Source organism: Ictidomys tridecemlineatus, chromosome 10 (genome assembly GCF_052094955.1).
Source record: "Ictidomys tridecemlineatus isolate mIctTri1 chromosome 10, mIctTri1.hap1, whole genome shotgun sequence".
Taxonomy (NCBI): domain Eukaryota; kingdom Metazoa; phylum Chordata; class Mammalia; order Rodentia; family Sciuridae; genus Ictidomys; species Ictidomys tridecemlineatus.
In genome coordinates this window covers 113,568,370-113,712,548 of record NC_135486.1, presented here as the reverse complement: position 1 = coordinate 113,712,548, position 144,179 = coordinate 113,568,370, and the positions used below count along the sequence as shown (strand labels likewise).

The following is a 144,179-nucleotide window of genomic DNA, read 5'->3' as shown; positions in this document are numbered from 1 at the left end:
CTGTAGCCCATATTGTCAATTTTTTCAGGTCCTTCCATGATTACCTTCCTTGTTTGGTTTCTCAGGGTCCCTCTTCTTTTCTTCTTTCAAGTATTTTTAAAAATTGTTTTTAGTTGTAGATGGACACAATATCATGTTTTCTAACTTTTGAGTGAAGGCTTATCTGGGTCTATCTTCAGTCATTTGAATCTAGGTTCTAAGTCCTCCATGCCTGATGGTGTGTTCAGGTACCCAAATAGGACAAAAAGCACCTTCTGGAAAAATACAAGCGGGACCTCTGCCCCACATAATCACTGGGTCTTGTCCTTTCCATTGATCAGTCTGTAAGTCCTAAAGGGCCTGTTGCTGTGAAAGAGATGTGTCACTCAGTGCAGTGTGACCTTCTGAGTCATAATTTGGAAAATTTAAAACAAATAGAGAATTATTGAGGTTATATTGGGGAGTCATAGTCCTATATTCCCCTTTTAGTTTTTGTAATTGTAGCTTAATAGATAAGTGAGCTCATTCTACAACGGCTTAACCTTGAGGGAATATGGAATATTCCTTATGGAATAACTGCTTTATGGTAAATCCAAAACTCTTGATGAAATTGTTGAAAAGAAGAGCTTACATAAGCCAGTGGATTATCAGTTTTAATCTGTATCATAGTGAGGTCCTAAGCAACTTAGCAAGACTCTCTTTCAAAATCAAATGGACTGGGTAACAAAATCAGTAAGAAATGTTAAAAGATCCATTTTACAGGTATCTGCATGGTGGTGAGCAGGTGATTACCTGGATAAGGCCAGCCTGCAGTTTAACCAGGCAAGTTAGAAAGTCACTGGCCCACATAGAGGGGCATTGTGCAGGCTTTTAAGGCGTTTTCAACATAACCCCATGATGCACATTCTGTCCTCACTGATTAATTCTCTCAGTTCTCTTTGATTTATTGGTTTTGACCTCTTTTCCTTCTTGTTTTCCTGACTATTGAAATGATTCTGATTGCAAAATGGCTGAACTCCTTTTACCTCTGTCTGCTGACTCATAGAATTCAGTGACTTCACATTTAGTAATAAATAAAAAAAAGGTCGTCTGTGGATTTGTGTTTACAAGCAGTTCTGCAGCATTTTGTAACTGTGTTGGGAGTGTTCTGGGAGATGTGGAAAAAATATGTAACCCATGTGAGGTTGAAACATCAACCAGGATTTTTAGAAGGTCTCTTGAACTTTCAATGAAAAATGGAATTACAAGATTTTGCTCCAGGGCCCTGCTTTTTGATGGTAGTAATTAGCTATGTAACTGTATATGGTGAGTTAAAATTTCTGGGGCTTAGTTGCTCTTTCATAAAATGATAATTATAGCCATACATATCTCATAGAATTGTTGGATGGGTTGTGCCAGTTAATGAAGGAGAAGTCCTTACAACAACAACAACAACAAAATATTAGAAAAAAAGTAGAAGGAATTGGACGTCACTTTCCTATGTTCATATATGAATACATGACCAGTAAAATTCCACATAACTTACAACCACAAAAATGGCATCCTAATTTGAATAAGTTATACTCCATGTATGTATAATGTCAAAATACAATCTTCTTTCATATATATCGAAAAACCACAAATAAAAATTTAAAGAGTTAAAAAATAAACACTAGCTATTTTTCTTGAGGTAAGGGGTGTGTGGGGGTGTGGTGTACATTTCTCTCTCTGCACTCCCAGTTGAGAAACCTCTCTAGACTTTAGGGCTCAGAGCTTTCACGGCAGGTGTGTCTTTTTTGAGATCCTCCCTATTCCACCTTTGTGCATCATAATCATAGGATCTCTTGGTTCCTGACTGAACTGCAGGAACTTATGGACTTTAATATATAAGATAAGTAGAATAATGAGGAAAAGATGTGTTTTATATCAATCCTGAGAGAGCCAGGAAGTCCTGAGCAAGTCCTGTGATTCAGATAATAAGACCCGTGGACATCTTAGGTCAATTCTAGGCAATATCCATCACCTATATGAGGAAAGAAGTCTAGGCACACCCAACAGCTCACACTTCCTTTTTCTTTAGTTTTGTTGATTCTACTGTTTTTATATTTTTTGAAAAAGGATTGAGTTTAAAAAATGAAAGAATGAGTGAGTCAAATTCTGCTACAAGTTTCAGTAAGGTATTCTTTAACTTCACAGAACTCATCCAAATTTATAATTTAAAATCTATATATCTGGGTCTGTTTTATCTTGCTGTTTAGTGTCTCATTCCCCCAACAAAGGTTAAAATTCATGAAAGCCAAGTTTCTGGATAGTTCATGTGTAATGTTTGACACAGGTCCTGAACACAGTGGGCATACATCTCATTCAACCTGCAGTGACTATGGTGTGAGGAACATTCCTCCTTCAGTCCAAGAGGATGTGTTCCTGGACCTGATAGTCTTCACACCACTCCAAACACAAAACCCAGAGTACTTGGCTATTCCCTCTCCCCGCCACAAAGCTTAGATACTTCTGCCTCCCAAAGTTGGCAAGATGAAAATAGTCTCTACTTAAAAGAAAGAGCATTTGAGAGCTGAGTTTAAAAAATCATCTTTCTTTTTTTCTTTCATTTCATTCTTTTTTTTTCTTTTTGCATACTTAATATTATGACCTGTGAGTTTTGAATATAAAACAAAAGCCAACACCATGAGCAATTTATTTGCCAGTAAAAGTAATAACAGGCTTCTGAAAAGAGATATTATGTGGGCTGACGATGCACAAGAGAATGGACTGTCCCATGCCAAGAAAGAAGCTCCACCTTTAAACTTGCTAAGAATGTTTTTTCTCATACCTTTATGATTATTTTATTTGGAATCCTACAATTGCATGTTCATGTGTGCCCCTCTCAAATCAGCATGATATCTGGGGTTGAGTGTCTATATAACCACATACTTAGAGCAGACCTTTATACTTAAACTATGGAACAAATGCAGGTGTCTTTCAACACATGAATATATAAAGAAAATGTATACACACACACACACACACACAATGAAATATGACTCAGCCTTAAAGAAAAATAAAATGGCATTTACTGGTAAATGGATTTACCAGTAAATTTTTTTACCAGCAATATTATGTTAAGCAAAATAAGACAATCCCCCCAAACCAAATTTCAAATCTTTTCTCTGATATCTGGATGCTAATTCACAATAGAGAAGGGTATAGAAAAGAATAGAACTACTTTGGATTAAGTAGAAGTGTTGAAGGGAACAAAGTGGGTTTATGAGTAGGAAGTATAGTAGAATGGATCTCTTGGTTGTATATGATGTAGAGATACCTGGATTGTGTAATTATATATGCGCATAAAGTAATACTGTCTGATTCATTTTATTTTATTTTATTTTATTTATTTTATTTTGAGAGAGGGTCTATCTAAGTGGCATAGGGCTCAATGAATTTCTGAGGCTGGTTTTAAACTTGCAATCCTCCTTCCTCAGCTTCCAGAGTCTTGGAGATCACAGCAAGGAATAAGTTGTCTTACTGCTCAAGATAAATTAGGAAAGACTATACCAAAATAGGTGCTGTGGGACCTGGGTTTTGAAGGGTAAGCTGAAGTATTTTGTTAGGCACAAAAACATTCTAGGTGCAAATATTTATGTATAAATATATAGCTAAATATTTATGGATGTAGCTTGTTTTGATGAAGGTCTCATGTATTATCATGTCAGCAGCTATGGTGCCATGAACGCATAAGGCGATTAAGTGCTAATGGCTTTGCTTGAGTTCTCATAATATAATATAACGTTTGAAATTATTGATTACACAGTGATGTATTGATTTTTCCACCAAATATAAACTAAGCATACTACAGAAGTTCCAGGCCAGATATAAAATCTAGGTCTGGCCACTCACCCCCAAAATCAAATGCAAAGGGTAATTGTAAAAAGCAAGTAAAGTACTTTAATCTGTGTAGCCACCCCAGGAAGACATATTTTAGGCATGTCTTCAGGGTGCTGACTTGACCTGAAGGCTTTAATAGAATAAGAATTAGGGAAGTGGGGAAGAAATATGCATTATTAAGCAATCTTGCCCAAACTGTAGTCTCATAGATCACTATCTCAGTTCTAGCACTGTGAGGTGGCTCCTGAGAAGTCCTAATCACTTGAAAGGGGTAAATTTTTACTGCTCAGGATGTTCATCTACGAGACCTGGAATCCTAGAAGAGGCAATGTAGATGTCATGATATGATTCCTTTTGTTGAGGGAACAGTCTCTTCATAGTAATCTGTCTACAAGGCTCTGCCATTCCTGGAAAAAATTGAAAAATGAATAAGAAATTCTAGGCACAACTCTGGGGCTCTGAAAAAAAGCTACTTTAAAAGCTGACAATCAGGGCTGGGGCTATAGCTCAGTTTGTAGAGTGCTTGCCTTGCATGCACAAGGCTCTGGGTTCGATCCTCAGCACCAAAACAAACAAAACAAGACAAAATGAAACAAAAAAATCCCCCAAAAGGTGACAATCAAATGTTCCTTCAATCTTGCTTCAATCTTCAAGGTGGTATCAGATTAGATATATTTGGGGCTAAAAATTCTTATTTTGCTGGTTTTTAGATAAGCATGCCTTAAATAATTAACATGTCTTGTGCAAAGCTGTGTAGTCACAAATATTAGGTTAGTAAAGGATACCTATTAAAGGCAGAATGCCGAGATTTGTTCTGCTTTTAGTTACCCATTGGACAGCTGCTGGCCTCAAAGTTAATGAAATTACCAAAGGAAGTTTGTTTAAGTCAATGGTTTAAAAGATCAAATGAGGAGAGTGCATGATTCTTTGCCAACTGCAAAGAGGTCACCTGACCCCTCCAATTCCAGGAGATGCATAGGTGCCCTTTCCACTGGCTACATGCCTGGCCCCACCTCCTTTCCTAGCACATAAATTGGCTTCACTGAATTACAGCTTGACACATTTTGGCAAAAAAAAAGCCCACATAGAAAAAAAAAAAAACCAATTCAGAAGACAGAACTGCTGAAGAAAAGTGGTGATGGACCTGATCCCCAATTTTTCCATAGAGACCTGGATCCTCCTGGCTATCTTCCTGATGCTCCTATATCTGTGAGTAGTTGTCCATTATTCTCTTCTCTGTAACTCTGGAGGTGGGGACCTAATCATGTTCATCTTTCCCTTTTCTATTTGAAGATCAAAAGAGATGATGGAAATGAAATTTCTATAAACACGTAAAAAGTTCCTATTGAGCTTAAGCAGACCACTTGAGCTCCCTGCCCTCAAATCCATATTCCTGTGGATTGGGAAACTGGTGTTGAGATTTTTTTCTGGGTTTATCTGATTGGTTCTGTATTTGCATCTAGAGGAAGAAACCAGAATTCAGCATATACAGCTAAATAATAACTATTATAATATTCAGTGGGAACATCACTCCCTTTCAAACTTAGGGAATTCTGGGGACAACCAGTTTACTTGGGTTTTGTCTCTTTATCTTTTTGGATTTCTGCCTATTGCAGAAGACATGCAAGAGGACTATCCCCTGTTCATGTGGTGACTCCTGCCCCCTCTTGCCCCCAACACCATCTATACACCACACCAATTTCCCCACAGACTCCCTGGAAGGTTGACTGCATAATTCCCTCTTTTTATCCTGGCACTTCCCTCCCTTATAAAACTCAATTATTTCACCCTGAAATTCACAGAACTGTTTCCTTCTAAATGATAAGTGTCTAGAGCAGAGAATACCTGACAGAAATTTTAAGAAGTTTTATTGTTTCCTTTTGTATTATTTTTGCTCTCTCTGAGATATTAGCCTCATAAAGAGACTTATTTCCCCTCAATATAAAATCTTCTAGCAGCCTGAACAAAATCACAAAGCCAATTTGGGTTTACTTTTTTTTCTCTACACTCCAACATGAACTCATGAATGAATATCATCTAGTAGGGAAATTGCTTTTACTAATGGGATCCTGATATCATGAAGCAGAAGGAAAGAGGTTATTTTGAGTGTGGGTAGGAGAGATTCCACACAGGTCACATCTGACATTTGTCTCAATTTCATTCTTAAAAATAAGGAATCAAAATAGCATGAAAATGAAAATATAGATCTGGCTTTTATTCTATGAAAGAAAAAGTACTAATTCAGGGTGTTGTGGCAACATAATCTTCTCTCTGCAGAGATTTTCTAGTGAATCAATGTAGTTTAATTTTACTGTATGTAATGACAGGATTTGTAAAGAGTATGTGAAAACTATACTGCCTTAAACATTCTCCTCCAAAGAAGCAGCAAGTACTTATTCAACTGTCTGGAACACATTATGGGTTCTTATTTTATGTTGCATATTGTCTGCTCTGTCGCCAGGACTGTAACTGAATTTTGGAAGGTCATCTTCCATGTATCTAAAAGGAATTGCTGGTCATGTTGAGCTATTTAAACATGCCAGACTTTTCTCTTCTGTGCTACTATGGGGCAATCTTTGCAAGACTGGTTGTTTCGTGATTGAAGTAGCTGCCAGGAATCTCTTGTTCACCATTTTCCTTTCATCTATTATCAATGCTGATAGGGGTGAAGATTTTAGGATCCAGAAACCTCAGGCATGGGGCTTTTAACATGACACATCTGTGTTGCAGGTTGGCCAGCCCAAGGAAGCACCAGTCTTTGTGGGTTTTCATACAAGGAGAGTTGATGTGTAGAGGCAATAAACAAAACTATTTTGTGATTGACTGCCTTGGTAAACATGAACATGCCTGACTCTGTGCTGCCATCTGAGCATCACCAGTTGGAAGATCAGACTCAATGAGAGGAGGAATGGCCTGGAGATGATTCCTCAGTCATTTATTCCTCATAGAAGCACTAAGAGTATAAGGGAACTTGTGAACGTCTAGTGCGTTCGGGTCCCTGGGTAAGGGTCGCAAAATCACCGGGACACAGGGGATGCAGAGCCAAGGCAGCGATTGCAACTGCATGCTGAGGTTTATTTGCAAGTTCCTTTTATATTCTTTTTTAAATTTTTTTTATTGTTGGTTGTTCAAAACATTACATAGTTCTTGATATATCATATTTCACATTTTGATTCAAGTGGGTTATGAACTCCCATTTTACCCTGTATACAGCTTGCAGAATCACATCAGTTACACTTCCATTGATTTACATATTGATATACTCATGTCTGTTGTATTCTGCTGCCTTTCCTATCCTTTACTATCCCCTCTCCCCTCCCTTTTATATTCTTTTTCTAACAAAGCAAGCAATGCTTCAATAACATTTCATCTACATTGCCCAAATATCATGTCTCAGTGGGTGCACAGAGCTAAATTCAGATTGTTCCTGTTCATTTGATAAGTACCCTCCCAAAGTTATTTGTAGACATTATCTAATCCCCGAATGTACTGTTCCCAGGTCCAGTATGCAGAAAGCTTCTTCCTCTTGGCCAGACCATGCAGGACTTGTGAATTTGCGATAAAGGGAAGAGAACGTTTTCTCCTCCTAGCTGATGGCTTGCCTCAGCTGACCTTAATCACAGCTACAGCCCTTGCAAAAAGTCAGGCCTGAGGGAGCTAAACTCTGCACACTTAAACCCCAACAGGAACTCAGACTTCCTTCTTGCTCAAGTCACTTAGATTTTCTGACAATGGATTTGGGTGACACTCAACATGGCTCACATTGGTATGAAGCCAATGGAAGTCCTAGTTTTCTTAAATGTCACATTTGTCATTCAACAGAAATAAGAATACTATGACTGCTTCCAAGTATCCATGTGAAGTTAAATTTAAAGAAGGGCTGAATGCTGAACCAGAGACATGGCATAGAAAAAAGGAAAAGTATGAAAGGTTTATGTCCAAATTGCAAGAAACAATGTTACCATAGGTTCTCAGTGGACACTGTGCTTGAATGAATTTGGTTACCCAAAATCTCATAATGAAAGTCATGTCAAAGCATTGGCCCTTTTTTACTAGGAATCCTACGTTAAGGAAAGGTTAACATACCAAGTACACATAGCAACTGTGATGCCCTGGCAGAATGCCAGCCTGAACTTCTAAGGCACATTCAAGGCTGGGAATGTTTATTAAGAACAAACCCAATTATTGGGGCCCTGAAGACTCAAGTTCTTCTACCTAATCATTGTGCCTCTTGTGGCAGGAAGTTAGCTCTAAGTGGTGTTGGAAAACAGAATGTGCCCTTGGAGTTGTTCTTGTTATGTATCACCTACATGTTACCTAGCTCACTGCCTGGTCCAGTTTCTGAGTCAGAGACTGGTCAGGCCCTTATCTATAGAATGACAATCAGGGTGACCTGGCTTTCTATTTCACTTTATAGATATGGAACCTATTCTCATGGGCTATTTAAGAAGCTGGGAATACCTGGGCCAACACCTCTGCCTTTATTTGGAACTCTTCTGTACTACCGCAAGGTGAGTGTGCTTGAGCTCCCTCTATTTTTTCTCCTGAGTACAAATGCCAGTTTAGTGCCATCAGTAAAAATGTTCATCTTCAGGAGAAATTTAGTAGTTTTTATTCTTTGAGAAACCATGTTCAGGCACCTCCTGGAGCATGGCCAGGTTTTCCCTGGAGCTCTGATGTCAACTCTTCAAGAGCCTCAGTGGAACAGCTTGGATCTCGGGTACATCTGCATTTGATCTTCATGATGTTGTTCAGACTTTGAATTCATCATAAAAAAGATGTTTAACTTGCTGGGTGCACATTTCCAGGAAGATTATATTGTGCTTAGTATTTGAGCAAGAAGTCTGTAAAAGAGGGCATGGTAAACACCTTCAAACACTCCTATTCTTCGCAAGATCTCATGAGTCCCTTTGTAAATAAAAAATACTCATTAATGTCTTTGAAACTACAGTTTCTGAAGTACCCCAAGCATTCATAAGTTGATAATTTGCACATATTTAATTTTTGAATGTGCAAATACCCTGTGGTTATTTACATGGCTTCACCCAAGTTTTACTTCTTGTGACATATTTGAAGGATTTACCAGATGAAACAACAGCATTCTGCATTTCTTCTTATCATTCAAAGAGAACACCCTAGCAGTGAGTCTTAGCAACGAATAAGTATGAATGGGATAAGGTAGCCCTTGTCTATGGATTTCACATAATTAAAGATGTGTATTGTTTTTTAACAAAGGCAGTATAACATATAAAATGAGCAGTAATCACATGATTTAAAAAAATTAAAACTTAAGTTAACTGAATGGAATGTAACATGTTCCACAAGAAATGTGAATTTTCAACAAGCTTTTGTCATTAACCCATTTAGATATCTGACTCAGGGCCTGACTACTGACAGTAATTCATGAGCTCAAAACCAAAGCCAGAAAAATAGGCTACACTCTGCTCAGATTATCTCTTCCGAACACTGAGACTTATTTATCATACTCTAATTCTATAATTTTGAGCAGAATTATAGATCCCCCTGAGAATTATAGACCCCCTGAGCCTCTGAGAATTCCATTCTGCTATTCCTGCTGAAAATGCATTATTTCCTATTCACGCTTTCCAGATCAACAGTATACTAGACAGGCTGTAAGATCTACATAATTTAGGGTCTCCCTGTGCATCATGAAAACATCATCCCTGAAACATAGAAATAGGAAGATTACTTTTGAAGTGTTAGAAGAAAAAACTTAGAGAAAGTACTTAAGGCATCTCTCCATCTTTTCCACGTTGAGCTGGAAAAATGGAAGGTGACTCCATTTTGACAATCCTTACTTACTCTTTCTCACTCCACAACATGCATAAGAATCACTGTTGTGCTTGTGGTATCCCTCAGAAGCTCATGTGTGAGGCAATGAAAGAAATTTCAGAAATAAAGTGATTTAATTGTGAAAGCCTTAATTTACACTATTTCCTCAGTAACGATTAACTGGGGGCAACTGTAAGCAGGTAGGGTGTTGGTGGAAGAGGTGGGTCACTGGGGGCCTGGCTTCAGGGCATACATTTTGTCCCTGGTTAGTGGAGTTTCTGTCTGCTTCCTGACGCCACGTCCTGAGCTGCTTTATTCCTTCACACTCTTCTGTCATGTTATTCTGCCTCACCACAGACCACAGCAACAGAGGAAGCGATGTATGAACTGAGACCTCTGAAAATGTGAGCCCAGTAAATCTTAGTTTTCTACATGGTTCTTATCAGGGTCACAGTAGTGAAATAGCCAGCTAAACTACTCACATCAACATGGTCAACTTAGAGGTGACTAGTGCCTTGAACTTCCTCATTTCCCCCATATTCTAGGGAGATTCATGAGAGAAATGAAAAAAGATCTGGGGAAAAATGAGTGAAGTGGCCTTAAAAATGTCCATGGGAAACTCACTCACTTTCTCTCAGCTTTGATTTTTTCACATCCAGGTGGAGGGAATGATTCAAAGTTGACAGGATTTTAGAAATAGTCCATGCACATGAGAAAATGATACAGAAAACTAGACTTGCTTCATATACATACTAGAGGACAACTAGTGAAACTGTGGCACACACTTGTAGTCCCAATGACTCTGGAGGCTGAGGCAGGAGAATCACAAATTCAACGTCATTATAGTAAACAAAAAGAAGAGGATAATTTCTTCAATATGTACAATACTTCAAGAAAATTCAAGATGGCCTCTAAATTCCCTTTTCTAATATGCCGCAGTCTCGCTGGGCACAAATTAACCAAGCCGTCACAAAGCCTTGTAGGTTCAAACAGCAACTCTTTATTCCCGAACTTTCACCGGCACTCTACACACACTTCCCAAGAACACACTCCCTCCACAGGGCTCCAGGCAGCCAATTCTCTCTGAACCCCTAGAGAACTCGAGGGAAACTCCAAAGTAGCGAGTGCCAGAGGCAGTAGGGTCCGCCCTAATCCCAGAGCAGGGTCATCTTTTAACCATTCCCTCTAGCAAAATGCCAGGCATCATTCTGACTAAACTCTGGCTCTCAACATTAATATCCCATTTATTTTCTCTTCTTTGCCTTTGGATGTCTTAGAATAAGAGCATCCCTCTAACTGCCAGTGATGACCATATTTCAATCTGATTTCAAGGGATTCTAATCATTTGTTCCTGAATTAAAAGCAGGGTTCAATATTTTCAAAATAACAATATAAATTCTCTTGTTTCTCCACCAAGGGTTTTTGGCAGTATGATGTTCAATGTCATGAAAAGTATGGGAAAATGTGGGGGTGAATATTTTGGAAACTTCTCTTGGGTAGACTTGTTGGATGAGGCACTCCAGGGCAAGACGACAATGCCAGCCCAGAGCTATTACTGTGAATTAATTACATAAAGCTTTTAGAGGCTCCTCCTCCTACCAAAAGTCCCATATTTCACCAGGTGTCAAGGTTCATGGCCAAGAATGTCATATTTTGACTTTTTTTCTCAGTCTCTGATGACCCAAAAACTCTTGGCCTCACCTTCTCTCCAGTGCTCAGCCTCTACACCCTTTTCAATTTTGTCTTCATTAGGAGCCTTTAATACTGCATAGGAGGCATTAAGTCAGAACTTTTTAAAATGTGCATGGCTTTATCTCCTTTCAAGATTACCACATTTAATAAAAGTGACCTTTATATAAATTTGGGGGTTATTATGTACATTTGAAAGAAAATCTGAGAGAGAGATGAACAGATTGGAAAATAATTTGACCTCTGCTTTCTTTTATTTTAACTTTCTCTGCAAGTGTAAAGTCTTGGGAATTTCATTTGTTTTTCCCTGTCAATTAGGAGTTTTCAATAGAAGTGTACACAGAGATTTCTCTGCCTACCTCATTCTACTGACTTTGAAGAATAGATGGCCAGTACATTTTAAACCACTATGTTTCCATGACCTTGTGTACTTCATAATCTGCTAGGGTGACATCAGCTAATTTCAGCAGCCATTTTCTCAATAGTGCTTGGTGAAAGCAGCTCCAGAGGTATTATTGTAGTTCTTGTGTTCTATAAGCAAGTGGGAGATGGCTTTGCCTCTTCTTCCCTTTTCATCTCTCATCAAGTCCTCAAACCTGCAGAGCTGGCCACATCATCCTGCCTAACTTGTGTGGCCCATAAAGGCCATTTTTTTGAGTGGAAAGAACATACATGACTGAGTCCCCACTGATACAACCCCAGCTGTCTCTTGCATCTTAAGCACTTGTAAGAACTTAATAATTTACTTGTCTATTTTTTCTAATTTAATATCCTTTTACATCAGAAGAAACAATTAAAGCATAAAAGAAGAACCTTCAGAAATGGATAAAATCTTTGCCTCTTGCACTAAATTTATGGTGTTAATATTCAAAATATACAAACAACCAAATAAGCTTAACACCAAAAAATCAAGTAACCCAATCAATAAATGGGCAAAAAAGCTGGTAAGACCCTTCTCAAAAGAAGAAATACAAACGATCAATTAATATATGAAAAATGTTCAACATATCTAGCAATTAGAGAAGTGCAGATTAAAACTGCACTGATTATGAAATATTTTTAAATACAAAAATTATTGGAGAATGAGATAGAAAACATGTACACACCATTTAGACATCTCCAATCAGGCTCTTCTTATAAATTTTTTTTTTCATTTTTAAATATCTCTTCCCTGCTTCAGTTACATGATCTTCATTTTATATGGCCAGAATCTTATTGTGTGTCATCACCTACCTTGAACTTGTATCTAGTGTCACTGTACATTCTACAGTCAGGCATATGGATTATGGAATATCAGTTAAGATTTCTGGGTGTTGCTCCAACTGAAAAATATGGCTTAGTAGGTTTAATGAGCTCTTCTTTACCAACACAGATTGTATCATGGTCAACAGCCTGTGTTGGTTATTACGGATCCAGAGATGATTAAAACAGTGCTGGTGAAAGAACATTATTCTGTTTTTACAAATCTGTCAGTAAGCATTCATTTTTGTAAATCTCTTTTTTTTATTGATTTTTTAAAAAAAAACATGACAGCAGAATGCGTTACAATTCTTATTACACATATGTAACACAATTTTTCATATCTATGGTTGTATATAAAGTATGTTGACACCAATTAATGTCTTCATACATGTACTTTGGATAATGATGTGTATCACATTGCATCATTTTTGCTAACCCCGTCCCTTTCTTTTCCTTGCAACGCATTTGCCCTATCTAGAGTTCATCCATTTCTCCCATGCTCACCATCCCTAACCGACTATTAATCAGCTTCCTTATATCAGAGAAAACATTCGAGCATTTGTTTTTCTTGGGGGGGGGGATTTGTTAACTTCACTTAGCATTATCTTCCCAGTGCTATTCATTTACCTACAAATGCCATGATTTCATTCTCTTTTATTGTGGAGTAAAATTCCATTGTGCATATATTCCCACCCCTTTATTTATCCTTTAATCCACTGAAGAGCATCTAGGTTGGTTCTACAGTTTAGCTATTATGAATTGTGCTGCTATAAACACTGATGTGGCTGTGTCCCTTTAGCATGCTGATTTTAAGTCCATTGGGTATAGACCAAGGAGAGGGACAGCTGGGTCAAATGATGGTTCCATTTCCAAATTTCCAAGAAATATCCATACTACTTTCCATATTGGCTACACCAACTTGCAATCCCACCAACAATGGATGACTGTGCCTTATTCTCCCCATGCTTGCCAACATTCATTGTTGTTTATCTTCATAATAATAGCCGTTCTGACTGGAGTGACTTGATAATGGTTTTGATTTGCATTTCTCTGATTGCTAGAGATGATGAATAGTTTTTCATATATTTGTTGATTGAGTGTATGTCATTCTCTGTGAAATGTATGCTCAGGTTATTTTAAAAAAATACAAATATTTGTTGATTAAATTTGTGTCTTGGAGTAATCACAGCTTCACAGAAATTTGCTCCAAAACTTTTCAGGGAGGTTTCATATAACTTTTCTTCTGTTTTTCCCAATAGAAGTGCTTTGAATATCATATTACTTATCTCTGAATGTAGTCTATTCTTGTTACTAGAGTAACCAGAAATTGACATCGATACAATCCATAGAACTTATTTAGATTTCACCAGTTTTATGTGCCCAGTATATGTGTGCCTATGTACATTTGGGCAAAATTGCTGCTGTGGATAAATCCATATAATCATCAGCTTTCTTGGGACATAGTGATCCCCAAGGCTCCTTCTTGCTAGTCTTTTGAAGTCCTGATAAGTCACTTGACTTTTCCTCTTAACAGGGTCTCCATAAGAGCAAATATTGTCTTTTATGGGGGAGGCTAATACATGAAAAGCTTTGCCTCTGACTTCTATGTTGTTCTTTTTTCTCTCCTAAAAGTTATAGACTTTACAATTTACATAAAAACCTATGATCTATGTCATGCTCATTGTAAAACATGGTGAGGGTTTATTTGTTGTTGTTGTCTTGTTTTGTTGGCCTGTGGCTGTCCAGTTGTTTCAGTACCATCTTTAGAAAGACTGTCCTCCCTCTGATCATTCTGTTTTCATCATTGTCAAGCATCCATTTGGGCTGATACTGTGTGTCTACTTCTCACTCTGATTTATTTTCGTTGTGCCTGTGCTCTTCTCTCCATCGTGATTTTTCTTGCAATGAGTCTCATTACCATCTTAAGTACCTACCTTGGAGGATGGTGACTATGTTAATAAAGCAAAGGAAAAAATATGTTATCATCCTGGAACCAGGGTTGTATGGTTCAGTGGTAAAGTGCTTGCCTAACATGTTTAAATTCCTGGGTTCAGTCCCCTGCACCACATAAAAAAAATAAATAAAATAAAGGTATTGTGTCCTTCTACAACTATATATATATTTTAACCAAGAAGTTACCATCTTAACTTTTCTATGCATGCATTTTCCCCAAAAATATGTGACACCTCATCTGAGGAAATCCCTAGTGTTATTATCAGAACAGGTCAGACTAGTGGCCTCTCTCAGTGGGTTTTATTGTAAGGACCTGGCCTTTGCCTCTGGCTTGTTGGTTTTTCTGATGACTTCATAGCCTCAGAATGCTGAGCTGACTTCTCAAACTCCTGTCTCCTGGTATGTTAAGTTAGCATTAGAGAATATCATACTGTTTAACTCCTAATTTTCTGTTATGTTTGTTAACCTGCTAAGACTGACTCAATTTGTCTTTTTCACTCCCACTTTATTTATTTATTTATTTATTTATTTATTTATTTATTTATTTATTTATTTATCGAGAGAGACAGACAAACAGAGAGAGAGAGAGAGAGAGAGAGAGAGAGAGAGAGAGAGAGAGAGAGAGATTTAATATTTATTTTTTAGTTTTTGGCACACAACATCTTTGTTTGTATGTGGTGCTGAGGATCGAACCTGGGCCACACACATGCTAGGCGAGCGCGCCACCGCTTGAGCCACATCCCCAGCCCTCCTACTTTATTTACTTTGGTCCTTTAACTTTTCATACAAATTCAGAATAAGCTTGTCTGCAAAAACCCACTTGGTGAGATTTTGATAAGAATTCAATCAAATCTATAGATTAATTTGGAGAAAATCTGTTAATTTTCTGGGTTGAATCTTTCAATCCATGTTATGCTTCTCCATTTCTTTAGGTTTTCTTTAATATCTTTGATCAACATTTTATAGTCTTCAGCATAGTAATTCTGTATTTGTTTCTATATATGTTCCTAATGTGTTTCATTTTCTTTGGAGTGACAGTGAATAGTATTGTATTTTCAATGTTATTTTTACATTTCCCTTGTTGTTATGTAGAAATGTAGCTTGTTTTTGCATGTTAATACTGTATCTTACAACCTTGGTGAACCTATTTATTAGTTCTAGAAGTTTTAAAATATTCTTTGAGATTTTCCACATTGATAATTTTGTCCCCTGAATACAGGGTCACTCAGGTTCTTTCTTTCCAATTTTTATGCCTTTTTAAATACATTGTCCCATTGCTTGAGTAAAAATTTATAGTATGGTAATATTGGATAAGAATGATAAAAGTAGAAAACTTTAATTTGTTACTGATCTTAGGAGAATAGATTCACCATTACACCAGTAAATGTTATGTTAGCTGAAGGTCTTTGTTGTTGGTGTTGGGTTTTTTAGTATATACAGTCTCTTTCAGATTGAAGAAGTTTTTTTTTTCTTCCTAGTGTTTTGAGCTTTCATCATGAATGAGCACTGGATGTATACATTTATAAAGAAAACACAGTGTTGGAAGCTGAATGACAGGTTCCAGCAGGTTGGATTAACAGGCCAGTCTCAAGCTGGGAAAAATGATTATCTTTCCTTTTCCTTCTGTCCCTCCATGTTTGTGTAGTGGGGGATGATTCAAAAAATGTGCTTCCATATAATTGCATTATTTTTTCAGAATTGAGAATAAGTACCTTATCTTTTATGTTATTAGCTACTATTTTTAAGTGGCTATACCCTGGCATCCCTTGCAAGATATTCATGTTGTACATATATGGAAAAGCATAACTGGTCTGGGCAACCTAGTTTTCCAAGGTTATCTGGATGACTGTAATTAATCAGTTTTTTCTTGTGCTGCCTATATAGGATGCCCTAAGTCATAATGCTCTCTGTCTCCTGGGGGAACAGTTTACCTACCATGAGGGGGCTTTGTACTTACACAGCAGCTGTAATATAAATACTAAACACGCATCTGGTGGCTGGGTACCCCCTCTACCCTCACAAGGAAAGAAGAATTTGGGATAAAATTTATGGAGCATCTAGCACAGGACCTGCACCCTAGTAGACACTCAGTAAATAACTGATTAAAAAAACCGATGCCTGTTTAACAAGTTCTCTACAATGTGGAAACTTCCAAAACATACCTCATACAAAATGTCTTTTTCTTTGTGAACTTCAGGTAGTTTTGCCATTGGGATTTGTGCAAAAATCTCTCTTTGGAGCAAGGGATGAAGAGTGGAAGAGACTTCGAGTCTTGCTGTCACCAGTATTCTCCAATGGGAAACTCAAGGAGGTAATAAACTTAGAGGACTTTAGTTAGAAACTTAAATAAGGATTTGGGGATGTGACATACGTGAGAACATCATCATTTTCCAAAGAATATTCCACTAAGTTTGAAATTCCTAATTAAAAAAAAAACTAAAAGTAAATATCAGAAATATCAATAGAGTAGAAGAAAGGGAACAGAGGAAAGGAAGAGAGGAATGAAAGGGGAAGTATTGGGACTGAGATAGAACAAATTATTTTTCCATGCTTTTATAATTATTTCAAAAGGAAACATTGTTATGTATAAATAAAAAGAACTAATTAAAAGTTTCAAATCACCTTGTGCCTTTATGTTCTAGAAGAGATATTATTTGATTCATTATAAATATTTCATACTTTATAATCCTGGGAAAACCAGAGCCTCGGGGACTCAATTCTCCTCTAACTTTGGGTAGAGTTGTGTTTTGTGCTTAGATGATCCCCAACATTAACCAATATGGAGACTCATTGGTGAAGTACATGAGCCAGGAAGTGAAGAAAGGTAAGCCTGTCACTGTGAAAGAGTAAGTAGCAGGCAGCTCTGGGGTTCTGAGCTTTTTTAAGACCTTCCAGCACCCTGCCAGAGAACTGAAATTACCACTGTTGAGCTACCCCCTGACCAGACAAAAGTAAGTGTGTGGTGTCACAACCAAAATGGGACACCCAAGGAGGAGAGGCTTCTAGGATGAAGCAGGGTGCTGGGACATCTGTGTAAAAAAACAGAATTAGTTTATCTCCTTGATTATCAATGTGGATGTTATGTAAGTCAAAACACATGTTTTACGATGAAGAACATGATCACTAAGATGTTGAGGGTAGAGCCTAGGGAATGTTGAATGGGGGGAAGTTTCTGGTACCTACTGAGCAGGGATAGAAAGATATAACACAGGGCTAGGGTTGTAGTTCAGTGGCAGAACACTTGCCTAGCATGTGTAAGGCACTGAGTTTGATCCTCAGCACCACATAAAAATAAACTGATAAAATAAAGGCATGCTGTCCTCTACAACTAAGAAAAATTATTTAAAATTTTTAAAAAGAAAGATACAATGCAGGCTATAGAACAACAAATCTCTTTATGGCTGCACTGAGAATATCAGCAAAGTACAAAATATGAAATATTCTCACCACTTCTTTTTCCAGTCTCAACAGAGATAAGATCCTGAAAGGATATGGATTACAACTACCATATCATTTGTTGTATAAAATTGGTTATTTTGACCCATGAACAACCTCTGATACTGTCTTGGGAAATCTGAGAGAATATGTTCCACAAGTCGTGAGCTCATCCAAGTACATTTTGAAAAAATTTTCAATGTTTTAACTGAGGATATTCTTACTCATTCCCTTTTGCAAGATTCTGCCCTTGGGGCCACTTTGGGTCCTGGAGTGCGGGGCCACTTTGGGTCCTGGAGCGCAGGACCTCTCAGGAGCTGTAGCAATGGGTGCAGAGAAAAGGGGACAATGTTTCTGCCTCTCAGAACAGGGTGTTGCTTTTATGTGATGTACTAGAGAGGAATCAGCTCTGGGCACAGACTGTGCTTAGGCAGGACCTAGGTCAAGTTCACCTATCTTGGATCCCCTACCAGGAGTCAGTTATAACACCCTGGTCCTGCTTAAGCTCCATACTTAATCATCTTTTATCATCTACACTCCACTCACTGATGTAATTTATCTGATTATGGGTGTCTGTCTCTCTGTGACTGAACTCCTTGAGCTCACTACCCTTGTGTCCCTAACTCCCCTGGCACAGGGGCAGCTACCACATGGCATTTGATAGGATCATGGACTAGTCATTTGATCAACAGATATTTCTGATAGTGTGTGAATGTGCTCATATCACTTCTTCCAGCATGTGTAGTAGGAGAGTAAAGCAGTGCAGATTAAAATTTTACATTTCTTTCTCTACTCAGAATTTTGGGGAGCTACAGCATGGACGTTATTGTTAGCACATCTTTTGGAGTTAATGTCAATTCCCTCAACAATCCACAAGATCCATTTGTGAAAAAAGCCAAGAAGGTCCTTGGTTCAGATGATTTCCATCCAATTTTTCTTACAATTAGTATGTAAATCAACATTTCTTTTTTTCTTTTAAAATAACAATTTCATTAAGATATTATTTACATACTACATGATTCCTTAAAATGTAAAATTTTATAATTTTTAGCATGATAAATGATATGTGCAGCCCTCACCGTTGTCAAAACTCAGAAAACTCATTATCTTTAACTGTCAGTTTTCAATATCATTTACCTAAAACAAACACTACTGAATTTTCTATTCCTTTAGCTTTGCATATGATGTATACATTATAAAAATGGAGACATGGAATATGTGGTCTTATGTGGTGCAATTTGATATCATTTAGCATTTTTTTTCCAAGTGAAATATATATCAGTACTTCATGTTTATGGCCAAATAATATTCCATTGTATAGATATACTACAATTTAGTTATCCTTTCTTCAGTTGATAGACATTTATGTTATTTCGACCTTTTGGCTATTATGAATGGTGCCGTTATGAACATTAGTGTGAAACTTGTTTGTGAACTCTAGTTTTCAATTTCATCTGAGTGTATACTGAGGAGTGAAATTGCTGCCTCATAAAGTACTTTTGTCAGTGGTTTCCATAATAGCTGTACTATTTAATATTCTTACCCAAAGTGTATGAGGGTTCCAATTACTTCACTTATTTTCTAACACTTCCTGTTTCCATCTCTTATTTTAGACATTGTAGTGGATGTGAGATAGCAACTTATGTGGTTTTGATTTGCATTTTCCTGTTGGTTACTAATAACAAGCAATGTTAATCATTTTTATTTGTTCTTTTTAGCTATGCATGACATATTTGTAAAAACATAAAGTATACCTTATTCTAATTAAGATGCCAGGCTTGTGGAGTTACATGATGTGGAGATTCACAATAAGGTGTTCATCTATGTACATAGGAAAGATAATTCTGATTCATTATTTTAAAGAATGTCTATCCATATCTTTTGCCCACAATTACCTGAAGCATTTGTCTTTCTGTTTTGAGGCTTAAGAATTTTACTGGTGTGAGTCTGTAACACGTACAAGAAGAAGAAGGAAATCATGTGTTCCATTTGTGTACAATGTGTCAAAATGCATTCTACTGTCATGTATAACTAATTGGAACAATTGAAAAATAAAAAAAAATAAAGTCTAAATAATTTAATTGAAAAAATACTTCTTCATGTATTCCTTACACAGTTTCTTATCAGATTATGATTTGTAACAGGTTTTTTTTTTTCTATAGATATCTTTTTACTTTCTTGATAGTGTCTTTTGAAGCACAAAGTTTTTAATTCTTTGCAGTTTATTCCTATCATGGGAGGTACTACATATCTAAACCATTAAAATAAATGAGCTGAATTTCAAAATTTTAAAATGTATTAATCTCAAAGCTGTAGTGTTCACAAAAGAAGAGCAATTGACAGTAGATGGATGAAATTGGATGCCATTTATATAAATGTTAGAAACTCAACAAATCTTGGAAACAACATTTAAATGATATATGATTTATGTCATTTCCTTTTATTGTTTGTACTTTAAGTATCAAATATAAGAATTGATTGAAACCATATGGACTTACATACTTTTTATGGTTTACTACTAAAAATTGTAGTTTAGCTCTGATATTAAGGTTGCCCAACGATTTTAATTTAAGTTTTACATTCAGGGCCAGGTGAGGACAACATGTTATTCTTTTGCATGTGGCTATGTAGTTGTTCCAGCACCATTTTTTTGAAGAGTGTCTGCCCAATTCAATGGCCATGGCACCTTTCTGAAAATCCCAGGGGCCATAGACATGTGGGTTAATTTCTGGACTCTAAATCCTATTCCATTAATCTATATGTTTACCCATCTTGTAGGACCACATTTTATTTTTGCTTTGCAGTAGGCTTTGAAATCAAGAAATGTGAGTCCTACAACTATAATCTCATTTTTTCAACATCATTTTAGCTATTCTGGGTCCCTTTGAATTCTATGTGAATTTTAAATCAACTTGCCAATTCCTCAAAGAAGCCAGCTAAGATACTGTTACAAAGTTCATTAGGATCTGCAAATCAATTTCAATACTATTGCCATTTGGACAATATAAAGTTTTCTTATACACAAACCTGAGATGTTTTTCCTAGTCATGTAGATCCTCTTTCTTTTATTTCAACAATATTTTGTAGTTATTATTGTGCTTGTCTTGCACCTTTGTTAAATTAATTCTTATGAATTTTATTCTTTTTAATGTCATTGAATATAGAATTATTTTTTAATTTCTTAGTTTTTTTTTGGATTGCTTATCACAGTGTAGATAAGTGCAGTTTATTTTTGTGTACTGATCTTGTATCGTTAAATGCTGGTAAACTTGTTATTACTTACAGTACTCCAAGAGAAGTGGTGAGAGAAAGATGCTTGTCATGTTTTTGATTTGGGGTGAAACTATTAAATTATTAAGCTACAAGTTTTCATAGACATCGTTTATCAGGTTTATAAAATTTCATCTTAGTCCTGATTTGCTGAGGGATTTATCACAAAAGAATGATTTTGAGAATTATTTTTCCGGAGGGAAGGTTGGTTTTGATTTTTATCAAATGTTTTTTTCTGCATCTGTTGAAACAATCCTCTGTGTTGACTTTTTATTTCATGGATTTTGTGTATTACACAACCATTTCCTGTGTTGTCTTTGCTTGGTGTTAGTAGTAGGGTAATATTGGCCTTTTAGAGTATATTCAGAAATGCTCTTTTAATTTTGGAAGTGTTTATGAATAATTGGTATTAGTTCTTTATTTTGTAGAATCTACTATTAAAACAATCCAGATCTGGGCTTGTATTTGTGAATAACTTTGTATTACTCATGGTACATTTTTCAAGTTTATTCAGGTTTTATATTTACTTCTAAATCAATTTCTGTAGTTTGTAACTTTTAGGATTTTCTGTACAAATATATGTGAATAATCAAATTGTTAGAATTCTTTCATAATCCCTCTCCAATGTTAGTAATAAATTCTTCTTTCACTTTTCTTGCTATTCATTTCTTTTTAGTATTTATTTTATTTTTTAATTAACATATATGAGTTATGCAAATAAATGGAGTTCCATGTGATGTCTCAACACATATACACAGCATACACAAATGAAATAGAACCTTTCTTTATCCACCTTCTGCCATAGCCCTTTCCAACCTTTAATAATCACTATTATACATACAGGTCAAATATTTTTACCTTCCACATATGAGAAAGAACATGTGGTACTTGTACTGATGTGTCTAGTTTAGTTCATAAGCTGAATGTCCTCTAATTGCATCTACTTTTAGCTATGAAATACAGGATTTTATTCCTCTTTATGGATGAATGTTCCATTGGGCATATATGTATGTGTGGGTATATATATTTTTATTATAATATATTATAAATACATACATTTTATATTATAATATATAATAAATATATATATCACTATTTTTATACATGTATTGATGGATGTCTAGATTTAATGCACATCTCAGGTATCCAGAATAATATAGAAATAAATCTGGATGTACAGATTTTACAATCATTTAGATAAAAAATAAATTAATATAAAATATGTTTTATTTATCTATAGAATATTACATTTATAAATAATATATATTTCCATAATATAACAAATTTTAAAAAAACTTAATGACCAAACCTCCAAGTAATCCAGCTTAAAAATAGGAAAAAGCTCCAAATAGCTATTTCTCAAAAAAAAAAAATACAAATGACTTAAAAATACATGAAAAAACTATTCAATATCACTTGGTGTCAGGTAAATGCAAATCAAAACTACAATAAGACATCATTTCACCCTGGTTAGAATGACCATTATCAAAAAAGAATGAATGAATGAAAAAATAACAAATGTTAGTTAGATGTGGAGAAAAAGTTCTCTTACATATTATAGGTAGAAATGTACACCATTCTAAAAAAGAGTGTGAAGGACCCCAAAATAAATAAAAGTAGATATACCTTCTGATCCAGATGCCAACTTCTAGTACATATTGAGAGAAAATATCTTCATATGAAACTGTTATCTCTTTGTATTTTTTGGTCAATCTGGCTAATGGTTTGGAGATTTTTATGATTTTTCAAAGGGATAAGGTGACGTATAGACATCTTTTGTTTTTTTCAATTTTATTTCTTTTCTATTTCATTTGTTTAAACTTGAGTTTTTATGATTTTCTTTCTTATGCTTGCCATTTGTTTACTTTCTTATTTTTACCATTTTATGATTTAACTTAGACTATTGACTTGAGAACTCTCTTTTATAAAACCTATACATCTGTAGCTCTATGTTTAGGAGCGCCGCTTTTGCTACTTCTCCTAAGTGTGATATAACATGTCTTCACCTTAATTCACCTAAAAACAACTTCTAGTTGTCTTTGGATACCATCTTTTATGCTTGACAGTTGTATCTGGAAGTTTTATGGTTAATTTGCATTTTTGTCTGAGTTTCCTGATTTTTCATCTGTTATTGATTTCTGGTTTCAGTTCTTGATAGCTGAGGAACATAGGCCAAATTGTACCTATCCTGCCTACTTTTCCTTGAATGCATAATTAAATATAGCACAGACTATGAACTGGTTTACCCAGAGACCCTATTCCAATTCACAAAAGGGTAAGGGGCCAGGGAATTTAATCTTCTTTCCTTGCTCAGTCCAGTGGCATTGATGGGGCCACTGATCACCTGCTATGGTGGCTGCAACCCCATGTATGAAGTGCCCTTGCTCAGACATGAACCAGACACCAGGTACTGGCCACAGAGGAATCGCTTCTGGTTGAGAAAACTGATGATTTTTCTCTTCTGTATTTTTTAGAAAATAATCAATGCTCCTGGGATGTTGCCTTTTCATCAAGGTTTCTCTTTATTTTTTCTTTCACTTTCTTTTTAGTGATATTTCCATTCCTTAGACCAGTGTTTCAAGCATTAAATGTCTATAGGTTTTCAAAAAGTTTTCTGGATTTTTAAAAAAATGCTGTAATGAGGATGAAACAAAAACGCCTAGAAATTTTTTTAAAAAAGGTAAAACCTGGTGGTGGTGACATGACAATGTTTGATTTCTGATCATTTATTTGCTGTGTACATCTGACTTGTGCATATACAAATGTACATGTAATTTTGTAAGTGGTGCTGGGGATTGAATCCAAGGCCTCATATATGCTAGGCAAATACTTAATCACTGAGCTTCATTACCCAGACCCTCTCTGTACATTTTTTAAAGTTGATGGAATACTTTAAGATTTGCACTGGAGGATTTTTAAATTTTGGTTAGAATGAAAAGCAAATTTTAAAAAGGCAAACTGATAATGAGTAAGATTGACAATGTTTGATACAATAATAGACATGACTTTATGTCTTGAAAGAAATATCATTTAAATAAAAACCTTATCATTTCCCTCCCATTCAGTAAACTGTCAAAATAAAAATCCTTTTTCAAAATGATTTTACTGTTAAAAAGTATTCCCCAAATCTTAGACTGGTGAACAATCATTACAATTCCAAGCCCTTTACATCTTAGTTGGCACATTCTTCAAAGGAAGGTCCTATTGGGCACCTGGTGAAGTATGTGTATGTTAAATCTGAGTCTTTTCCTGTCCACAATCAGGCTGTGCTCTTCAGTGACCATCAAGGTGATATGCTAACCAGCTTTGCCTTCTGCTTTGCCTGGAGGTTAGCACAAGAATGTCTCCAATTCAGGGAGGCAGGACAGCCATCCCCAAGTGTCATGGATGATTGAATCATGTACCTAATGGGTGGAGAATTTGATGATACACAAACAAAAGCTAGTAATCATCTTTGAAACTACCAAGTGTATTAAGTGTGGCCATTGAATAAGAATGAAGGCAAACTAAAAGAATTTAAGTCCAGGACCACGTTCTGGGCAAGCAGGTGTGACAGGAAAAGGAACAAACCCAGCATTAGGGAGAGTAAAGACCAACAGATATTGGACACCATAGCTGAATTTCTCTCAGGAAAATATCCTGTTTTCCATGGTTTATACATGCATGTTTTGTTCACTGGTGGGTTGTGCTACCCTAGCCAGACTTCTGGACTTAAAGGAGCCATATTCTATGAAGGGAGGTGAAATGCTACATTCCAGATTTACTTCTGACTTTATGACTGATTTTGTCATTTCTATTTCCATTTCTGCTTCTAGAACCGCATTGATTTTCTCCAGTTAATGATTGATTCCCAGAATTCCCAAGACAAGGAGCCCTACCAAGGTAACCAAGAATGTTTCATGGTCCATTGACAGGGAAATTCAAATAAGCAAGTTATCATGAAAATATACACGTTTTCTAGAGAAAATAGATTTCCACCAAATTGCAGGAAGATACACCTTTGGATATTGCAAATGGTGCCCACATGTACTGTCTAGAATCATACAGGTGTAACAAGGCTCAAAAATTGAAGGGAAACTGGGAGAAAGCATTTCAGTCATGAAGTTAGTCTGTTGTCTTTTTACCATCGACATCAGAACAAATGCTTATTTGCAGCCTCATTCAGATGCACTGAATCAGAACCTCTGCGTGAATATTTGCATTTGTACATCCAATCAGCAGGTTCACTGTCCCAGTAGTGGTGAGGGTCAATGGCAGTACTGGGTGAAAATGTGTTCACTAGCTTCATCTGATATTAAGATTAGCTTTTCCCATGTAATTCATAAGAATGTTGTGGGGGGAAACCTCTTATACTGTGTAAACATTCTATTCCTCAGCATACTTTCACCAACTAGTTTTATCATACATGGATGATTTTTGATAGAAAGCATTTGAATTATGATGTTTACAAACTGCTGTCTTTATCATTCTATCATCTACCGGACATTTATGAGTTGGTATTAGATTGTAAGAGAGTTCCATTCTTATTTATGTCAGTATGATGTTATATACTATCAATTTATTCTCTTGCTATCATTTTTTATTTTGATGGTCAAATTCTCTTGGGCTTAAGTCTTTTAACAACTTCTCCCTTCTCCTTCTGTTCCTCCTCCGTCTCCTCTTCCTCATCTTATATTTTGATTGTTAAAATTGACTATATTTTATAGCAGTTTTAGTTTCATAACAAAACTGAGAAGAAGGCATAGAGATTGCCCGTATCCATTTTTTCTCTAAATTTATATGTTTCCCCCATTACAAATATCCCTCACCTAAATGATATATTTTCCATAATCAATGAAACATCACAGATAAGTCACCTTACCCCTAAGTTCATAGGTTAACATAAGGGTTCTTGAGTTTGTACATTCTATCAGTTTTGATACCTATATAATGATATATATCCACATTGTAGAAACATACACAGTATTGCATATGTTTTCTCATATTGTTTTGGGAGAACATTCTTGCTTTCTGGTGCAAGAAACTCTAGGTTTCTTGTCTATTTCCTCTGATCAGGCCTGGAATCACCCATTTTTTCTAGAAGCCCTGGATCCTTTAAGTGAGAGACAGTATTAGAAACCAAAATCTGGAAGTGTAATGTGACCATTACTACTGTAGTTTCTTCTAGATTGTTTCTCTGAACAGAGATATGAGTATAAAATATATTAGTGCAGACTGAGCAATATAAATATTTCTATGTGAGTCCATATACATGGTTGAAGCAGTAATCCTCTCCCTGATTCCACTACAACTTTCTGTGGTGAAGAAAGTACTAAATATACATATTGTTCATACAGTAAACACTAGACACGTGGCTATGCAGCTTTTGGCATGTAGGTAATGTTACTGAAGAAGTGTACTTTCTATTGTAATTTAGATTTAATTTATTAAAATTTAAATTTAGATAGACACATATGATTAGTGGCTACCAGATTGTACTGAAAAGTTGTAACTTATGTTTATAATCCAATTTCATTTCAGTATCATTGGGTTTATGCCAGTAGTGGGGAAAACTCGATTTGAGTTTTCCCACAATAGCATCATAGAAAACTTCTGTAAGCTAGAATTACATGTAGATGTTTCTCACACTCATTTTGCATTATTTTTTTGTTATGAATTACATGGTTGGAATGTATACCATGTTTCTTTCAGGTATTCGAGTATCAACAAATTGTAATCATTTCTCCAATCCATGAGATGAGTACTTGAATGTGATTTTTCAGGAGAAAAGTCAAAAGAAACAACACCTTCTATCACAAAGGCTGTTTGATGATTATGAAGTTCAGCAAATAGAGGGGATGTGTACTAGAAAAGATGACATTCAGCCCAAGATTGATAAGCAATGTTAATTCCACTCACTGAACCCCATCGTCCTATGGCTTCTGCCTAATACCCTGTATCAAAACATTCTTTCTTGTGTGATTTTAATACCACTCATTAGACTCTAGTTAATCACTACTCTTCTTGGGTTGTTTTTCTCTGTATAGTTTCTGCACACCCTGAGATCATCCATTTTGAAGACTGGTGCCCCAGCTCTTCTATTACCTGATGATTCTTAGGCTAGTTTGTGAACACAGTTGACCACATCTCATGAAAGTTCAGATTTCAATTTGGTAGCTATAGAGCGAAGCTTGAAACTCTGTGTTTCTAATAATCTCCTTGAAGCTGTTGATGCTGCTGGTCCATAGACCACAGTTTGTGTTAAAAAATTTCTCTGTGGCTTAGTATAGTTCTGTCAATCATGGCCTTTATTTTCCCTGCAAAGATGCCAGTATTGCAAATGCTTTCAAGGTTCTTCAACCTACATTCTAGATACAGTAAGCTTATTTTTTTCCCAGTGGAAGAGTGTTACCCACTATTTATAGCTAAACAACTTTCATGATATGCAAGGCACACTTGAAAAATACTGTTTGTTGGACATTCATACTGTCCCTTGAAATCACCCAGTTGTGTTCGTGGTAGGGTGGTGGCAGAATGAGGAACATTATGAATTGCTCTTCCAGTTTTTCCTCATGGAATTTTGGATCATCATTCTGATTTATCTTCATGTAAACTGTAAAGTGTGCATGGACCTTCTTAGACTAATTTGTCTTTCCTCTCCTTTTAGCTCTATCTGATCTGGAGATTGCAGCCCAGTCTATTATCTTTATCTTGGCTGGCTATGAAACCACTAGCACCACTTTTTCATTTATTATGTATCTACTGGCCACCCACCCTGATATCCAGAAGAAGCTTTAGCAGGAGATTGATGAGACTTTGCCCAATAAGGTGAGTGAATGGAACCTGGAGGGGAGAGGAGAGGTAAAATCTCAGGGCATCTCAGTGTGCCATTGGGCTGTTCTAAATTCATGATGGTTATTAAATGCTTTGTAAATGCTATGGTATTTTACCAATATGAGTTATTTGAGGAGCTCTGAAAACATCAGTGTACTGTGTCAACAGAGTTTTAAGTCATTTCTAAATCTTAATTTACAAAAATTTCTTTCTTGCCAGGCACCTGTTACATATGATGTACTATTTGAGATGAAGTATCTGGACATGGTGGTGAATGAAACTCTCAGATTATATCCAATTATTGAGAGAATTTTGAGAGTCTGTAAAAACGATGTTGAACTCAATGGGGTGCTCATTCCCAAAGGAACAACCGTGGCTATACCAACATATAGTCTTCATCAAAACTCCACGTACTGGCAAGAACCTGAAAAGTTCTACCCTGAAGGGTACAGGGCTCCTGAGAAAGTAAATCCACCCTTAAGAGGCTGTTTTACACATATTCTTAGGTCTTTTAGTACAGATGGCATACATGTGATTTTAAAATTTTCTTGTTTTAAGAAAATTTTAAGAAATATTTTACAAAGTGGTAATTGTTTTAGAAAACAAACATTAGAAATAATAAATGACTATAGCCATCTAAGGCCCTAGAACATCAAGATAAGACCTATCTATTATTAATGTGAAAAATGTCAGTATGGACATTTTTGTAAAAATGTGTAGTTTTTAAGAACTAAAATGCTATCACATTTCATTTGATGTTGAACTGTTTTTTTATTTTATTTAACAGTAATCTATAAACCTTTCTGCCACTTGACCACTCTCTTATTTTAGGTGCTTAAATTTTTTAATCATTTTAGGGTTTTTGTCCTGTGCACTTTAGCTCCTTGAATTTTCTACCAGCTTTAGGAAGCACTTCTATCTTCCACTTGATTAAACATTGCTTCCTGGATCCTCCAGCACAATTGTTAAATACAAGTTAAGGCCTGAGAAACCACCCCCACCACCCAGATTGTTTAAGCAGCCTCACTGAGGATGGAGAGAGCTCAGATCCTCTGAGTCTTGTCTCTGGAGTGTTATGGGCCAGCTTCTCATACTCTCCAAAGTTGATGACTCTTTCAAAGCCAAGTAACCTGCCCCCAAGACACCTGAGATATTCATCTTTAAATATGTCTTGACCTTGGTCTTCTGAAAATTTGAATCCAACCTCACAGTTTGCACTCTGGAAAGAGTTACTGTTTTCCTGTTGTTGTACTGAAGAGCAAAATAGAGAAAGTTTTCAGGGTAGTGTCTGGGGGGTCAGGTGGCATGGGATCAAGACTTCTCTTGGCCCCTAACTTTACACTTCCTGATTAGAGTGACCTTGTCTTGTTGGTTATGAGTTCTTCAATGCCAGTTTCCTCCAATTTCAGCACTTCCAACATTTGAACTACACAGATACAAAATCAGAGATTACACATCTCTTTGATTCACTGAGGCATGATAAGATACTAAATGCTTAAGGTGCATCAGGAACTAGACCAGGATGAGGAAAATTACAAAGATGTATGGTGTGCAGGACTCTTGACATACACGCAAGCATAATCTACAGACAGTAGTTTGGAAAACACTTTCAATGCTTCCGCATCTGCTCATCATCTGCCCAAACAACTATAAACCAACCTCATCAGACCCTCCACACACCACACACCCTCCAAGAGATCCCATGTTACTTTAAATTACAATCACCTATAAATTTGCCAAAATGTTCTCAAATATATAAGAATACATTTAAAAACAATCACAATGTCATTATCACTTTCTCCAAATCAACACTTTCTCATTAAAGTAATCAAATAACTAGGGCTCAATTTGAATAAAACCTGGGTTCAACATTCCAGGAATTATTTGTAACCTGATGAGACAGACTCAGAAGACAATGATAATATTCTATGGGGAGAGAGGCAGAGACAGAAGGAGAAGGAGAAAAAAGATGAATGAGGAGGAGGTAGAGGAAGAGAGGAATTGGGAAAAAGAAGACAGAGAGGAAGGAAGGAAGACAAGAAGATCCAGAAAAAAAGGAGTATAGAGAAGAGAGTTAATTATACTGGGAGAATTTTGTCCTCCTTCATCAATAAAAATATGAAATGCAGGAGTGGGAGTTAAGGAAGGAACACACTTTTCTTCATTTATATGCTCATTTTCTAATTTTTTCAGAGTGTGTATGGATCACAATCCTGAATATAATTTCAGTACTTAAAGACATATTTTCTTTTAAATAGCATTCATCACATCTTAACAAGACAGAGAGCTCCTCTAGTGTAAGGAGAATGAAAAAGTTCTGTAGGTTTCAATTCTTATAAGCAAAGTCACAGCAGGATTTCAGTGACCATTCCAAAAAAGAATCCTGTGTTTTGCTGCTTATGAATATTCGGGATACAACCTCAATTATGTAGGTTTCATAGATTTATGTCTTAATAACTTGTTTTCATCTACTATTGTGGAATCAGGTTCAGTAAGAAAAACAAGGACAGCATCAATCCTTACGTATACGTGCCCTTTGGAAATGGACCAAGAAACTGCATTGGCATGAGGTTTGCTCTCGTGAACATGAAACTTGCTGTAATCAGATTACTGCAGAACTTCTCCTTCCATCTGTGTAAAGAAACACAGGTCAGGACACTTTATGAAAAAGTAAGGTCTTGTGGGTAGTTTCATTTAGTTGAGGAAACTATTTAAAGAAAATATCTGCTCATTCAAATAATCTCTTTTGAGACACTTGTGCGATGTTAGGCTTCTTCAGTTTTGGAGCTCTATATCTGTGGCTTTATAGAAACAGAGTATAAACAATCAGATAGAATCCATTGGGATTAAGTTTATATGCTTATGTGCAGTGTTTTTGAACTTTATTAAAGTATAAACTCGATTATAATTCAAATGAGCATGAGGCTGCTTTACATAATCAATCCTGAATTGTGAAAATCATGTTTGGATTATGTCAAGTGCTGTTTTCCTCAACAGAACTTATGGAAATTTTGTGACAGTTTTTCTCAACTATTTTCTGAACATTGAAATCAACATAGAATTTTAAAATACAAGATATTTGGTTCATCTCCAAAATTCTAAAATCACTTGCCTAGAGTTTGACTCTAAAAGCTCCCTGTTGGTCTCATTCTGAGACAAAGTTGAGAAACATTGACATCAATCATTTCTTAAAGATAGGAAGGATTTATGCAGTTCAGTGTTTTCCTAATTGATCCAACCTTCCTGGCATCCTGTCGCAGAAAAACTACTTTTCCATTTCAATAGTAACTCTTTGAATCTTATTTCCCCATTTTCCTCATTCTATTCTCATCTTTCAACTTCTAGTTCAGTCCCCAAACTCCTCTAAGTAGTCCTCCCATCTAATGCAGGGCCCATGAATTCCTCTCTTTTGATATTGGTTACTCCAAACTTTTATGATCATCTAAGTTAATAATTTGTCCCAAAAGCATCCCATTTGGAGGCCCATTTTTTTGTATATTAATTACATCATACCACTGAACTACATCACCTCATTTTTGCCCTTCATGAATTCTCAATGGTGACTTAGAGAGAAACTTGTTCTTGGAAGGATTCAAAACATATTTAAGAAGAGACCTTTCATTGATTTAGAGTACTTGGCTCTAAATTTTTTGCTTTTTTTAAGTTTAAAATTTAACAAATGACACCTCTATCTCTCTATCTCTCTGTCTATTTCTCTCTCTCTCTGTCTCTCTCTCTCTGTATCTCTGTATCTCTCTATCTCTCCTAATCTAATGTCAACCCAATCTATTGTTTGTGTTTCTCTCTATGCAGAAAATATTTGCAAACTATCTGAAATTTAAGAATAGTAATGTTTTGCATTTATGGAACTATGTGGACTCTCTCCTGTGAAGAATACACTTTTCATTGAGTCACAAAAAGCAAGGTTCTATATGGCTTATTTCTAGGAACTGATCATTTATTATGCAATTTCTTTCCCATTTGTTCGTGTACCATATGGGAAAGGAGGAGACAGAAGTGGTGTCCATTTTATTTGAGAAGTCAGGGCAGTCAGGTAGCTACCCTCTAAGCAGGAAGAAGCTTAAATCTCAGAGAAAGTAGGTCTCTAGTATGTCTGAGATGGGGCAGGTACTTTCTGCAAGCTTCTAGTATTTCCAAAATTGTAACTTCTCAATCTCCATGACAATTGTCTTTTCTTCTCTCTCTTGGGTGTAGAAGATTACTCTGTTGGAGGTACCACCAACACTAAAGGAATGCCTTGGTGGAAATGGGACTAAAGGGGTACTCAAAACTATGTAGAACTCCAATGTGCCCCTTTTTGCACTTCAAAGAGGAAGAGAAACTTTAGGGGGAGAAAGCATGTTGTTCCCTGAAGGTCTTTTCCATCTTTAAACTTCATGGGTTCTATCAAGAGGCATGCCTGGACTCTTAGAAGAAAAGGACTGCTCATAGAGTTCAAATTATAAAACCTAATACAGGGTTACCTATGTAACCCATCCGTGAAGCAACCTGAGCAAACATCCATAAAATTCGCTTTATTTAGCTTTACAAAAAAAGCGTTTGAAATAATACCAAAAATCTAGTTTAAATTATTTAAATTCATCTATTTTGCTGAAAATTTTTTATTTGTGTTGCTGGGCAAATGTTCTACCACTCAGGCTCATCATCACCTGTTTTCCAAAAATTTAAATTATAAAGAACACAAGCCAACATTATTTTATCTCAGTGATGGTAGAGAATAGATGCTCATGAAATACTTCTTTAAATGGACAGAGGCATGCATGCTTTCATTCTACAATATTGTCAAAGCTTAAAGAATAAATGTAAGGAATCCCAGACACATGAGGCTGAAAGTAGTTTTTACATGTTTGTATAGCTTTATTGTCTGAAATGTACCTTTTCCGATTCTTTCTGTTGTTCGGGTTTCATTTACTACATCTAAATATACTTGCTGAATGTTTGCAAATTCCTCTGAAATTAAGCAAGACACCACGTCTTCAACCAGAAAAACCAATTGTTCTAAAGGTTGTGTCAAGAGATGAGCCTGGAAATTAGAGTCTAAATCTCCCTAAAAATCTCTGCTCTGTTCTTCAAAGAAGATGTATCTAAGAACAAAAGACATACTGATTTTCTCTGTGAATAAAAATTGGTATTTAAGATGGATTTATGGGTGGATGCTGCTCTTGAGTTACTAGGGATGCTGGACCTTTGCTGGGCTTGTTCAGTGTCTGTGCACAGTATTATCTGTTGTGTGATGAAAAGGAGGTGACAATCTGTGTGCCAGATATGAAGACTCAGCCTCTCTGGTTTTTGGGGATTCTATACACCCACCTCTGCACCCTCACCTCTTCATATCTGCCCTTATAAATTCTTAAACACTGATTCAGTAACTCAAAAGATCTGAGTACAAATATTTTATCATCAACTCTGTCTTTCAAAACACGCTTTACTTCACAGGATTCTAATATTAATCAACACATTCTAATTTTATACTCCCTAAATAGTCTTTACTGTCATGATTTACATATGTATTATCAATAAAAATAATGATAGAAAAGGTCTTTATATATTTATCTTACTATTTTTAGAGTATCATTTAACTTCATATATCTACTTTAAATTGGATTTGTAAAGGTTTTTCCATAATACTCTGAAGGATTATAGACACATACACAGTGCTACTTGAATTCCTGCATCTCAGTTAAAATAGTGAAGGTATACGTAAACCACTTTATTCTTGGGGTAGTCAGAGTACGTCATGGATCTGGATTCTTAAAAATTCTTAGAGGTTTACCCATAATAACACTCTATACTTGAGCCAACTACAGGTGTAGTCATTGGGTGATAATACCTCTCCTCAACACTCTCCTCAGAGCCTTAGCTACATCCTTATTCCGGAGAGTATAAATCAGAGGATTCAGAGTGGGAGTAATAATGCTATAGAACACAGAACCAACTTTGTCTTGCAGTGAAGTGCGCTGGGACCTGGGCCTCATGTATGAGAAGATGCAGGCACCAAACCAGAGAGAGACAACAATGAAGTGGGAGCTACAAGTGGCAAAAGCATTTCTTTTACTCCCAGCTGAATGCATCTCAATGACACTGTGCAAGATGAAGCCATAGGATGTAGAAACCAGGATGATGGGGAGGAGAAGAAGCACGATACTACAGATATACACTGTGGTCTCATAGATGGTGACATCACCACATACCAACTTCACAACAGCTTGATACTCACAGTAGAAGTGGTACATTTTCCGAGATCCACAGAAGGGAAAGTGCATCAAGATGACTGTGTGAATTAGGGAGTTCAGAGATGCCTCCAACCATAAGGTGAGGGCCATCATCAGTGCCACCTTCCTGCTCATGAGCACAGTGTAATGCAGAGGATGACAGATGGCAACATACCTGTCATAGGACATGAGAGCTAGCAGAAGACACTCAGCCCCACCCAGAGACAAATAGAGGAAGTGCTGGGTGGCACATCCCAAGAAGGAGATGGACTTGCTGCCAGACAGGTAGTTTGTAGCCATTTTGGGGATGGTTGTGCAGATGTGCATCAGGTCCATGAGGGAGAGTTGGCTGAGCAGGAAGTACATGGGGGTGTGAAGCCCACGATCCACACAGATGATGAGGATGGTTAGGGTGTTGCCACTCAGTGCAACAAGGTAGACCACCATGGTCAGGCAGAAAAAATAAAGGTGGGTCGGGGAGTCATCGAAGAGCCCTTCAAGGATGAAGTCTGCCAGAGAGGTCTGATTCCTCAGCCACATGGTCCCTTCAAAGTCTTTGGGGAAACAGGGAGTGGAGACAAAGTGTGATGCCAGAAATATGGGATCCTGTGTACAGGGTGATAAGCTCTCTTGATCCAAGAAAACATTTGTGAAGATATTTATTCTCTATTTGTAAGTATCCAGAAACTGAAATTATTAAAATTCATTTTTTTTTCAAAACAAGACAAACCTAAAATTTGTCATCACGATCATGGTCATTTGAAATTTCAAGACTCTATTAAGGCCCAGAATTTATGACTCTTCTTACTAAATATAGGCCTATGTGTGAGTAATCATGTGTATGATTTGTGTTAGTGTGTGTCTGTGTTTGTATGGTTGTTGGATTATGTTTCCTATTTTACCAGGCAGGTTCTAACAAGAGCAGCTGAACCACTAAGATGTTTCTAGTTATGCATGTAATTGTTAATGGTTGTGTTACAGAACTTTGGCCTTATTTCTTTGTGAAAGCTGGTTAAGGAGTTGGTATACTGCTGTCATGTTTAAGTCTGATGTGGAAACTTAAATTCGACAGGACAAGCAGTAGAAAGGAAAGACAGTACAAAGCAGGGCAGACAAGAGACAGACGAAATCCCAAAGCATGAGCTGTGACCCCACAAGAGAAAACAAAAAGAGTCAGTCTGTTTGCCTATAGAATTAGGCACTAAGGTTCTTCTTTTTGTATTGGCTCTTTTGAAATCTACAAAATATTAGGGTTTCTTTTGACATAATTAAAAAGCATTAAATAGGCCTCAATTCAGTCCCCATACTTCCCCTTTCCCTGTCCTCCTCCCTTCCTCTGATTCCTTCCCTCTTCTCTTATGATCTGCTATTTATTTATGGTTTTTTTTTATTAGTTACTTGTGGCTATACATAAAGATGAGATCCATATGGTATGTTCATTCAGGCACATTGGAAATTTAGGTCAGATTTCTAATGAAGCTGAATGCACACCCCTAGCCCAGAATTCCAAGAGCCTAAGGAAGAAGCCTGGGGAAGATAGAGTAACTGCAGGCCCAGCCACTGCTCCCTACCAGTGAGGTGTGAGCCACCAGACCAGCAAAAATGTATTAGTACCACAGGATGGCTGCTTCCCTTCTGCCCTCTAATCTCCCAGGAAGCTCCTCTTGAGACCCACCTTAAGCAGAAACGATGGATTAGAGGGAATTTGGTGAGATGTAGTTCATCCTAGAAAACGTCACACATCGCAAAATCACTGCAGGCCATCTTCTGTCCTTTTGGTACACATGCACACCTCCATCAGTCAGGTTAACCTCCAAATACAAAAATGATACCTGTGTAACTAAATACAATACATGCAGCATGAAGGCAAACATCTTAACCCTTTCTCCAGAAAAAAACCCAAAGTTCTTTACGTTGCCTAGGGGAGGCATTCATTCCTCTGATACATGTTTTCCCTTTAATATCCTGGAAGTTCAAAATTTTCTGGATAATATATATAAAAAAATATTCTTATGAAAACCACCCATGGGATAGAGATTCTTATTCCAAAAAGGGTTAACCAGTAGTTTGGATATCAGCCTCTGTTTTCTCACTTAGTCCTGGCATCTGCCCAATATATCCATGAACAAACTGGACATGGCATCAGGGGTAAAGTTTATCCCTGGATTCATCATGATAAACTTACACTCACCGAGGCCAATCTGTCTGAAGCCACTGCTGAATACCCATGGCTAACAGCAAAGACAATCGTGAGTTCCCAACATCGCACCATTCCCTGGGGTGATCAGCCAGCCACTGCATAGCACATTGATGACATTGGACCACATTCAACATGAAAGGGACACTCCTTTTTTTTCTGGACTCACTCTTGGTATGGATTTTGCTTCCTCTCCTGAAATGCTGCTGCCAGAACTACCATCTCTGGACTCACAGAATGCTTTATTTACCATAAGTGTATTCAATGCAGCATTGCTTCTGAACAAGGAGCTCCATTCACAGCAAACAACTGTGTAATGTGGCCTGTGTTCATGGGATTTGTTATAATTAACATAGGTCCTTTATCTTCCTGAAACACAGAACCTGATAGAATGGTAAAATACCCTTGGAAGACTCTACCTCAAGTAACACCTAGATGACAACACCTCTCATTGCTGGAGCAATGTCCTTCAGGATGTGATACATGCTCGATGTCTGCATCTAATTTATGGTACTGCTTCTCCCACAGCAAGAATTCATAGGATCAGACCCCCAAGAATTTAGTGGATAGAAATGAGAGTGTGTTCTCTCCCTATAAGATTGATGTCTATGAACCACTAACATTTCTGTTCTGCTGCTTTAGAAAACTTTTAGCCACAAAGGGAGAGATTCTTCCACCCAGACACAAAGTGATTCCATTTTCTTATGGAAACAAGAAAGAAATACTCATTACTATCACCCACTGGATAGAGATTCTTATGCATAAAGGGTTAACCTGAACTTTGGATATCAGCCCCTGTTTCCTCACTCAGTCCTGGCATCTGCCCAATAGATCCGTGAACAAACAGGACATGGCATCAAGGGTAAAGTTTATCCCTGAGAGTTGAGGTAGCTACTTTAGGATGCTAATTATAGCTGAATCAACAGGTGAAGAAGAAGGTCACTCTGTGGCATGGAGTGATTGATTCTTACTAGGAAGGAAAACTGAGTTGCTACTACACAATACAGAGAGAAAGAGCAAGTGTGACATAGGACAGTTTCTCGGTACCTCTTCAAACTCCCAGGTCCTGTGATGGAGGGCAATAGGAAACTAAAGCCCAAGTCAGGTCACACTGATAAGGGCTCAGATACTTCAGAGAAGAAGGTTTGGGTCACCCAAGTAACCAGGAACAATGACCAGCTGTGAACCAAGGCAGTATGGACTGTGGAGTGAAATAGGATAAAGACCAAAAATGACCATGTGGACAACTCTCAGGAACACACACTGCCATTCTTTTGCATTTCTTCTTAATGCTGATAAGAATTTGTATATTTATATTACACAAATTAAGTGTTTATTTCATTATCGTCCTCCTATCAAACATGAGGTGTGGATAATTCCTAAAATCATATCTCAGTATTTAAATAACTGGATATAAATGAAGGAGTATGACTCAGTAGAAACAGAATATATTTCACACAAAATGCAATAAAAGTATTTTTCTCCCTTAATGAGGAAAGGGTTGCTTATTTTATTTAATCTACTTGGGAAAAATGATGATCTCTTAGTTTATATATAGAATAGTCATATCAGATTAGGTAGAAGGATATTTTATGTTAACAGTAAAATCATTTTGAAATAGGATTTTTATTTTGACAGTTTACTGAATGAGAGGGAAATGATAAGGTTTTATTTGAATGATATTTCTTTCAAGACATAACATCACATCTATTATTGTATCAAAAATTGTCAATCTTACTCATTATCAGTTTGCCTTTTTTAAATTTGATCTTCATTCTAACCAAAATGTAAAAATTCTCCAGTGCAAACCTTAAAGTTTTTCATCAACTTTAATAAATGTACAGAGGGGCTGGGGAATGAAGCTCAGTGATAACAGTACTTGCCTAGCATATATGAGGCCTTGGGTTCAATCCCCAGCACCACTTACAAAAATTACATGTATATTTATATATTAACAAGTCAGATGTACACGGCAAATCAATGATCAGAAAGCGAACATCGTCATATCACCACCACCAGGTTTTACCTTTTCTTTATTTTCTAGGCGTTTTTGTTTCATCCTCATTACAGCATTTTTAAAAAAATCCAGAACACTTTTTGAAAACCTGCAGACATTTAATGCTTGAATCACTGGTCTAAGGAATGGAAATATCACTAGAAAGAAAGTGAAAGAGAAAATAAAGAGAAACCTTGATGAAAAGGCAACATCCCAGGAACATTGATCATTTTCTAAAAAATACAAAAGAGAAAAATCATCAGTTTTCTCAACCAGAAGCCATTCCCCCTGTGGCCAGTACCTGGTGTCTGATTCATGTCTGAGCAAGGGCACTTCATACATGGGGTTGCAGCCACCATAGCAGGTGATCAGTGGCCCCATCAATGCCACTGGACTGAGCAAAGGAAGAGGATTAAATTCCCTGGCCCCTTATCCTTTTGTTTATTGGAATAGAATCTCTGGATAAACCAGTTCATAGTCTGTGCTATATTTAATTATGCATTCAAGGAAAAGTAGGCAGGATAGGTACAATTTGGCCTATGTTCCTCAGCTGTCAAGAACTGAAACCAGAAATCAATAACAGATGGAAAATCAGGAAACTCAGACAAAAATGCAAATTAACCATAAAACTTCCAGATACAACTGTCAAGCATGAAAGATGGTATCCAAAGGCAACTAGAAGTTGTTTTAGGTGAATTAAGGTGAAGACATGTTATATCACACTTAGGAGAAGTAGCAAAAGCAGCGCTCATAAACATACAGCTACAGATGTATAGGTTTTATAAAAGATAGTTCTCAAGTCAATAGTCTAAGTTAAATCATAAAATGGTGAAAAGAGGAAATTAAACAAAAGGCAAGGATAAGGAAGAAAATCATAAAACCCAAGTTGAAACAAATGAAATAGAAAAGAAATAAAATTGACAAAAACAAAAGGTGTCTATAAGTCACATTACCCCTTTGAAAATGTCATAAAAATCGCCAAATCATTAGCCAAAATGACCAAGATATACAAAGGGGTAACAGTTTCATATGATGATATTTCCTCTCAATATGTACTAGAAATGGGCATCGTGATAACAAGGTATATCTACTTTTATTTATTTTGGGGTCCTTCACACTCTTTTCCAGAATGGTGTACATTCCTACTTACAATATGTACAAGAACTTTTTCTCCATATCTAACCAGCATTTGTTATTTTTTCATTCATTCTTTCTTTTTTTGACGATGGTCATTCTAACCAGGGTGAGATGATGTTTTATTGTAGTTTTAATTTGCATTTCCCTGACACCAAGTGATATTGAATAGTTTTTTCCTGTATTTTTAAGTCATTTGTATTTTTTGTTTTTGAGAAATAAGGTATTTGGATGTATATTTAAATTTTAATTTATGAGCTCAGTTGTCAATTTTTTTTGGTATCAAATATATGTAGACATGGCAATACGTGTAGATGGACAGTATACCGGTGCACCCACACAAAGCAAACAAACAAAAGCCTTGTAGCTTATTTTTTAAAACCTATTAGATTGAGAATTAACTGTTGTAAATTGGCCTTAGAATAAAGCAGAGTGTAATCAGAAAAACATATTAATCTAGGAATATTGGATCAAAATGATCAATTTAACAAATATAGAATTTTAAAAGTTTTCTGACCTTTTTTTTGAGGAGGTCCTGTTCATCAAAGCTAAAAAAGTTAAGGTAATATAGACAAATGAGAGGGTCTTACTTTTTTCCTTAAGGAACTTCCCGAAGTGCAGCTCCATTGGTCTCTTTGGGAGAGTCTCCCAGGTTGGGGTCCCATTCTAAACTGGTTTTTCTGGTTTTTTGGATTGTGGCCACAAAATTTTAGCCTGACATTAAAAAATCTTTGGACCACTTTTTTAATAGTTGGGAGTTATTTATGCTTGCAAATACTGAGAGACATAATCCAAATTTCCTATACAAAATTTTGCTTTTTATTATACAACTTAGGAATAATAATTTTATAAAACACTTTAGTTTTAATCTGTCATCTATAGGAACTGACATGATTTACCCAGTTGGCCACCTAGCCTAGTTCCTAAGTGATTGCAATCTCCAGGATGCTTTTTTTTTTAACTTTAGGTTTTATTTTTGACAATTCTTTTAGTCCTGTTGGCAGCACTTTACATTTTACTGAAAGCTATAGTGAGCACAGTTAAAACCATTTTAACCATTTTTTCCTCATTAGAAACAAATTGAGGTAGAAATTAACACAGAACACAAAGGGAACAAACAAAAACAAACCAACAAACAAAAGTTCTGAAAATTGTTAAGAAAATAAGTTAAAGGGGTACAAGCAGAGATCTCTATAGAGCTTCCTTGTCCCATGATGATGGTGAAGGGAAGGAGTCCTGATGAGAGAAGAGCATTTGTGAGAACAAAAAAAGGGCCCATGTACAACACATGGAAAAATAAGCACAAGACACATGGCTGGCAAACAGACACTGGACAAATGACAAACAGAAAGGCAGAAGCTGTAGCAATGACAAACAGCAGAACAGATGCAGGACAAGCAACAACTGGTAAGGTCACACAGGGAGACCTCTAATGGGGCAGAGACCACATCTCATTCTGCCCTCAGGAACAAATGAGGCCCCACAGGGAGGCCTCCAGTGGGACAGAGAGCATGTCTCCTCATGCCCCCAGATACAGACAGATAAGGTCACACAGAAAGTCCTCCACTGGGGCAGAGACATGACTCATCCTGCCACCAGGCACAGGTAAGAGCCCACTGGGAGGCCTCCAGGGAAACAGTGAAAACATCTCATCCTGTCCTGGGAAAGATTTAAGCAACTGCATCCAATCTGGCCTTTTCCCCAGAGGAGTCCAGTCACCATATCTGACGGGCCAGCACGAGGAGCATCCTAGGATGCTATAGCCCCCAGATGTTATACTTAAAGCTTCATCCTGGGGTTCCATAAACTGACTTCCAGACCACTCTTGTATAATCGAATCAAGCCTTTATTGAAGCACACTAGTGGCCACTGAACAGAATATAAAGCTGTTCCCATGATCAGCCCTGAACAATCGCAAGGGTGCTACTTATAACCCTGAAAACCACAAAAGGGATGGTTGGGGGTCCAGCCAATGCAAGCATGTCAGGTTACAGAAAGAGAAGAGTGCAGTCGAGCGGCAGGAAGCCTAACAAATTAAAGTTGGCTCAGTCACCCCAGTTACAGAAACAGAGCCCCGTTACCCTAGTTATAGAAACAATGCCCCATTAGGTAATTCCATGTCCTTAAAGGTTTTGAAGCAAAAGGAAAAGAACATCTTGACCCAGTCATGACCCTTCTACTTGGCATGGTTATTTTATAGAATGAAGGCACAAAACAAAATGGAGTCACATTTGCTTTTACTATCACAGTATTTAATGGCAGGATTTGTACAGAATATATGAAACCTACACTTCCTTAAACATTCTTCTCTAAAAATCAGCAGCAAGTTCTTATTGCAACTGTCTGGAACACATTATGGGTTCTTATTTTAGGTTGCATATTTTCTTCTCAGTCAACAGGATAGTTCCTGAATTTTGGAGTGTCTCCCTCCATGTAGATGAGAGGAATTACAGAGCATTCTGGGCCATTTATCCATGCCACAGTTTTCTCCTCTGCCACTATGGGGCCACTTTTGCAGAACTAGCTGTTTCATGGTTAAAATAGCTGCCAGGACTCTCTTGTACATCATTTCTATATTTCCGAGTTTCTCTCATCTTTTGGGATGGTGGGTAGGGATTTTATGACATAGAACACTCTGGCATGGGGCTGTGAGTATGACACATCTGAGTTGCTGGCAAGCCAGGCCAAAGGAGCACTAGCCTTTGTGGGTTTTCATACAAAGGTAGTTGATTCACGGGGGTAATAAACAAACTGTGTTGTGACTGGCCACCTTGGTGGACATGAGCATGCCTGGCTCTGCACTGCCATCTTAGCATCACAGTTGGAGGAACAGACTCAACGAGAGAGAATGGCCTGGAGATGATTCCTCAGTCATTCATTCCTCACTGTAGCACTCAGAGGACATAAGGAACTCAGCCTGCCCTTTGGCTCAAGGAAACCAGATTGTCTGACAGCAGACTTGGGTGACACTCAACATGGCTCACATTTGTGTGAGGTAGAGAGAAGTCTCATTGTTTCAAAATGGTACATTTGCCATTCAACAGAAGGATATTATTACTGCTTCCAAGGATCCATATAAAGTCAATTTTAAATAAGGGCTGGATGCTGAACTGGGAGCATGGCACTTAAAGAAGGGAAAGCTCAAAAGTTTTATTACCAAGTTGTAAGAAAAATTGTCACCAGAGGCTCTCAGTGAGCCCTCTGTGATTAAATAGACTGTGTTAAGCAAAATCTCTTCATCAAAGTAACTTGAAACTATCACCCCTTTATAGACTGGGAAATACTACATTAAGGAAGGGACAACATACCAAAGAGACATGCAAATGAAATGCCCAGGCAGAATGCCAGGCTGGACATTTCAGGAGCACTCAAGTCTGGGAATGTGTATTGAGTATAAACCTAAGAATTCGGGCATGAAGTCTCAACTTCTCTTAGCTCATTATTATGACTTTGGGGTAAGGGGGGTTCTCTAAATGTAGTTGGGAAAGAGCAAATATGCTCACTTTCTTTTACTGTGAGTTGGAGTTGTTGTTATATATCACCTACATGTTACCTCCCTCATTGCCTGGTCCAGTTTCTGTGTCAAACTGGTCAGGCTCTTATCTATAGAATGATGATCATAGTGACCTTGCTTTGTCTCTCACTTTATAGATGGTGAACCTATTCACATGTGCTTTTTGAGAAGCTGGGAATTTATGAGCCAACCCCTTTGCCTTTCTTTGTCATGTTTCTGCACTACTGCAAAGTGAGTATGGTTGAGTTACCTCTTTTTTCTTTGGCAAAAAGAAAATACCAGTTTAATGTCATTGGTAAAACTGCACTTCTTTTGGAGGAAGTTCCCAGCTTCTATCCTTTTTGAAATCGTGTGCAAGCTCCACCCTGAACATGGCCAGGTTTTCCCTGGGGCTCTTCTGTCAACTTTTCAAGAGCCTCAGTGGAAGAGCTCAGATCTCTAGTTCATCTGCATTGGATACTCATGATTTTGTTTAGACTTGCACATATCATAAAGAGGATGTTTAATTTTTGCCTTTGCACATTTCCAGGAAAGTTATATTGTATTTAATATGTGATCAAAAATCTGTGAAAGAGAAGACATCAAGCACATTCAAACACTCCTATTCATAACTATATCTCATGAGTAGCTATTTAAAAAGTGTTCATGGAATGATTTGAAACTACAATTTCTTGAGCAATGCAAGTATTCATAGTTTAATAATTTACACATACATAATTTCTTAATGTCTAAATTTGTGTTTATTTCCATGGCACTACTCAAGTTTTACTACTGAAGGTACATTTAGAGGATTTGAGAGATGAAACCAAAGCATTCTGCATTATTTATTATCCTCCAACGATAATACCCTGTCTGTAAATCTTACAAAAAAAATTATGAATGAGATCAGACAGTTCTTATCTATGGACTTCACATAATTAAACACAAGATGAGTATAGAGTAAGCCATGTATGAACTGAGACCTCTGAAACTGTGAGTCCAGTGGTTCTTGTCAGGGTCACAGTAGTGAAAAAGCCAACTAAACTAATCACATCAACATGGTTAACTTAGAGGTGATTAGTGCCTTTAACTTCCTAATTTCCCCATTATTCTAGAAGGATTCATTAAAGAAATGAAAAAGCTCTGGGGAAAAATGAGTAAACTGTCCTTTAGAATGTCCCTGAGAAACTCACTCACTTTCTCTCGGGTTTGATTTTTTTGCATCCAGGTGGAGGGAATGATTCAAAGTTGGTTGGATTTCAGAAACAGTCCATGCACGTGAGAAAATGATACAGAAAACTAGACTTGCTTCATATTCCTACTCAAGGACAACTAGTGAAACTGTGGCACACACCTGTAGTCCCAACCACTCTGGAGGCTGAGGAAGGAAAATTAAAAATCCAGGAGTCATTTTGAGGACGTTTAAGAAGATATATCTGCCATTTGTCCCAGATATCCCACTCCTCAGTGTATACCCAACATTGAGAACATGGCAAAATCTTATCTCAAAGAAAAAAGAGGATAATTACTTCAATATGTACAATACTTCAAGAAAATTCAAAATTGACTCTAAATTCCCTTTTTAAATATCTCTTTTATTATTTTCTATTTTGCTTTTAGATGTCTTAGAATAAGATTCTCCCTCTAATCTTCTCTTTTTAGCAAGAAAGTATAGAAGGTGGCATCACTGTACCAGAACTTAAACTATACTACAGAGCAATAGTAACAAAATAGCATGATATTGGCATCAAGATAGACTGGTAGACCAATGGTACAGAATGGAGGACACAGAAACTAACCCATATAATTGCAGTCATCTTATATTAGACAAAGGCACCAAAAAGTAACATTGGAGAAAAAAAAAAAGCCTTTTCAACAAATGGTGCTGAAGAAACTGGAAATCCATATGCAACCAAATGAAATTAATACCCTATTTTTCACCATGCACAAAACTCAAATCAAAGTAAATAAAGGACCTAGGAATTAAATCAGAGTCATTGTACCTATTATTAAAAAAAGTAGGCAAAAATCTCCATCATGTCAGATTAGGCCCCAACTTCCTTAATAGCATTCCTATAGCACAAGAATTAAAACCAAGAATCAATAAGTGGAATGGATTCAAACTAAAAAGTTTCTTCTCTGCAAAAAAACAATCAGTGAGGTGATTAGAGAGCCTACATCTTGGTAGTAACGTTTTACCCCTCACAATCAGATAAAGCATTAATCTCTAGGGTACATAAAGAACTCAAAAAGCTAAACACCAAAAAAACTAATATCTCAACCAATAAATGGGCCAAGGAACTGAAGAGACACCTCTCAGAAGATGATCTATAATCAACTAACAAATATATAAAAAATGTTCAACATGCCTAGCAATTATAGAAATACAAATCAAAGCTATTATAACAATTCATCTCACTCGGTTAGAATGCAGCTATTAAGAATACAAACAACAATAAGTGTTGGTGAGGATGTGGGGAAAAAGGTACACTCATACATTGATTATAGGACTGTAAATTGGTGCAGCCAATATAAACAATAGTATGGATATTCCTTAGAAATATGGGAATGTAATCATCATTTGACCCAGCTATCCCTCTCCTTGGTCTATACCCAAGGGACTTAAAAACAGCATACTTGAGGGACACAGCCACATCAAAGTGTATAGCAGCACAACTCACAATAGCCAAACTGTGGAACCAGCATAGATGCATTTTAGTAGATGAATGGATAAAGAAAATGTGATATATATATATATATATATATATATATATATATATATATATATACACACAAACACAATGGAATATTAGTCAGCAATAAAAGAGAATAAAATCATAATATTTCAGATAAATGTATAGAGTTTTAGAAGATAATGCTCAGTATAGTTTGCCAATCCCAGAAGAACTTATGACAAATGTATTCTCTGATATAAAGAGGGTGAGTCATAATTGGGTTTGGGGGGAGCATGGGAGGATTTAGACAAACTCTAGATAGAATAAAGGGGTGGGAGTGCTAAGGAGGGAGCATGGAGGAATAAAAAGATGGTAGAATGAGGTGGATATCATTACCTTAAGTACATATGTGAAGACATTAATGGTGTAAATATACTTTCTATAAAACCAGAGATATGAAAAAATGTGCTTTATATGTGTACTATGAATTGCAACTCATTCTTCTGTCATATATAACAAGTTAAAATAAAAATAAATAAAACAGATGATTCAGAGTGGGAGTAATATACCAACTTTGTATTACAGTGGAGTGCACTGGGAACTGGACTTCACATATGAGAAGATGCAGGCACCGAACCAGAGAGAGGCCACAGTGAGGTGGTAGCTGAAAGTGGCAAAGGAATTTTTCTTACACTGTGCAGGATGAAGCCATAGGATGTAGAAACCAGGATGAGATATTTTATTTATCCTTAGTCCCTGGGGAAATAAGGAGTGGAGACCAAATGTGATGCCAGAAATATGGGATAATGTGTTCATAGTGATAAGGAACTTTTGATTCAAGAAAACAAATTGTAGAAAAAAAATTTTTCTGTCTCTAATGATCTAGCAGCTAAAATTATTGAAATATACTTTTTTTCAAAACAAAAGAAATCTAAAATCTGCCTTCATGATCACGATCACTCTGAAATTCCAAAATTTCTAGATTTATTAAGGACTAAAATTTATGCCTCCTCTCAGTAAAAAAAAATATGTATGTATGTGTATGTATATGTGTGTATATTATGTGTGTGTGTATGTGTGTGTGTGTGTGTGTGTATGTGTGTGTGTGTGTGAGTCTGTATATATGGGGTTTTTATGTGTATGAGCATGTGTGTGTTTTATATGGTTTTCTTGGGTTTGTTGCTCATTTTATGAGTCAGAGTTTAAGAACAGGAGCTTAGCATCTAATGTGTGTGTGTGTGTGTGTGTGTGTGTGTGTGTGTGTGTGTGTGTGCACGTTCTGGATTATATTACAGAATCTTAGTCACATACTGCCACCCACAACCAGTGTGGGCAGCTAAACTTAAGGTTACTCATGGTAATTTCCTGGGACACCAAATAAAACACAGACACACACTGTACCTTTGAATCAAGCTTCAGGATGGCTACTCTGCTCTCGGCCTCAAGCTCCCCAAATGGGAGCGTGAGGAAAGTCACCAGAGGCTGGCAAGAGAGAGAGAGCTCGTCTGTTCAGAAGTGAGGTTTTATTGGGGGGGGGACCCTCATTCTTTAAAAAGTTTCATTCAAAATAGGTCAAGAGGGGCAGGGTTACAGGTGAGAAATTCGACCCCTAAGGGTGTTGGAAGGAACACCTATGCATGAAGACACATTTGGCTACTTCAAGAATTCAGGCAATATCTAGGTCCCTACAAAAGTAACTGACAAAACCTCTTCCAATCACAAGAAGGAGAATGCTAGTCATTCAGCCCCCCTCATATGCCCACTTTTTCTCTGAAACAGCAGGCGATGGGTCACTTTTTTGAATCCCTGAATCCTTATTATGAAGGCTCACCATCCTAGTATTACAATAGAGAATTAGTAGAGAGAATTAGTAGCAAAGAGAACAATACAAAAATATAACATGCAGAATGTTTAAGTATGTTTCCAGGGTTATTTGATCAGCTAAAAAGTAGGATCTGAAAATTCAATTTTACTTTTTTTTTACATCCTAAATATAATGATGGAGCTTCAAAAGATCCAAGCTGTTACTATTATTTTGCAAAATACCCAACAAATGTTTTCTAACCTTCTTCCAATCCCATTGGGAAGCATTGTATTTGGTTAGCATGACATTTAAGTCTTTCCTTGAATTTCAAAGCTGAAATTTTATTACTAATATTTATGACAGTAGCCTCTAAAGCATTTAGCTTAGTCTCAATTCTTTCATCAATATTTATTTGATTATGAAGAGCCTTGGAAGTATTCTGAGCCAAATTATTAAGAAAATTTGCATGTTGAATATTTTGAGATAGGCCACTGAAGCTGTGAACATTGAAGCAATAAAAGAAACCAAGGCAACAACTCTTACTATTATAAGCACATTTAGATCTCACTAGCTCGGCATGTATTTGTTGTAAGATTTGAAAACCAGCTTCAGTGTACCATGGCTCTGAAATATTAGCTGGTAATAAGAAAAAATAGGGCTGATGGAGTATCAGCATTCCTTTTCCTCTATTATATCTGGTGATACAGTTAAATTACATTTACTACATGTTACAAGATATCTATAATCTTTCCATTAAATTTTTACATTAAAGTAATTAAGACAAAAGGAGATTGAACACAGGCTTATAAGCCATAGCAAGAACCTTCCTTACAGTTCTTGCTTACAAAGTCTGGTAAAGGCTTGCAAGTAAAATGTAAGAATTCTGAGGCAGCAATTAAGTACCAAACATCTTTCTAAAGGATACCTTTGCTGAAAGTCAAGATGTTGCTAACAAATCCCCCAGGAGTTGGCAGTACTCTTTTATAACTGCCTTTTGTCAATTTTAGGAGACCAATACAAAATATACCCACTATTTTTAGACACTTTATGTTGTAGTGGAAAAGTATTTATACAATCTATCCACTTAGGAAGAGTGCCAATTTCTATCGCAGAATGGTTAGGACACCGAGATATTATTCATTGATGTTCTGCTGAGATGACTGGTTTGTTATGGGTAAGTTTCATTTTAATAACTCATCTAATATAAGATTTTAAGTCTCCATTAACAGTACAATTAGTTGGTCTAAGTTTCCTAATTGTTGTCTTTCCCTCAAATAACACTTTTAGACAGCCAGCACATTTAACATGGAACCAACATAACATAGCCAGAATAATTAAATCTTGTCACATCATTGAAAGTAATATGAGTGTCTATAAGTCCTTCCATCATATGTGAGTCATTAGTAAATACTGGGATGAATTCTCCATTCCACAAAGCTGGGTGTACTAAAGGTGGATCTGGAAAATATGTACAATAAGTTTCTCTATGATTCCCTTTTACCCAACAGCTCAGTAGAGCTGTTACTGCAGCAAGCATCACCATTGGAGTTTTAGCTTTCCCTTGCTGTCAAATCATTCTTGTAGCCCATAGTGTCAATTTATTCAGGTCCTTCCATGAGATTAGCTTTCTTGTTTGGTTTCTCAGGGTCCCTCTTCATCACTTCTTTCGAGTTCTTTTTTTAATTGTTTTTAATTGTAGATGGACACAATATTGTGTTTTCTAACTTTTGAGAGAAGGCTTCTCTGGGTTGATCTTCAGTCATTTGAATCTAGGCTCTAAGTCCTCCATGCCTGATGGTGTGTTCAGGTACCCAAATAGGACAAAAAGCACTTTCTGGAAAAATACAAGCATGACCTCTGCCCCACATAATGACTGGGTCTTGTTTTTTCATTGATCAGTCTGTGAGTCCTAAAGGGCCTTTTGCTGTGGAAGACATGTGTCACTCAGTGCAGTGTGACCTTCTGAGTCATAATTTAAAAAATTTAAAACAAATATAGCATTATTGAGGTTATGTTGGGGAGTAATAGTCTATATCCCCCTTCTAGGTTTTGTAATTGTAGCTTAATATATAAATGAGCTCATTCTACAATGGGTTGACCTTGAGGGTTATAAGGAATATCTGTTTTATGGTCAATCCAAAACTCTTGGTGAAATTGTTGAAAAGAAGAGCTTTCGTAAGCCAGTGGATTATCAGTTTTAATCTGTATCATAGTGAGGTCCTAAGCAACTTAGCAAGACTCTCTTTCAAAATAAAAAGTAAAAAGGACTGGGTAACAAAATCAGTAAGAAATGTTAAAAGATCCATTTTACAGGGATCTGCATGGTGGTGAGCAGGTCATTCCCTAGATAAGGCCAGCCTGCAGTCCCACCAGGAAAGTTGAAAAGTCACTGGCCCACATATAGGGGCAGTGTGCAGGCTTTTCAGGCTTTTTTAACATAACCCCATGATGCACATTTTGTCCTAACTGATTAATTTTCTCAGTTCTCTTTGATTTATTGGTTTTGACCTTCTTGTTTTCCTGACTATTGGAATTATTCTGATTGCAAAACGGCTGAACTCCTTTTATCTCTGACTGTCTGCTGACTCATAGAATTCAGTGACTTCACATTTAGTAATAAGTAAACAAAAGATCTTCTGTGGATTTGTGTTTATAAGCAGTTCTGCAGCATTTTGTAACTTTGTTGGGAGTGTTCTGGGAGACGTGGAAAAAAATATGTAACCCATGTGAGGTTGAAACATCAGCCAGGTTTTTTAGAAGGTCTCTTGAAGTTTCAGTGGAAAAATGGAATCACAAGATTTTGATCCAGGGCCTTGCTTTTTGATGGTAATAATTAGCTATGTAACTGTGTATGGTGAGTTAAAAATTCTGAGGCTTAGTTGCTCTTTCATAAAATGATAATTATAGCCATATATATCCCATAGAATTGTTGGATGAGTTGTGCCAGTTAATTAAGGAGAAGTCCTTACAACAACAACAACAACAACAACAACAACAACAAAATATTAGAAAAGAAAGTAGAAGGAATTGGACGTAACTTTCCTATGTTCATATATGAATGCATGACCAGTAAAATTCCACATCATGTAAACCCCAAAAATAGTATCCTAATTTGAATAAAATATACTCCACGTATGTATAATGTCAAAATACACTCTTCTGTCATATATATCGAAAAATCCCAAATAAAACTTTAAAGAGTAAAAAAATAAACACTAGCTAGTTTTTCGTGAGGTAAGGGGGGTGTTGAGGTGTGGTGTACCTCTCTCTCGGCACTCTCAGATGAGAAACCTCTGTAGACTTTAGGGCTCATAGCTTCCACAGCAGGTGTGTGTTCTTTGAGATCCTGCCTATTCTGCCTTTGTGCATCATGATCATAGGATCTCTTGGTTCCTGACTGGACTGCAGAAACTTGCAGACTTTAATATACAAAATAAATAGAATAATGAGAAAGGGGTGTGTTTCATATCAATCCTGAGAGAGGCAGGCAGTCCTGAGCAAGTCCTGTGATTCAGATAACAAGACCCGTGAACATCTTACATCAATTCTAGGCAATATCCATCACCTACATGAGGAAAAAAGTCTAGGAACATCCAATGTGTATTCTTCCCTTCTTTTCAGTTCCGTTGATTCTGCTGTTTTTATTTTATTTTTTTGAAAAAGGAGTGAGTTTAAGAAAGGAAAGAATGAGTGAGTCAAATACTGCTACAAGTTTAGTAAAGTATTCTTTTACTTCACAGAACTCATTCAAATTTATAATTCAAAAAATATATGTGTGGGGTTTTTTTCTTCTTGCTGTTTAATGTTTCATTCCCCCAACAAAGGTTAAAATTCATGAAAGCCAAGTTTCTGGATAGTTCATGTGTAATGCTTGACAAAGGTTCTGAACACAGTGGGCATATATCTCATTCTACCTGCAGTGACTATGGGGTGAGGAACATTCCTCCTTCAGTCCAAGAGGATGTGTTACTGAACCTGATATTTTTCACATCACTCGAAACACAAGGCCCAGAATACTTGGCTATTCCCTCTCCCCGCCACAAAGCTTAGATACTGTCTGCCTCCCGAAGTTAGCCAGATGAAAATAGTCCTTATTTAAAAGAAAGAGCATCTGAGAGCTGAGTTAAAAAAAAATCATCTTTATTTTTTTTCTTTAATTTCATTTTTTTTCTTTTTGCATGCTTAAAATTATGACCTGTGAGTTTTGAAAGTAAAACAAAAGCCAACACCATGAACAATTTATTTGCCAGTGGAAGTAATAACAGGCTTCTAAAAAGAGATATTATGTGGGCTGATGATGCACAAGAGAATGGACAGTTCCATGCCAAGAAAGAAGCTTCACCTTTAAAATTGATAAGCATGATTTTTCTCATACCTCTATGATTACTTTATTTGGCATCCTACAATTGCCTGTTCATGTGTGCCCCTCTCAAATCAGCATGGTATCTGGGACTGCGTTTTTATATAACCAAGTACTTAAGCAGAGCTTTATACTTAAACTATGGAACAAACGTAGGTGTCCTTCAACATATAAATATATAAAGAAAATGTGAGATTATATATATATATATATATATATATATATATATATATATATATACAATGAAATATGGCTCAGCCTTAAAGAAGAATAAAATGGCATTTACTGGTAAATGGATGAAGCTGGAGTATATTATGTTAAGCAAAATAAGACAATCCCTGCAAACCAAATGTTAAATGTTTTCTCTGATATCTTGATGCTAATTCACAATAAAGCGGGGAGTTGACATGATTAAGTAGAAGTATGTGAAGGGAACAAAGGGGGTGTATGAGTAGGAAGCATAGTAGAATGAATCTCTTTGTTGTACATGATGTAGATTTACCTGAATTGTGTAATCATATATGCACATGAAGTAATACTGTCTGATTCATTCTATTATCCTTTCCTTTTAATATTTTATTTTGAGAGAGGGTTTATCTAAGTTTCATAGCGCCTCAATGAATTTCTGAGACTGGTTTTAAACTTGCAATCCTCCTTCCTCAGCTTCCAGAGTCTTGGAAATCACAGCAAGGAATAAGTTGTCCTACAGCTCAAGATAAATTAGGAAAGACTATACCAAAATAGGTGCTGTGGGAGCTGGGTTTTAAAGGGTAAGCTGAAGTGATTTGTGAGGCACAAAAACATTCTAGGTGCAGGAACCTGTATAGCCAAAGATTTATGGATGTAGCTTTTTTTAATGAAGGTCTCATGTATTCTCATGTCAGCAGCTATGGTGCCATGAACACATAAGAAAATTAAATGCTAATAGCTTTGCTTGAGTTCAAATATCAAATATTAAATAACATTGACATTATTGATTACACAGTGATATATTAATTCTTCCACCAAATATGAACTAAGCATACTACAGAAGTTCCAGGCCAGATGCAAAATCTAGATCTGGCCACTCACCCCAAAAATCAAACCCAAAGGGTAATTGTATAATGCAAGTAAAGAACTTTAATCATTGTAGCCACCCCAGAAAGACATATTTTTAGGCATGTCTTCAGGGTGCTGACCTGACCTGAAGGATTTAATAGTATAAGAATTAGGGCAGTGGGGAAGAAGTATGCATTGTTAAGCAATCTTGCCCAAACTGTAGTCTCATGGATCACTATCTCAGTTCTAGCACTGTGACCTAGCACCTGAGAAGTCCTAATCACTTGAAAGGGTTAAATTTTTACTTACTTATCAGGATGTTCATCTACCAGAACTTGGATACTAGAAAGGCAATGTAGATGTCATGATATGATTCCGTTTGTTGAGGGAACACTCTCCTCATAGTGATCTATCTACAAGTTTCTGCCATTCCTGGAAGGAATTGAAAAATGAATGAGAAATTCTAGGCACCACTCTGGGGCTCTGAAGAAAAGCTACTGTAAAAGCTGAGGATCAGGGTTGGGGCTACAGCTCAGTTGGTAGAGTGCTTGTCTTGCATGCACAAGGCCCTGGGTTCCATTCTCAGCACCAAACAAACAAACAAAACAAAACAAAACCCCCAAAGCTGACAATAAAATGTCCATTCAATCTTGCCTCAATCTCCAAGGTGGTATCAGATTAGGTATACTTGAGACTAAACATTCTTATTTTGCTAGTTTTTAGATAAACACTCCTTAAATGATTAACATGTCTTGAGCAAAGCTGTGTAGTCACTAATATTAGGTTAGTAAAGGATACCTAATGAAGCAGAATACCAAGGTTTATTATTTTTTTAGTTACCCATTGGACAGCTGCTGGCCTCAAATTTAATGAAATTACCAAAGGAAGTTTGTTTAAGTGAATGGTTTAAAAGATCAAAGGAGGACAGTGCATGATTTCTTGTCAACTGCAAAGAGGACACCTGATCCCTCCAATTCCAGGAGATGCATAGGTGGCCTTTCCACTGGCTGCATGCTGGCCCCACCTCTTTTCCTAGCACATAAATTGGCCTCACTGAATTACAGCTTGACACATTTTGGCAAAAAAGCCCACATATCAGAAAAAAAACAATTCAGAAGGCAGAACTGCTGAAGAAAAGTGGTGATGGACCTGATTCCCAATTCTTCCATAGAGACCTGGGTCCTTCTAGCTATCTGTCTGGTTCTCCTATATCTGTGAGTAGCTGTCCAGCCTCCTCTCCTCTGTAACCCTAGAGGTGGGGACCTAATCATATTCTTCTTTCCCTTGTCTATTTGAAAAATCAAAAAAGATCATGAAATTGAAATTTCTATAAACACTTAAAAAGTTCCTATTGAGCATGCCTAGCCCCATCTATTTTTCTAGCACATAAATTGGCCTCACTGAATTACAACTTGACACATTTTGTCTAAAAAATCCCACACAGTAGAAAAAACAATTCAGAAGACAGAACTGCTGAAGAAAAATGGTGAGTTCCTGTGGATAGGGCAATTGGTGTTGAGATTTGTTTCTGAGGGCTATCTGATTTGCTCTGTGTTTGCACCTAGAGGAATAAATCAGAATTCAGGATATACAGATCATTAATAACTATTATCACATGCAGTGGGAACCTCACTCCCTTTCAAGGTTAGGGAATTCTGGGGAAAACCAGTTTACTTGGATTTTGTCTCTTTGTCTTCTTGGATTTCTGCCTATTGCAGAAGACATACAAGAGGACTATTCCCTGTGCATGTGGTGACTCCTGCCCCTTCTTGCCCCCAGAACCCTCTGTACAACACACCAATTTCCCCTAAGACTCCCTGGAAGGTTGACTGCACAATTCTCTCTTTTTTTCTTCTGGCACTTCCCTCTCTTGTAAAACTCAATTATTTCACCCTGAAATTCACATAACTTTTTTCTTCCAAATGATAAGTGTCTAGAACAGAGAATACCTGACAGAAATTTTAAGAAATTTTATTCTTTCCTTTTGTATTATTTTCATCTCTCTAAGATATTAGCATCATAAAGAGACTTATTTTGTCTCAATATGAAATTTTCTAGCAGCCTGAACAAACATCACAAAGCCCATTTGGCTTTATTTTTTCCCTCTACACTCCAACATGAATGCACGAATGAATATCATCTAGTAGGGAAATTGCTTTTACTAATAACATCATGAAACAGAGGGAAAGAGGTTATTTTGATCGTAGAAGGAGAGATTCCACACAGGTCACATTTGACATTTGCCTCAATTTCACTCTTAAAATAAGGAATCAAAATAGCATGAAAAATGAAAATATAGATCTGGCTTTTATTCTCTGAAAGAAAAGGTACTAACTCAGGGGTATTGTGGCAACATAATCCTCTCTCTGTAGAAATTTTCTAGTGAATCAATGTAGTTTAATTTTACTGTATGTAATGACAGAATTTGTACAAAGTATGTGAAAACTATACTGCCTTAAACATTCTCCTCTAAAACAGAAGCAGAAAGTTCTTATTCAACTGTCTGGAACACATTATGGGTTCTTACTTTATGTTGCATATTGTCTGCTGTGTCATCAGGACTGTAACTGAAATTTGGAAGGTCACCTTCCATGTAGCTAAAAGAAATTACTGGGCATGTTGAGCTATTTAAACATGACACACTTTTCTCCTCTGTGCTACTATGGGGCAATCTTTGCAAAACTGGTTGTTTCATGATTGAAAAAGCTGCCAGGAATCTCTTGTTCACCATTTTTTCTTTATCTAGTCTTTCATCTATTATCAATGCTAATGGGGGTGAAGATTTTAGGATCCAGAACCCCCAGGCATAGGGCTGTGAAGATGACATATCTGTGTTGCAGGTTGGCCAGCCCAAGGAAGCACCAGCCTTTGTGGGTTTTCATACAAGGAGAGTTGATGTGCAGAGGCAATAAACAAAACTGTTTTGTGATTGACTGCCTTGGTAAACATGAGCATGCTTGACTCTGTGCTGCCATCTGAGCAATACCAGTTGGAGGATCAAACTCAATGAGAGGAGGAATGGCCTGGAAATGATTCCTCAGTCATTTGTTTCTCACAGAAGCACTAAGAGTATAAGGGAACTCAGCCTTCCTTCTTGCTCAAGTCACTTAGATTGTCTGACAATGGACTTGGGTGACACTCAACATGGCTCACGTTGGTATGAAGCCAATGGAAGTCCCAGTTTTCTTCAATGTCACATTTCTCATTCAACAGAAATAAGAATACTATGACTGCTTCCAAATATCCATGTGAAGTTAAATTTAAAGAAGGGCTGAATGCTGAACCAGAGACATGGCATAGAAAGAAGGAAAAGTATGAAAGGTTTATGTCCAAATTGCAAGAAACAATGTTACCATAGGTTCTCAGTGGATACTCTGTGATTGAATGGATTTGGTTACCAAAAATCTCATAATGAAAGTCATGTCAAAGCATTGGCCCTTTTTTGACTAGGAATATCTAGGTTAAGAAAAGGTTAACATACCAAATACCCATTACAACTGTGATGCCCTGGCAGAATGCCAGCCTGAACTTCTCAGGCATATTCAAGGCTGGGAATGTTTATTAAGAACAAACCCAATTATTGGGGCCATGAAGACTTAAGTTTTTTTTACCTAATCATTGTGCCTCTTGTGACAGGAAGTTATTTCTAAGTGGTGTTGGAAAACAGAATGTGCCATTGGAGTTTTTGTTGTTATGTATCACCTACATGTTACCTATCTCACTGCCTGGTCCAGTTTCTGAGTTCGAGACTGGTCAGGCCCTTATCTATAGAATGACAATCAGTGCTGAGGGCCATTACCAAGTAGGAATAACGCATCGAAATTTCCTTGCCAAGCGTACCCCATGCTGCTTAGAGGACATTTGATGGAACATTGCATGCATGCTTTAATAAGGTGACCTTGCTCAAGGAACAAGGCGGATTCGGGTTTAGAGCTGATCAGGTTTGAGGAAGTAACCGGCTCCTTGAGTTTAAGGCGTTGCCAGTTTAAGATATGGGTTTTAGGGAAGTTGGCGGTTGAAGATTATTGCTGGGATTAGGGTGTTCCTGCTGCTTGTTCCCATTGAGTTCTCGTGAGATTAAAATGGGATTTTGGAGAGAGCCTCGTGGAGTAGGTGGTTGGTGCGGGAGGGAGCAGAACGCGTTTGCCCCTGGACCTGTGTGGAGGTGGTGTGAGAGCTGGAATAAAGAATTGCTGTTTGAACCTACAAAGCTGTGAGTGCCTCGTGATTCTGGTGCCAAGCCGAGACATTGGCTTTGGCATTTTGGTGCCCCATACGCGGAACGTCTGAAATTTGGAGGTGAGTAAAATCGCTCCCCCCTGAGGGAAGGCGAGAGAATGGGTGACCATTTCAAAAAACAATGTGTTCTTGTTTTGATTTATTTTGTTTTTATTTCAAGCTGCCTGTTCCTAGAACTTTCTCAGGCAAACTGGGGAAAATGGTTGACTCAAGGTTTGAATTTGTTCGCCTCTGAGGAAGAGAAATTGTTAGAGGAAGGAGGCACCCCAGTAAGACCAAGAACAGCTAGGGCATATGTTGATACAATACAAAAATGTAGCCCATGGCTTTTTAAAGATGGGTTATTAAGTATATCAATGGGACCATCATGGTATCCTGTAGAAGTATTTTTCTTCAACAAGAAAGAGATGGCTAGTTCTGTTTACTACATTTGTCTAAGATCTTGGTTTTTACAGACATTTGATTAATTTACAAAGCTAAAGTGTTAAAATATCAACCACTAAATATGAAATCAAGTACTCTTTACTTATTAAGTTCCATAAGGTAATATATTTAAACATTATGTGTGTTTTCATAAATTGGGAAATGGAAAAAGGTTTAATATTGCTTTGGTCTGTGTCTTTGCTGAAACAAGGTTACTAAGTGTTAATATTCTATCATGTGTAATTTATATACAAATAGTATAAGAAGTTTCAGTTGGGTTTCAATTACAGCATAATAGTACCTTAAAAACATGAAAGTATTTCATCTTATTAAAGTGGAGTAATCTCATAAGGGTTGTTTCAGAATGTGATTTTATAAAAAGCATTAACGGTTAAAAAAGGGATATAAAAGGTTCAAGATGTGGAAATATATTCTAATATAAAAGGTTAAAGGTTAAATAAATGTTTCTAGATGAGATAATCTCTGTATGGTAAAGTAAAAAGTTGTAAATGCCATTTAAAAAGATTTTGAGGAAACTAGACTTACTTTATAAGCTTGAGAAAGGAAGAAAGAAGAAAAAGGTATTTGCAGATTGAGACAAAGCTTCTTAATGGAGTTAAAAAAAAAAGCCTTTGGTTGAAGGGCAGCCATGTAAACTAATATTAAGCGATTTATACAGAATCTAAGCCTCGTTTAAAAGAGTGAAGCTGTAGGTGGAGAAAAAGTACATTTAAAAGTACAGTATAGATGATAATTGAAAGGCTTTAAAAGGTTAAATTGAAGGTGGTCGAGATACCTTCATGGTGGATAAAAGATTGCTTTACTTATCAAACTATTAACTATTAAAATATACTTATTAAACTAAAAAGAGGGAGATGAGATAATCTTTGTGTGGTAAAGTAAAAAGTTGTAAAATGTCTAAGTACATTGCAAAAGGCTTTAAAAGGTTAAATTGAAGGTGGTTAAGATGCCTTCATGACGGAGAAAAAAAAAATAACCCATGAAAATGGGAAGATAATAAGATAAAAGATTTAGATAAAGAAGATTAAAAATTTGAAGTGGAAAACTTCAAAAACAGAAGTACAGAAAGGTAAAAAAAAAGAGAAGATGTAGAAAGATAAAAAAGATATAGGAAGATAAAAAAGATGTAGAAAGACAAGAATTTTAAACCCACAAAATAGGAAACAAAAGAAAACTAGGAGAGAAAAAGGCTACTAAGGGTAAATATAAAAACCTTAGTAGAAAACTAGAAGATAGAAATAAGATAGAAAAGGTTGAAAATGTCAAGTAAAGGTATTTCAGATAGAAAATACAAAAGGCTAAGACAACTATGGTTTAAAACCACATCTAAAAATTATAAGGACTAAAATAATTCTAAAAAGTAAGGCAGAATGCTTTTGAAAGACTTAAATTTAAAAGGGTCTTAAAGGGATATTTATCCCCCAAAGATAAACTTAAAATAACCCTTTTTACTCTAAACTTTCTAAATTTGGATTCATCAGGACTTAGTGCTGCGGAAAGACATATGTATCCGAAAAATGTACATAAGCCTAAGGTACTTTGGAAAGATATTCTAACAGGACAATGGAAAGGTCCCGACCCAGTTATTGTCTGGAGTCGGGGTTCCGTTTGTGTGTTCCCACAGGGAGAACAGCAGCCGATTTGGATTCCAGAGAGGTTAACCAAAACAATTTCTACAGAAAAAGAAGATGATTTGACTGAAATCCATAACAGCTGAAATCCAGAGCTCCAGCTTGGCTATTCTTACATCTGCGACAGTGATTAACCACGGTGCCTTTTTTCAATATCTATTTTATTATTGCATTTTTCCCACATCGTAAAGTTCTATTTTATTTTTTGAGCTCATACAAACCTAGGTTAATGTTTTTCTGATCAGTTTTGTTTTTTGACTGTTTTTAATTTTTTGACTGTGGAGTTTTTAAACATTGCAATGGAGATTTTACCTAGGTAAAGCTACAAGGCCGTTATTATTGTCTTATATGTTGTATGTTATGTGTGCCCTGTTTTGTGTTGCATGTCAGTATGTGTGTATGTCCATATTTTTATATGAGGAGCGCTCATGAAAAAATGGATCCGAATTTTTTTTTTTTTATTCACGTGATTTAAGTGGTTTAATCTAATTAGGTAAACAGCTTTTAATGATTGTTTTCAAAGGTGGTTAATAGATCTGTTTGCTTACTATTAACAGATCTGTTTGTTTACTTTCACTTTTCCTTTTCATTATATTTAATAATTCTGTTCAGGATAATGTCTCTTTAACATCATTGCCAGAATTCCCATCTCCATCCCAGTGCCGGTGAAGACTAAGAAAACCAAACTACAGCTTCTATGATAGCTACCACAGTAAACTGTATAAACTGATGCATCAATGAATATAACTCAACATTTACTTTGTGAGGAAATGGACATATTGATAGACTCTCCCACTTTGAACTGCCTGAAGAACTTGCCTGGACTATTTATCAGTTGCATGCATTGTGAACTATCGTCTGGTGCAGCGAATTGTGGTAATGCTGGCATATTTTTGCTGATGGTGTCACCAGTGATGCAATTTCCTTGCCAGCGCACCCCATGTTAATTGTGGTAATGCTGGCATCTTTGCTGATGGTGTCACCAGTGATGCAATTTTTCCAAAGGAGCCGTCAATTGGCTTGGTGTCGTGGCATTTCTGTATCTTCCTCCCTTCTACTAGTGATGGTCTAAAATTTGGGGGCCAACAGAGGTGAGGCAAGAACCTCACCCCCCCACTGGCACCAAGGTTAAATTTGGGGGCCAACAGAGGTGAGGCAAGAACCTCACCCCCCCACTGGTGCTTAGGCCTATCCACAAGCATGGCTGAATGCTGGACCGGTAGTCAGCGACGGGTTGATCTGATTGCAGTGGATTCAACCTAAGACAGGGGACTGACGCCTAGAGGTCAGTTCATCCGATGACGGGTAAGAACCATATGTTGAATTGGACAACCTACCAGGCACGGTCCTAAGCCGCATTGCTTGTTGTTTAATTAATCAGAAGGGGGGAGATGCTGAGGGCCATTACCAAGTAGGAATAACGCATCGAAATTTCCTTGCCAAGCGTACCCCATGCTGCTTAGAGGACATTTGATGGAACATTGCATGCATGCTTTAATAAGGTGACCTTGCTCAAGGAACAAGGCGGATTCGGGTTTAGAGCTGATCAGGTTTGAGGAAGTAACCGGCTCCTTGAGTTTAAGGCGTTGCCAGTTTAAGATATGGGTTTTAGGGAAGTTGGCGGTTGAAGATTATTGCTGGGATTAGGGTGTTCCTGCTGCTTGTTCCCATTGAGTTCTCGTGAAATTAAAATGGGATTTTGGAGAGAGCCTCGTGGAGTAGGTGGTTGGTGCGGGAGGGAGCAGAACGCGTTTGCCCCTGGACCTGTGTGGAGGTGGTGTGAGAGCTGGAATAAAGAATTGCTGTTTGAACCTACAAAGCTGTGAGTGCCTCGTGATTCTGGTGCCAAGCCGAGACATTGGCCTTGGCAAATCAGGGTGACCTGGCTTTGTATTTTACTTTGTAGATATGGAACCTATTCTCATGAGCTATTTAAGAAGCTGGGAATACCTGGGCCAACACCTCTGCCTTTGTTTGGAACTCTTCTGTACTACCGCAAAGTGAGTGTGCTTGAGCTCCCTCTATTTTTTCTCCTGAGTACAAATGCCAGTTTAGTGCCATCAGTAAAAATATCTATCTTCAGGAAAAATTTAGTAGTTTTTATCCTTTGAAAAACAATGTTCAGGCCCCGCCTGGAGCATGGCTAGTTTTTCCCTAGAGCTCTGAAGTCAAATCTTCAAGAGCCTCAGTAGAACAGCTTGTATCTCTGGTACACCTGCATTTGATCTTCATGATGTTGTTCAGACTTTGAATTCATCATAAAAAAGATGTTTAACTTGCTGGGTGCATATTTCCAGGAAGATTATATTGTACTTAGTATTTGAGCAAAAAGTCTGTGAAAGAGGGCATGGTAAACACCTTCAAACATTCCTCTTCTTTGCAAGGTCTCATGAGTCCCGTTGTAAATAAAAAATGAAACTACAGTTTCTAAAGTACCCCAAGCATTCATAAGTTGACAATTTGCACATAGTTAATTTTTGAATGTGCAAATACCCTGTGGTTATTTCCATAGCTTCACCCAAGTTTTACTTCCTGTGACATATTTGGAGGATTTTACAGATGAAACGACAGCATTATGTATTTCTTTTTATCATTCAAAGATAGCACCCTAGCAGTGAGTCTTAGCAACAAATAAGTATGAATGAGATAAGGTAGCCCTTGTATATGGGTTTCACATAATTAAACAAAAGATGTGTATTGTTTTTTAACAAAGGCAGTATCACATATAAAATGAGCAGTAATCACATGATTTCAAAAATTAAAATTTAAGTTAACTGAATGGAATGTAACATGTTCCACAAGGAATGTGAATTTTTATCAAGCCTTTGTCATTAACCCATTTAGAATCTGACTCAGGGCCTGCCTACAGACAGAAATTAATGAACTCAAAACCAGAGGCCATAAAAAAAGGCTACACTCTGCTCAGATTATTTCTTCCAAACACTGAGGCTTGTTTATCATACTCTAATTCTATAATTCTGAGCAGGATTTATAGACCCCCCTGAGAATAATAGACCCCCCTGATCCCCTGAGAATTCCATTCTGCTCTTCCTGCTAAAAAGGCATTATTTCCTATTCACGCTTTCCAGATCAACAGTATACTAGATAGGGTGAAAGATCCACATAATTTGGGTCTTCCTGTGCATCATGAAAACATCATCCTTTAAACATAGCAATAGGAAAATTACTTTTTAAGTGTTAGAAGCAAAAATTTAGAGCAAGTACTTAATATGTTGACTCCCATGGGTAGGAGTGGCATCTCTCTATCTTTTCCACCTTTAGCTGGAAAACTGGAAGGTGACTCCATTTTGTTAATTCTTACTTAGTCTTTCTCACTCCACAACATACATGAGAATCACTGTTATGGTCGTGGTGTCCCTCAGCAGCTCATGTGTAAGGAATTGCAAGAAAGTTCAGAAATAAAGTGATTTAATTGTGAAAGCCTTAATCTACTTGGTACACTATTTCCTCAGTAAGGATTAACTGGAGGCAACTGGAGGCAGTTAGGATAGTGGTGAAAGAGGTGGGTCACTGGGGGCCTGGCTTCAGGGTATACATTTTGTCCCTGGTTAGTGAAGTTTCTGTCTGCTTCATGGTGCTATGTCCTGAACTGCTTTTTTCTGTCACACTCTTCTGCCATGTTATTCTGCCTTACCACAGACCATGGCAACAGAGAAAGCCATGTATGAACTGAGACCTCTGAAACTGTGAGCCCAGTAAATCTTAGTTTTATACATGGTTGTTGTCAGGGTCACAGTAGTGAAATAGCCAGCTAAACTAATCACATCAACATGGTCAACTTAGAGGTGGTTGGTGCCTTGAATTTCTTAATTTTTCCAGTATTATAGGGAGATTCATGAGAGAAATGAAAAAGATCTGGGGAAAAATGAGTGAAGTGTTCTTGCAAATGTTCCTGGGAAACTCACTCACTTTCTCTCAGCTTTGATTTTTTCACATCCAGGTGGAGGGAATGATTCAAAGTTGGCAGGATTTCAGAAACAGTCCATGCACATGAGAAAATGATACAGAAAACTATACTTGCTTCATATTCCTACTCAAAGACAACTAGTGAAACTGTGGCACACACCTGTTGTCCCAACCACTCTGGAGGCTGAGGCAGGAGAATCATAAATTCAAGGTCATTATAGGAAACATGGCAATACCTTGCCTAAAAAAAGAAAAGGATAATTTCTTTAATATGTACAATACTTCAAGAAAATTCAAAATGAACTCTAAATTCCCCTTTCTAATGTTCCACAGTCTGGCTGGGCACAAATTAACGAAGCCACCACAAAGCCTTGTGGGTTCAAACAGCAAATCTTTATTTCTGAACTCTCACCAGCACTCTACACACACTTCCCAGGAACACACTCCCTCCACAGGGCTCCAGGTGTCCGATTCTCTCTGAACCTTGTGGGAACTCAAGGGGAACTCCAAAGTAGCAAGCGCCAGAGGCAGTAGGATCTGCCATAATCCCAGATCAGCCCTAATCCCAGAGCAGGGTCATCTTTTAACCATTCCCTCTAGCAAAATGCCAGGTATCTTTCTGACTAAACTGTGGCTCTCAACACTAATATCCCATTTATTTTCACTTCTGTGCCTTTGGATGTCTTAGAATAAGAGCTTCCCTCTAACTGCCAGTGATGGACCATATTCCAGTCTGATTTCAAGGGATTCTAATCATTGGTTCCTAAATTAGAAGCAGAGTTCAATATTTTCAAAATAACAATATAAATTCTCTTGTTTCTCCTCCCAGAGTTTTTGGCAATATGACATCCAATGTCATGAAAAGTATGGGAAAATGTGGGGGTGAGTATTTTGGAAATGTCTCTTGGGTAGACTTGTTGGATGAGGCACTCCAGGGCAAGAGGACAATGCCAGCCCAGAGCTATTACTGGTAATTAATTATCATAAAGCTTTTAGATGTTCCTCCTCCTGCCAAGGGTCCCATATTTCACCAGGTGTCAAGGTTCATGGCCAAGAATGTCATACTTTTGACTTTTTCTCAGTCTCTGATAACCCAAAAACTCTTGGCCTCACCTTCTCTCCAGTGCCCAGCCTCTACTCCCTTTCCCATTTTTTTCTTCATTAGGAGCCTTTAATACTGCATAGGAGGCATTAAGTCTGACATTCCTAAAATGTACACCATGCATGGCTTAATCTCCTTTCAAGATTGCCACATTGAATAAAAGTGATGTTTATATAAATTTGAGGGTTATTATGTACATTTGAAAGAAAAGCTGAGAAAGAGATGAACAGATTGGGAAATGAGTTGACCTCTGCTTTCTTTTATTCTATCTTTCTCTGCAAGTGTAAAATCTTGGGGATTTCATTTGTTTTTCCCTGTCAATTAGGAGTTTTCACTAGAAGTGTACACAGGGATTTCTCTGCCTACCTCATTCTACTGACTTTAAAGAATGGATGGCCAGTTCATTTTAAACCACTGTGTTCCCATGGGATTATGTACTTCATAATCTGATAGAGTGAAATCAGCTAATTTCAGTAGCCATTTTCTTAATAAAGCTTGGTGAAAACAGCTCCAGAGGTATTATTGTAGTTCTTGTGTACTATAAGCAAATGGGAGAAGGCTTTGCGTCTTCCTCCCTCTTCATCTTCTCTCATCAAGTCCTCAAAACAGCAGAGCTGGCCACATCATCCTACCTAACTGGCATGGTTCATAAAGGCCATGTTGTTGAGTGGAAAGAGCACACAGGGCTGAGTCCCCACTGATACAACCCCAGCCATCTCTTGTATCTTAAGCACTTGTAAGAACTTAATAATTTACTTGTCTATTTTTCTCTAATTTAATATACTTCCACATCAGAAGAAACAATTAAAGCATAAAAAGAGAACCTTCAGAAGTGGATAAAATCTTTGCCCCCTGCACTTCATTTATGGTGTTACTATTCACAATATACAAACAACTTAATAAGCTTAACACCAAAAAACCAAATAACCCAATCAATAAATGGGCAAAAGAACTGAGCAGACCCTTCTCAAAAGAAGAAATAAATATTATCAATTAATATATGAAAAAATGTTCAACATATCTTACAACTAGAGAAGTGCAGATTAAAACTTCACTGATTATGAAATATTTTTAAATACAAAATTACTGGAGAATGAGAAAACATGTATGCACCATTTAGACATCTCCGACCAGGGTCTTCTAAGAAAGAATTTTTTTCATCTTTAAATATCTCTTCCCTGTTTCAGTTACATGACTTTCATTTTATATAGCCAGAATCTCGTTGTGTGTCATCACCTACCTTGAACTTGTATCTAGTGTCACTGTGCATTCTACAGTCAGGCATATGGATTATGGAATATCAGTTTGGATTCCTGGGTGTTGCTCTAACTGAAGAATATGGCTTAGTAGGTTTAATGAGCTCTTCTTTCCCAACACAGATTTTATGATGGTCAACAGCCTGTTTTGGTTATTACGGATCCAGAGATGATCAAAACAGTGCTGGTAAAAAAATATTATTCTGTTTTTACAAATCTACTGGTAAGCATTCAGTTTTATAAATTTCTTTTTTTTAATTAATTTTTTAAAAATAAATGACAGCAGAATGCATTACAATTCTTATCACACATATATAACACAATTTTTCATATCTATGGTTGTATATAAAGTATGTCCACACCAATTCATGTCTTCACACATGTACTTTGGATAATGATGTGTATCACATTCCATCATTTTTGCTAACCCCCACCCCTTTTCTTTCCTTCCAACCCCTCTGCTCTATCTAGAGTTCATCCATTCCTCCCATTCTCCCCCTCCCTAACCCACTATGAATCAGCTTTCTTATATCAGAGAAAATATTCGAGCATTTGTTTTTTGGGGGATTGGCTAACTTCACATAGCATTATCTTCTCCAATGCCCTCCATTTACCTACAAACGCCATGATTGCATTCTCTTTTATTGTGGAGTAAAATTTCATTGGGTATATATTTCCCACTCCCCTTTTTATCCATTCATCCACTGAAGAGCATATAGGTTGGTTCCACAGTTTTGCTATTGTGAATTGTGCTGCTATAAAACACTGATGTGGCTGTGTCTCTGTAGTATGCTGATTTTAAGTCCTTTGGGTATAGAACAAGGGGAGGGATAGCTGGGTCAAATGATGGTTCCATTTCCAGATTTCCAAGGAATCTCCATACTACATACCATATTGGCTGCATCAATTTGCAATCCCACCAACAATGTATGAGTATGCCATTGTTTCCCTATGCTCTCCAACATTTATTGTTGTTTATCTTCATAATAATTGCCATTCTGACTGGAGTGACATGATAATGATTTTGATTTGCATTTCTCTGATTGCTAGAGATGATGAATAGTTTTTCATATATTTGTTGATTGAGTGTATGTCATTTTCTGTGAGGTGAATGTTCAGGTCATCTTAAAAAATACAAATATTTATTGATTAAATTTGTGTCTTGGAGTAATCACAGCTTCACAGAAATTTTCTCCAAAACTGTTCAGGAAGGTTTCATATAACTTTTCTTCTGTTTTTCCCAATTGACATACTTTGAATAGCATATTAATTATCTCTGAATGTAGTCTATTCCTGTTACTACAGTAACCAGAAATTGAAATCGATACAATCCACAGAACTTTTTTAAATTTAACCAGTTTTATTTGCCCATGTACATGTGTGCCTATGTACATTTGGACAAAGTTGCTGCTGTGGATAAATCCATATGATCATCAGCTTTATTAGGATTCAGTGTTCCCCAAGGCTCCCTCTTGCTAGTCTTTTCAAGTCCTGATGGATCACTTGTCTTTTCCTGTTAACAGGGTCTCCATAAGAGCAAACATTGTCTTTTATGGGGGAGGCTAATACATGAAAAATTTTGCCTCTGATTTCTATGTTGTTCTTATTTCTCTCCTAAAAGTTATAGACTTTACAATTTACATAAAAACCTATGATCTGAGTCATGCTCATTGTAAAACATGGTGAGAGTTCATTTCTTGTTGTTGTCTTGTTTTGTTGGCCTGTGGCTTTCCAGTTGTTTCAGTACCATCTTTAGAAAATCTGTCCTCCCTCTATTCATCCTGTTTTCACCATTGTCAAACATTTATTTTGGCTGATAGGGTGTGTCTATTTCTCACTCTGTTTTATTTTAGTTGTGCCTGTGCTCTTCTCTCCATTGTGTTTTTTCTTGCAATGCGTCTCATTACCATTTTAAGTACCTACCTTGGGGGATGGTGACAATGTTAATAAAGCAAAGGAAAAAATATGCTATAATCTTGGGGCCAGGGTTGTGTGGCTCAGTGGTAGAGTGCTTGCCTAACATGAGTAAAGTGCTGCGTTCAGTCCCCTGCACCACATATAAAAACAAAAACAAAAAATCTTTATTGTGTCCATCTACAACTATATATATATATATATATATGTATATATATATATATATATATATATATATATATATATATATATTAAACCAAGAAATTACCATCTTAACTTTTCTATTCATGCATTTACCCCTCAGTTCAAAAACATGTAACACCCCATTTGGGGGATTCTCTAGTAGTATTATCAGAACAGGGCCGACTAGTGGCCTCTCTCAGTGGGTTTTATATTAATGACCTGGTCTTTGCCTCTGGCTTCTTGGTTTTTCTGATTACTTCATAGCCTCAGAATGCTGAGCTGACTTCTCAAACTCCTGTCTCCTGATGTGTTAAGTTAGCATTAGAGACTACCATACAGTTTAACTCCTAATTTTCTGTTATGTTTGTTAACCTGCTAAGACTGACTCAGTTTGTCTGTTTCACTCCCACTTTATTTATTTATTTATTGAGAGAGAGAGAGAGAGAGAGAGAGAGAGAGAGAGAGAGAGAGAGATTTTTAATATTTATTTTTTTAGTTTTCGGCAGAAACAACATCTTTGTTTGTATGTGGTGCTAAGGATCGAATCTGGGCCTCATGCATGCCAGGGGAGCGAGCTACCACTTGAGCCACATCCCCAGCTCTCCCACTTTATTTATGTTGGTCCTTTAATTTTTCATACAAATTCAGAATAAGCTTGTCTGTGAAAACTCATTTGGTGAGATTTTGATAAGAATTCAATCAAATCTATAGATTAATTTAAAGAAAATCTGTGTCTTTCCTGGGTTAAATCTTTCAATCCATGTCATGCTTCTCCATTTCTTGAGATTTTCTTTAATATCTTTGATCAACATTTTATAGTTTCCAGCATAGCAATCCTGTACTTGTTTTTATATCTGTTCCTAATGTGTTTCATTTTCTTTGGAGTGACAGTGAATAGTATTGTGTTTTTAATGTTTTTTTGATTCACCATTTCACCAATAAATGTTATGTTAGCTGAAGGTCTTAGTTGTTGGTGTTGGGTTTTTAAGTATATAGAGTCTCTTTCAGATTGAAGAAGTTTTTTTTTTTCTTCCTAGTGTTTTGAGCTTTCATCATGAACGAACACTGCATGTATACCTTTATAAACAAAACATAGTGTTGAAAGCTGAATGACAGCTTTGAGCAGGTTGAATTGAAAGGCCAGTGTCAAGATGGGAAACATAATTATCTTTTCCTTTCTTTCTGTCCCGCCATGTATGTGTAGTGGGGGATGATTCAAAAGAAAGGACTTCCACATAATTGCATTATTTTTTCAGAATTGAGAAGAAGTTCCTAATCTTTTAAGTTATTAGCTACTATTTTTAAGTGGCTATATCTTGGCATCCCTTGCAAGATATTTATGCTGTATGTATACGGAAAAGCATAAATGGTCTGGGCAACCTAGTTTTCTAAGGTTATCTGAAAGACTGTCATCAATCATTTTTTTTTCCTGTGCTGTCTGTGTAGGCTGCCCTAGGTCATAATGCTCTCTGTCTCCTAGGAGAACAGTTTACCTCCCATGAGGGGCCTTTGTATTTACACAGCAGCTGGAATATAAATACTGAACACACATCTGGTGGCTGGGTACCCCCTCTACCCTCACAAGAGAAGAGGAATTTGGGATAAAAGTTTATGGAGCATCTAGCACAGGGCCTTCCCTCTAGTAGACACTCAGTAAATAACTGATTAAAAAAACTGATGCCTGTTTAACAAGTTTTCTGCAATGTGGAGACTTACAAAACATACCTTATATAAAATGTCTTTTTCTTTGTGAACTTCAGGTAGTTTTGCCATTGGGATTTATGAAAAAAGCTCTTTTTGCGGCATGGGATGAAGAGTGGAAGAGACTTCGAGTCTTGCTATTGCCAGTTTTCTCTAGTGGGAAACTCAAGGAGGTAATAAAAACTAAGAGGACTTTAGTTAGAAACTAAAATAAGGATTTGGGGATGGGACATACGTGAGAACATCATTGTTTTCCAAAGAATATTCAGTTAAGTTTGAAATTCCTAATTAAAAAAAACTAAAAGTAAATATCAGAAAGATCATTAGAGTAGAAGGAAGAGAACAGAGGGAAGGAAAGAGGAGAGAAAAGGGAAGTATTGGAACTGAGTTAGAACAAATTATTTTTCCATGCTTTTATAATTATGTCAAACAGAAACATTGTTATGTATAAATAAAAATAACTAATTAATAATTTCAAATCACCTTTTGTCTTTATGTCTTAAAAGAGATATTATTTGATTCATTATAAATATCTCATACTTTATAATCCTGGGAAAACCAGAGCCTGGGGACTCGATTCACCTTTAACTGTGGGTGGAGTTGTGTTTGTGCTTAGATGTTCCCCATCATTAACCAATATGGAAACACATTGGTGAACTGCCTGAGCCAGGAAGTGAAAAAAGGCGAGCCTGTCACTGTGAAGGAGTAAGTAGCAGCCAGCTCTGGGGTTCTGAGCTGTTTTAAGACCTTCCAGCAGCCTTCCAGGGAACTGAAATTACCACTCTTGAGCTACTCCCCTGACCAGACAAAAGTAAGTGTGGGGGTATCAAAACCAATATGTGCCACCCAAGGAGAAGAGGCTCCTAGGATGAGGCAGGGTGCTGAGACATCTGTGTACAAAAATAGAATTAGTTTATCTGCTTGATCATCAATGTGGATATTATGTAAGTCAAAACACATGTTTTACAATGAAGAACATGATCACTCAGAAGTTGAGGGTAGAGCCTAGGAAATGTTGGATGGGGGTAAGTTTCCAGAACCTATTGAGAAGGGATAGAAAGATATAACCCAGGGCTAGGGTTGTAGTTCAGTGGCAGAACACTTGCCTAGCATGTGTAATGCACTGTGTTCTATCCTCAGCACCACATAAAAATAAACTGATAAAATAAAGGCATGCTGTCCTCTACAACTAAAAATAAATTATTTAAAAAATAAAAATACAATGCAAGCTATGGAACAACAACTCTATTCATGGTTGCACTGAGAATATCAGCAAAATACGAAATATGAAATATTCTCTTCACTTCTTCATCCAGTCTCAACAGAGATAAGGTCCTGAAAGGATATAGATTACAACTACCATATCATTTGTTGTAAAAAATGGTTTATTTTGATCCATGAACAACCACTGATATTGTCATAAAAAATCTGAGAGAATACGTTCACCAAGTCGTGAGCACATCCAAGTACATTTTGAGGAGATTTTCAATGTTTTAACTGAGGATATTCTTTCTCATTTTCTTTTGCGAGATTCTGTCCTTGGGCCACTTTAGGTCCTGGAGTTCAGGACCTCTCAGGAGCTGTAGCAGTGGGTGCAGAGAAGGGGAGATGATATTTCGTCCTCTCAGAACTGAGTGTTGCTGGTATATGATGTGCTAGAGAGGAATCAGCTTTGGGCACAGACTGTGCTTAGGCAGGACCTAGGTCAAGGTCACCTATCTTGGATCCCCTACCAGGAGTCAATTATACCACCCTGGTCCTGCTGAAGCTCCATATTTAATCATCTTTTATCGTCTTCACTCCACTAACTGATGTAATTTGTCTGATTAAGGGTGTCTGTCTCTCTGTGACTGATCTCCTTGAGCTCACGACCCTAGTGTCCCTAACTCCTCTGGCACAGGGGCAGCTGCCTCATGGTATTTGATAGGAGCATGGACTTAGCCATTTTATCAACAGATATTTCTGAAAGTGTTTGAATGTGCTCATATCACTTCTTCCAGCATGTGTAGTAGGAGAGTAAAGCAATACATATTAAAATTTTACATTTCTATCTTTACTCAGAATGTTTGGGAGCTACATCATGGATGTGATCATTAGCACCTCTTTTGGAGTTAATATCAATTCCCTCAACAATCCACAAGATCCATTTGTGAAAAAAGCCAAGAACATCCTTGGTTCAGAATTTCTCCATCCGTTTTTTCTTATAATTAGTATGTGGATTATCATTTATTTTTTTTAAATAACAACTTTATTAAGATATTATTTACATACTATATGATTCCTTAAAATGTAAAATTCCATAATTTTTAGCATGTTAAATCACCATTGTCAAAATCAGAAAACTCATTATTTTTTAACTGTCAGCTTTCAAAATCATTTACTCTAAACAAACACTACTCTATTTTTTATCTCTTTAGCTTTTCATATGATGTATACATTATAAAAATGGAGACATGTAATATGTGGTCTTTTGAGATGCAAAGTGATATCATTTAGCATTCTGTTTCTAAGTGAAATATATATCAGTACTTCATGTTTATGGCCAAATAATATTCCATTGTATAGATATACTACAATTTAGTTATCTTTTCATCATTTGATAGACATTTATGTTATTTCCACCTTTTGGCTATTATGAATGGTGCTGTTATGAACATTAGTGTGAAACTTGTTTGTGAACTCTGGTTTTCAATTTCATCTGAGTACATACTCAGGAGTGAAATTTCTGCCTTACAAAGTACTTTTGTCAGTGTTTTCCATAATAACTGTACCATTTAATATTCTTACCAAAAATGTATGAAGTTTCCAATTACTTCACTTATTTCCTAACACTTCCTGTTTCCATCTTTTATTTCAGACGTTTTAGTAGATGTGAGATGGCATCTTATGTGGTTTTGATTTGCATTTTCCTGTTTGTTACTGATAACAAGCAATGTTAATCACTTTTTATTTGTTCTTGTTAGATATGCATGACGTATCTATAAAAACATAAAGTATACCTTATTCTAATTAGGATCCCAGGCTTGTGTATGTACATGATGTGGAGATTCACTATGAGGTGTTCATTTATGTACACAGGAAAGACAAGTCAGATTCACTATTTTTAAGATTAACTATGTATATCTTTTGCCCACAATTACCTGAAGCATTTGTCTTTTTGTTTTGAAGTTTAAAAATTTTACTGGTGTGAGTCTGTACCATGTACAATAAGAGGGAGGAAATCTTGAGCTCCATTTGTGTACAATGTGTCAAAATGCATTCTACTATCATGTATAACTAATTGGAACAAATTAAAAATAAAAGAAAAAAATGATTTTTAAATAATTTAATTGAAAAAATACTTTTTCATATATTCTTTACATAGTTTCTTACCAGATTATGATTTGCTTTTTATTCTTTAATTTTTATTGTTGGTTGTTCAAAACATTACATAGTTCTTGACATATCATACTTCACAGGTTTATTCAAGTGGCTTATAAACTCCCATTTTTTACCCCGTTACAGATTGCAGCATCACATAGGTTACACATCCACTGTTTTACATTTTGCTATACTCGTGTCTGTTGCATTCTGCTGCCTTTCCTATCCTCTACTATCCCCCATCACCTCCCCTCCCATCTTCTCTCTCTACCATATCTACTGTAATTTATTTCTCCCCCTTTTTTCCCCTTTCCCCTCACTTCTTCTTGTGTGTAATTTTGTATAACCATGAGGGTCTCCTTCCATTTCCATGCAATTTCTCTTCTCTTACATTTTCCCTCCCACCTCTCACCCCTGTTTAATGTTAATCTTCTTCTCATGCTCTTTCTCCCAACTCTGTTCTTTGTTACTCTCCTTATACCAAAGAAAATATTTGGCATTTGTTTTTTAGGGATTAGCCAGCTTCACTTACCATAATCTGTTCTAATGCCATCCATTTCACTTCAAATTCTATGATTTTGTCATTTTTTAATGCAGAGTAATACTCCATTGTGTATAAATGCCACAATTTTTTATCCATTGAAGGGCATCTAGGTTTGTTCCACAGTCTTGCTTGTGAATTGTGCTGCTATTAACATCAATGTAGCAGTGTTCCTGTAGCATGCTCTTTTTATGTCTTTAGGGAATAGACCAAGAAGGGGAATAGCTGGGTCAAATGGTGGTTCCATTCCCGGCTTTCCAAAAAATCTTCATACTGCTTTCCAAATTGGATGCACCAATTTGCAGTCCCACCAGCAATGTACAAGTGTATCCTTTTCCCCACATCCTCACCAGCACTTGTTGTTTGACTTCATAATGGCTGCCAATCTTACTGGAGTAAGATGGTATCTTAGAGTGGTTTTGATTCGCATTTCTCTGACTGCTAGAGATGGTGAGCATTTTTTCATGTACTTATTAATTGATTGTATGTCCTCCTGTGAGAAGTGTCTGTTCAGGTCCTTGGCCCATTTGTTGATTGCATTATTTGATATTTATTGTCTAATTTTTTGAGTTCTTTGTATACTCTGGATATTAGGGCTCTATCTGAAGTGTGGGGAGTAAATATTGGTTCCCAGGATGTACACTCCATATTTACCTCTATTATTGTTTCTTTTTCTAAGATAAAACTTTTTACTTTGAGTAAGTCCCATTTGTTTATTCTAGTTATTAACTCTTGTGCTATGGGTGTCCTATTGAGGAATTTGGAGCCCGACTCCACAGTACGTAGATCTTAGCCAACTTTTTCTTGTATCAGACGCCATGTCTCTGATTTGATATCAATCTACTTGATCCATTTTGAGTTAACTTTTGTGCATGGCGAGAGAAAGGGATTTAGTTTCATTTTGTTTCATATGGATTTCCAGCTTTCCCAGCACCATTTGTTGAAGATGCTATCCTTCCTCCATTGCATGCTTTTAGCCTCTTTATCAAATATAAGATAGTTTTAGATTTGTGGATTGGTTTCTGTGTCCTCTAATCCGTACCATTGGTCCACCGTCTGTTTTGGTACCAGTATCATGCTGTTTTTGTTACTATTGCTCTGTAGTATAGTTTGATGTCTGGTATCGCCATACTGCCTGATTCACACTTCCTGCTTAGAGTTCTTTTTGCTATTCTTGGTGTTTTGTTTTTCCATATGAATTTCATAATTGCTTTATTTATTTCTGCAAAAACGCTGTTGGGATTTTGATTGGCATTGCATTAAACCTATAAAGAACTTTAGGTAATATCGCCATTTTGATGATGTTAGTTCTGCCTATCCATTAACAGGGTATATTTTTACATCTTCTAAGATCTTCTTCTATTTCTCAATTTAGGGTTCTGTAGTTTTCATTGTAAAGTCTTTCACCTCTTTTGTTAGGTTGATTCCCAAGTATTTTTTTTTTTTTTGAGGATACTGTGAATGGAGAGGTTGTCCTCATTTCCATTTCAGAAGATTTGTAGCTGATATACATAAATTGGTGAGTTTAAGCCATTGACATTTAGGGTTATTATTGAGACATTGGTTGTTCTTCGAGCCATATTTGTTTATTTATATTACTAAACATGGTTTGTTTTCCTCTTTGATTATTTTTCCATCCTTTACTATAATACCTCCTACTGTTGGTTTTCATTGTTATTTTCCATTTACTTTTACTGTAATGTTTTGCCGAGGATGTTTTGGAGAGATGGTTTTCTATCTGCAAATTCTTTTAACTTTTGTATATGGTGGAAGGTTTTAATTTCATCTTTCATCCTGAAGCTTAATTTCGCTGAATACACAATTCTTATTTGAAACCATTTTCTTTCAGTGTTTGAAATATGTTATTCCAGGATCTTCTAGCTTTCAGAGTCTGTGTTGAAAGATCACCTGTTATCCTGATTGGTTTACCCCTAAATATAATCTGCTTTCTTTCTCTTGTAGCTTTTAAAATTTTCTCCTTATTCTGTATGTTGGGCATCTTTATTATAATGTGTCTAGGTGTGGATCTCTAATGATTTTGCACATTTGGCGTCCTGTAGGCTTTTAGGATTTGAGATTCTGTCTCATTTTTCAAGTCTGGAAAGTTGTCTCATATTATTTTGTTGAACAGATTGCTCATTCCTTTGGTTTGGACTTCTATACCTTCCTGTATCCCAATGACTCTTAAGTTTGGTCTCTTTATGTTATCCCATATTTCTTGGATATTCTGCTCATGGTTTCTTAATAACCTTGCTGAGCTGTCTATGTTCTTTTCAAGTTGAAATACTTTGTCTTCCATTGTCTGATATTCTATCTTCTAAGTGTTCTACTCTCCTAGTAGTATTCTCAATTGAGTTTTTAAGTTGGTTCATTGCTTCCTGCATTTATAGAATTTTTATTTGTTTGTTTTTTATAACCTCTATCTCCCTGTATAGTTGATCTTGTGTTTCTTGGATTTGTTTATGTAATTCATTGTGGAAGTGATCTTTCATTGTCTGATTTTGCTGTCTAATGTCTTCCTTGAGACTCCAGATCATCTGAAGCATGTATATCCTGAATTCTTTATGTGACATTTCATCTGCTGCAGATATTACCTCTTTTAACGTTGACTTGACTTGCATTGCTTGTTGTCCTTTCTTCCCTTGTCTTTTCATACTGTTTACATTTCTTTCTGCTTCGTGAAACTGTTGTGTTATTGAATTTTTCCCCTATATATTTATATTGCTCTTGTATAGTTGCAAAGTCTCCCTCGCAGGAATGGGCGGCTGTGCCCCTCCTCCAATTGGGGCAATGTGTCTACCACACTGGCAGGCCGCTGGGCCTGTTCTGCCAGTCAGTAGCAGGTCTGCCTACCAGGCAGGTGTGGGCATTGCTCTGTCTCTCTGCAGGCCGCTGGGCCTGTTTTGCAGGTGGGTCACAGGCCCACCTACCTTGCAGGCACATTTGGTGGCTCTGCCCCTCCACGGGCCGCTGGGACTGTTCTGTCGGTGGTCACAGTTCTGCCTACCTTACCGGATTATGATTTGTAACATGTTTTTCCCATTCTATAGATACCTTTTTACTTTCTTGATAGTTTCTATTGAAGCACAAAGTTTTTAGTTTTTTGCAGTTTATTCCTATCATGGGAGGTACTACATATCCTAATCATTACAATGAATAAGCTGGATTTCAAAATATTAAAATGTATTAATCTCAACGCTGTAGTGTTCACAAAAGAAAAGCAATTGACATAGATGCAATGAATTTGATGCCATTTATATAAATGTTAAAAACTCAACAGGTCTTGGAAACTTAATATTTAAATGATATATGATTTATGTAATTTTCTTTTATTGTTTGTGCTTTAAGTATCAAATCTAAGCATTGATAGAAACTACATGAACGTACACACTTTTTATGGTTTACTACTAAAAATTGTAGCTTAGCTCTTATATTTAGGTTGCCCAACCTTATTAATTCAAGTTTCACATACAGGACCAGGTGAGGTCAACATGTTATTCTTTTGAATGTGGCTATCCAGTTCTCTCATCACCATTTTTGGTGTCTGCTCCATTTAATGGCCATGGCACCTTTCTCAAAATTCCATGGGCCATAGACATGTGGGTTAATTTCTGGACTCTAAATCCTATTCCATTTATCTATATGTTTACCCATCTTCCAGGATCACATTTTATTTTTGCTTTGGAGTAGGTTTTAAAATCAAGAAAAGTGAGTCCTACAACTTTAGTCTAATTTTCCAACATCATTTTAGCTATTCTGTGTCCCCTTGAATTCTATGTGAATTTTAAATCCACTTGCCTATTCTTCAAAGAAGCCAGCTAAGATTCTGTTACAAATGCATTAGGTTCTGCAAAACAATTTCAATACTATTGCCATTTGGGTAATATTAAGTTTTCTGATCCACAAACCTGAGATGTTTTTCTAGTCATGTAGATCCTTTTTCTTATATTTCAACAGTATTTTGTAGTTATTATTCTGCTTGTCTTCCACTTGTGTTAAATTGATTCCTAAGTATTTTATTCTTTTTAATGACATTGAATATAGAATTATTTTTTTAACTTCTTAGTTTTTCTTTTGGGTTGCTTATTACAATATATAGAAATGTAGTTTAATTTTGTGTACTGATCTTACATATTGAAATGCTGGTGAACTTGTTATTACTTACAGTACTCCAAGAGAAGTGGTGAGAGAGAGAGATGCTTGTCATGTTCTTAATTTGGGGTGAAATATTAACCTACAAGTTTTCATAGATATCCTTTATCATGTTTACAAAATTTCATCTTTGTTCTAATTTGTTGAGAGTTTTATCACAAAAGAATGGTTTTGAGGATTATTTTTCTAGGAGCAGGGGTGGTTTTGATTTTTATCAAATGTTTTTTTCTGTATCAATTGAAACAATCCTCTGTGTTGAATTTTATTTCATGGATTTGGTGTATTACACAGCATTTTTTTTGTTGTCTTTGCTTTGTGTTAGTATTAGGGTAATACTAGCCTTTTAGAATATATTTAGAAATGCTATTTTAATTTTGGAAGTGTTTGTGAGTAATTGTTATTTGTACTTTATTTCATAGAATCTACTACTAAAACAATCCAGATCTGGGTTTGTATTTGTGAATAATTTTCTATTTCTAATGCAATCATGTTACATTCTACAAGCTTATTCAGGTTGTATATTTAATTCTCAATCAATTTCTATAGTTTATGCCTTAAGGATTTTCTGCACAAAAATATAAGAACAATCGAATTGTTAAAATTTTACTTAAAATCCATCTCCAATGTTAGTAATAATTTCTTCTTTTATTTCTCTTGCTATTCATTGCATTAATTTCTTTTTAATATTTATTTTATTTTTTAATTAACAAGTATGAGTTATGCAAAAAATGGGGTTCCATATGATGTCTCAACACATGTACACAGCATACACAAATGAAGTAGAGCCTTTCATTATTTACCTTCTGCCATAACCCTTCCCAACCTTCAATAATCACTATTATACATTCAGGTCAAATATTTTACCTTCCACATATGAGAAAGAACATGTGGTACTTGTATTAATATGTCTAGTTTAGTTCATAAGCTGAATGTCCTCTAATTCCATCTACTTTTTGCTACAAAACACAGGATTTCCTTCTTCTTTATGAATGAATGTTTCATTGGGCATATATGTATGTGTGTGTGTATGTATATTTCACATTATAATATATATTATAAATACATAAATTTTTATTATAATATATAAGAAATATATATATATATATATATATATATATATATATATATATATATATATATATCACTTTCTTTATCCATGCATTGATGGATACCTAGATTTAATGCACATCTCAAGTATTCAGAATAATATACAAATAAATCTGGATGTACAGATGTTCCAATCATTTAGATAAAAATAGATTTATATAAAGTATGTTTTATATATCTATAGAGTATTACATTTATAAATGATATATATTTCCATAATATAACAAATTTTAAAAACCTTAATGACCAAAACCCTCAAGTTATCCAGTTTAAAAATAGGAAAATGCTCCAAATAGTTATTTCTCAAAAAAAAAATACAAATGATTTAAAAATATATGAAAAAACTATTCAATATCACTTGGTGTCAGGGAAATGCCAATCAAAACTACAATAAGACATTATCTCACCCTGGTAAGAATGACCATTATAAAAAAGAGAAAGAATGAATGAAAAAATAACAAATGCTGGCTATATGTAGAGAAAAAGTTCTCTTACATATAGTAGGTGGAAATGTACACCATTCTGGAAAAGAGTGTGAAGATCCCCAAAATAAATGAAAGTAGATATACCTTCTGATCCAGATGCCCCTTTCTAGTACATATTGAGAGGAAATATCATCATATGAAACTGTTATCCCTTTGTATTTCTTGGTCAATTTGGCTAATGTTTTGGTGATTTTTATGACATTTTCAAAGGGGTAGGTGACTTATAGACACCTTTTGTTTTCGTCAATTTTATTTCTATTATATTTCATTTGTATCAACTTGGGTTTTTATGATTTTCTTCCTTATGCTTTCCTTTTGTTTAATTTCCTCTTTTCATCATTTTATGATTTAACTTAGACTATTGACTTGAGAACTCTCTTTTATAAAACCTATAAATCTGTAGCTATATGGTTATAAGCGCTGCTTTTGCTACTTCTCCTAAGTGTGATATAACATGTATTCACCTTAATTCACCTAAAAACAACTTCTAGTTGCCTTTGGATACCATCTTTCATGCTTGACAGTTGTATCTGGAAGTTTTATGGTTAATTTGCATTTTTGTCTGAGTTTCCTGATTTTCCATCTGTTATTGATTTCTGGTTTCATTTCTTGACAGCTGAAAAACATAGGCCAAATTGTACCTATGCTGCCTACTTTTCCTAGAATGCATAATTAATTATAGCACAGACTATGGACTGGTTTACCCAGAGACCCTATTTCATTACCCAAAAGTGTAAAGGGCCAGGGAATTTAATCCTCTTTCTTTGCTCTGTTCAGTGGCATTGATGGGGCCACTGATCCCCTGCTATGGTGGCTGCAACCCCATGTATGAAGTGGACTTGATCAGACATGAATCAGACACCAGGTACCGGCCACTCGGGGAATGGCTTCTGGTTGAGAAAACTGATGATTTTTCTCTTCTGTATTTTTTAGAAAATGATCAATGCTCCTGGGATGTTGTCTTTTCATCAAGGTTTCTCTTTATTTTTTCTTTCACTTTCTTTATAGTGCTATTTCCATTCCTTAGACCAGTGTTTCAAGCATTAAATGTCTGCAGGTTTTCAAAAAGTGCTCTGTATTTTTTTAAAAAATGCTGTAATGAGGATGAAACAAAAACGCCTAGAAGATAAAAAAAAGGTAAAACCTGGTGGTGGTAACATGACGATGTTCGCTTTCTGATCATTTATTTGCTGTTTACGTCTGACTTGTGCATATATAAATATACATGTAATTTTGTAAGTGGTGCTGGAGATTGAACCCAAGGCCTCATATATGGTAGGCAAATACTGTTATCACTGAGCTTTATTCCCCAGCCCCTCTGTACATCTTTTAAAATTGATGGAAAACTTTAAGATTTGCACTGGAGAATTTATATATTTTGGTTAGAATGAAGATCAAATTTAAAAAGGCAAACTGATAATGAGTAAGATTGAAAGTTTTTGATACAATAATAGACGTGATGTTATGTCTTGAAATAAATATCATTCAAATAAAAACCTTATCATTTCCCTCCCATTCAGCAAACTGTCAAAATAAAAATCCTATTTCAAAATGATTTTACTGTTAAAAGTATTCCCAAAATCTTATATTGGTGAACAATCATTACAATTCCAAGCCCTTTACATCTTAGTTTACACATTCTTCAAAGGAAGGTCCTAATGGGCACCTGGTCAAGTATGTGTATGTTAAATCTGAGTCTTGTCCTGTCCACAAACAGGCTATGCTCTTCAGTGACCATCAAGGTAATATGCTAACCTAGCTTTGCATTCTGCTTTGCCTGGAGTTCGGCACAAAAATGTCTCCAGGTAAGGGAGGCAGGACAGCCATCCCCAAGTGTCACGGAAGATTGAATAATGTACCTAATGGGTGGAAAATTTGATGATACACAAACAAAAGCTAGTAATCATCTTTAAAACTACCAAGTGTATTCAGTGTGACCATTGAATAAGAATTAAGGCAAACTAAAAAAATTGAATTACAGGACCACTTCCTTGGCAAGAAGGTGTGACAGGAGAAGGAGGCAAACCCAGCATTAGGGACAGCAAAGACCAACAGATATTGGACACCATAGCTGCATTTCTCTCAGGAAAATATCCTGTTTTCCATGGTTTATACATGCATGTATTGTTCACTGTTGGGTTGTGCAAGCCTAGCCAGACGTCTAGATTAAAAGGAGCAATATTCTAAGAAGGGAGGTGAAATGCTACATTCCAGTTTTACTTCTGACTTTATGACTGATTTTGTCATTTCCATTTCCATTTCTGCTTCCAGCACCGCATTGATTTTCTCTAGTTAATGATTGATTCCCAGAATTCCCAAGACAAGGAGTCCTACCAAGGTAAGAAAGAATGTTTCATGATCAATTGATAGTGAAATTAAAATGAGCAAATTATACTGAAAATATACACGTTTTCTAGAGAAAATAGATTTTCACCAAATTGCAGGAATATACACATTTGGATATTGCAAATGGTGCCCAAATGTACTGTCTAGAATCATACAGCTGTAAGAAGGCTAAAAAATTGAATGGAAACTAGGAGAAAGCATTTAAGTCTTGAAGTTAGTCTGTTTTCTTTTTACCATCAACATCAGAACAATCGCTGATTCGCAGCCGCATTCAGATTCACTGAATCAGAACCTCTGCCTGGATATTTGCATTTGTACATCTAATCAGGAGGATCACTGTCCCAGTAGTGGTGAGGGTAACTTGCAGTACTGAGTGAAAATGTGTTCCCTAGCATCATCTGATATTAAAATTAACTTTTCCCATGTAATTCACAAGAATGTTGTGGGGGAAACCTCTGATACTGTGTAAACATCCTATTCCTCAGCATACTTTTACCAATTAGTTTCATCATACATGGATTTTTTTTGATACAAAGCATTTGTATTATGATGCTTACAAACTTCTGTCTTTATCATTCTATCATCTACTGTACATTTATGAGTTGGTATTAGATTGTAAGAGAGTTCCATTCTTATTTATGTCACTATGATGTTATATACTATGAATTTATTCTTTTGCTATAATTTTTTATATTGATGGTCAAATTCTCTTGGGCTTAAGTCTTTTAACAACTTCTCCCTCCTCCTTCTGTTCCTCATCCCTCTCTTCTTTCTCATCTTATATTTTGATTGTTAAAATTGACTATATTTTATAGCAATTATAGTTTCATAACAAAACTGAGAAGAAGGCATAGAGATTGCCCATATTCATTTTTTCTCTAAATTAATATATTGCCCCCATTACAAACATCCCTCACCAAAATGATATATTCGCCATAATCAATGACAGATAAGTCACGTTACCCCTAAGTTCATAGGTTAACATAAGGGTTCTTGAGTTTGTAAATTCTATCAGTTTTGATACCTATATAATGATATATATATATCCACATTCTGGGAACATACACAGTATCGCTTATGTTTTCTCATATTGTTTTGAGAGAACATGCTGGCTTTCTGGTGCAAGAAACTCTAGGTTCCTTGTCTATTTCCTCTGATCATGGCTGGAATCACCCATTTATTCTAGAAGCCCTAGCTCCTTTAAGTGAGAGATGGTATTAGAAACCAAAATCTGGAAGTGTAATGTGACCATTACTACTTTAGTTTCTTCTAGATCCTTTGTCTGAAAGAAGATATGAAAATAAAATATATTTGTGCAGACGGAGAAATAGAAATATTTCTATGTGAGTTCATATACATGGTTGAAACAGTAATCCTCTCCCTGATTCCACTACAACCTTCTGTGTTGAAGGAAGTACTAAATATACATATTGTTCATACAGTAAGCACTGGACACGTGGCTGTGGAGCTTTTGGTATTTAGGTAATGCTACTGAAAAAGTGTACTTTCTATTGTTATTTAGATTTAATTTATTAAAATTTAAATTTAGATAGACACATATGGTTAGTGTCTACCAGATTGTACTGAAGAGTTGTAACTTAAGTTTACAATCCAATTTTATTTCAGTATCATTCGGTTTATGCCAGTAGTGGGGAAAACACGGTTTGGGTTTTCCCACAATAGCATCATAGAAAGCTTCTGTAAGCTAGAATTCCATGTAAATCTTTCTCACACTCATTTTGCATTAATTTTTTTTATGAATTACATGGTTGGAATGTATACCATGTTTCTTTCAGATATTTGAGTAACAAAAAGTCCTAATCATTTCTCCAATCAATGAGATGAATACTTGAATGTGACTTTTCAGGAGAAAAGTGAAGAGAAACAACACCTTCTATTACAAATGCTGTTTAATGATTATGAAGTTGAGCAAATAGAGGGGACATGTACTAGGGAAGATGACATTCAGCCCAAGATTGATAAGCAATGTTAATTCCATTCACTGAACCCCATCGTGCTATGGTTTCTGCCTAATTTCTTGTATGAACACATTCTTACTTGTGTGATTTTAATACCACTCATTAGACTCCGATTAATCACTACTCTTCTGGGTTTTTTTTTCTCTGTATAGTTTCTGCACACCCTGAGATAATCCGTTTTGAAGACTGGTGCCCCAGCTCTTCTATTACCTGATGATTCTTAGACTAGTTTGTGAACAGAGTTGACCACATCTCATGAAAGTTCAGATTTTAATTTGGTAGCTCTAGAGCAATTCTTGAGCTTCTGTGTTTCTAATAAGCTCCCTGAAGCTGTTGATGCTGCTGGTCCATGGACCACAATTTGTGTAGAAAAATTTCTCTGTGGCTCAGTATAGTTCTGTCAATCATGGCCTTTATTTTTCCTGCAAAGATGCAAGTGTTGCAAATGCTTTCAAGGTTTTTCTCTCTACATTCTCGATAGAGTAAGTTTATTTTTATCCAGGGGAAGAGTGCTACCCACTATTTATACCTAAATCACTTTCATGATATGCAAGGCATATTTGAAAAATACTGTGTCTGTTTGACATCCATACTGTCCCTTGAAACCACCCAGTTGTGTTCATGGTGGGGGAGGGGTGGCAGAATGAGGAACATTATGAATTGCTCTTCCAGTTTTTCCTCATGGGATTTTGGATCATCATTCTGATTTATGTTCATGTAAATGGTAAAGTGTGTATGGACCTGCTTAGCCTAAATTGTCTTTCCTCTCCTTTAAGGTCTATCTGATATAGAGATTGCAGTGCAGTCTATTATCTTTATTTTGGCTGGCTATCACACCACTAGTACCACTCTTTCATTTATTATGTATGTACTGGCCACCCACCCTGATGTCCAGAAGAAGCTTCAGCAGGAGGTTGATGAGACTTTGCCCAATAAGGTGAGTGAATGGCACATGGAGGGAAGAGAAGAGGTAAAATCTCTGGGCATCTCAGTGTGCCATTGGGAAGTTCTAAAATCATGATGGTTATTAAATGCTTTGTAAATGCTATGGAATTTTACCAATATGAGTTAATTGAGGAGCTCTGAAAACATCAGTGTACTGTGTCAATAGAATTTTAAGTAATTTCCAAACTTAATTTACAAAAATTTTTTTCTTGCCAGGCACCTGTTACATATGATGTACTATTTGAGATGAAGTATCTGGACATGGTGGTGAATGAAACTCTCAGATTATATCCAGCTGTTGAGAGAATTGTGAGAGTCTGTAAAAAAGATGTTGAACTCAATGGGGTGTTCATTCCCAAAGGAATAATCGTGGCTATACCAATATATAGTCTTCATCAAAACTCCATGTACTGGCCAGAAACTGAAAAGTTCTACCCTGAAAGGTATAGGGCTCTTGAGAAAGGAAATCCAGCCTCTTATTTTAAAATTTTCTTGTTTAGAAAAATTTTAAGAAGTCTTTTACAAAGTGGTAATTGTTTTAGGAAACAAACTTTAGAAAAAATAAATGACTATAGCCATTTCAGGCCTTGGAACATGAAGATAAGCCCTATCTATTATTAATGTAATAAATGTCAGTATGGACATTTTTATATAAATGTGTAGCTTTTAAGGGCAGAAATGCTATAACATTTCATTTGATGTTGAACTGTTTTTTATTTTATTTAATAGTAATCTGTAAACCTTTCTGCCACTTGACCACTCTCTTATATTAGGTGCTTACATTTTTTAATCGTTTTAGGGTTTTTGTCCTGGTCACTTTATCTCGTTGAATTTTCTACCAGCTTTAGGAAGCACTTCTATCTTCCATTGGAGTAAACATTGGTTTCTGGTTCCTCTAGCATATTTGTTAAATACAAGTTAAGAGCTGAGAACCCCCCCCGGCCCCCAGATGGTTTAAGCAGCCTCACTGCGGATGGAGAGAGCTCAGATTCTCTGAGTCTTGTCTCTAGAGTGTTCTGGACCAGCTTCTCATACTCTCCACAGTCGATGACTCTTTCAAAGCCAAGTAACGTGCCCCAAAGACACTTCAAATATTCATCCTTAAATATATCTTGACCTTGGTCTTCTGAAAATTTTTATCTAACCTCACAGTTTGCACTCTGAAAAGTTACTGTTTTCCTGTTGTTGTACTTAAGAGGAAAATAGAGAAAGTTTTCAGGGTAGTGTCTGGTGGGTCAGTTGGCATGGGATAAAGACTTCTCTTGGCCACTAAATTTATACTTCTTGATTAGAGTGACCTAGTCTTGTTGGTTATGAGTTCCTCCGTGCCAGTTTCCTCCAATTTCATCACTTCCAACTTTTGAACTTCACAGATAAAAAATCAGAGATCACACATCTTTTTGATTCACTGAGGTGTGATAAGATACTAAGTGCTTAAGTTGCATCAGGGACTAGTCCAGGATGAGGAAAATTACAAAGATGTATTGTATGGAGGACACTTGACATACACACAAGCATAATCTAAAGAAAGTACTTCAGAAAATGCTTTTAATGCTTCCTCATCTGCTCATCATCTGCCCAAATAACTGTTCACCAACCTCAGCAGACCCTCCACACACCACCACACCTTGCAATAGCTTTCATGTTACTTTGAATCACAATCACCTATAAGTTTTTCAAAATGTTCTCAAATATATAAGAATACATTTAAAAACAATCACAATGTCATTATAACTTTCTGCAAATCAACACTTTCTCCTTAACGCAATCCAATAACTAGGACTCAATTTGAGTAAAACCTGGGTTCAACATTCAAGGAATTATTTGTAACCTGATGAGACAGACTCAGAAGACAATGATGATATTCTATGGGGAGACAGGCAAAGACAGAAAGAGTAGGAGAATAAAGAAGAATGAGGAGGAGGTAGAGGAAGAGAGAAATTGGGAAGAGTAAGGAAGGGAGACAAGAAGATTGAGAAAAAAGGAGTATAGAGAAGAGAGGTAATTATAGTGGGAGCATTTTCTCCTTCTTAATCAATAAAAATATAAAACGCAGAAGTGGGAGTTGAGGCAAGAACTCACTTTATTCATTTATAAGCCCATTTTCTGATTTTTTCAGATTGCGTATGGATCACAATCATGAATATAATTTCAGTACTTAAAGACATATTTTCTGTTAAATAGCCTTCATCACATCTTAAGAAGACAGAGAGCTCCTCTAGTGTAACAGAATGAAAAAGTTCCTTAGGTTTCAATTCTTATAAGCAAAGTCACAGCAGGATTTCAATGACCATTCTACAAAAGAATCCTGTGTTTTGCTGCTTATGAGTGTTTAGGAGACAACCCCAATTATGTAGCTTTTATACATTTATGTCTTAATAACTTGTTTTTATTTACTATTGTGGAATCAGGTTCAGTAAGAAGAACAAGGTCAGCATCAATCCTTACGTATACATGCCCTTTGGAAATGGACCCAGAAACTGCATTGGCATGAGGTTTGCTCTCATGAACATGAAACTTGCTCTCATCAGATTACTGCAGAACTTCTCCTTCCATAATTGTAAGGAAACACAGGTCAGGACACTTTATGAAAAAGTAAGGTCTTGTGGGTAGTTTCTTTTATTTGAGAAACCTATTTAAAGAAAAGTATTTGTTCATTCAAATAATCTCTTTTGAGACACTTGTGCAATGTTAGGCGTCTTCAGTTTTGGAGCTCTATATCTGTGGCTTTATTAAAAACACCCAGAGTTTAAAGATGAAGTAGAGTCCATTGAGATTAGGTTGACATGCTTATGTGCAGTATTTTTGAACTTTATCAAAGTATAAACTCGATTTTAATTCAAATGAGGATGAGGCTGCTTTACATATTCAATTTTGAACTGTGAAAATCATGTTTTGATGATGTCTAGTGCTGTTTTTCTCAACAGAACTTATTGAAATTTTGTGGCAGTTTTTCTCAACTATTGTCTAAACATTGAAATAATATAGAATTTTAAAAATACAAGATATTTGGGTCATGTCTATAATTCTAAAATTACTTGCATAGAGTTTTACTCTAAAAGCTCCCTGTTGGTCTCATTCTCAGACAAAGTTGAGAAACATTAATATCAATTATTTCTTAAAGATAGGAAGGATTTATGCAGTTCAGTGTTTTTTTAATTGATCCAACCTTCCTGGAGTTCTCTTGCAGAAAAACTACTTTTACATTTCAATAGTAATTCTTTGAATCTTATTTTTCCATTTTCCTCATTCTATTCTCATTTTTCAACTTCTATTTCAATCCCCAAACTCCTCTAAGGAGTCCTCCCATCAATTAAAGACCTATTCATTCTTGTTTTTTGATATTGGTTACTCCAAACTTTTATGATCATCTAAGTTACCATTTTGTCCAAAAATCATCCCGTTTGGAGGCCCATTTTTTTCTGTATATTAACTACATCATTACCACTTAACTACATCATCTCATTTTTGCCCTTCATGAACTCTCAATGGTGACTTAGAGGGAAACTTGTTCATGGATGGATTCAAGAAATATTTAAAGAGAGACTTATCACTGATTTATACTACATGGCTGTCAATTTTTTGATTCTATAAATTTTTAAAATTTAACAAATTACACCTTTCTCTCTCTCCCCCCCCTCTCTCTCTCTCTCTCTCTCTCTCTCCCTCTCTCTCTCTCTCCCTCTCTCTCTCTCTGTCTCTCTCTTCCTCCATCTCTCCTAATCTAATGTCAACTTAATCTAATATTTGTGTTTCTCTCTATGCAGAAAATATTTGTAAACTATTTTCAATTTAAAAACAGTAATGTGTTACATTTATGGAACTATGTGGAATCTCTCCTATGAAGAATACACTGTTCATTGAGTCACAAAAAGCAAAGTTCTATATGGCTTATTTCTAGGGACTGATCATTTATTATGCAATTTTTTCCCATTTGTTCGTGTTCCATATGGAAAAGGAGGAGACAGAAGTGGTGATTATTTTATTTGAGAAGTCAGGGCAGTCAGGTAGCTACCCTCTAAGCAGGAAGCAACTTAATTCTCAGAAAAAGTAGGTCTCTAGTACATCTGAGATGGGGCAGGTACTTTCTCAAACTCCTAGTATTTTCCAGATTGGAACTTGTCAATCTCCATGACAATTGTCTTCCCTTCTCTCTCTTGGGTGTAGAAGATTACTCTATTGGAGGTACCCCCAACACCAAAAGAATTCCTCCATGAGAATGAGACTAAAGGGATACTCAAAACCTTGTAGGACTCAAATGTTCTCCTTTTGCACTACAAAGACAAAGAGAAACTTTAGGGGGAAAAAGCATCTTGTTCCCTCAAGGTCTTTTCTAACTTTAAACTTCATGGGTTCTATAAAGAGGCATGCCTGGACTTTTAGAATGGAAGGACTGCTCATAGAATTCAAATTATAAAACCTGGTCAAGGTTACCTATGTAAACCATCCATAAAGTAACCTGAACAAACATTCATGACGTTTGCTTTATTTAGCTTTACAAAAAAGTGTTTGAAATAATATTAAAAATCTAGTTTAAATTATTCAAATTCATCTATTTTGCTGATAATTTTTTATTTGTGTTGCTGGGGAACCAAGGGCATCACATATGCTAGGCAAATGTTCTACCACTCAGGCTCATCATCACCTGTTTTCCTAAAATTTAAAAAATAACACAAGCCAACATTATTTTATCTCAGCGATGGTAGAGAATATATGCTCATAAAATACTTCTTTGAATGGACAGAGGCATGTATGCTTTCATTCTATAATACTGTCCAAGCTTAAAGAATAAATGTAAGGAATCCCAGACACATGAGGCTGAAAGTAGTTTTTATATGTTTGTATAGCTTTATTGTCTGAAATGTACCTTTTCTGATTCTTTCTGTTGTTCGGGTTTCATTTACCACATCTAAATATACTTGTGTAATTTTTGCAGATTCCTCTGAAATTAAGCAAGACACCATTTCTTCAACCAGAAAAACCCATTGTTCTAAAGGTTGTGTTAAGAGATGAGCCTGGAAAGTAGAATCTAAATCTTTCTAAATTTCTCTGCTCTGTTCTTCAAAAAAGATGTATCTAAGAACAAAAAACATATTGATGTTCTCTGTGAATAAAAATTGGTATTGAAGATGGATTTATGAATGGAGGCTGCTCTTGAGTTACTAGGGATGCTGGACCTTTGCTGGGATTGTTCAGTGTCTGTGCACAGTATTATGTGTTGTGTGATGGAAAGAAGGTGACAATCTGTGTGCCAGATATAAAGACTCAGTCTCTCTAGTTTTTGGGGGATTCTATCCACCCACCTCTGCACCCTCACCTCTTCATATTGCCCTTATAAATTCTTAAACACTAATTCAGTAACTAAAAAAATCTGAGTACAATTTTTTATCATCAACTCTTTCTTTCAAAACATGCTTTACTTCACAGGTTTCTAATATTAATCAACACATTCTAATTTTGTGCTCCCTAAATAGTCTTTGCTGCCATGATGATAGAAAAGGTCTTTATGTATTTATCTTAATATTTTTAGAGCATCACTGAACTTCATATGTCTACCTTAAATGAGATTTATAGAGGGTTTCCATAATACTCTGAAGGATTATAGACACATACACAATGCTACTTGAATTCCTGCAACCAAGCTAATATAGTGAAGATATACATAAGCCACTTTATTCTGGGGATAGTCAAAGTACATCATGGATCTGGATTCTTGAAAATTCTTAGAGGTTTACCCATAATAACACTCTATACTTGGGCCAACTACAGGTGTAGTCATTGGGTGATAATACCTCTCCTCAACACTCTCCTCAGAGCCTTAGCTACATCCTTATTCCAGAGAGTATAAATCAGAGGATTCAGAGTGGGAGTAATGATGCTATAGAACACAGAACCAACTTTGTATTGCAGTGGAGTGTGCTGGCACCTGGGCCTCATGTATGAGAAGATGCAGGCCCCAAACCAGAGAGAGACCACAATGAAGTGGGAGATACAAGTGGCAAAAGCATTTCTCTTACTCCCAGCTGAATGCATCTCAATGACACTGTGCAGTATGAATCCATAGAATGTAGAAACCAGGATGATGGGGAGGAGGAGAAGCACGATGCTACAGATATACACTGTGGTGTCATAGACGGTGAAATCACCACTTACCCACTTCACAACAGCTGGATACTCACAGTAAAAATGGTATATTTTCCAAGATCCACAAAAGGGAAAATGTATCAAGATGACTGTGTGAATTAGCGAGTTCAGAGATGCCCCCAACCATGAGGTGATGGCCATCATCAGTACCACCTTCCTGCTCATGAGCACAGTGTAATGCAGAGGATGACAGATGGTAACATACCTGTCATAGGACATGAGAGCTAGCAGAAGACACTCAGCGCCACTCAGAGACAAATAGAGGAAGTTCTTGGTGGCACAGCCCAGGAAGGAGATGGACTTGCTTCCAGACAGGTAGTTCTTAGCCATCTTGGGGATGATTGTGCAGATGTGCGTTAGGTCCATGAGGGACAGCTGGCTGAGGAGGAAGTACATGGGAGTGTGAAGCCCAGGATCCACACAGATGAGGATGATGATGAGGGTGTTGCCACTCAGTGCAACAAGGTAGACCTTCATGATCAGGCAGGAAAAAAAAAAAAGATGGGTCGCGGAATCATCGAAGAGCCCTTCAAGAATGAAATATGCCAGAGACGTCTGATTCCTAAGCCACATGGTCCCTTCAAAGTCCTTGGGGATACAGGGAGTGGAAACAAAGTGTGATGCCAGAAATATGGGATCCTGTGTACAGGGTGATAGGCTCTCTTGATCCAAGAAAACATTTGTGAAGAGATTTTTCTCTATTTGTAAGTATCCAGAACTGAAATTATGAAATTCAATTTTTTTCAAAACAAGACAAACCTAAAATTTGTCTTCACAATCATGGTCATTTTAAATTCCAAGACTCTATTAAGTGACAGAATTTATTATACTTCTTACTAAATATAGGCATATGTGTGTGTAATAACATGTGTGATTTGTGTTAGTGTGTGTCTGTGTTTGTATGGTTGTTGGATTATTTTTCCTATTTTACCAGGCAGGTTCTAACAAGAGCAGCTGAACCACTAAGACGTTTCTATTTACACATGTAATTTTTAAGGGCTTCATTAAAAAACTTTGGCCTAATTTCTTTGTGGAAGCTGGTTAAACAGTTGGTATACTGCTGTCATGTTTAAATCCGATGTGGAAACTTAAAGTCTACAGAACGAGCAGTAGAAAGGGAAGATAGTACAAAGCAGAGAAGACAAGAGACAGACAAAATCCCAAAGCATGAGCTGTGACCCAACAAGAGAAAACAAAAAGTGTCAGTCTGCTTTCCTATGGAATTAGGCACTGGGCTTTTTTTTTTTTTTTTGTATTGGCTCTTCTGAATTTTACAAAATATTAGTGTTTCTTTTAACATAATTAAAAAAACATAAAATAGGCCTCAATTAAGTTCCCATACTTTCCCTTTCCCTCTCCTCCTCCCTTCTTCTGATCCCTTCCCTGTATTCTACTGGTCTGCTATTTGTTATTATTTTTTATTAGTTTCTTGTGGTTATACATCCAGATGAGATCCATATGGTATGTTTATGTAGGCCCAAGAGTAAGTTAAGTCAGATTTCTAATTTCTAAGAAGCTGAATGCACACCCGTAGTCCAGAATTCAGAGAGCCTAAAGGAGAATTCTGGGGAAGGTAGAACAACTGCAGGCCCAGTCACTGCTCCATACCAGTGAGGTTTGAGACAGCAGACCAGCAACAACCTATTAGTACTACAGGATGGCTGCTTCCCTTCTGCCCTCTAATCTCCCAGGAAGCTCCTCTTGAGATCCACTTTAAACAGAAATGATGGATTAGAGGGAATTTGGTGAGATGTAGTTCATCCTAGCCAACCTCACACATCGGAAAGTCACTGCAGTCCATCTTCTGCCCTTTTGGCACACATACACACCTCCATCAGTCAGGGTAACCCCTAATACAAAAATGATACCTGTGTAACTAAATAAAATATATCCAGCATGAAGGTAAACATGTTAATCTTTCTTCAGGAGAAAATCCAAAGTTCTTTGTTTTACCTAGGGGAGATATTCATTGCTCTGATACATGTGTTCTCTTTATTATCCTGGAACTTCAAAATATTCTGGATGATATATATGTAAAAATCCTTATGGAAACAACAAAGAAATACTATTTACTACCACCAACGGGATAGATCTTCTTATCCAAAAATGGTTAATCAGTAGTTTGGATATCAGCCCCTGTTTCCTCACTTAGTCCTGGCATCTGCTCAATAGATCCATGAACAAACTGGACATGGCATCAGGGAAAAAAGGTTATTCGTGAATGCAGCATGATGGATGTACACTCATCAAGGCCAATCTGTCTGAAGCCATTGCAGAATATCCATGGCTAACAGCAAAGACTAACCTGAGTTCCCCACATCACACCATTCCCTGGGGTGATCAGCCACCACTCCATAACACATTGATGACATGGACCACATTCAAATAAAAGGGAAACTCTTTTTTTTTTTTTTCTGGACTGGACATTCACTCTTGGTATGGATTTTGCTTCCTCTCCTGAAGTGCTGCTGCCAGAACTACCATCTCTAGACTCACAGAATACTTTATTTAGCATAAGCGTATTCCATGCAGCATTGCTCCTGTACAAGGAGCTCAATTCATAGCAAATAAGTGTGCAATGTGGCCTCGGTTCATGAGATTTGTTATACTTAACATAGGTACTCTATCTTCCTGAAATGCAGAACCTGATAGAATGGTGAAATACCCTTGTAAGACTCTGCCTCAAGAAACACCTAGGTGGCAACACTTCTCATTGCTGGGGAAATGTCCTCCAGGGTGTCATACATGTTCCACGTCTGCATCTAATTTATGGTACTGCTTCCCTTACAGTAAGGATTTATAGGATCAGACCCCAAAGATTCAATGGATAGAAATGAGAGTGTGTTCTCTCCCTATAAGATTGATGTCTATGACCCACCAACATTATTTGTTCCTGAACTTTTTGGTTCTGCTGCTTTAGAAAACTCTTAGCAATAAACAGAGAGATTCTTCTACCCAGATACAAAGTGACTCAATTTTCTGAGAGTTGAGATTGCACTACTGCCACGTTAGGATACTCAATATAGCTGAATCAACAGGTGAAGAAGAAGGTCACTCAGTGGCATGGATCTGACTAGGAAGGAAAACTGAGATGCAACTACACCACTACAGAGAAGAAGAGCAAGTGTGACATAGCACATTTTCTCAGAGCCTCTTTGAACTCCTAGGTCCCGTGATGGACAGCAATAAGAAACTAAACTGATAAGGGCTAAGATCCTTCAGATCTTAGGAAGGTTTGGGTAACTAACCTGACCAGAAACAATGACGAGCTGTGAACCAAGGCACTATGGACTGTGGAGTTAAATAGGATAATTATAAAGATTAGTACTGACCATGGGGACAACTCTCAGGAACACAAACTGCCGTTCTTTTGCATTTCTTCTTAATGCTGATAAGAATTTGTATATTTATATTACACAAATTAAGTGTTTATTTTATTGTCATCCTCTCATCAAACATGAGGTGTAAATAATATCTAAAATCTCATCTCAGTATTTAAAAAACTGGATATAAATGAAGGTGTATGAATCTATAGAAACAGAATATATTTCACACAAAATGCAAACAAGTATTTTTTCTTCCTCAATGAGAAAAGGGTTGCATATTTTATATAATCTACTTGGGAAAAGATGATGATATTTTAGGTTATACATAGAATAGTTATAAAAGATTAGGTAGAAGGATATTTTATGTTGTCTTTATTTGAATAATGAGAAAACTTTTTAAAAAATGCATGAGTGCTGTGTTGACACAAAACAAAGCAACCATACCTATGTCCTGGATAGATTTGTGAGTCAACAAATGAAAAAAAAATATGCTGATAAAACTAGGTTTTTCACATTGATTCAGCCACACTTGCCAATCTGCCCTCTCTCCAGTTCTCTCACAAACACTAATCAGAATGAGAAGTTTATCTCCATGGAGAAATTAGACTCAAAAAAGTCATAAATTAAGTAAAGCCTTCTATCACTTCTTGTGTCTTACTTCCTAAATATCTTCCTATACTTTCACATATTCTTAATCACTGATGTACATTAACAAGAAAGAACCACCACCATTAAAGGAAAGTGATCATGACAATTATAAGAGTGAATACCGGTAATTAAAAATAATTATGTGAGTAGAAAAAATAAACTTCAAAAATAAAAGCAAAAAACAGATGACTTAATTCATTCTGATCAAATTTCATTTCTGCCAGTAAAAACGAGCTCACATTTATTTTTCTTCTGTCCTAGAGTCACTCTAGGATTATAATGACAGTCATGTCAAACTGCTACTTCCTGCTAAGCTTCTGTGGACTAAGAGAACAATTTCAACCTTGATGCCCCTGATTAATCCAACCCAGTCAACATGATCTGCATACTTCTTTTCTACCTAATTAGAGACACACATTTCTTTCTCTTTCTTCATTAGTTTCTGAATATCTCTATGAACCTCGTTGGTATAAATTTTCCATAATCTGGCTCTATTCTCTTTTTCTTCCTTAGGCAACCCATTCTTACTTGTACCCCTTAAGTTATGTTTTTCTCTATCTTCTCAGGAAGCATCCTTATGTGCTGATGAAATGTCAGCATTGATTAAAGGATAATCTCACAATGCCCTGGTTTCTGATAAAGGTTTCTGAACACCTCCAGCCCCAACACTATCTTACTTGCAATTTTCTCTGCAGAGATTTGTGCACAGAAGTGAAATGGAAAGAGAACAGTCCTCCCAGCCATACATTGGCTATTTGTCTTCCACACAAGCACTTTCTGAAGTACTCCTAAGACTCCTCCTTTAACCCTGGAAGCTGCATCTTCTAGCAGAATATTAGATAGAATATTTGTCCAGCTCACTCATCATGGTTTGCATTAATTACTCTAGGATGGAGCATCACACAAACAATAGAACATTGTGTTCTAGGATCCTCTCATAATCTATGCTCATTATTTTGAGCCCTGTCAGATAGATTAAGTAAAATTGAGTGCATTTAGCCCCTACTAGTTGGAACTTGGTGTGTTGCATATGTATCCTCTTGACTCTGAACTTTTATTTGAACTTCCTTTCATTACCATATTGAGAGCCTGGGAAATAGGAATGGCCGTTCATGTTACCTTAGTAAGGTACTAAACATAATAGGTGGTTAATCCTCAATGCTCCCAGAGTCCAACCAAAAACCTCTTTGCAGTCTCTGTGGTTTTGGATCACTATAGCACACTTGTCATTGTTTACCTGATTTCTTAGTAGTAACATATAAGTATGTATGTATTATGCAGTTACTAAGCTCATTCTATACCACAGAGATGTTTCCTCAACAGTAATCAAAGGGGTCAGAAGAGGCCAGACTGTCTTGACCTGAGCCAGTCATGAGGAAGAGGAGCATGCTCCATGAGAGATGAAATATTCCCCGGGTCCTCAGGACCTATGATGTCAGCAGAGGTAAATAGAAATCTGAAGACCTGATGGCATCAGGGATTCCCACTTAGAAGACACATCGGATGTCTTCTGGGCACCATTACTCAAGTTACCAATTTGTCTGTGCCATGTTCACTGAGGTGAGAATCCCATGGTGATGTACTTGAAGTTTGTTTGCAGGGGTGGGGGGACTGGGTAATTTGAGGAATCTGGTTCTGAAGATAACATGGGAATACTCTAACTGGGGGCTAGTTAATAATACAGAGTAACTGTTCCTATAGTCCCTGATTTATTTTGTTCATTACAGAATCCAGGTCTCAGTAGCCCCTTTCTATGTTACTCTTTTGAGAAGACAGTCTGAGTGTCTTCTTGCCCAGTGGCCATTTTACTGCTTTTTCCCATGTGTCATATTATAGAAATGGCAGCAGGTAATTATCATGCTCAGTCTTGTTGGTGCTTCCATTCTATGGACCACACAAAATAGCATGTCAGTAGAGAAAGAAAGAAAAGTGCATTTCCCTACATTTCATTTACTTTCATGTTTTATTCACTCGCTGCCCTCCTCTCATCATAAGCATATTTGAGCTATTCTTGTTTCTCTTTTCTCAACTCAGATATTAAAATGCCTTGCTTCACTGAGCTTATCTGGACTCTATATCATGGCTTGTTGTTTAAGTAGAGGAAACGTATTATCACTTGCTTCAAAACCTTCAGGCTATTACTCTTATCTGGTACCTCCCTTTATGACAGAATATAGTTTTAATTAAGGCAGTCTTGGTATTTATATGATTTATTTATTGTTTGAGAAATATTTTATGATTGCCTGCTGCGTTCCAAGAACTGTACTGATTACATAGTGATTAACAAGCATGAGGAGTCTTTTCCTCCTTGGGAGTTACAGACACAACTATGTCAACTTGGGTTAAGAATTTGTATTAATCAATACCCAATGCAAGTGACATAAGACAGAAAGTGTTGGATCTTTTTTTTCTTTTTAGTTATGTCTAACATTTGGATTCATTTTGACATAATTACAAAGCATGGAATGTAATTTGTCTTAATTCAGTCCTTAGTATTTTCCTTTTCCTTCGTTTTTTCCTCTCCCTTTTCTTTCTTCTACTCTACTGATCTTTCTGCTACTACTTTCAGGGTTTTTAAATAAAAACTTGTGGATATACATTATGGTGAGATTCCCTGTGGAATATACATGTATGTGGTATAATCATAAATGAATTTTACATATATTCATATATGTGAAAGTTAGATCAGATTCACTCTGCTGCTCTTCCCTTATTATGTACCATCTTCCCCTTCTCATTCCCCTTTATCTAGTCCACCCATCTCACTTCTCTTTTGACAGACTCCCCCATTCCTTTAATCTTTTTCCTCTCTTCTTTTTTTTTCTTATTTTGGACTAGCTTTTACAAATCAGAGAAAATATTCAATCTTTGGCTTTATGAGAGATAGAGGTCAAGTTTCATTTTTCTACATATGGATTTCCAGTATTCCCAGCACCATATATTCAAAAGACTATCTTTTCTCCAGTGAATGTTTTTGGCATGTTTGTCTAGTATTAGATAATTGTAATTATGTGAGTTTACCTTTTCATCTTCTATTCTGTTCCATTGTTCTTCTGTCCCTTTTTGTGCCATGCTGTTTTGTTACTATATCTCTGTAGCATATTTTGAGGTCTGGTATTGAATTCCAGAATCACTGTTTGCTCAGGATTCCTTTGGCTATTCTGGGTCTCTTATTTGTCCAAAGGAATTTTAGATTTGCCTCTTCTAGCTCTGTGAAGAATGTCATTGGTGTTTTGATGGAAATTGGATTGAATCTCTATAATACTTTTGGTGATATGGTCATCTTAATAATATTAATTCTGCCTATCCAAGAACATGGGGCATCTTTCCATCTTCTAAGGTCTCCTTCAATCTCTGTGTTAAGCATTATATAGTTTTCATTGCAAAGTTTCCTGAAACCCATTATAATATTTAGTACCACTTTTTCCAGGTTATTGTGAATGGAATAGTTTTTCTAATTTCATTTACAACAGTTACAGTTTTCTTTATTAAAGTATAGGAAAGTGATTGACTTTTGTATGTTCACTTTAGAAACTGACTTTACTAAAATTTTATCAGTTTTAAAAGTCTTATGTTGGTCTCCTCCTATCTGTAACTCATTGTTCATTCAGTAGCATATTGTTTAGTCTCCAGGTGATGAAGAAATTTTTATTTTTTATTTTGTCATTGACTTCCAATTTTATTCCATTATTATCTGACAAAATGCATGGGAATATCTCTACATCTTTATTTTGTTCCAAGTTATGGAACCAACCAAGTTGTGTTTCAACAAATGAATGAATAAGAAAATGTGATATATTTCCACCCATAACCAATGGGCTATTATTCAGCCATAAAGGAGAATAAAATTATGGTATTTACTAGTAAATGGATGGAAAGGGAGACTATCACTCTCATTGAGATATATATGCCAGATAAGGAAAACTAAAGATTGAATTTTTCTCTGATTTGTAAAAGTTAGTCCAAAATAAAGAGAGAGAGAGAGAGAGAGAGAGAGAGAGAGAGAGAGAGAGAGAGAGAGAGAAAGATTAAAGGAAAATGGGGGATTCTATCAAAAGAGAAGTAAGGTAGGTGGACTAGATAAAAGGAAATGAGAAGGGGGAGATGGTACATGATAAGGGAAGAGCAGCAGAGTGAATCTGAACTAACTTTCAAGTATATGAATATATGTAAAATTCATATATGATTATAACACATACATGGATATACCACAAGAAATCTCACCATAATGTATATCCACAAGTTTCTATTTAAAAGTAAATAGTGCAAATATATGCACCACATCAAGTCCCAATTAATAGGGGCCAAATGTGTTTAGTTTTACTTAATATGTCAGACAGGGCTCAAAATAATAAACACAAATAGACAAATAGCTAATGTATGGCTGGGAGGACTGTTCTCTCTTCATTTCACTTCTGTGCACAAATCTCTGCAGAGAATATTGCAGATAAGATAGTGTTGGGGCTTGAGGTGTTCAGAAGCCTTTATCAGAAACTAGGGTATTGTGAGATTATCCTTTAATAAATAGTGACATTTCATCAGCACACAAGAATGCTTCCTGAGAAGATAGAGAAAAACATAACTTAAGGGGTACAGTAAGAATGGGTTGCCTAAGGAAGGAAGATAGAATAGAGCCAGATCATGGAAAACTTATGCCAAAAGATTCATAGAGATATTCAGAAACTAATGAAGAAAGAGAAAGAAATGTGTGTCTATAATTAGGTAGAAAAGAAGTATGCAGATCATGTTGACTGAGTTGGAGTAATCAGGGGCATCAGGGTTGAAATTGTTCTCTTAGTTCACAGAAGCTGAGCAAGAAGTAGCAGTGTGACATGACTGTCATTATAATCCTAGAGTGACTCTAGGACAGAAGAAAAATAAATGTGAGCTTGTTCTTACTGGCAGAGTTGAAATTTGATTAGAATGAATTAAGTCATGTGGTTTTTTGCTTTTATTTTTGAAGTTTATTTTTTATACTCACAATTATTTTTTATTACTGGTATTCACTTTTATAATTGTCATGATCACTTTCCTTCAATGGTGGTGGTTCTTTCTTGTTAATGTACATCAGTGATTAAGAATATGTTAAAGTATAGGAAGATATTTAGGAGGTAAGACACAAGAAGTGATAGAAGGCTTTACTTAGTTTCTGACTTTTTGAGTCTAATTTCCCCATGGAGATCAACTTCTCATTCTCATTAGTGTTTGTGGGAGAACTGGAGATAGGGCAGATTGGCAAGTGTGGCTGAATCAATGTGAAAAACCTAATATTATCGGCATTTTTTTTTCATCTGTTGACTCACAAATTCACCCAGGACATATTTATGGTTGCTTTGTTTTGTGTCAACACAGCACTCATGCATTTTTTTTAAAAAAACTTGCTCATTATTCAAATAAAGACACCATAAAATATACTTCTACCTAATCTGATATGACTATTCAATGTATAATCTAAGATATCATCATCTCTTCCCAAGTAGATTATATAAAATATGCAACCCTTTCCTCATTAAGGGAGAAAAATACTTTTTTTGCATTTTGTGTGAAATATATCTTGTTTCTACTGATTCATACTCTTCATTTATATCCACTTATTTAAATACTGAGATGAGATTTTAGGTATTATTCACACCTCATCTTTGATGAGAGGATGACAATAAAATAAAGACTTAATTTGTGTAATATAAATATACAAATTCTTATCAGCATTAAGAAGAAATGCAAAAGATTGGCAGTTTGTGTTCCTGAGAGTTGTCTACATTGTCATTACTGGTCTTTATAATTATCCTATTTCACTCCGCAATCCATACTGTTTTGGTTCACAGCTGGTCACTGTTCCTGGTCAGTTAGGTCACCCAAACATTCATCTCTGACCTATCTGAGCCCTTATCAGTGTGACCTGACTTGGGCTTTAGTTTTCTATTGCACTCCATCAGACCACCTGGGAGTTTGAAGAGACACTGAGATAATTTCCTATGTCACACTTGCTTTTCCTCTCTGTATTGTAGTAGCAGCTCATTTTCTCTTCCTAGTCAGAATCAGTCACTCCATGCCACAGAGTGACCTTCTTCTTCACCTGTTGATTCAACTAAAATGAGCATCCTAAAGTAGTAACCTCAACTCTCAGGGATAAACTTTACCCCTGATTCCATGTCCAGTTTGTTAATGGATCTATTGGGCAGATTCCAGGACTAAGAGAAAACAGGGGCTGATATCCAAAGTACTGGTTAACCTTTTTTTTGGATAAGAATCTCTATCTCGTTTGTGGTGGTAATGAGTATTTCTTTCTTGTTTCCATAAGAATATTTTAAATATATTGTCCAGAAAATTTTGAAGTTCTAGGATATTAAAGAGGACACATGTATTAGAAGAATGAATGTCTCCCCTAGGAAAAATAAAGAACTTTGGATTTCTCCTGGAGAAAAAGTTAACGTGTTTGCCTTCATACTGGAGGTATTGTATTTAGTTACACAGGTATCCTTTTTGTATTTGGAGGTTAACCTGACTGATGGAGGTGTGCATATGTACCAAAAGGGCAGAAAATGGACTGCAGTGAGTTTGCAATGTGTGAGGTTGGCTAAGATTAACTACATCTCACCAAATTCCCTCTAATCCATCATTTCTGTTTTAGGTGGGTCTTAGAGAAGCTTCCTGGGAGATTAGAGGGCAGAAGGGAAGAAGCCACCCTGTAGTACTAATACATTGCTGCTGGTCTCCTGGCTCACACCACACTGGTAAGGAGCACTGGCTGGGCCTGCAGTTGCTCTACTTCCTCAGGATTCTCCTTTAGGCTCTTGGAATTCTGGGCTAGGGGTGTGCATTCAGCTTCATTAAAAATCTGACCTAAATTTTCAATGTGCCTGTTTGAACATAACATATGGATCTCATCTTTATGTATAACCACAAGTAACTAATAAAAAACATAAATAAATAGCAGATCAGCAGAGTATAGGGAAGGGATCAGAGGAAGGGAGGAGGGGATGGAACGGAGAAGTATGGGGACTGAATTGAGGCCTATTTTATGTTTTTAATTATGTCAAAAGAAACCCTAATATTTTGTAGAATTCAAAAGAGCCAACACAAAAAGAAGAACCTTAGTGCCTAATTTTATAGGCAAGCCGACTGACTCTTTTTGTTTTCTCTTGTGGGGTCACAGCTCATGCTTTGGGATTTCATCTGTCTCTTGTCTGCCCTGATTTGTACTGTCTTCACTTTCTACTGCTTGTCCTGTAAACTTTAAGTTTCCACATCAGACTTAAATATGACAGCAGTACACCAACTCCTTAACCAGCTTCCACAAAGAAATAAGGCCAAAGTTCTGTAACACAACCCTTAACAATTACATGCATAACTAGAAACATCTTAGTGGTTCAGCTGCTCTTGTTATAAGCTGCCTGGTAAAATAAGACACATAATCCAACAACCATAAAAACACAGACACACACTAACCCAAACCATGCATATGATTACACACACATATGTCTATATTTAGTAAGAAGAGTCATAAATTTTGGCCCTTAATAGAGTCTTGGAATTTCAAATGACCATGATCATGATGACAAATTTTAGGTTTGTCTTGTTTTGAAAAAAGTTGAATTTCAATAATTTCAGTTTTTGGGTACTTATAAATAGAGAAAAATCTCTTCACAAATGTTTTCTTAGATCAAGAGAGCATATCACCCTGTACACAGGATCCCATATTTCTGGCATCATACTTTGTCTCCACTCCCTGTTTCCCCAAGGACTTCGAAGAGACCATGTGGCTGAGGAATCAGTCGTCTCTGGCAGACTTCATCCTTGAAGGGCTCTTTGATTACTCTCTGACCCACCTTTTCCTTTTCTGCCTGACCATGGTGGTCTACCTTGTAGCACTGAGTGGCAACACCCTCATCATCTTCCTCATCTGTGTGGATTCTGGGCTTCACATGCCCATGTACTTCCTGCTCAGCCAGCTCTCCCTCATGGACCTGATGCTCGACTGCACAATCATCCCCAAAATGGATACCAACTACCTGTCTGGCAGCAAGTCCATCTCCTTCATGGGCTGTGACATGAAGCACTTTCTATATTTGTCTCTGGGTGACACTGAGTGTCTTCTGCTAGCTCTCATGTCCTATGACAGGCATGTTGCCATCTGTCATCCTCAGCATTATACTGTGCTTATGAGCAGGAAGATGGTACTGATGATGGCCATCACCTCATGGTTGGGGGAATCTCTGAACTCCATAATTCACACAGTTATCTTGATGCACTTTTCCTTCTGTGGATCTTGGAAAATACACCACTTCTACTGTGAGTATCCAGCTGTTGGGAAGTTGGTATGTGGTGATGTCACCATCTATGACACCACAGTGTCATAGAAGAAGCATCTTGCTTCTCCTCCTCCCCATCATCCTGTTTTCTACATCCTATGGCTTCATCCTGCACAGTGTCATTAAGATGGGTTAAGCTGGGAGTAAGAGAAATGCCTTTGCCACTTGCAGCTTTTACTTCATTGTGGTGTCTCTCTGGTTTGGTGCCTGCATCTTCTCATACATGAGGCCCAGGTCCCAGCGCACTCCACTGCAAGACAAAGTTGGTTCTGTGTTCTATAGCATCATTACTCCCACTCTTAATCCTCTGATTTATATTCTCCGGAATAAGGATGTAGCTAAGTCTCTGAGGAGAGTGTTGAGGAGAGGTATTATCACCCAATGACTACACCTGTAGTTGGCCCAAGTATAGAGTGTTATTATGGGTAAACTTCTAAGCATTTTCAAGAATCCAGATCCATGATGTACTTTGACTATCCCCAGAATAAAGTGGTTTATATATACCTTCACTATTTTAGCTTAGTTTCAGGAATTCAAGTAGCATTGTGTATGTGTCTATAATCCTTCAGAGTATTATGGAAAACCATTATAAATCCATTTAAGGTAGACATATGAAGTTCAGTGATACTCTAAAAATATTAAGATAAATATATAAAGATCTTTTCTATCATTATTTCTAATGACTATTTAAAGACTATTTAGGGAGTACAAAATTAAAATGTTTTGACTAATATTAGAAACCTGTGTAGTAAAGCATGTATTGAAAAAAAGAGTTGATGATAAAAAGAAATTGTACTCAGATTCTTTGAGTTACTGAATCAGCGTTTAAGAATTCATAAGGGCAATATGAAGAGGTGAGGGTGCAGAGGTGGGTGGATAAAATTCCCCAAAAACTATAGAGACTGAGTCTTTATATCTGGCACACAGATGGTCACCTCCTTTCCATCACACAACACATAATACTGTGCACAGACACTGAACTAGCCAAGCAAAGGTTCAGCATCTCTAGTAACTAAAGAGCAACATCCACCAATAAATCCATCTTCAATACAAATTTGTATTCACAGAGAACATCAATATGTTTTTTGTTCTGAGATACATCTTCTTTGAAGAACAGAGCAGAGATTTAGGGAGATTTAGACTCTACTTTCCAGGCTCATCTCTTGACTCAACCTTTAGAACAATGGGTTTTTCTGGTTGAGGAAATGGTGTCTTGATTAATTTCATAGGTATCTGCAATCATTAAGCAAGTATATTTAGATGTAGTAAGTGAAGCCTGAACATCAGAAAGAATTGGAAAAGGTACATTTCAGACAATAAAGCTATACAAACATATAAAACTACTTTCAGCCTCATGTGTCTGGGATTTCTTATATTTATTCTATAAGCTTTGCCAAGATTGTAGAATGAAAGCATACATACATCTGTCAATTCCAAGAAGTATTTCATTAGCATCTATTCTTTACCATCGCTAAGATAAAATAATGTTGGCTTGTGTTCTTTTTAATTTAAATTTTAGGAAAACAGCTGATGATGAGCCTGAGTGGTAGAACACTTGCCTAGCATGAGTGTGCCCTTGGTTCCCTAACAACAGAAACAAAAAATATTCAGCAATATAGATGCATTTAAATAATTTAAACTAGATTTTTGGTATTATTTCAAACTATTTTTGGAAAGCTAAATAAAGTGAACTTCATGGATGTTTGCTCAGGTTGCTTCATGGATGGGTTACATAGGTAACCCTGATCAGGTTTTATAATTTGAACTCCATGAGCAGTCCTTCCCTTCTAAGAGTCCAGGCATGCCTCTTGATAAAACCCATGAAGTTTAAAGTTAGAAAAGACCTTCAGGGAACAACATGCTTTCTCCCCCTAAAGTTTCTCTTCTTCTTTGAAGTGCAAATGGGGAACATTGGAGTCCTACATAGTTTTGAGTATCCCTTTAGTCTCATTCTCACCAAGGCATTCCTTTAATGTTGGGGGTACCTCCAACAGAATAATCTTCTACATCCAAGAGAGAATAGGGAAGACAATTGCCATATAGATTGAGAAGTTCCAATCTGGGAAATACTAGGAGCTTTCAGAAAGAACCTGCCCCATCTCAGATATACTAGAGACCTACTTTCTCTGAGATTTAAGTTCCTTCTTGCTTAGAGAGTAGCCACCTGACTGCCCTGACTTCTCAAATAAAATGGTCACCACTTCTGTCTCCTCCTTTCTCATATGGAACACGAACAAATGGGAAAGAAATTGCATAATGAATGATTAGTCCCTATAAATAAGCCATATAGAACCTTGCTTTTTGTGACTCAATGTACAGTGTATTCTTCACAGGAGAGATTCCACATAGTTCCATAAATGTAACACATTACTATTTTTAAATTTAAAATAGTTTACAAATATTTTCTGCATAGAGAGAAACATGAACATTAGATTAAGTTGACATTAGATTAGGGGAGATGGAGAAAGAGAGAAAGAGAAAGATGTTATTTGTTAAAATTCAAAATTAAAACAAGCAAAAAATTGACAGCCAAGTACTCTAAATTAATGATGTCTCTCCTTAAATATTTCTTGAATCTTTCTATGAACAAGTTTCCCTCTAAGTCACCATTGAGATTTCATGAAGGGCAAAATTGAGGTGATGTAGTTATGTGGTATGATGTAGTTAATATACAGAAAAAATGGGCCTCTAAATGGGATGATTTTGGGACAAAATATTAACTTAGATGATCATAAAATTTGGAGTAATCAATATCAAAAGGTAGGAATGAATGGGTGTTGCATTAGATGGGAGGACACTTTAGAGAAGTTTGGGGATTTAACTAGAAGTTGAAAGATGAGAATAGAATGAGGAAAATGGGGAAATAAGATTCCAAGAGTTACTATTGAAATGTAAAAGTAGTTTTTCTGCAACAGGATTTCAGGAAGGTTGGATCAATTAGAAAAATGCTGAACTGCATAAATCTTTTCTATCTTTAAAAAATGATTGATGACAATGTTTCTCAACTTTGTTTGAGAATGAGACTAACAGGAAGCTTTTAGAGTCAAACTCTAGACAAGTGATTTTAGAATTTTGGAGATGACCCAAATGTCTTGTATTTATAAAATTCTATGTTGATTTCAATGTCCAGATAATAGTTGAGAAAAACTGTCACAAATTTTCCATAAGTTCTCTTGAGGAAAATAGCACTTGACATCATCAAAACATGGCTTTGACAGTTTAGGATTGACTATGGAAAGCAGCCTCATCCTCATTTGAAATAAAATCGAGTTTATACTTTTATAAAGTTAAAAAGCACTGCATATAAGCATGTCAACCTAATCTCAATGGATTCTAACTGATCTTTTATACTCTGTTTTTTAAAAAGCCACAGATATAGAGCTCCAAAACTGAAGAAGCCTAACTTTGCACAAATGTCTCAAAAGAGATTATTTATTTGAATGAGCAGATGCTTTTCTATAAATAGGTTTTTCAACTAAAAGAAACTACCCACAAGACCTTACTTTTTCATAAAGTGTCCTTACCTGTGTTTCCTTGCAAGGATGGAAGAAGAAATTCTGCAGTAATCTGATGAAAGCAAGTTTCATGTTCATAAGAGCAAACCTCATGCCAATGCAGTATCTGGGTCCATTTCTAAAGGGCATGTATACATAAGGATGGATGCTGTCCTTGTTCTTCTTACTGAACCTGATTCACAATAGTAGATGAGAACAAGTTATTGAGACATAAATCTATAAAAGCTACATAATTGGGGTTGTTTCCTAAATATTCATAAGCAGCAAAACACAGGATTCTTTTGTAGAATGGTCATTGAAATACTGCTGTGACTTTGCTTATAAGAATTGAAACCTACAGAACTTTTTCATTCTCCTTACACTAGAGGAGCTCTCTGTCTTGTTAAGATGAAATGAATGCTATTTAAAAGAAAATATGTCTTTAAGTATTGAAATTATATTCAGGATTGTGATCTGTATACACTCTGAGAAAATTAACAAATAAGCTTATAAATGAAGAAAAGTATGTTCCTGCCTCAACTCCCACTCCTGCATTTCATATTTTTATTGATGAAGGAAGAGAAAATGCTCCCTCTGTAATTACCTCTTCTCTCTTCTCTTTTCTTTTCTCTTCTCTTCTCTTCTGTATACTCCTTTTTTCCTCAATTTTCTTGTCTCCCTTCCCTTTCCCAATTCCTCTCTTTCTCTACCTCCTCCTCATTCTTCTTTTTTTTTCTTTCTTCTTCTATCTCTGCCTCTCCTCCCATAGAATATCTTATCACTGTCTTCTGAGTCTGTCTCATCAAGTTACAAATAATTTCTTGAATGTTGACCCCATGTTTAATTCAAATTGAGTCCTACACTTTAAGGATAAAGTGCTGATTTGGAGAAAGTGATAATGACTTTGTGATTCATTTTAAAAGTATTCTTATATATTTGAGAGCATTTTGGCAAATTTACAGGTTATTGTGATTAAAAGTAGCATGGAATCTATTGGGGGGTTAAGTGGTGTGTGGAGGGTCTGATGATGTTGGTGGATGGTTGTTTGGGCAGATGATGAGCAGATGAGGAAGCATTAAAGCATTTTTCCAGACTACCGTCTGTAGATTATGCTTGTGTGTATGTGAAGTGTCCTCCATACAATACATCTTTGTAATTTTCCTCATCATGGTCTAGTCCCTGATGCACTTCAAGCACTTAGTATCTTATCACGCCTCAGTGAATCAAAGAGATGTGTAATCTTTGATTTGGTATCTGTGAAGTTTCAAAAGTTGCAAGTGGTGAAATTGGAGGAAACTGGCACTGAAGAACTCATAACCAACAAGACAAGGTCACTCTAATCAAGAAGTGTAAAGTTAGGGGCCAAGAGAAGTCTTGATCCCATGCTACCTGACCCACCAGACACTACCCTGAAAACTTTCTCTATTTTGCTCTTCAGTACAACAACAGGAAAACAATAACTATTTCCAGAGTGCAAACTGTGAGGTTGGATCCAAATATTCAGAAGACCTAGGTCAAGACATATCAAAGGATGAATATCTGAGATGTCTTCGGGACAGGTTACTTGGCTTTGAAAGAGTCATCAACTGTAGAGAGTATGAGAAAGCTGGCCCAGAACATTCCAGAGACAATATTCAGGAGGTCTGAACTCTCTCCATCTTCAGTGAGGCTGCTTGAACCATGTTATGGAGGAGGGAATTCTCAGGCCTTAACTTGTATTTAACAATTGTGCTGGAGGAACTAGGAACCAATGTTTACTCAAATGGAAGACAGAAGTGCTTACTAAAGGCAGTAGAAAATTCAAGGAGCTAAAGTGAACAGGACAAAAACCCTAAAATAATTAAAAAATGTAAGCACCTAAAATAAGAGAGTGGTCAAATGGCAGAAATGTTATTGATTACTGTTAAATAAAACAAATAAGAGTTCAACACCAAATATAATGTGATAGCATTTCAGCCCTTCAAAGCTACACATTTACATAAAAATGTCTATACAGACATTTATCACATTAATTATAGATAGGGCTTAGCTTGATGTTCTATGGCCTTAAAAGGCTATAGTCATTTATTTTTTTCTAATGCTTGTTTTCTAAAGTTCAAACAATTACCATTTTGTAAAAGACTTCTTAAAATTTTCTTAAAACAAGAAAATTTTAAAATCACATGTATGCCATCTGCACTAAGAGACCTCAGAATATGTGTGAAACAGCCTGTTAAGGGTGGATTTCCTTTCTTAGGAGCCCTGTACCTTTCAGGGTAGAACTTTTCAGGTTCTGGCCAGAACCTGTGGAGCTTTGAAGAAGACTATATGTTGGTATAGCAACACTTGTTCCTTTGGGAATGAACACCCAATTGAGTTCAACATCTTTTTTACAGACTGTCACAATTCTCTCAATAATTGGATATAATCTGAGAATTTCATTCACCACCATGCCCAGATACTTCATCTCAAATAGTACATTGTGTGTAACAAGTGCCTAGCAAGAAAGAGATTTTTTTAAATTAAGATTTAGAAATGACTTAAAACTCTGTTGACACAGTACACTGATGTATTCCAGAGCTCCTCAAATAACTCATATTCGTATAATACCATAGCATTTACAAAGCTTTTAATAACCATCATGATTTTAGAACTGCCCAATGGCACACTGAGATGCCCAGAGATTTTACCTCTCCTCTCCCCTCCAGGTGCCATTCACTCACCTTATTGGACAAAGTCTCATCAATCTCCTGCTGAAGCTGTTTCTGGACATGAGAGTGGGTGGCCAGTACATACATAATAAATGAAAGACTGGTTCTAGTGGTGTCATAGCCAGCCAAAATAAAGATAACAGACTGGAATTCAATCTCCATATCAGATAGACCTAAAAGAAGAGGAAAGACAATTTAGTCTAAGTAGGTCCATGCACACTTTATCGTTTACATGAAGATAATTCAGAATGATGATCCAAAATCCCATTAAGAAAAACTGGAAAAGCAATTCAAAATGTTCCTCATTTGGCCACCCCCACTACCCACACCACGAACACAACTGGGTGATTTCAAGGGACAGTATGGATGTAAAACACTGTATTTTTCAAATGTGCCTTGCATATCATGAAAGTTATTTAGCTATAAATAGTGAGAAGCACTCTTCCCCTGGGAAAAAAAAATAAACTTACTCTATCGAGAATGTATGTTGACGAACCTTAAAATCATTTGCAATACTGACATCTTGGCAGGGAAAATAAAGGCCATGATTGAAAGAACTATACTGAGCCACAGAGAAATTTTTCTACACCAATTGTGGTCCATGGACCAGCAGCATCAACAGCTTCAAGGAGCTTATTAGAAACACAGAGGTTCAAGCTTCACTCTAGAGCTACCAAATTGAAATCTGAACTTTCATGAGATGTGGTCAAATATGTTCACAAAATAGCCTGAGTATCATCAGGTAATAGAAAAGCTAGGGCACCAATCTTCAAAATGGATGATCTCAGGGTATGCAGAAACTATACAGAGAAAAAAAAACAAAAGAGTAGTGATTAATCGGAGTCTAATGAATGGTATTGAAATCACACAAGAACGAAGTGTTGATACAGGGCGTCAGGCAGAAAACAAAGGACAATGGGGTTCAATGAGTGGAATTAACTTTGCTTATCAATCTTGGGTTGAATGTCATCTTTCCTAGTACATGTTCCCTCTATTTGCTCAACTTCATAATCATCAAACAGCCTTTGCAATAGAGGTGTTGTTTCTCTTCACTTTTCTCCTCAAAAGTGACATTCAAGTATCCATCCCATTGATTTGAGAAATGATTAAGATTTGTCGATATTTGAATACCTGAAAGAAACATGGTATACATTCCAACCATGTAATTCATAACAAAAATTAATGCAAAATGAGTGTGAGAAAGATCTACATGGAATTCTAATTACACAAGCTTTCTATGATGCTATTGTGGGAAAACTCAAACAATGTTTTCCCCACTACTGGCATAAACCCAATAATACCGAAATGATATTAGATTATAAACTTAAGTTACAACAATTCAGTACAATCTGGTAGCCACTAACCATATGTGTTTATCTAAATTTGCATTTTAAATAATTAAATCTAAATAACAATAGAAAATTCACTTCTTCAGAAACACTACCTACATGCCAAATGCTCGTAGCCACATGTCGGGTGCTTACTGTATAAACAATACGTATATTGAGTACTTGCTTCATCACAGAAAGTTGTAGTGGAATCAGGGAGAGGACTACTGTTTAAATCATGTATATGGACTCACATAGAAATATTTATATTGCCCAGTCTGTACAAATAATTTTATTTTCATATCTATGTTCAGACAAAGGATCTAGAAGGAACTGCAGTTGTAATGGTCACATTACACTTCCAGATTTTGGTTTCTAATACAGTCTCTCACTTAAAGGACCAGGGCTTCTGGAAAAATGGGTGGTTTCAGGCCTGATCAGAGGAAATAGACAAGGAACCTAGAGTTTCTTGCACCATAAAGCAAAAATGTTCTCTCAAAAAATATGAGAAAACATATGCAATACTGTGTATGTTTCTATAATGTGGATATATATTATTATATAGGTATCAAAACAGATAGAATGTACAAACTCAAAAATCCTCATGTTAACCTATGAACTTAGGGGTAGGGTGACTTTTCTGTGATGATTCATTGATTATGGCAAATATATCATTTTGGTGAGGGGGTCTTTTCAATGGGGGAAACATATGAATTTAGAGAAAAAAATGGATATGGCAATCTCTATGCCTTCTACTCATTTTTGTTATGAAACTAAAACTGCTATAAAATATAGTCAATTTTAACAATCAAAATATAAGATGAGGAAGAGGGGAGGGAGGAAGAACAGAAGAAGGAGGGAGAAGTTGTTAAGACTTAAGTCCAAGAAAATTTGACCATTAAAATAAAAAATAATAGCAAGAGAATAAATTCATAGTATATAACATCATTCTGAAATAAATAAGAATGGAACTATCTTACAATCTAATACCAACTCATATATGTACAGTAGAAGGTAGAATGATAAAGACAGCAGTTTGTAAACATCATAATACAAATTCTTTCTATCAAAAATCATAAATGTATGATTAAACTATTTGGTGAAAGTATGTTCAGGAACACGATGCTTACACAGTGTAAGAGGTTTTCCCAAAACATTCTTATGAATTACATGGGAAAAAATTAATCTTAATATCAGATGAAGCTAGTGAACACATTTTTACTCAGTACTGCCATTTACTCTCACCACTATTGGGACAGTGCACCTTCTGATTGGATGTACAAATGCAAATATCCATGCAGAGGTTCTGATTCAGTGCATGCGAATCGGGCTGCGAATTAGCATTTGTTCTGATGTCTACAGTAAAAAGACAACTGACTAACATCGTGACTGAAATGCTTTCTCCTAGTTTCCATTCAATTTTTGAGCCTTGTTACACCTGTATGATTCTAGACAGTACATGTGGCTACCATTTGCATATCCAAATTTTATCTTCCTGCAATTTAGTGGAAATCTCTTTTCTCTAGAAAACATGTGTATTTTCAGGATAATTTGCTTACTCTGAATTTCCCTGTCAGTAGACCATAAAACATTCTTGGTTACCTTTGTAGGACTCCTTGTCTTGGGAATTCTGGGAATCAATCATTATCTGGAGAAAATCAATGTGGTGCTGGAAGCAGACATGGAAATGAAAATGACTAAATCAGTCATAAATCAGAAGTAAATCTGAAATCTAGAATTTCATGTCCCTTCTTAGAATATGGCTCCTTTAAGTCCAGAAGTCTGGTAGGTTTGCACAACCCACCAGTAAACCATGGAGAACAGGTATAAACCATGGAGAACAGAATATTTTCCTGAGAGAAATCCAGCTATGTTGTCCAATATCTGTTGCTCTTTGCTTTCCCTAATGCTGGGATTGTCTTTTTTTCCTGTCACACCTGCTTGCCCAGGAAGTGGTCCTGGACTTCAATTCTTTTAGTTTGCCTTAATTCTTATTCAATGGCCACACTGAATACACTTGGTAGTTTCAAAGATGATTACTAGCTTTTGTTTGTGTATCATCAAATTCTCCACCCATTAGGTACATGACTCAATCTTCAGTGACACTTGGGGATGGCTGTCCTGCCTCCCTGACCTGGAGACATTCTTGTGCTGACCTCCAGGCAAAGAAGAATGCAAAGCTGGGTTAGCATATTACCTTGATGGTCACTGAAGAGCATGGCCTGATTTTGGACAGGAAAGAATTCACATTTAACATACAAATACTTCACTAGGTGCCCAATAGGAAGGACCTTCCTTTGAAAAATGTGCCAACTAATAAGTAATGGGCTTGGAATTGTAATGATTGTTCACCAATATAAGACTTGGGGAATAGTTTTTTTTTTTCAGTGTAATCATTTTGAAATAGAATTTTTATTTTGACAGTTTACTTAATGGAAGAGAAATGATAAAGTTTTTAATTGAATGCTATTTCTTTCAAGACATAACATCATGTCTATTATTGTGTCAAACACTGTCAATCTTATTCATTATCAGTTTGCTTTTTAAAAATTTTATCTTTATTCTATCCAAAATGTAAAATTTCTCCAAATCTTAAAGTATTCCATCAACTTGAAAAAATGTACAGAGAGGGACTGGGGAATGAAGCTCAGTGATAACAGTATTCGCCTAGCATATATGAGGCCTTGGGTTCAATCACCAGCACCACTTACAAAATTACATATATATTTATATATGTACAAGTCAGATGTACACAACAAATAAATGATCAGATAGCGAACATTGTCATGTCACCACCACCAGTGTTTACCTTTTCTTTATCTTCTAGGTGTTTTTATTTCATCTGCCTTACAGCATTTTTAAAGAAATCCAGAACACTTTTTGAAAACCTGTAGACATTTAATGCTTGAAACACTGGTCTAAGAAATGGAAATAGCACTATAAAGAAAGTGAAAGAAAAAATAAAGAGAAATCTTAATGGAAAGACAACATCCCAGAAGCATTGATCATTTTGTAAAAAATACAGAAGATAAAAATTATCAGTTTTCTCAACCAGCAGCTATTTCCTCTGTGGCCAGTACTTCTTGTCTGGTTCATGTCTGAGCAAGGGCACTTCATACATGTGGTGGCATACACCATAGCAGTGGATCAGTGGCCCCATTAATGCCATTGGACCTTGCAAAGGAAAAGGATTAACTTCCCTGGCCCCTTACCCTTTTGTGTATTGGGATAGGGTCTCTGGGTAAACCAGTCTATAGTCTCTGCTGTAATTTATTATGCATTCAAGGAAAAGTAGGTAGGATTGATACAATTTGGCCTATGTTCCTCAGCTGTCAAAAAATGAAACCAGAAATCAATAATAGATGAAAAATCAGGAAACTCAGACAAAAGTGCAAATTAACCGTAAAACTTTCAGATACAGCTGTCAAGCATCAATAATGGTATCCAAAGGCAACTAGAAGTTGGTTTTAGGAGAATTAAGGAGAAGACATGTTATATCACACTTAGGAGAAGTAACAAAAGCAGCGCTCATAAACATACAGCTACAGATGTATAGGTTTTATAAAAGAGAGTTCTCAAGTCAGTAGTCTAAGTTAAATCATAAAATGGCGAAAAGAGCAAATTAAACAAAAAGCAAGCATAAGGAAGAAAAGCATAAAAACCCAAGTTGAAACAAATGTAATAGAAAAGAAATAAAATTGATAAAACCAAAGGTGTCTATAAGTCACCTCACTCCTTTGAAAATATCATAAAAATTACCAAACCATTAGCCAGATTGACCAAAAAATAAAAAGGGATAAGAGTTTCATATGATGATATTTTCACTCAATATGTACTAGAAGGGGGCATCTGGATCCTAAGGATCTTTATTTATTTTTGGGACCTTTACACTCTTTTCCAGAATGGTATTCATTTCCACCTACAATATTTAAGAAAACTTTTTCTGCACATCTAGCCAGTATTTGTTATTTTTCATTCATTCTTATTTTTTTGATAATGGTCATTCTAACCAGGGTGAGATGATGTCATATTGTAGTTTTGATTTGCATTTATCTTACACCAAGTGATTTTGAACAGTTTTTCATGTATTTTTAAGTCATTTGTGTTTTTTTCTTTTGAAAAATTACTATTTAGTGTTTGCCTACTGTTAAACTGGATTACTTGGGGGTTTTGGTTGTTAGGTTTTTAAAAAATTGTTATTTTATGTATCACTTATAAATGCAATACTCTATAGATATATAAAACCTATTTTATATTAATCTATTTTTTTATCTAAATGATTGGAACATCTGTACATCCAGACTTATTCCTATATTATTCTGAAAATCTGAGATGTGAATTAAATCTAGATATCCATCAATGAATGGATAAAGAAATGGATTAATTATTATAATATAAAATTTATGTATGTATAATATAGTATAATAAAATAAATGTATAATAAAATATATACATTCATATACATATGTGCCCAATGGAACATTCATTTATAAAGAAGAATAAATTCCTGTATTTTGTAGCAAAATGTAGATGGAATTGGAAGAAATTCAGCTTATGAACTAAACTAGATACATCAATACAAGAACCACATGTTCTTTCTCATATGTGGAAGGGAAAATATTTGACCTGAATGTATAATAGTGATTATTAAAAGTTGGGAAGGTTTATGGCAGAAGGTGTATAAAGAAAGGCTGTATTTCATTTTTGTATGCTGTGTAAATGTGTTGAGACATTACACGGAGCCCCATTTATTTGATTAACACATATGTTAATTAAAAAATAAAATAAATATTAAAAAAGAAATGAATGAAATTAATAGCATTAGAAATAAAAGGAGAAATTATTACTAACATTGGAGAAGGATTCTGAGAGAATTCTAACAATTTTATTGTTCACATATCTTAATGCACAAAATCCTTAAAGACATAAATTATAAAAATTGAGAATTAAATATGAAAACTGAATAAACTTGTAAAATATAACATGATTGTGTTAGTAGTAGAAATTATTCATAGTAGATTCTATGAAATAAAGAACTAATATCAATTATTCACAAACACTTTCAAAATTAAAAGAGTATTTCTGAATATATGCTAAGAGGCCAGTATTACCCTATTACTAACACCAAGCAAAGACATCATAGGAAAAGATTGTGTAATACACCAAATTCATAAAATAAAAAGTCAACATAAGAGGATTGTTTCAATTGATGCCAAAAAAAATTTGATAAAAACCAAAACCAACCCTCCCCCCCCTGGGAAAAATAATCCTCAAAACCATTCTTTTGTGATAAAACACTCAGCAAATTAGGATTAGGATAAAATTTGTAAACCTGACAAAGGATATCTATAAAAACTTGTAGCTTTATAATTTAATAGTTTCACCCCAAATCAAGAACATGACAAGAATTTCTCTCTCATCACTTCTCTTGGAGTATTGTTAGTAATAACAAGTTCACCAGCATTTTGTGATGTAAGATCAGTACTCAAAAATAAACTTTATCTCTATGCACTGTAACAAACAACCCAAAAGAAAAACTAAAAAGTGAAAAAAATAATTTTTTTACAATGTCATTAAAAAGAATAAAATACTTAGGAATCAATTTAACAAAAGTGCAAAACAAGCACACTAATAACTACAAAATACTGTTGAAATTAAAGAAAGATGATCTAAATTGCTAGAAAAAAACATCTCAGGTTTTTTGATCAGAAAACTTAATATTGTCCAAATGGCAATAGTATTGAAATTGATTTGCAGATCCTAATGAATTTGAAACAGAATCTTAGCTGGCTTCTTTGAGGAATAGACAAGTTGATTTAAAATTCACATAGAATTCAAAGGGACACAGAATAGCTAAAATGATGTTGAAAAATGAGATTAAAGTTGTAGGACTCACATTTCTTTATTTTAAAACCTACTCCAAAGCAAAAATAAAATGTGGTCCTGGAAGATGGGTAAACACATAGATAAATGGAATAGGATTTAGAGTCCAGAAATTAACCCACATGTCTATGGTCCATGGAATTTTGAGAAAGGTGCCCTGGCCACTGAATGGGGCAGACACTCTTCAAAAAATGCTGCTGGAACAACTGGATAGCCATATGCAAAAGAATAACATATTGACCTCACCTGGATCTGTATGTAAAACTTAAATTAAAGTGGTTGGACAACCGTAATATCAGAGCTAAACTACAATTTTTAGTAGTAGACCATAAAAAGTGTCTAAGTCCATATGGTCTCAATCGATTCTTAGATTTGATACTTAAAACACAAATAAATAAAGGAAATGACATAAATCATACATCATTTAAATGTAAGTTTTTAAGACCTGTTGAGTTTTTAACATTTATATAAATGGCATCAAATTTCATGCATCTACTGTCAATTGCTCTCTTTTGAGATCACTACAGCTTTGAGATTAATACATTTTAAGATTTAAAAATTCTGCTCATTCATTCATGACAGGAATATACTGCAAAAAACTAAAAACTTTGTGCTTCAAAGGACACTATCAAGAAAGTAAAAAGATATCTATAGAACAGGACAAGCATGTTACAAATCATAATCTGGTAAGAAACGGTGTAAAGAATATATGAAGAAGTATTTTTTCAATTAAATTATTTAAAAATTCTTTTTTCTTTTATTTTTAATTTGTTCCAATTCATTATACATGACAGTAGAATGCATTTTGGCACATTGTACACAAATGGTACAGACTCACACCAGTAAAATTCTTTAGCCTCAAAACAAAAAACAAATGCTTCAGGTAATTGTGAGCAAAAGATATGGATTGACATTCTTTAAAATAGTGAATCTGACTTATCTTTCCTATGTACAGATGAATACATCATAGTTCATCTCCACATCATGTACCTCCACAAGCCTGGCATCCTAATTAGAATAAGGTATACTTTATGTTTTTATAGATATGTCATCCATATCTAAAAAGAACAAATAAAAAAGTGATTAACATTGCTTGTTATCAGTAAACAAGGAGAAAATGCAAATCAAAACCACAAAAGATGCCATCTCACATCCACTACAGTGTCTAAAATAAGAGATGGAAACAGGAAGTGTTAGAAAATAAGTGAAGTAATTGGAACCATCATACATTTTTGGTAAGAATATTAAATGGTATAGCTATTATGGAAAACACTGACAGAAGTACTTTGTAAGGCAGAAATTTCACTCCTGAGTATAAACTTAGAATAAATTGAAAATTAGAGTTCACAAACATGTTTCACATTAATGTTCATAACAGCATCATTCACAATCGCCAAAAAGTGAAAATAACACAAATGTCCATCAACTGATGAAAGGATAACTAAATTGTGGTATGTCTATACAACGGAATATTATTTGGCTATAAACATGAAGTACTGATATATATTTCCTTGAAAACAAAATGCTAAATGATACACTTTGCATCACAAGACCACATATTACATGTCTCCATTTTTTTATAATATATACATTATATGCAAAGCTACAGAAACAGAAAATAGAGTAGTGTTTGTTTCAGGTAAATAATTTTGGAAGCTGACAGTTAAAAGATAATGAGTTTTCTGAGTTTTGACAATGGGGAGGGCTGCATGTATCATTTAACATGCTAAAAGTATGAAATTTTAAATTTTAAGGAATCATATAGTATGTAAAAATATATTATTGAAGTTGTTATTTTAAAAGAAAAAAGAAATGATAATCCACATACTAATTATACGAAAAAATGGATGGAAGACATCTGAACCAAGGATTCTCCTGGCTTTTTTCACAAATGGATTGTTGAGGGAATTGACATTAACTCCAAAGGATGTGCTAATGATCACATCCATGCTATAGCTCTCCAAAATTCTGAGTAGAGAAAGAAATGTAAAATTTTAATCTGTACTGCTTTACTCCCTACAACACATGCTGGAAGAAGTGGAACAGAAGATCTTCACACTGTCAGAAATATCTGTTGATCAAATGACTAGTCTATGCTCCTATCAAATACCATGAGGCAGCTGCCCCAGTGCCAGGGGAGTTAGGAACAGTAGGGTTAGTTAGCTCAAGGAGTTCAGTCACAGAGAGACAGACACCCATAATCAGACAAATTACATCAGTGAGTAGAGTGTAGATGATAAAAGTGATTAAGTACAGAGCTTCACCAGGACGAGGGTGTTATAATTGATCTCTGCTAGGGGATCCAAGAAAGGTGACCTTGACCTAGGTCCTGCCTAAGCTCAGTCTGTGTCCAGAGATGACTCTTCTCCAGTACATTACATAACAGCAATACCTTGTTCTGAGAGGCAGAAATATTGTCCCCTCTTCTCTGCACTCACTGCTACTGCTCCTGAGACGTCCTGCACTCCAGTACCCAAGGTGGCCCCAATGGCAGAATCTCGCAAAAGTGAATGAGTACGAATATCCTTACTTAAAAATTGAAAATCTCATCAAAATGTACTTGGATGAGCTCACAACTTGGTGAACATATTCTCTCAGATTTTCCAAGACAGTATCAGAGATTGTGCATGGGTCAAAATAACCCATTTTATACAACAAATGATATGGTAGCTGTAATCCATATCCTTTCAGGACCTTATCTCTGTTGAGATTGGAGGAAGAAGTGGTGAGAATATTTCATATTTTGTACTTTGCTGATATTTTCAGTGCAACCATGAATAAATTTGTTGTTTCATAGCCTGTATTGTATCTTCTATCCCTGCTCAATAGGTACCAGAAACTTCCCCCAACCAACATTTCCTAGGCTCTACCCTCAACTTCTGAGTGATCACATTCTTCATTGTAAAACATGTGTTTTGACTCTCATAATATCCACATTGATGATGAAGCAGATAAACTAATTCTGTTTTCTGTACACAGATGTCCCAGTTGCCCTGCCTTCACCTGGGAGCCTCTCCTCCTTGGGTGGCCCATTGTGGTTGTGACACCACTCACTTGCTTTTGTCTGGTCAGGGAGTAGCGCAACAGTGGTAATTTCAGTTCCCTGGCAGGCTGCTGGAAAGTCTTAAAACAGCTCAGAACCCCAGAGCTGGCATGCTATTTACTCCTTCACAGTGACAGGCTCACCTTTTTTTACTTCCTGGCTCAAGTACTTCACCAATGTGTCTCCATATTGTTTAATGATGGAGAACATCTAAGCACAAACACAACTCCACCCACAGTTAGAAGAGAATCCAGTCCACGAGGCAGTGGTTTTCCCAGGATTATAAAGTATGAGATATTTATAATGAATCAAATAATATCTCTTCCAGGATATAAAGACAAATGTCATTTGAAATTTTTCATTAGTTCTTATTATTTATCCATAACAATAAGTTTTATTTTGACATAATTATAGAATCATGGAAAATAATTTTGCACTTCTCTGATTGCTTTACATGTTGAACATTTTTTTTATATATTCATTGATCATTTGTATTTCTTCTTTTGAGAAGGATCTGCTCCTTTCTTTTGCCCATTTATTGATTGGGTTTTTTGATTTTTTTGGTGTTAAGCTCATTGAGTTCTTTGTATATTGTGAATATTAACACCATAAATGAACTGCAGGGGGCAAAGATTTTATCCACTACTGAAGGTTCTCTCTTTATGCTCTCAATTGTTTCTTCTGATGTGAAAGGATATTAGATTAGAGAAAAATAGACAACAATTAAATTATTGTTGTCAATTAAATTAAATTATTAAGTTCTTACAAGTGCTTAAGGTGCAAGAGACAGTATCATTGGGGACTCAGCCCTGTGTGCTCTTTCCACTCAACAACATGGCCTTTATGGGCCACACAAGTTAGGTAGGATAATGTGGCCAGCTCTGCAGTTTTGAAGACTTAATGAGGGAAAATGAAGAGGGAGGAAGAGGCAAAGCCTTCTCTCTCTTGTTTATAGCACACAGGAACTACAATAATACCTCTAGAGCTTCTTTCACCAAGCATTATTAAGAAAATGGCTGCTGAAATTAGCTGATTTCACCCTAGCAGATTATGAAGTACAGAAGGTCATGGGAACACAGTGGTTTAAAATGTACTGGCCATCCATTCTTCAAAGTCAGTAGAATGAGGTAGGCAGAGAAATCCTTGTGTACACTTCTAGTGAAAACTCCTAATTGACAGGGCAAAACAAATGAAATCCAGAGACTTTACACTTGCAGTAAAAGTTAAAATAAAAGAAAGCAGAGGTCAAATCATTTCCCAATCTGTTCATCTCTGTCTTCTCTTTTATTTCAAATGTTCATAATAACCCCCAAATTTATTCAATGGGACAATCTTGAAAGGAGATTAAGCCATGCATGGTGCAGATTTTAGGAAGGTCTGACTTAATGCCTCCTATGCAGTATTAAAGGCTCCTAATAAAGAAAAAAAAATAGAAAAGGGGGTAGAGGCTGGGCACTGGAAAGAAGGTGAGGCCAAGAGTGTTTGTGTAATCAGAGACTGAGAAAAGTCAGAAGTATGACATTCTTGGCCATGAATCTTGACACCTGTTGAAATATGGGACTCTTGGCAGGAGGAGGAACCTCTAAAAGCTTTATGATAACTAATTCCCAGTAATATCTCTGGGTTGGCATTGTTCTCTTGCCCTGGAGTGCCTCATCTAACAAGTCTACCCAAGGAAAGTTTCCAAAAGACTCAGCCCCACATTTTTCCATACTTTTCATGATATTGGGGATCATATTGCCAAAAACCCTGGGAGGAGAAACAAGAGAATTTATATTGTTATTTTGAAAATATTGAACCCTGCTTCTAATTGAGGAACAAATGATTCCAATCACTTGAACATCAATATGGAATTCTCAGGTGGTCATTAGGTCTCTGAATTGTAGAAATAGAATCTAATTAAGTAGCTTCAGGGGCTGGGTATGTGGCTCAAGCAGTAATGTGCTCACCTGGCATGCATGGGCACTGGGTTCGCTCTCTCTTTCTCTCTCTCTCTTTAACAAAAAGAAACCTCAGACTTTGGGAAAGGTAATCTAAGCAGAGAGCAGCATATTCTCTGACCATCTGGATTAGAGCTCATGAATTTCTATTCAGTATTCAGGCCCTGAGGCAAATACCTAACCAGGTTAATCACAAATGCAAGCCAAAAGTTCACATTTTTTTTGGAACACTCCATTCAATTGACTTAAATTTTAATAATTTTTTAAGTCATCCAATTTCAGTTCATTTCATATCACTAAATCTGACCTTGTTGAAAAACAATACTTATCTTGTGGTTAATTATGTGAAGTCCATAGATAAGAGCTGTCTTATCTCTTTTGTATTTTCTCCCTTCTAAGACTTACAGACAGGGTGTTATCTTTGAAGGATAATAAAAAAATGCAGAATGCTTTTGTTTCATCTCTCATATCCTCTACATGTACCTTTAGTAGTAAAACTTGGGCAGTGCCATGGAAATAACCATAGATTTAGACATTAAGAATTTATGTATGTGCAATTATCAAACTATGAATACTTGCATTGTTCAAGAAATTGTAGTTTCAAATATATCCATGAGCACTTTTTTAAATAAAGCTAACCATGAGATCTAGTTATGAATAGAATATTTGAATGTGCTTGACATCTTCTCTTTCACAGATTTTTGCTCAAATGTGCAAAGGCAAATTAAACATCTCTTTATGATACGTACAAGTCTGAACAACATCATGAGCATCAAATGCACGTGAATTAGAGATCTGAGTATTTCCACTGAGGCTCTTGAAGAGTTGACAACAGAGCCCCAAAGAAAACCTGGCCATGCTCAGGGTGGAGCTTGCATAGTGTTTCAAAAAGAATGAGAGCTTGGAACTTCCTCCCAAAGAAGTGCATTTCTACCAATGACATTAAACTGGCATTTTCTTTGCCAAAGAAAAAAGAAGAAACTCAACCATACTCACCTTACAGAAGCATTCCAATAAAATGCAGAGGTATTGGCCCCAAAATTCCCAGCTTCTCACATAGCACATGTGAATAGGTTCTATATCTATAAAATGAGAGGGAAAGTCAGGTCACCATGATTGTCATTCTATAAATAAGGCCCTGACAAGTCTCTGACTCAGAAACTGGACCAGACAATGTGGGAGGTAACATGTAGGTGATATATAACAACAAAAATTCCAACATCACATTCGCTCCTTCCCAACTCCATTTAGAGAGCCCCCTCCCTCACCCCAAAGGCACAATGATGAGCTAAGATAAGTTGAAACTTCATGCCCCAATTCTTGGGTTCATACTTGATACACATTCCCAGACTTGAGTCCTCCTGCAAGGTCCAGTCTGGCATTCTGCCAGGGCATTTTGTTTGCATGTCTCTTTGGTATGTTGACCCTTTCCTTAATGTAGTATTTTCAGTCTAAAAAGGGTATGTGTGATTTTTTTTCTTTATGTTTTTTTTTTCATTTTTTATTAGTTGTTCAAAACATTACAAAGTTCTTGACATATCATATTTCATACATTTGATTCAAGCAGATTATGACTCCCATTTTTACCCTATATACATATTGCAGATTCACATCGGTTACCCATCGACTTTTTTAACTACTGCCATACTAGTGTATGTTGTATTCTGCTGCCTTTCCTATCCTCTACTATTCCCCCTCCCCTCCCCTTCCCTCCCGTTCCCTTCCTCTCCCTTCTCTTCTTCTCTCCCTACCCCATATGCTGTAATTCATTTCTCTCTCTTGTTTTTTCCCCCTTTCCCCTCACCTCCTCTTATATGTAATTTTGTATAACAATGAGGGTCTACTTTTTTTAAGATGCAAATTTCCCTTCTCTTTCTCTTTCTCTCCCCCCCTCTCATCCCTGTTTAGTGGTGATCTTCTTCTCATGTTCTTTCTCTCTATTCTGTTCTTAGTTGCTCTCATTATATAAATGAAGACATTTGGAATTTATTTTCAAGGGATTGGCTAGCTTCACTTAGCATAATCTCCTCTAGTACCATCCATTTCCCTGAAAATTTGATGATTTTGTCATTTTTTAGTTCAGAGTAATACTCCATTGTGTATAAATGCCACATTTTTTATCCATTCATCTATTGAAGGGCATCTAGGTTGGTTCCACAGTCTAGCTATTGTGAATTGTGCTGCTATGAACATCAATGTAGCAGTGTCCCTATAGTATGCTCTTATAAGGTCTTTAGAGAATAATCCAAAAAGAGGAATAGCTGGGTCAAATGTTAGTTCCATTCCCAGCTTTCAAGGAATCTCCATACTGCTTTCCAATTTGGCTGCACCAATTTGCAGTCCCACCAGCTATGTACAAGTATACCCTTTTCCCCACATCCTCACCAGCACTTGTTGTTGTCTGACTTCATAATGGCTGCCAATCTTACTGGAGTAAGATGGTATCTTAGGGTGGTTTTTATTTGCATTTCTCTGACTGCTAGAGATGGTGAGCATTTTTTCATGTACTTATTGATTGATTGTATGTCCTCCTGTGAGAAGTGTCCATTCAGGTCCTCGGCCCAATTGTTGATTGGGTTATTCATTTTTTTATTGTTTAATTTTTTGAGTTCTTTGTATACTCTGGATATTAGGGCTCTATCTGAAGTGTGAGGAGTAAAGATTGGTTCCCAGGATGTAGGCTCCCTATTTACCTCCCTTATTGTTTCTTTTGTCGAGAAAAAACTTTTTAGTTTGAGTAAGTCCCATTTGTTGATTCTTGTTATTAACTCTTGTTCTATGGGTGTCCTATTAAGGAATTTGGAGCTCGACTCCACAGTATGTAGATCGTAGCCAACTTTTTCTTGTATCAGACGCCATGTCTCTGATTTGATATCAAGCTCCTTGATCCATTTTGAGTTGACTTTTGTGCATGGCAAGAGAAAGGGATTTGGTTTCATTTTGTTGCATATGGATTTCCAGTTTTCCCAGCACCATTTGTTGAGATGCTATCCTTCCTCCATTTCATGCTTTAAGCCCCTTTATCAAATATAAGATAGTTGTAGTTTTGTGGATTGGTTTCTGTGTCCTCTATTCTGTACAATTGGTCCACCCGCCTGTTTTGGTACCAGTACATGCTGTTTTTGTTACTATTGCTCTGTGGTATAGTTTGAGGTCTGGTATCACTATACCGCCTGATTCACATTTTCTGCTTTTGCTATTCTGGGTCTTTCATTTTTTCATATGAATTTCATGATTGCTTTATCTATTTCTACAAGAAATGTCATTGGGATTTCGATTGGCATTGCATTGAACCTATAGAGGACTTTCGGTAATATTGCCATTTTTATGATGTTAGTTCTGCCTATCCATGAACAGGGTATATTTTTTCATGTTCTAAGATCTTCTTCTATTTCTCTCTTTAGGATTCTGTAGCTTTCATTGTATAAATCTTTCACCTCTTTTGTTAGGTTGATTCCCATTTTTTTTTTTTTAGGATATTGTGATTGGCGTGGTTGTCCTCATTTCCATTTCAGAAGATTTGCCACTGATATACAGGAATGCCTTTGATTTATGTGTGTTGATTTTATATTCAGCCACTTTGCTGAATTTATTTACTAGCTCTAGTAGTTTCTTTGTAGACCCTTTTGGGTCTGTTAGGTATAGAATCATATCATCTGCAAATAGTGATAATTTAAGTTCTTCTTTTCCTATGTTTATGCCTTTAATTTCTTTTGTCTCTCTAATTTCTCTGGCTAGTATTTTGAGAACTAAATTGAATAGAAGTGGTGAAAGAGGGCATCCCTGTCTTGTTTCAGATTTTAGAGGGAATGGTTTCAGTTTTTCTTCATTTAGAATGATGCTAGCCTGAGGCTTATTATATATAGCTTTTACAGTATTGAAGTAAGTTCCTGTTATCCCTAGTTTTTCTAGTGTTTTGAACATAAAGGGATATGTACTTTGTCGAATACTTTTTCTGTGTCTAATGTTAGAGGGAAGAGGAAGGAAAGAGTTCTTAAAGAGAAAGAGGAAGAGAGAGATAGGTAGAATAGAGGACAGTGGAAAGAACAATAAAACTTGAAAAGAGAAAAAAAAGGAAGGAAAAAAACTAATAAAGTAGAAAATAAAAAAAAATGTGAAGTCTTAGAGATCCATTTTCTTCTCTTCCATTAGGCAGAGCTGTGCCCTTCAAGCCGAGCTTCTGCCCTCTATGTGCGTTTCAGCAATCCCTCTAAGGTGGGTCCTGGGCGTCTCTAAATCCTGTTAGTCTAGAGCCATTTCTCTTCTCCGGGCCCTCGCCCCCTTTCTCCTGCCAGCCAGCTAGACTCCCCCACCCCCCTGCTCACCAGAGGCATTCTCAAAGGATCTGTTTAAACTTGCAGCCCCACTGTGTGCCCTATTTCCTGAAGGACTGAGCACTCTCTTTTTGTCATTCATCCAAACCCCAGGGCTGTGGAACAGTGATCTGGGAACCCACAGTTTCATTTGTCCGGATCCCTTTGGTGGGCACACCCCCGGGAACTGGCGGCTAAGACCTTGGGTGTTGCCACTGGTGTTAGGGGGAGTTGGGGGTCTGGAGTCTTCTCTGCTTTCCTCTGCCCCTACAGTCATGCCCACGCTTTTGGCGGTAGTGGGAGTTGGGCCTCGGGAGTCTCCTCTGTTTTCCTTGGCCCCTATAGTCACGCCCACAGGGCTCTGGGTAGAGATTCTTGAGGTTTCTCGGCTGTATGTATCTGGTGGGGGTGGGAGTCACACACCTGCTAAAGCCGATTCCATTGGAAAGGGATTCCATCTGCCAAACTCTGGTGACGTCACCTCTCTGCTATGGCGGGCCCCAGACTCATTGCTGGAGTGTCCAATGAGAGTGGTGGGTCTGGCCTGTCTCTGGTCTGACTCAGTCTTGGTTGGTTTCAGTTCTTGTTCCCTGTTTCATGAAGGCTTGGTTAGTGACCTCTTCATAGGGTTCCTACACCGCGCCTTGCTGAACTGCCTCCTACTGTGCTGGTAATCACACAGTGGTGTGGGTCTGGACCTCCATGCCACGTGGCAGAGATTCACTCATCTGGGGCAAACTTTCACCTCCAACAATCCTACAAATTTTCCAGCAGGTCTCACTTCAGTGGAATTTTGCTAGATGTTTCTCAGCTGGTAGAATCTGACCTTATTAATGCGTCTCTCTATCCCTGTGATTGAGGAGGAACTGAAAGTGCTGACTCCCCGCCTGCTGCCATGTTGTGTGATCCTGATGTTATGTCTTGAAAGAAATATCATTCAAATAAAAACCTTATCATTTTCCTCCCATTCAGTAAACTGTCAAAATAAAAATTCTATTTCAAAATAATTACACTGTTAAAAAAGTATTCCCCAAGTCTTAGATTGGTGAACAATCATTACAATTAAAAGCCCTTTACATCTTAGTTGACACATTCTTCAAAGGAAGGTCCTATTGGGCACCTGGTGAAGTATATGTATGTTAAATCTGAGTCCTTTCCTGTCCACAATCAGGCCGTGCTCTTCAGTGACCATCAAGGTGATATGCTAACCCAGCCTTGCCTTCTGATTTGCCTGGAGGTCAGCACAGGAATGTCTCCAGGTCAGGGAGGCAGGACAGCCATCCCCAAGTGTCACGAAAGATTGCATCATGTACCTAATGGGTGGAGAATTTGATGATACACAAACAAAAGCTAGTAATCATCTTTGAAACTACCAAGTGTATTCAGTGTGGCCATTGAATAAGAATTAAGGCAAACTAAAAGAATTAAAGTCAAGGACCACTTCCTGGGCAAGCAGGTGTTAAAGGAAAAGAAGACAAACCCAGCATTAGGGAGAGCAAAGACCAACAGATATTGGACACCAGAGCTTTATTTCTCTCAGGAAAAAATTCTGTTTTCCACGGTTTATACATACATGTTTTGTTCAGTGGTGGGTTGTGCAACCCTAGCCAGATTTCTGGACTTAAGGAAGCCATACTCTAAGAAGGGAGGTGAAATGCTACATTACAGATATACTTCTGACTTTATTATTGATTTGGTAATTTCCATTTTCATTTCTGCTTCCAGCACCACTTTGATTATCTCCAGTTAATGATTGATTCCCAGAATTCCCAAGACAAGAAATCCTACAAAGGTAACCAAGAATGTTTCATGGTCTACTGACAGGGAAATTCAGAGTAAGCAAATTATCCTCGAAATATACACGTTTTCTAGAGAATGATTTCCACAAAATTGCAGGAAGATACACATTTGGATACTGCAAATGGTGCCCACATGTACTCTCTGGAATCATACAGGAGTAACAAGGCTCAAAAATTGAAGGGAAACTAGGAGAAAGCGTTTCAGTCATGAAGTTAGTCAGTTGTATTTTTACCATCAACATCAGAACAATCACTTATTTGAAGCCTCATTCAGATGCACTGTATCAGAACCTCTGCCTGGATATTGAATTTGTACATCCAATCAGGAGTTGCACTATCCCAATAGTGGTGAGAGTCACTGGCAGTACTAGGTGAAAATGTGTTCACTAGCTTCATCTGATATTAAGATTAATTTTTTCCCATGTATTTTATAAGAATGCTGTGGGGGAAAACCTCTGACACTGTGTAAGTACCGTGTTCCTCAACATACTTTCACCAACTAGTTTTATCATACATGGATGACTTTTGATAAAAAGCATTTATATTATGATGTTTACAAACTGCTGTCTTTATCATTCTATCATCTACTGTACATTTATAAGTTGCTATTAGATTGTAAGAGAGTTCCATTCTTATTTATGTCAGTATGATGTTGTATACTATGAATTTATTCTCTTACTATCTTTTTTATTTTGTTGGTCAAATTCTCTTGGGCTTAAGTCTTTTAGCAACTTCTCTCTCCTCCTTCTGTTCTTCCTCCCTCTTCTCTTCTTCATCTTGTATTTTGATTGTTAAAATTGACTATATTTTACAGCTGATTTAGTTTCATAATAAAACTGAGGAGAAGGCTTAGAGCTTGCCCATATCCATTTTTTCTCTAAATTCATATGTTGCCCCCGTTACAAACATTCCTCACCAAAATGATATATTTGCCATAATCAATGAACCATCACAGAAAAGGCACACTACTCCTAAGTTCATAGGTTAACATGAGGGTTCTTGAGTTTGTACATTCTATCAGTTTGATACCTATATAATGACATATATCCACCTTATAGAAACATACTCAGTATTGCATGTTTTTTCATATTTTTTGGAGAATATTCTTGGTTTCTGGTGCAAGAAACTCTAGATTCCTTACCTATTTCCTCTGATCAGGTCTGGAACCACTCATTTTTCCTGAAGCCCTGGATCTTTTATATGAGAGACGGTATTAGAAACCAAAATCTGGAAATGTAATGTGACCATTAAAACTGTAGTTTCTTCTATATCCTTTGTCTGAACAGAGATATGAAAATAAAATATATTTGTGCAGACTGAGCAATATAAATATTTCTATGTTAGTCCATATGCAAGGTGTAAACAGTACTCATCTCCCTGCTTCCACTACAACTTTCTGTGGTAAAAGAAGTACTCAATATATATATTTTTCATACAGTAAGCACTAGACACTTGGCTACGAGCATTTGGTATGTAGGTAGTGTTACTGAAGAAGTGAACTTTCTTTTGTTGTTTAGATTAAATTCATTAAAATTTAAATTTAGGTAGACACATATAGTTAGTGGCTACCAGATTATACTGAACAGTTGTAATTTAACTTTATAATCCAATTTCATTTCAGTATCATTGGGTTTATGCCAGTAGTGGGGAAAACTTGGTTTGAGTTTTCCCACAATAGCATCATAGAAAGCTTGTGTAAGATAACATTCCATGTAGATCTTTCTCACACTCATTTTGCATTAATTTTTGTTATAAATTACATGGTTGGAATGTATAGCATGTTTCTTTCAGGTATTCGAGTATCAACAAATCCTAATAATTTCTCCAATCACTGAGATGAATGCTTCAATGTTACTTTTCAGAAGAAAAGTTAAGAGAAACAACACCTTCTATCACAAAGGCTGTTTGATTATTATGAAGTTGATCAAATAGAGGGGACATGCACTAGGAAAGATGACATTCAGCCCAAGATTGATAAGCAATGTTAATTCCACTCACTGAACCCCATCGTCCTATGGTTTCTGCCTAATGACCTGTATCAACACATTCTTTCTTGTGTGATTTTAATACCACTCATTAAACTCCAGTTAATCACTACTCTTCTGGGTATTTTTCTCTGTATAGTTTCTGCACACCCTGAGATCATCCATTTTGAAGACTGGTGCCTCAGGTCTTCTATTACCTAATGATACTTAGGCTAGTTTTTTGAACAGAATTGATCATATCTAATGAAAGTTCAGATTTCAATTTGGTAGCTCTAGAGCAATGCTTGAGCGTCTGTGTTTCTAATAAGTTCCTTGAAGCTGTTGACGCTGCTGGTTCACGGACTACAATTTGTGTAGAAAAATTTCTCTGTGGCTCAGTATAGTTCTGTCAATTATGGCCTTTATTTTCCCTGCAAAGATGTCAGTATTGAAAATTCTTTCAAGGTTCTTCATCCTACATTCTAGATAGAGTAAGTTTATTTTTTCCCCAGGGAAGAGTGCTACCCAATATTTATAGCTAAATAACTTTCTTAATTATGCAAGGCACATTTGAAAAATACTGTGAATGTTTGACATACATACTGTATCTTTAAATTACCCAGTTGTGTTCGTGTTGGGGGGTGGTGGCAAATGAGGAACATTATGAATTGCTCTTCCAGTTTTTCCTCATGGGATTTTGGATCATCATTCTGATTTATGTTGATGTAAATGTTAAAGTGTGCATGGACTTGCTTAGACTAAATTGTCTTTCCTCTTCTTTTAGATCTATCTGACCTGGAGATCACAGCCCAGTCTATTATCTTTATTTTGGCTGGCTATGACACCACTAGCACCAGTCTTTCATTTATTATGTATGTACTGGCCACCCACCCTGATGTCCAGAAGAAGCTTCAGCAGGAGATTGATGAGACTTTGCCTAATAAGGTGAGTGAATAGCACCTGGAGGGGAGAGGAGAGGTAAATCTTTGGGCATCTCAGTGTGCCATTGGGCAGTTCTGATATCATGATGGTTAGTAAATACTTTGTAAATGCTATGGTATTTTAATATATGAATTATTTGAGGAGCTCTTAAAACATCAGTGTACTGTGTCAACAGAGCTTTAAGTCATTTCCAAATCTTAATTTGCAAAATTTTCTTTCTTGCCAGGCACTTTTCACATACAATGTACTATTTGAGATGAAATATCAGGACATTTTGGTGAATAAAACTCTCAGATTATATCCAATTGTTGAGAGAATTGTGAAAGTTTGTAAAAAATATGTTGAACTCAATGGGGTGCTTATTCCCAAAAGAACAATCATGGCTATACCAATATATAGTCTTCATCAAAACTCCACATACTGGCCAGAACCTGAACAGTTCTACCCTGAAAGGTACAGGGCTCCTGAGAAAGGAAATCCACCCTTAAGAGGCTGTTTCACACATATTCTGAGGTCTTCTAGTGCAGATGGCATACATGTGATCTTAAAATTTTCTTGTTTTAAGAAAATTTTAAGAAGTCTTTTACAAAGTGGTTATTGTTTGAACTTTAGAAAACAAGCATAAGAAAAAATAAATGACTATAACTATATATGGCCCTAGAACATCAAGCTAAGCCCTATCTATTATTAATGTGATAAATGTCTGTATGGACATTATTATAGAAATATGTAGCTTTTAAGGGCTGAAATGCTAACACATTATATTTGGTGTTGAACTTTTATTAATTTTATTTAACAGTAATCCATAAACCTTTCTGCCATTTGACTACTCTCTTATTTTAGGTGCTTACATTTTTTAATGATTTTAGGGTTTTTGTCCTGTTCACTTTAGTCTTTTCTAGGAAGCACTTTAGGAAGCTTTAGGAACCACTTCTTTTTTTCATTTGATTAAACATTGGTTCCTGGTTCCTCCAAAACAATTGTTAAATACAAGTTAAGGCCTGAGAATTCACCCCCCCACACACTAAGATAGTTCAAGCAGCCTCACTGAAGATGGAGGATCTTCTGATTCTTGTCTCTGGAATGTTCTGGGACAGCTTCCTCATACTCTCCACAGTTGATGACTCTTTCAAAGCCAAGTAACCTGCCACCAAGACACCTGAGATATTCATCCTTAGATATGTCTTTACCTTAGTCTTCTGAAAATTTGAATCCAACCTCACAGTTTGCACTCTGGAAAGAGTTACTGTTTTCCTGTTGTTGTACTGAAGAGAAAGATAAAGAAAGTTTTCACGGTAGTTTCTGGTGGGTCAGGTGGCATGGGATCAAGACTTCTCTTGGCCCCTAACTTTACACTTCTTAATTAGAGTGATCTTTTCTTGTTGATTATGAGTTCCTCAGTGCCAGTTTTCTCCAAATTCTGCACACTTCCATCTTTTAAACTTCAAAGATACAAAATCAGAGATTACACAATTCTTTGATTCACTGAGGTATTATAAGATACTAAGTGCTTAAGGTGCATCAGGAATTAGACCAGGATGAGGAAAATTACAAAGATGTATTGTATGGAGGACACTTCACATACACAAAAGCATAATCTACAGACAGTAGTCTGGAAAAATGATTTAATGCTTCAACATCTGCTCATTATCTGCCCAAACAACCATCCACCAACCTCATCAGACCCTCCACACACCACCTCACCCTCCAATAGATTCCATGTTACTTTGAGTCACAAAAACATTTAAATTTGCCAAAATGCTCTCAAATATATAAGAATACTTTTTAAAAGAATCACAATGTCATTATCACTTTCTCAAATCAACACTTTCTCCTTAAAGCAATCAAATAACTAGGACTCAATTTGAATAAAACCTGGGTTCAACATTGAAGGAATTATTTGTAACCTGATGAGACAGACTCAGAAGACAGTAATGATATTCTATGGGGAGAGAGGCAGAGACAGAAGGAGAAAGAGATAAAAGAAAAATGAGGAGGAGGTAGAGGAAGAGAGGAATTGGGAAAGGGAAGGGAAAGAGAAAGAAATGGAGAAAAGATGATTGAGAAAAAAGTAGTATATTGAAGAGAAGAGAAGAGAAGAGAAGAGAAGAGAAGAGAAGAGAGGTAATTATACTACATAATTATACTCCTTCATTAATTAAAATATGAAATGCAAGTGTGGGAGTTGAGGCAGGAACATACTTTTCTTCATTTATAAGTTCATTTTCTAATATTTTCAGAGTGTGTATGAATCACAATCCTGAATATAATTTCTGTATTAAAGACATATTTTCTTTTAAATAGCATCCATCACATCTTAACAAGACAGAGAGCTCCTCTAGTGTAAGGAGAATAAAAAAGTTCTGTAGGTTTCAATTCTTATAAGCAAAGTCACAGCAGTATTTCAATGACCATTCTACAAAAGAATCGTGTGTTTTGCTGCTTATGAATGTTTAGGAACACCCCAATTATGTAGCTTTTATAGATTTATGTCTCAATAACTTGTTTTCATCTATTATTGTGGAATCAAGTTCAGTAAGAAGAACAAGGACAGCATCAATCCTTACGTATACATGCCCTTGGGAAATGGACCCAGAAACTGCATTGGCATGAGGTTTGCTCTCATGAACATGAAACTTGCTCTCATGAGATTACTTCAGAACTTCTTCTTCCATCATTGCAAGGAAACACAGGTCAGGACACTTTATGAAAAAGTAAGGTCTTGTGGGTAGTTTCTTTTAGTTGAGAAACCTATTTTTTAAAAAAGTATCTGCTCATTCAAATAATCTCTTTTGGGACATTTGTGTGCTGTTAGGCTTCTTCAGTTTTGGATCTCTATATCTGTGGCTTTATAATAAATAGAGTTAGAAGATCAGGTAGAGTCCATTGAGATTAGGTTGACATTCTTATGTGCAGTGTTTTTGAACTTTATCAAAGTATAAACTCGATTATAATTCAAATGAGGATGAAGCTGCTTTACATAATCAATCCTGAACTGTGAAAATCATGTTTTGAAAATGTCAAGGGCTGTTTTCCTCAACAGAACTTATGGAAATTTTGTGACAGCTTTTCTCAACTATTTTATGAACATTGAAATCAACATAGAATTTTAAAAATACAAAATATTTGAATCATCTCCAAAATTCTAAAATCACTTGCCTAAAGTTTGACTCTAAAAGCTCTCTGTTGGTCTCATTCTCAGACAAAGTTGAGAAACATTGACATCAATCATTTCTTAAAGATAGGAAAGATTTATGCAGTTCAGCTTTTTTCTAATTTATACAAACTTCCTGGAGTCTTGTTGCAGAAAAACTACTTCTACATTTCAATAGTAAATCTTTAAATCTTATTTCCCCATTTTCCTCATTCTATTCTCATCTTTCAACTTCTAGTTCATCCCCAAACGTCTCTAAGGAGTCCTCCCATCTAATGCAAGACCCATTCATTCCTCTCATTTGATGTTTATTACTCCAAAATTTTATGATCATTTAAGTTAATATTTTGTCCCAAAATCATCCCATTTGGAGGCCCCTTTTTTCTGTATATTAACTACATAATACCACTTAACTACATCATCTCATTATTTTCCTTCATGAACTCTCAATGGTGACTTAGTGGGAAACTTGTTCATGGATGGATTCAAGAAATCTTTAGAGAGACTTATCATTGATTTAGAGTACTCGGCTGTCAATTTTTTGCTTCTTTTAACTTTAAAATTTAACAAATGACATCTCTCTCTTTCTCTCTTTCTCCATCTCTCCTAATCTAATGTCAACTTAATCTAATGTTCATGTTTCTCTCTATGCAGAAAATATTTGTAAACTATTTTAAATTTAAAAATAGTAATGTGTTACATTTATGAAACTATGTGGAATCTCTTCTGTGAAGAATACACTGTACATTGAGTCACAAAAAACATGATTCTGTATGGCTTATTTTTAGGGACTAATCATTTATTATGCAATTTCTTTCTTATTTTTTCCTGTTCCATATGGGAAAGGAGGAGACAGAAGTGGTGTCCATTTTATTTGAGAAGTCAGGGCAGTCAGGTAGCTACCCTCTAAGCAGGAAGGAACTTAAATCTCTGAGAAAGTATGTCTCTAGTACATCTGAGATGGGGCAGGTACTTTCTGCAAACTCCTAGTATTTCCCAGATTGGAACTTCTCAATCTCCAAGACAATTGTCTTCCCTTTTCTCTCTTAGGTGTAGAAGATTACTCTGTTGGAGGTACCCCCAACACTAAAGGAATTTCTCTATGAGAATGAGACTAAAGGGATACTCAATACTTTCTAGGACTCAAATGTTCCCCTTTTGCACTACAAAGAGAAAGAGAAACTTTAGGGGGAGAAAGCATGTTGTTCCCTGAAGGTCTTTTCCATCTTTAAACTTCATGGGTTCTATCAAGAGGCATGCCTGGACTCTTAGAAGGGAAGGACTTCTCATAGAGTTCAAATTAGAAAACCTGATCAGGGTTACCTATGTAACCCTTCCATGAAGCAACCTGAGCAAACATCCATGATGTTAGCTTTATTTAGCTTTACAAATAAGAGTTTGAAATGATGTAAAAAATCTAGTTAAAATTATTTAAATTCATTTATTTTGCTGAACATTTTTTGTTTGTGTTGTTAGATAACTGAGGGCATCACACATGCTAGACAACTGCTCTACCACTCAGGCTCATCATTAGTTGTTTTCCTAAAATTTCAATTAAAAAGAACACAAGGCAACATTATTTTATCTTGGGCATGTTAGAGAATAGATGCTCATGAAATACTTCTTTGAATGGACAGATGTATGTATGCTTTCATTCTACAATCTTGTCAAAGCTTAAAGAATAAATGTAAGGATTCTTAGACACATGATACTGAAAGTAGTTTTTATATGTTTGTATAACTTTATTGTCTGAAATATACCTTTTCCAAGTCTTTCTGTTGTTCAAGCTTCACTTACTACATCTAAATATTCTTGCTTAATGATTGCAGATACCTCTTAAATTAAGCAAGACACCATTTCTTAAACCAAATAAAGTAATCATAGTGGAATGAGAAAGAGCATTCTATCAATCCTGCATTGTGGAGTTTCTTTCTTGCCATGGGATGGTCCATCCCCTTATTCTTTGTCAGCTCAAGTGACATCTCTTTGAGAAGCCTGTTCTGACTTTCACTGGCAAGTAAATTGCTCATAGTTTTGGTTTATGTTTTACATTCAAAACTCAGAGGTCATAATCTTAAATATGCAAAAAGAAAAAAGAAAGAAATGAAAGAAAAGAAAAGATGATTTGTGTAACTCAGCTCTCAAATGCCCTTTCTTCAAAGTAGAGATTATCTTCATCTTGCCAGTTTTGGGTTCAGGCAGTATCTAAGCTTTGTGGCTGGAAGAAGGAATCGCCAAATCTTCTGGCCTTTGTGTTTGTATTGGTGAGGAGAATTTCAGGTCTAGGAACATTTTCTCTTGGCACTGAATGAAGTATGAACCTCACCCCAGTATCACTGCAGGGTGACTGGGCTACATGCCTACTGTGTTTAGGATCTGAGCCATGCATTACACATAAGCCAGGCAGAACCTTGGCCTTCATGAATTTTAACCTTTCCTGGGTGAAAGAGACACTAAACAGCAACAACAAAAATTTCACTCATACAGATTTTGAATTACGAATTGGGATAAATTCTGTGAAGTAAAAGAATCCTTTACTGAATCTTGCAGCAGAATTTGATTCATTCATCCTTTCTTTTTCTCAAATCACTTCTCCTTTGAAAAATATAAAAACTACAGAATCAATGGGACTGGAGGAATGTAAAGTGTGAGGCATTGGGTGTGCCTGGACCTCTTTCCTCATGTGGGAGAAATTGACCTAAGAAGTCCAAAAGCCTTGTTATCTCAATCACAAGACCCACTCAGCATTGCCTGCCAATCTCAAGCTTGGCATGAAACACACCCTTTCCTCATTATTATAATTATCTTGTGTATTATAGTCCCCAAATTTCTCCAGTTCAAGCAGAAACTAAGAAATCCTATGGTCAGGATGCATAAAAGGTGGAATAAACTGAAACTGAAAGATGACATACCTGCCACAAATGTCCTGAGCAGTAAAAAATCTAGAGAGGTCCCTCAACTGGGAGTGCAAAAAAATAGAAAAAAAAAAGGCACCACATACACGAGTCAATAACTCAGAAAAAAAATAGCTAGCATTTATTTACTTATCTATATTTTTTATTCGGTCTTTTTATTTTTTTTATTGGTTGTTCACAACATTACAAACTCTTGACATATCAAATTTCATACATTAGATTGAAGTGGTTTATGAACTCTCAATTTTACCTCAAATGCAGATTGCAGAATCACGTCGGTTACACATCCACAATGTTACATAATGCCCTATTAGTAATTGTTGTATTCTGCTACCTTTCCTATCCCCTACTATCTCCCCTCCCCTTCCCTCAAATCTTCTCTCTCTACCCCATCTACTTTAATTAATTTCTCTCCTTGTTTATTTTCCCATTCCCCTCACAACCTCTTATATGTAATTTTGTATAGCAATGAGGGTCTCCCTCCATTTACATGCAATTTCCCTTTTCTCTCCCTTTCCCTCCCATCTCATGTCTCTGTTTAATGTTAATCTTTTCTTCCTGCTCTTCCTCTCTGCTCTGTTCATAGTTGTTCTCATTATATCAAAGAAGACATTTGGTATTTGTTTTTTAGGGATTTGCTAGCTTCACTAAGCATAATATGCTCTAGTTCCATCCATTTCCCTGCAAATTCCATGATTTTGTCATTTTTTAGTGCTGCGTAATATTCCATGGTGTATAGATGCCGCATTTTTTTTAACCATTCATCTATTGAAGGGCATCTGGGTTGGTTCCACAGGCTAGCTATTGTGAATTGTGCTGATATAAACATTGATGTGGCAGTATCCCTGTAGCATGCTCTTTTAAGGTCTTCAGGGAATAGTCCCTGAAGGGAAATAGCAGGGTCAAATGGTGGTTCCATTCCCAGCTTTCCTAGGAATCTCCATACTGCTTTCCAGATTGGCCGCACCAATTTGCAGCCCCACCAGCAATGTGCAAATATACCCTTTTCTCCACAACCTCGCTAGCACTTGTTGTTGTTTGACTTCATAGTGGCTGCCAATCTTACTGGAGTGAGATGGTATCTTAGGGTGGTTTTGATTTGTATTTCTCTGACTGCTAGAGATGGTGAGCATTTTTTCATCTACTTCTTCACTGATTGTATATCCTCCTCTGAGAAGTGTCTGTTCAGGTCCTTGGCCAATTTGTTGATTGGATTATTTGTTATCTTATTGTCTAATTTTTTGAGTTGTTTGTATACTCTGGATATTAGGGCTCTATCTGAAGTGTGAGGGGTAAAAATTTGTTCCCAGGATGTAGGCTCCCTATTTACCTCTCTTATTGTTTCTCTTGCTGAGAAAAAATTATTAGTTTAAGTAAGTCTCATTTGTTTATTCTTGTTATTAACTCTTGTGCTATGGGTGTCCTATTAAAAAATTTGGAGCCTGACCCAACAATATGTAGATTGGAGCCAACTTTTTCTCCTATTAGACCCAGAGTCTTTGATTTGATGTCAAGCTCCTTGATCTAGTTTGAGTTAACTTTTGTGCATGGGGAGAGAAAGGGATTCAGTTTTATTTTGTTGCATATGGATTTCCAATATTCCCAACACCATTTGTTGAAGATGCTATCCTTCCTCCATTGCATGCTTTTAGCCACTTTAACAAATATAAGATAGTTGTAACTTTGTGGATTAGACTCTTTGTCCTCTATTCTATACCATTGGTTCACCCGCCTGTTTTGGTACCAGTACCACGCGGTTTTTATCACTATTGCTCTGTAATACAGTTTGATATCTGGTATCACTATACCGCCTGATTCACACTTCCTGGTTAGAATTGCTTTTGCTATTCTGGGTCTTTTATTTTTCATATGAAATTCATGATTGCTTTCTCTATTTCTACAAGAAATGCCGTTGGGATTTTGATTGGCATTGCATTAAACCTATAGAGAACTTTTGGTAATATCGCCATTTTGATAATGCTAGTTCTGCCTATCCATGAACAGCGTATATTTTTCCATCTTCTAAGATCTTCTTCTATTCTCTCTTTAGGGTTCTGTAGTTTCCATTGTATAAATCTTTCACCTCTTTTGTTAGGTTGATTCCCAAGAACCAACTTTTAGTTTTGTTAATTTTTTCAATAATTATTTTTTCTTTAAATTTCATTGATTTCTTCTCTGATTTTAATTATTTATTGCCTTGTGCTACATTTGCTGTTGTTTTGGTTTTTCTTCTAGGGCTTTGAAATGAAGTGTGAGCTCATTTATTTGTTGGTTTCTTCTTTTTTTGAGGAATGACCTCCAGGCGATTAATTTCCCTCTTAAAACTGCTTTCATTGTGTCCCATAGATTCAGATATGTTGTGTCTGTATTTTCATTTATCTCTAAGAATTTTTTTTATTTTCTCCTTTATGTCTTCTATAACCCATTGATCATTCAGTAGCATATTGTTCATTTTCCACGTGATGTAGGATTTTTCCTTCCTTCTTTTATCATTAATTTCCAGTTTCATTCCATTATAATCAGATAAAATGCATGGTATTATCTCCATCCCTTTATATTTACTGAGGGTTGCCCTATGGCATAATATGTGGACTATTTTTGAGAAAAATCCATGTGCTGCTGAGAAAAAAGTATATCCATTTGATGATGGTTGATATATTCTATATATGTCAGTTAAGTCTAATTTATTGATTGTGGTATTGAGTTCTATAGTTTGTTTATTCAACTTTTTTTTGGAGGATCTGTCCAATGGTGAGAGAGGTGTATTGAAGTCACCCATGATTATTGTGTTGTGGTCTATTTGATTCTTGAACTTGAGGAGAATTTGTTTTATGAATGTTGCAGCGCCATTATTTGGTGCATAAATATTGATAATTGTTATGTCTTGTTGGTGAATGGTTCCTTTTAACACCATATAATGTCCTTCTTTATCCATTTTGATGAACTTAGTCTTGAAGTCTATTTTATACAATATGAGGTTGGCCACTCCTGCTTGCTTACGAGGACTCTGTGTGTGGTGTATTTTTCCCAACCTTTCACCTTCAGCCTGTGTATGTCTTTTCCAATCAGATGTGTCTCCTGGAGGCAGCATATTGTTGGATTTGTTTTTTTAATCCATGATACCAGCCTATGTCACTATTGGAGAGTTTAAGCCATTAACATTTAGAGATACTATTGATATGTGGTTTGTACTTCCAGCCATGTTTGATTATTTATCTTTTTTTAAAAAAAAAATTAGTTTGTTTCTCCATGATTATCTTTCCCCTCACCCTCTCTCTTTACCGAGGCACTTCCCACTGATGGTTTTGGTTATTGTTTTTCATTTCTTCCTCGTGTATTGTTTTGCTCAAAATGCTTTGCAACGCTGGTTTTCTGGCTGAAATTTTTTTTAACTTTTGTTTATCATGAAAGATTTTTATTTCGTTGTCATACCTGAAGCTTAATTTTGCTGGATACAGAATTCTTGGTTGGCATTTATTGTCTTTCAGTGTTTGAAATATATTGTTCCATGACCTTCTTGCTTTCAGTGTCTATGATGAAAAATCTGTTGTTAACCTTATTGGTTTACCCCTGAATGTAATCTACCTCCTTTCTCTTGTAGCTTTTAATATTTTCTCTTTGTTCTGTATATTGGATAGCTTCCTAACAATATGTCTTAGTATTGGTCTACTGTGATTTTGTGTGCTCGGTGTCCTGTATGCATCTTCAATTTGTGTATCTGTTTCCTTTTTTTTATTTCTGGAAGGTTTTCTGTAATTATTTTATTCAGCAGGTCGCTCATTCCCTTGGTTTGAATCTCTGTACCTTCTTCCATCCCGATGACCCGTAAGTTTGGATTTTTTATGTTATCCCATAACTCTTCGATGTGATGTTTTTCTCGTGATTTTTTTTACCAGCGTTTCTAAGTTGGCTAGACTTTTTCAAGATGATATATTTTGTCTTCATTATCTGACGTTCTGGCTTCTACTTGCTCCACTCTATTAGTGATACTCTCAATTGAGTTTTTAATTTGGTTTATCGTTTTCTTCATTTCTAGAATTATTGTTTGATTATTTTTTATAATCTCTATCTCCTGATAAAGATGCTTAACTTCTTCTTTTATCTGTTTATGTAATTGATTCTCAATGTGTTCTTTTGCTGCTTGAATTTGCTTTCTCATATCTTCTTTAAGGTTCCATTCCATCTGTCTAAGGTGTTCCTAGAGTCCTTTATATTACCATTTTTCTGATGACTGTAGGTCCTCCTGAATATTTAGGCTGTCCTGCATTGTTTATACTCCTTAATTGCTTGCTTTTTCAAGCTGCTCATATTACTTTTTGTTCTGTTTGACTGCTGAGTTACTGTTTACTTCTATAAATTTATTTGATGCTTGGGAGGAAAGGTATTAGAAGGGAAGGGAAGAAGTCACTAAAGAGAATGAGAGTAAGCAGGTAGAAGGAAGGGGAAATAAGAAAATTGAAAAGATCTGAAAAGACAAAAGAAGAAAAAAATAGGAATTTAAAAAAATTTTAAATAATAATAATAATAAAAATAAAAATTATAATTAGAAGAAGAAAATTTAAAAAAATTGAAAAACAAATTTCAAAAACAACAAGAAATAAAAATGTAAATGAAAGAAAAACCCAAATTAAAAAAAAAACTAATAAATGCAGTCTTATAGTTTGATTAACTTTTCTTCCAGTAGGTGACGCTGTGTCTACCAGGCAAAGCTTCTCCTGTCAATACGCAGGAACCAATCACTGTGCAGCAGCTCCTCCTCCCAGCCTGGAAGAGTCTCCAATCCTGAGTTCCTAGGGCCTCCTCTTTTGTCTAGTCACTTCCCCACTTTTTCTTTAGCCAGGTCCCTCTCACCGGTGCTGCTCACCACAATACTGGCTACATGCCAGGTCTGCTGCTCCCGGGAGCCCTGTTTTTATTAACGACTGGGCACACTCTCCCTGTTTGCCATTCCCTCAGACCCTAAGTTTGTAGAGCTTGGGGCTGAGAATCCTCAGCAAATTTTACTTGCCCTCCAGTAGCCATGCCCCCGGTAGCTGGTGTAAGAGATCTCAGTTATCAGCACTGGTGGGAGCTACAGCCAGGAGTTCCATGCCGCGGGTTCCGTGCCACATCTGATTCCCTTGGTCTGGCTATTGTGCTCATGGGAGAGCTAGGAGGGGCCCTTAAGTTTTCCCCAATGTGTGGAGAGGGAAGGATAGGGAATTACACACCTGTAGCCGCAAGTTTCAATAAAGTTATCTCCTCCCCTGCAGTCTGGTGACCTCAGTTCTCTGCCATGGTCGTATCTCCTGCAAATGGTGACAGTTCGTTTCCCTTTTCCGGGTGACCAATGCAATGGTGGGTCTTTACTGTCTCTCCCAAGCCCCATTTCAAACCTGTGGCCACTACCTATGAAGGCTTGGTTGGCATTTGCCTCTGTAGGATCAGAAAGGCTGACGGGTTGTTTTAGCTGGATGGATTAGTGCTGAGTCACAGCTGTTTGTTTGCTGGAAGCAGGCAAACGGTAGCTTGAATTCAGCCGATCTGGGCTCAGTGTGTGTTTTGAGAGGTCCAGACTGCTCGCCCCAGATCCACATCAGGTCAGCATTGCCTAGTGATCCTGAGCAAAGAGAATTTAGATTGTTTACAACTCCCTATGCCCATACAGCTGAAGAGGTCAGTGACTTGTTCTATTTGGTCTTTTTAGATATACATGACAGTAGAGTTTGTTTTGACATTACACATACATGGAGTATAACGTTTTAATTAGAATAACATTCTTGTGGTTGTACATGATGAGGAGTTTCATTGGTCTTGTATTCATATATGAACATAGAAGGTGATATTCAATTTATTCTACTGTCTTTCCTAGTGTTTGTTTTTTTTTTTTTTTTTGTTCTAAGAACTTCATTAACTGGCAAAATCCATCCAACAACTCTATGAGATTTGTGTGGTTATAGTCATTATTTTACAAATGAGTTAACTAAGTCTCACAAAGTTTAACTCATCCACCCATGGTTACCTAGATAATTACTACCAGAGCCACTGTTCTTATTTAAATCATCTAACTATAGAGCCCAGGGTCTTAACCTTGCAATACGGGCTTAGTCTCACCTACTGCCACACAGGATGACTTAAAGGACTGGAATGTGGCCCAGATCTAATGAAAGTGTTGTACCCAGAGCTCTGTCTCCTACAAAGGCACAAGCTGAAGATACCATTTTAGCTCTGTGTGGAACATTCTATCTCTTCTCCTCACTCTGGAGGAGGAAACCTTCTGAAGATTTTGAGGTTAAAAGTAAAAAGTCTTCATCATGGCTGCTCACTTCCTACTCCATCCCTGAGCCTTTGTTCTTTTGGAAATAACCAATAAGGGAACAGAGTACCTCATAGTTTAGAAAGCTCATTTACATCCCTCTTAATGATAGATCCTATTTGTACTCTGTGAGACAACTAGTGTAGGGTTGTTTTAATTTCCCTGTTATAGCTGTGAAACCAATATTGAAGAAGAAAATTGCTTAGGCAATTTAATCCTGAAGTGGGTCCCTGGAGCCAGAACTTGTGATTCCAAATTGTGCTGAAGGTGCAAGGGATCCTCTAAAAAACCTGGTTGATGTGTCAGCCTCACATGGGTTAAGTATTTCTTTCCACACCTCCCAGAATACTCCCAACATAGTTATGAAATGGAGCAGAACTGCTTGTGAACACAAATTCACAGACAGCCTTTAGTTTATTACTGGAGTCAGCAGACAGTCAGAGGTAGAAAGAGTTCAGTCATTTTATAATCAGAATCATTATGATAGGCAGGAAAGCAGGAAGAAAATGAAGACAAAGCCAATAAATTAAAGAGAAATCAGAATTCATGAAAAAGAAAATGAGTAAGGAGAAGATGAGCATCATGGGGTCATGTTAAAAAGGACCTCAAAGCCTGCAAACTCTCGCCTCCACATAGGACAGTGAGCTTCTAACTTGCTTGATGGGATTGTCGGCTGGTCTTTTCCAGGGAATGCCCTGCTCACCACCAGGCAGAGCCTTGCAAAATGGGTCTTTTAATATTTATTTATTGATTTTGGTACTCAGGCTTTTTAATTTTTATTTTGAATCCGGGTCTTGCAAAATTGATTAGGATCTCACTAAGTTGCTAAGGCTGGCTTTAGACTTGTGATCCTCCTGTCTCGGCCTCCTGAGTCACTTGGATTAAAAGAGTGTACCACAATGCCCAACACATTTTTCTTTTACTAAAATCCCTCCAAATGCTACTAACACCCACAGGATAAAACCGAATTACCTTCAGTAACAGCTGATTCTTCTTCACTAAGACATGCTGGGCTCTTCAGTCTTGTCTTACTCTGTATCTCCATAAGATGTTTTAAGGGATTTTTATCATTTATCACATCCCAAGCTCCCTAATGTGACATATTCTTGTTTTCTTTTGTCTGTACAGGCTAGTCTTTTTCTGGAGTGACCAAACCTGTTTTTCATTTAGTGAATTCCTATTCAACTTTCAGCAGTCACACAGGGCATCATATACCCCAACTAACCCCTTCCACTGACTCATCAGAGAGGTGGTGAAGAGCTCCACTTCTTCCCTCTCATAATTCCTACAAATAAACACCCAGTGGCTGTCAACACAGGATTCCCATTGAAATTGATATTCATGGGAGGCTTAAAAAATAGATACCATAATCAAAAAACATGGAATAGAATCTGCCCCACTCCAGACCCTAGTAATTTCTCTCTCCCTCCCATGCTCCCTCTCTCTGTTAGCTTTCTCTATTCTACTAGTCTTACTTCTTTTTACTTATACTTTTTGAAAATTAGTGCTTTATTGTTATAATGAGATTACAATAAATCAATGAGTCAAACTCAATATAGGAATTGGAACTTTTATTCACCAGCTGGTGGGCCAAGAGAAGTCTACACTTCTTTACCCACTCCAGGGGTTGGAGCACACCATTTATAGTTTAAAACCACAAGTCACTACATTAAACATAAGTGCCTGTTACTATAATTCAAAACATACGCACA

At 36.4% G+C, this 144,179-nt stretch overlaps 3 protein-coding genes, 1 long non-coding RNA gene and 1 pseudogene across 4 annotated transcripts; 3 read left to right on the top strand and 2 right to left on the bottom strand.

The window, feature by feature from the left end:
* The first annotated feature begins 4,891 nt into the window (after positions 1-4,891).
* On the top strand, positions 4,892-18,921 carry LOC144367651 (lithocholate 6-beta-hydroxylase-like). Its single transcript, XM_078024769.1, has 5 exons — positions 4,892-5,049; positions 8,258-8,351; positions 16,715-16,828; positions 17,275-17,363; positions 18,750-18,921. Exons 1-5 carry the CDS (start codon positions 4,979-4,981, stop codon positions 18,904-18,906), a joined length of 525 nt encoding a protein of 174 aa, XP_077880895.1. The 5' UTR covers positions 4,892-4,978; the 3' UTR covers positions 18,907-18,921.
* A 5,702-nt stretch (positions 18,922-24,623) lies between these two features.
* On the top strand, positions 24,624-132,798 carry LOC144367659 (uncharacterized). Its single transcript, XR_013427186.1, has 4 exons — positions 24,624-25,104; positions 27,869-28,029; positions 28,255-28,481; positions 132,635-132,798. It is a non-coding gene; the product is annotated as an uncharacterized LOC144367659 (long non-coding RNA).
* Positions 33,870-35,013, bottom strand: LOC144367648 (olfactory receptor 2AE1-like). The gene has a single exon (XM_078024766.1). The coding sequence runs from the start codon at positions 34,806-34,808 to the stop codon at positions 33,870-33,872; it is 939 nt and encodes a 312-aa protein (XP_077880892.1). The 5' UTR covers positions 34,809-35,013.
* On the top strand, positions 62,943-89,411 carry LOC144367281 (cytochrome P450 3A4-like). Its single transcript, XM_078023009.1, has 8 exons — positions 62,943-62,986; positions 65,688-65,751; positions 69,422-69,535; positions 80,638-80,749; positions 84,109-84,269; positions 84,494-84,720; positions 86,689-86,851; positions 89,214-89,411. Exons 1-8 carry the CDS (start codon positions 62,943-62,945, stop codon positions 89,301-89,303), a joined length of 975 nt encoding a protein of 324 aa, XP_077879135.1. The 3' UTR covers positions 89,304-89,411.
* On the bottom strand, positions 103,745-125,675 carry LOC144367280 (cytochrome P450 3A12-like; annotated as a pseudogene).
* Positions 132,799-144,179: the final 11,381 nt, after the last annotated feature.

Coding starts and splice junctions, on each gene's coding strand:
- LOC144367651 (XM_078024769.1), top strand. CDS start 4,979: ATGGACCTGATCCCCAATTTTTCCATAGAGACCTGGATCCTCCTGGCT. Junction 8,352..16,714: donor CTCTTCTGTACTACCGCAAG/GTGAGTGTGCTT, acceptor TGTGAACTTCAG/GTAGTTTTGCCATTGGGATT. Junction 17,364..18,749: donor AAGCCTGTCACTGTGAAAGA/GTAAGTAGCAGG, acceptor TTCTCTACTCAG/AATTTTGGGGAGCTACAGCA.
- LOC144367648 (XM_078024766.1), bottom strand. CDS start 34,808: ATGTGGCTGAGGAATCAGACCTCTCTGGCAGACTTCATCCTTGAAGGG.
- LOC144367281 (XM_078023009.1), top strand. CDS start 62,943: ATGGCAACAGAGAAAGCCATGTATGAACTGAGACCTCTGAAACT. Junction 65,752..69,421: donor AGATGATCAAAACAGTGCTG/GTAAAAAAATAT, acceptor TGTGAACTTCAG/GTAGTTTTGCCATTGGGATT. Junction 86,852..89,213: donor ATAATTGTAAGGAAACACAG/GTCAGGACACTT, acceptor TAATTTTTGCAG/ATTCCTCTGAAATTAAGCAA.